The sequence below is a fragment of the Phragmites australis genome, chromosome 5, assembly GCF_958298935.1.
Source record: "Phragmites australis chromosome 5, lpPhrAust1.1, whole genome shotgun sequence".
Classification (NCBI taxonomy): domain Eukaryota; kingdom Viridiplantae; phylum Streptophyta; class Magnoliopsida; order Poales; family Poaceae; genus Phragmites; species Phragmites australis.
Window position 1 is genome coordinate 45,873,153 of NC_084925.1, and position 142,074 is coordinate 46,015,226.

The 142,074-nt window shown below is 43.0% G+C and overlaps 12 protein-coding genes across 19 annotated transcripts in view; 3 read left to right on the forward strand and 9 right to left on the reverse strand.

Moving 5' to 3' along the window:
• The window catches only part of LOC133917761 (protein G1-like6), a 1,719-nt gene extending 308 nt beyond the window's left edge, over positions 1–1,411 (forward strand). Inside the window, exon 2 of the mRNA XM_062361620.1 lies at positions 145–1,411. Within this exon, the coding sequence (XP_062217604.1) occupies positions 153–884 (732 nt within the window). The 5' untranslated portion in view covers positions 145–152 and the 3' untranslated portion in view covers positions 885–1,411. The remainder of the gene's footprint in view (positions 1–144) is intronic.
• Positions 1,412–7,612: 6,201 nt separating this feature from the next.
• LOC133920051 (lysine-specific demethylase JMJ703-like) lies at positions 7,613–16,960 on the reverse strand. The gene is made up of 12 exons (XM_062364682.1): positions 16,217–16,960; positions 13,956–14,293; positions 13,769–13,849; positions 13,612–13,689; positions 13,044–13,514; positions 12,487–12,711; positions 12,219–12,380; positions 11,251–11,619; positions 9,722–11,165; positions 8,686–8,789; positions 8,411–8,608; positions 7,613–8,142 (listed from the first exon to the last, which is right to left on the reverse strand). The coding sequence occupies exons 2-12, from the start codon at positions 14,289–14,291 to the stop codon at positions 7,879–7,881; spliced, it is 3,732 nt and encodes a 1,243-aa protein (XP_062220666.1). The 5' UTR covers positions 14,292–14,293; positions 16,217–16,960; the 3' UTR covers positions 7,613–7,878.
• A 14,372-nt stretch (positions 16,961–31,332) lies between these two features.
• LOC133920052 (NAC domain-containing protein 100-like) lies at positions 31,333–34,416 on the reverse strand. The gene is made up of 3 exons (XM_062364683.1): positions 33,353–34,416; positions 32,374–32,642; positions 31,333–32,087 (listed from the first exon to the last, which is right to left on the reverse strand). The coding sequence occupies exons 1-3, from the start codon at positions 33,528–33,530 to the stop codon at positions 31,665–31,667; spliced, it is 870 nt and encodes a 289-aa protein (XP_062220667.1). The 5' UTR covers positions 33,531–34,416; the 3' UTR covers positions 31,333–31,664.
• Positions 34,417–61,793: 27,377 nt separating this feature from the next.
• LOC133918131 (CRIB domain-containing protein RIC7-like) lies at positions 61,794–62,471 on the reverse strand. The gene is made up of 2 exons (XM_062361869.1): positions 62,325–62,471; positions 61,794–62,239 (listed from the first exon to the last, which is right to left on the reverse strand). Exons 1-2 carry the CDS (start codon positions 62,469–62,471, stop codon positions 61,796–61,798), a joined length of 591 nt encoding a protein of 196 aa, XP_062217853.1. The 3' UTR covers positions 61,794–61,795.
• A 1,823-nt stretch (positions 62,472–64,294) lies between these two features.
• LOC133918132 (rab GTPase-activating protein 22-like) lies at positions 64,295–65,498 on the reverse strand. The gene is made up of 6 exons (XM_062361870.1): positions 65,493–65,498; positions 65,256–65,355; positions 65,037–65,134; positions 64,572–64,817; positions 64,394–64,477; positions 64,295–64,309 (listed from the first exon to the last, which is right to left on the reverse strand). Exons 1-6 carry the CDS (start codon positions 65,496–65,498, stop codon positions 64,295–64,297), a joined length of 549 nt encoding a protein of 182 aa, XP_062217854.1.
• A 13,180-nt stretch (positions 65,499–78,678) lies between these two features.
• Positions 78,679–83,378, reverse strand: LOC133920053 (uncharacterized). Its single transcript, XM_062364684.1, has 14 exons — positions 82,874–83,378; positions 82,726–82,766; positions 82,446–82,515; positions 82,181–82,329; positions 81,967–82,062; positions 80,800–80,870; positions 80,568–80,629; positions 80,429–80,492; positions 80,245–80,329; positions 80,032–80,158; positions 79,839–79,912; positions 79,709–79,769; positions 79,524–79,624; positions 78,679–79,386 (listed from the first exon to the last, which is right to left on the reverse strand). Exons 1-14 carry the CDS (start codon positions 82,947–82,949, stop codon positions 79,057–79,059), a joined length of 1,407 nt encoding a protein of 468 aa, XP_062220668.1. The 5' UTR covers positions 82,950–83,378; the 3' UTR covers positions 78,679–79,056.
• A 3,118-nt stretch (positions 83,379–86,496) lies between these two features.
• LOC133920054 (ABC transporter I family member 21-like) lies at positions 86,497–89,421 on the reverse strand. 2 transcript variants are annotated; one of them, XM_062364685.1, is made up of 4 exons: positions 88,893–89,421; positions 88,065–88,116; positions 87,592–87,713; positions 86,497–87,512 (listed from the first exon to the last, which is right to left on the reverse strand). In XM_062364685.1, exons 1-4 carry the CDS (start codon positions 88,899–88,901, stop codon positions 87,435–87,437), a joined length of 261 nt encoding a protein of 86 aa, XP_062220669.1. In that variant the 5' UTR covers positions 88,902–89,421; the 3' UTR covers positions 86,497–87,434. The 2 variants fall into 2 exon arrangements, with proteins under 2 accessions (XP_062220669.1, XP_062220670.1); XM_062364686.1 differs by having other exon boundaries at positions 86,497–87,517.
• Positions 89,422–91,644: 2,223 nt separating this feature from the next.
• Positions 91,645–96,489, reverse strand: LOC133920055 (kinesin-like protein KIN-10A). Its single transcript, XM_062364687.1, has 6 exons — positions 95,705–96,489; positions 94,565–94,720; positions 94,380–94,487; positions 93,960–94,070; positions 92,443–93,864; positions 91,645–92,187 (listed from the first exon to the last, which is right to left on the reverse strand). The coding sequence occupies exons 1-6, from the start codon at positions 96,359–96,361 to the stop codon at positions 91,933–91,935; spliced, it is 2,709 nt and encodes a 902-aa protein (XP_062220671.1). The 5' UTR covers positions 96,362–96,489; the 3' UTR covers positions 91,645–91,932.
• A 5,391-nt stretch (positions 96,490–101,880) lies between these two features.
• On the forward strand, positions 101,881–106,247 carry LOC133920057 (uncharacterized). The gene is made up of 2 exons (XM_062364688.1): positions 101,881–103,673; positions 105,479–106,247. Exons 1-2 carry the CDS (start codon positions 102,174–102,176, stop codon positions 105,872–105,874), a joined length of 1,896 nt encoding a protein of 631 aa, XP_062220672.1. The 5' UTR covers positions 101,881–102,173; the 3' UTR covers positions 105,875–106,247.
• A 1,198-nt stretch (positions 106,248–107,445) lies between these two features.
• On the forward strand, positions 107,446–111,095 carry LOC133920058 (KIN14B-interacting protein At4g14310-like). Its single transcript, XM_062364689.1, has 3 exons — positions 107,446–109,443; positions 109,542–110,161; positions 110,399–111,095. The coding sequence occupies exons 1-3, from the start codon at positions 107,548–107,550 to the stop codon at positions 110,928–110,930; spliced, it is 3,048 nt and encodes a 1,015-aa protein (XP_062220673.1). The 5' UTR covers positions 107,446–107,547; the 3' UTR covers positions 110,931–111,095.
• A 102-nt stretch (positions 111,096–111,197) lies between these two features.
• On the reverse strand, positions 111,198–117,342 carry LOC133920059 (phosphate transporter PHO1-2-like). 3 transcript variants are annotated; one of them, XM_062364691.1, is made up of 15 exons: positions 116,795–117,342; positions 116,594–116,656; positions 116,209–116,491; positions 115,647–116,028; positions 114,926–114,974; positions 113,690–113,764; positions 113,465–113,594; positions 113,243–113,363; positions 112,880–113,123; positions 112,688–112,792; positions 112,562–112,606; positions 112,339–112,491; positions 111,963–112,244; positions 111,732–111,868; positions 111,198–111,640 (listed from the first exon to the last, which is right to left on the reverse strand). In XM_062364691.1, exons 1-15 carry the CDS (start codon positions 117,065–117,067, stop codon positions 111,553–111,555), a joined length of 2,430 nt encoding a protein of 809 aa, XP_062220675.1. In that variant the 5' UTR covers positions 117,068–117,342; the 3' UTR covers positions 111,198–111,552. The 3 variants fall into 3 exon arrangements, with proteins under 3 accessions (XP_062220675.1, XP_062220674.1, XP_062220677.1); XM_062364690.1 differs by having other exon boundaries at positions 116,594–116,659; positions 116,795–117,340; XM_062364693.1 differs by lacking the exon at positions 116,594–116,656 and having other exon boundaries at positions 116,795–117,339.
• Positions 117,343–135,187: 17,845 nt separating this feature from the next.
• LOC133920060 (uncharacterized) lies at positions 135,188–139,233 on the reverse strand. 5 transcript variants are annotated; one of them, XM_062364695.1, is made up of 9 exons: positions 138,872–139,233; positions 138,225–138,506; positions 137,399–137,766; positions 137,066–137,315; positions 136,793–136,958; positions 136,475–136,577; positions 136,215–136,343; positions 135,828–136,043; positions 135,188–135,696 (listed from the first exon to the last, which is right to left on the reverse strand). In XM_062364695.1, exons 1-9 carry the CDS (start codon positions 139,110–139,112, stop codon positions 135,418–135,420), a joined length of 2,034 nt encoding a protein of 677 aa, XP_062220679.1. In that variant the 5' UTR covers positions 139,113–139,233; the 3' UTR covers positions 135,188–135,417. The 5 variants fall into 5 exon arrangements, with proteins under 5 accessions (XP_062220679.1, XP_062220678.1, XP_062220680.1 ...); XM_062364694.1 differs by having other exon boundaries at positions 137,399–137,769; XM_062364696.1 differs by having other exon boundaries at positions 137,399–137,769; positions 138,225–138,612; positions 138,872–139,010.
• Positions 139,234–142,074: the final 2,841 nt, after the last annotated feature.

A 142,074-nucleotide genomic window follows, 5' to 3' on the forward strand; every position in this document is an offset into this window, starting at 1 on the left:
GTACGCATCGATCTCACTTGGTCTCCTTGTTTCCTCTCCTTCTCCTCTCTTGACCTAGCCATTGCAGAGCTGGTTGTGTACTAGAAGCTCGCGTCAGAGCAAAAAATCATGCTCTTCTTGGCTGTGTTGCATTGCTGATGACAGCCGCGCGGATGGAGCACCACCACCACCACCATCACATGATCCCGGGCCAAGAACCGGCGGTGCCGGACGGCGCAAACCAGGACAGCTTCTTCCTCGGCCCCGGTGCGGCCGTCATCTTCCCCGGCGGCGCCGGCGCGTCTGGGGCTGGCTCATCGTCGTCTGGCGCTGGGGCCCTCGGGTCCTCGGCGGGGGGAGGCGGGCCGTCGCCGTCCAGCTCGTCGCCGTCGCTGAGCCGGTACGAGTCGCAGAAGCGCCGGGACTGGAACACGTTCGGGCAGTACCTGCGCAACCACCGGCCGCCACTGTCGCTGTCTCGGTGCAGCGGCGCGCACGTTCTGGAGTTCCTCAAGTACATGGACCAGTTCGGCAAGACCAAGGTGCACACGCCGGTGTGCCCCTTCTACGGTCACCCCAACCCGCCGGCGCCGTGCCCGTGCCCGCTGCGCCAGGCCTGGGGCTCCCTCGACGCGCTCATCGGCCGCCTCCGCGCCGCCTACGAGGAGAACGGCGGCACGCCCGAGATGAACCCCTTCGGCGCGCGCGCCGTGCGGCTCTACCTGCGCGAGGTGCGCGAGACGCAGGCGCGGGCCCGCGGGATCAGCTACGAGAAGAAGAAGCGCAAGAAGCCGTCGTCGGCCTCGGCCGCGGCGGCGGGGCCGTCCGAGGGGAGCCCGCCCCCCGGGTCGTCCGGCGGTGGAGGGGCTGACACGTCGGCGTCGCAGCAGTTCATCATGCCGTGAGTTTTTTCCTAGCTAGGTGATCCATCCACATCCATTGATCCACCTGAGTCTGAGCTAGCTGCTAGCCGCACGAGTTGGACTTCTTGGAATGGCGGTGCGCTGGTAGAACAACAAGGCTAGGCCATTGTTCTTGCCTTCTTCAGTGGCTTCTTGCATTTTGCAAAAGATTTCTCCCATTGTTTTTCATTTCACTTTAATCATCGAGTGAGTACTAGTTGAATCATTGCTGTTTTATTTAAATTTCAGTTAATGGTTATGTTTTTGCTTGGTTTATTTTGCTCCCCGAGAGGGTCGCAAGAACAGTATGTGTGAATCTAGCTTAGTAGTTAGCAGTTGTTGTTCATTGTCTGGGATAAATTTTTCAACAACAGTAGCAGTGTGGTGCTGGTGCATAAGCCAGCAACCTAACATGCTAGCTATTCATCTCGATCATTGGCACTAAAGAAAATGCTTCATTATCCATTCATGTACTGCTGGTGGTACAATTTCCTTTTCTCGTCAGGGGAGCAAAAGGGCACAATGCATGGGGAGGGGATTGATTATATTCGAAATGGTATATATTTAGCTAAAGCCAGGGCCCAGGGACAACATATGTTTTTTTGCCTACTCTTGTGTCTCTTGGACAGAATCCATATGCCAGGCCAATTCATATCATGTAACTTCAAAGGGGTTCAATTGGGTGCATACTAGTACAATTGGGCAACACCTGTTTTAGCCGATGCTTTTATGCTTCTGGCTGCCTTTCCTTATTCATGTTAGAATTACTGGATCTGGCTTGATTTGCTTTCACTTGTCTCTTTCTCTGGTGGGAGTATATTATATATAGAATAGACAGTTTATATCCAGATTATTATCATGCACTCAATCAATAACCAAGTTGGGTGGAAACTACATATACATGTTCTTTGTAGTTTGAACCAGTTTACTATCTTTGTTAATGTCCAACTTTATTCTTCTTGTCTGAAAACTATATATGTACAGTTCCGTCTAAAAAAACTATATATGTACATTTTAAGAGTCTGGTGTCACTATCAGTTCAGTGTCACATACATATTCTTTCATATCATCCGCTCATGTAGTATCGCTACCAGGAGTCCAGGAGCACAATCAAATTCCTGTTTAAACACAGTTGATGGGTCTTGGGCCTTTCTTAGCATCTATCACTTTCTTCGATTTCGTCTGTCCCTTCAAATGCATAGTTGGGAAATAAAAGGTTTTGGTAAGAAGGAAACAGACAAAAAGGATCCCTGTTGCTTTAAAAAAAACTCAAGCTAGTAATGCTTTTTATTTGAAGTTTTGGGATTCAGAAAAGAAAAACTGCTAGCTAACACATGGCTAGGACCGTTGCAAGGCTTGATGTCATATCTGATTGTTATTTCTGTGTCTGTTTTCACAGTTTGCTTGAATTTATGGTACATTGCTGCTGTTTCATATATACTTATATATATAGTCTATAACTATTCATATTTTAATTAAAAAATTGATATTTCATTAGTGCTCGAGAAAGTGATGTATATAAAAGGGAATAATTTTCAATAGTTGAACTGTTTCAAAGCATCATTATACGGATGGTCTGATTTATCTCAGACCATTGGTAACCACATAGGCTTTAATCAGGTTTATGTAATTTGTTTCAAATAGCTACCATGCATAGAATGTATTATGCCCCGGCTAACCATTTAATTTGTATGCATCAAACCCTGATTGAAAGAATGTTTGGGTCGTGAATTATTTTAATTGACAAGGTCTAAATGTTGGCTGCATAGTTTTAATTCCTTGTTAACCATCATTGATGTATATCTATAGCTAAAATTGTCTTTTAAATTCTTATAACTAAAAGCAGTATATATATATTACTAGTTAGTATTCATTCTTGAACCATGCATGCGTGGAAATGAGTTTTGTATCACTAGGGTGCACACGCATAGTTTTCAGGGTAGCGCAGCTCACATTATTCCTCAATTAACTAGTTACGTGAACCATGCGATTTGCGAGATATATAGTATGCTTCTCTTCCAACAGCCAGTGGCTTACAATTTGTAGCCCAATGCAAAAAGGTTTGAAACGAAAGCTTGAGACGCCTGAATTGGAGGTCACTTCGGGCTGGCAATCAATTATAGGAGTGCAGCACTAGACCTACCAGTAAATCTAGCCTTCCCATCATCCAGTCTCTAGAATATTATTTCTATTGGTTCATGTTGCTCCTCTACTGATCCTTGTACTGAACCTATATTTGATGAGAGATTCGTCTAGACTCTAGAGCATGCTCCTGAAATCAAGGAGGGCCAAAACAGACAGAGACATGCACACGAAACGGGCAGAGAGAGTAATCTGCATGTCACAATCTCAGCGGCAGTATGGCAGCATAAGTGGAAAAGACATGTCGGTTCTCTCTCCCAACGCACAAACACAACAGAATGCTACTACCACTCTTATTATGAGATGGAGCTTTTGTTAAGTACTACTGCTCGTCTAGTACTATTTGTCAGGAAAATGGCTTCATATGCACCATTTAGGTACAACTTAGTTACTATCTACGATCTTACGAATATATGAATGAAGTAGAGAGTATTTTTTTAGTTATTCTTTGTAGTCAAATCCTATATCAAAAAATAAAAAATTATACAGATTCAGATCTCCTAAAGGATAATAATTCTGAGCTATGTGATCTTATATTAATTTTCGAGACAGATTATAAGGATGATCTTGGCTAGCCACAGGATCTAAACCTAGTCGAGAGCTCCTTGTGTATAGTCTCAGCTAGATGTCGATGAAGATAGTGAGTACAGAAGGCTCAGGGCTCGTGGTGCGCTTGAGGTTTATGTAGGCTTGGATAATGGGCTTGTCTCTTGTCCTTCGTAAGATCTCCTGATCTCCGTGTGTGTGTGTGTGTGTGTAGGAAGCATATTTGATACTCCTGGGAGTATGTACTCTCACACACGTATCTCATAACATAGAGAGCATCTCATGTGATAAATGATATGCATATGGAGCATGTGAGTATATAAGATCATCCAAGTGGTATGTATACTTTTTTAGGTGATTTGTACATATTTTTTAAGTATATTACATTTTATGTACAAATATGAAGGTATTATCAAAATCTATTAAAATTGATGTACTTCTTTTCAATTTTTTTCATGTAATTTACATTGGAGTATCTTAGAATGAGTATATAAGTATACTCATAGTGATAAAAGAGTATATCCAATTTATTTATGTGGTATATCATAGTAGGGAGTATGTACTCTCGGGAGTATAGACTAGTTTTTCTATATGTATATATAGGGGTTATCGTGTAGTCTTTGAACTCCTTTTCGAGAAGGATTACGTTATCGTTATAGATAAACTTTCCTGCTTATGGGATACCCTAGTATATGCAGGTGGTTTCTATACGTCCAAAGATTCCTTGTTCAGGCACAGACATATGCTCCGATAATACAAAAAACCCTAGGTGATCTGGATACGTATAAGATAATCATATAATATAGTTTTATACTACCCATCATCAGTTACAATCATGTATTCGTACAACTTTGTTACAATCATGTATTTGAATCATATTAGATTCATTAATGGGCCACCGTCCAAGTAATTTCAACCGTCTGATCTCAAGTGGTATTTCAGTTGTAACAAAATAGCTGTACCTTAGCCTAATTTAATTGATGCGTAGAACATAGTATTGTCTCTAATTCATGTGTTGGACGTCACTTTTGTTCTCTAAGACAATATATACGTTAGACCAAAGGCAATCTAGTGAATCCTGTGTAAGAGATTTTTGCACAAGTTAAAGCTTTGAAACTTAGGGTACGATGTCGTCTATGTATTTTCGTATATATCTCGAGTGTTAAACCAATATCATATACTTCCAACCTATGACAATAATTTAGAAAAATTATAAAGTATTTTGTAACATAGAGTATGATGTTGTATATCATCCCACAAAATTTGAACCTAAAATACAACTTGTAAGAGGAGAAACAAAAATATAACTTTTATTAGGGGGTGAACTAGCCCATTTTTAATACTCTCACTGTTCTCTTTTACATGTCATTTTAGGAACTTGGTTTTATTCTCAAATATGTTGTTTTAGGTTTTCAAGGTGGCATTTTACTAAATAGTCCATATTTAAAACTATTGGAAAGTGGAGTTTTAATTAAAGGAGTGTGATGGATTGGTGGATTATGTGTAATTGATTGAAGGTGAGATAAATCAAGAGGGGTAAACATGTCATGGATGGAATAATTAATTGTTATTTTGTTCTATGTGCTCAAAGCTAAAATGACATTTAAAAGATAATGTAGGGAGCAGTTTATGAAAGATCAATGACCCTAGCATTGTGTTAATGTGATTTTGGTGATTAATATCAACATAGTCAATGAAACTAACATGATTTGCTAGTATGCAATGTTTAGTCTCATTGATGCTATAGAATGAACTTGGGGTTCCAAACACTTCAAAGAGATGAACATCAAGGTTAAAGAAAAGCTTCATAAAAATATAATGATCTATTGTTTAGACAAATGATAGATCGTGATATTGAGAGCATCACTTACTTGTGTATAGATAGATTTGTTCTTTTTTTTGGTACTATGAAGAGACGGGTTGGGTTTAGTAGTTTGATCTAATGTCTTTAAGTTAGTTACCTAATAGGTGATGCACACTAGATTTGCATTGCTCTAATAGAACAGTGGAAGACCCAAGACATCAAGAAAGATAAGCTACGAAGACCAAAACTTGAGTTGGATTGAATTGGACAAGTTTCTTTAGAAAATAGGTCACTACACAGTACGACTGGGTCACTATACAATACAGTCAAGGGTGATAGAAGATAAACATAGTTTTCTAGAATCACCATATGCAATATGGTAGGGGTCACCATAAAATACGATGGGGCACCATACAGTTACATAGAGACCATGACAGCTGGTGCCTTAGGAGATTAGTCATCATACGATACGGTGGAGGTCGTCGTACAATAGAATGGGACACCATACAATTATATAGAGACCATGTCAAATGGTGCCTCAAAAGACTAGTCATTGTACAATATAGTGGAGGTCATCGTACAATACTGTGAGTACAGAGAATGCTCCAACGGTCGAATTTTTGACCGTTGGAAAGGTATCATTGTACAATATATACAATACTAGTCACCATATAATACGGTGAGGTCACCGTACAATATAGTGATTAGAAATTCTGAACAGATTCCTTTCAACAGCTAGTTTTTTGGGGTAAAGCTATAAATACCCCATTGGCCAGCCATTTGAGGTTGCTCACTCTCACCATAAGATATACACACATATTGGAGAGGGTTTGAGTCATTCTAGAGTTGAAGTTGAAGATTAAGATAATTAGCACAAGATTAAGAACTTGATTAATGCTATTTTAGGCATCATGTACTAGGTGATTAGCATAGAGTTGGATCACGTAAGTGATCCACACTTATTACTCTCCGTGTTTGCCTACACCTAGATAGCTTGGTGGCAATGAGTCTTACAAGACACTCCAACTGTGTTTGTGGACTGACCGCAAGCATTGTGAGCAGAAGGAGTGACCCGTACCAGAGCGTTGAAATACTATCATATTGAAGACAGTGGTGAGCATCCAAGTGTGCCTGATGGGAGATCTACCGGTATATGAGGAACTCTAATGATAAGAACCGCAGAGTTTTATGACCGGAGAGCTTGGCCCTTGCGAGGGCTCCAATATAGACTAAGGATGAGAGGTAACTCATCGATACTATATGAAAAAGTCATCATATTGAGTTTATGCTCTTTATCTCATTTACATTCCCCATTTTTATAATACACTATTTTATCTTCCGCATTTACTTTTTCTAGAATTGCATGTGTAGTTATTATGATTGGAATCTAGGTGCAAAACTTTGTTGTGATACAGTAATCATACTGGATAAATATAGAGCATATTTAAATAAAATTAATTTAAATTTATCTTATTGTTTTGAAGCCAAATAGTTTTAAAAATAGAATTGTTCTAATAACGTGCTGTACTTGTAGGCTATAGTGTGCAACTATACTTTGTTAGTGGGTGCATCGACCAAAGCTCGTTGTATGGTTGTTGTCAACAGAGTCAACATCTTGAAGGACAAAGGTACTATATGGGATAAAACAGTGACAGCTCAACCTATTCTAACTTGATAAAAAAGACTAGTGCTTCTACACACCACACAATAGATAAGATAAATGTTAATTTCCATGTCATCATTTCAACTTTAATGGATATAACCATGCGAAACACTCAAAAAGTTTCAAAACAATGCCGAAAGCCGAACCATTGTGTGGACCAAACATTTACAGGGGAGGTAACGGTCCGAAAGATTTCTTGGCTGGGTAGCACAACACGTTACATTTATCTACATACACGGAGCACAGACGGTTAGGAACTTAAGAGACCAGAATGGAAAGGTTGGCCCACATGCCCTAACAGCGTTCTACTAGCTAGTACCACGGCATACAAAGCATCCACGTACGGTGCGCAGGAGAAGATGAAGTACATGGATCGCTCTGACGAACTCAGCATGAACTCACAAGGCAGCTAACTGCTCACACTGCACGTTTCTGATGTACAAGCAAGCAGGTAAAAGTCGGTTCTTGTGATCCGTGCATTTTTCTGCAAAATTTGCGTCAGTTCGGCGATTTGCCACTCCTAACAACGTAGGAGGTATAGCAGCAGAATACCACAAGAGTTTTGAGACGGAAATCTGAGACAAGTTGTGTGAACATTTTGAAACAGAACTGGTGTATGTACACTAGTCAGTCGATGAGCTGTCTGTCATCCTGAGCACAAGAACAGCCAAATGGTGGCAAATCTTATGGCAGGGTGTACGGAGTATCAACACAAGAATGCAAAGAATGGGCACGAGGGCAACGGAAGAAGCAAGCCTCAGGGTTAAGACCTGCTTGACCCCGTCAAAAAAAAATCATGCCATGCAAAGATTAGAAGTTCAACAGCCTTTATTTACGATTTGTCAGAACCATTGCTTCGCAATCTCCTCGTCGAGGATTTGGACAGCCTGCTGCCTGGAGCTGTCGTCCAGATTGCTATTGCTCGTCAGTAGACTCCGCAAGGTTCGCAGTTCATCGCGGTTCGCCCGCTGGAAGAACCCCCTCAGCACAATGTGCAGTGGACCCTGAGGTGGCATATGCGGACTGTCTCGGTCTTGAACGACATTATGGGGCCTGCATCTCCAGTACTCTGTGCAGATGCGATCTCTATCCCGCGCCTCAATTGCCTGAAAAGAATGTTTCAGTTGCACAAATGTCAGTTACCGGTGGCTCCAAAAAATTAACAGAACAGGGCAAGCTGCATAAGTATGTGAAGAATGCCTGCAAGGCCAACTAATGTCAGTTATAATGCAATTATGAAACCTTGAAATAGGTTTTCACTTTTAACAATTAATTGAGAAGTTAGAAAGTTCGAATCATAGAAGACCCTTGCCATTTCTTATATGGTGTGTTTCAGAGATTGGTCAAGTGAATGCCGGGCAGTTACTGCCTCACCTGAACTATTGCCGGTGATAACAACCCAAACATTTCAAGACCATCAATTGATCCTGGAGGCTGTAGTGTAGGAAGGTTAGCTCTTCCCATACTAAGTTGCCTCCGTATTTCCATATTCAGCCTCTCACGGACCATGTTCCAGCACTTGGTAGGAGAGACATTGATAAAAACTTCACCTGGACAATTTTCTACAGTCACCTGTAAATGCATCAACCAACAAAGTATCAAGATACTGAGGAATAGGTGTATAGATGGCACAAAAAGATGAAATTTACCATAAACAGAGGTCCACGAAGTCCAGCATCCAATATTTCAGATATGTAGTATGCCATTTGCATCGGATCCGCAATGCTGAAGTATTTCACTCTGCTCATAAACCCTGCATTTACAAAGATAAAGCATGCTAAAGAAAGTTGTAAAATATAGATCAAGCTGCAGAAGAAAAGCAAATCTAGGAGTAAAGGCATTCAGATATAATTAACAATGCAAAGCATTCCTCTAGCATGAATACTACCATATACAAGAGTCCTGCTCCAGTAGACCTCCAAGAGAAAAAAAAAAAGTTTACAAATCTCAAAGGCACTTAATGAAGGGTAATTGCGTACTTCTCTAACTGAGGAATTGGTTGAATAAGTAATCTGACCCTTGCCGGCCCAACCTTTACCCCTGAGACCCATTCAAGCCCTAACCAGCGTTAATGGTCGATGGAAGCAATTTGCATTCAGAGTTTGATGGTGGGTGCGAACGAGGGAGGATAGGCGGATAGCTGGGCGAGCATCTCGACCCAGGCTAACAGTGGCACAAGTGGGACCGACGTGGCAGGTGCGAACCAGGTCTTCAGGCTGTGTGTTTCACGCCATTCGAGTGGAACCATGACTGCTTGATCGATGACTTGGCCTGCATGTACCTTTCCAATTTCCATGGAGTGCATTGCTCCACTTGCATGATATGTCCACAGATTGATAGGGTGCAAAGAAAAATCGAGCAATAGCTTAAGTAAATACGAATAATATTGATTCCGTATATGTTCAATTTAATTCGGGGCGGGTAACGATCTGGGCCTGATGATGGGCTACCCAATTAGGGTTATTAGTTTGTTACACGGCTAAACTCTTCACATGAATCGAAATAATCCTTGTAACCCTTCAAAACTACAAGGACTACCCTTTAATCTTCATCATTGATTTGCATAAAAAGTGTTCAAGGATGCAAAGATGCAAAAACTAGCTACCGATAACGAAAATGCTTCTACGTTGACAAAAGCCGGAAGATGTGTAGAGGTATGACAATTTGCCATAGAAAAAAACAAACCTTTAGGGAAGATTGCTTGGCTTGAGGACCATAACTTCCCAGATAGCACAGAACCAATTTCCAAAGGTTCAACAGAGCACTTGAATCGATGCATAACATTGGCTATGCGAGGACCCTTTTGTGCACCTCCATTCCTGTCGTGATTTTCCAGAGCAGGTTGCACTAATACAGCTGAATGCCCCCTAGCGTTAACGTCCACACCAGATAGAGATCCAGATTTTGTTTGAATCCACCCATCATTTGGTTGCTGATTACCAGAACTTGGACGCCCAAGACGGGCACTGCCTGAACTAAAACCCCCATATACACTTTTCACAAGTGAAGGATCTACGAGTGGCTTTGAAGCAAAGATAGTAGCTGATGCTTCTTGAGACACACTTTGTGCCCTTGAAACGGTTTCCACAAACTGCAGACTTGATGCAGTACTGGCCTGGCTGCTATCTTTCTCAGTCATCACAGTCACAGAGGCATTAGTCTCTGGTGTTGCAAGCACTTGATCGCTGTAAGAGTGATGCAGAGTTGCATTACAGTTAGATGCCATCAACCTGTGAGAATTGTTTGAACTTTGCAAACTAGGCTTCATGTTGGTTGCATGATCAACCAATATTGGTGGTCTGTTATGATTCTCACCAAGTGAAGATGTACAGTTTCCAAACCGAGAAGAAGATTCTTTACTCTCTTTAAACATTGCCAAGCCATGTGCACTTCTCATGGATTCACCAGAAGTACTTAAGGAACTTGTCACAACATTGGAAGAAAATGATTGACCGGAAGGAACTGACAAGCTTGGTGATGAATTTCTGTGATCCCCAGGCCCTCCATTATATTGTAGTTGGCCGATACCGCTGTTTAGGGTACAGGATAACTCATTCTTCATGCATGGCCACTTTAATGCTGAAGCATTTTCTGATTTTAATTGCTCTGCAGAAGGACAGACATTATTCGTCTCTGGACTAGCTGAGTTCAGCATCTTATGTCCGTTGTTTTTCTGTTCATTGCAAGAAAATGAAGGTACCAACAACACTGTTGACACCTGTGACATGTAGGATCTTCTGGGGCCATCAGTTGATCTGCGAACAGTCTTGGAATCTAGGACCTGTTCTCGTTTTACACATGAGCTCAAACTTAATCCAAGATCAGATACACCCCATTTGTGAATGGCACTTAACTTACCCCCCAAAGCATCAGCTAAGATATTTAGCTCATTGACATCATAACGGAATAGGAAAAATCTTTTGTCCCAATCACATGAGCAAAGCTGCTTTGCATGGGCAAGGCAAGAATATTTCTCTGGGCAACATGGACAGCCAGAAGCAGAAAGATGCAAATCATAGTAGCACAACGCACACTCCCTATCAGTAGAATCGAATTCAGCATCCATTTTTCTAGATTGAGTTGGGGAGCATATATTTTGTCTTTGCTTCAACTCCATCTCGATTCGTGCCTAAGCATGATTTTTTTTGAGAATATCAGATTTCACCAAGTTTTAAATAAAAACATTACTTATAAATATTGTAACTGGCATTTACCTTAAGTGACTTGCATATGGTGCTATCAGGTCCACATATGTTTTTCCACCTCAAGTTATCAGCAGTATTTCTCTTGAGGAATAGGATGTCCCACTGAGCTCTTATTGCTTCTCTTGCAGCCCCAAGCAACAGCTTATCATGGGAAATAGTTATTTTCCGAGCTTGTTTGCGATAAAGCTCAACAGCATCCTGTCCAATTGGTAACCAATCAATTGGTGCCACATTAACAGCTTCTGCACAATTGAAGCCGCAATTGAAACCAGCATGGTATGCCCGTGGGAATGTCAGGACAAACTCTCCCTCATGCTGAACACAGCGGTAGACTGGTACTCCTTCAGATTTAAGCAATGATGGTGAAAATTGAGTAACCTGCAGGAGTTGTCATCTTATAAATGCATCCCCATGCATGTCATAGGTACCAAAAGGCAGGCAACTTGCGCAAACATCACAAGCCATAGCAAATTTCATCTTCCATATTCATTGAAAACGTAGTACTGTTAGATTATTCAGAAAACCATATCTTTACTTTACCCTTTACTTTATACATGTACAGTTAAGGTTTTATGTGTATTACACATGCAAAGTTTTGATTTTTGCAGGAGCACTTCATCAGGTGATATATGGAAAGCTATGAGACTTCAAAAAAGTGGTTCAGTTTCTGACACAATAAAGAATTGTTGTAGGAAAGAAGATAGGTAGACGAGAACAGACATTTTTTTACATCACACAGCACCATATCTGTTTATTATTTATAATGCTGTTACAGGATAATCTAAATGTAACACATGAGAGAGAGAGAGAGAGAGAGAGAGAGAGAGAGAATTGTATGTCTTTGATTGCAGAGAAGTGGGAAGCCAAAATCTCTACTATTGTAAGCTATGGCATGATCCATGGTTAACTATTAACTAATGAAGCGTCCATACTTGAAGCCCTAGTTGACAATCACCAATCAAGAGAGAAACACTAACCAGGTTGTGAAGCAAATCAGGTTGCTCCTCAAACAAGTCAGGTAGATGTTTCCTCATTGCAGCCTCCAAATTTAAAGCATCCTTTCCTGAAACTCCATACCACATCTTTGGAGCACCCCAGTGCATGTAATTCAGTGAGTACAAATGATGGTCTTCAACATGCTGTCATCGGACACAACACGCCGCAGTGTAAAATATCTCAATTTTAGATAATTTATGACACCGGTCACAATAAGAAGAGAAGTAGTCATGCTCAAAAGCATCTTACCCAGCAGAATGATGAAAAACACATGCCGACATACACCCAAGGCACCAAAACACCAGAGATGTCACCACCCTCAAAAGAAAGAACAGAACCTTGTAGTCTAGGCAAGTTGTTCAGATTCCAACCAGATTGTGCGTACTTTTGCTCAACATCAGATTTTAATTCAGGAGAAAACTTCGGAAAACCGCTGCCAAAAGTTCCAGTCTCCAAATCGGCACCATATATTACCTAAATGAGAATGGACTTTCTGATAAGTTAGAAGATAGCAGATCATATGTTAAAAAACAAACATAAAAGATATAAGAACTCAGATGCTGCTGCAGTTGGACCAAGAAAGATCTCATATCCAAGTGCAACGACTATATAGCACTACATGCAAATCAGGAATTATATACAGCATGAACAGAGCTGCACTGAAAATTTAAACTAGAAACTCTCTAACAGGGACATGATCCAAATATATCCCAAACTCAGGATCGGCGGATTGCATATTCTAAAGCTCAAACTGAGCAATGAGTTGCAAAGGACATAGGTAATCTTTGCCAATAGAAATCCAGTACCTCTATCTCTTCAGTGGGCCTTTCAACTATGCGCCAATACTCGCCTTCAATATCTTCCACTGACGGTGTTGAATCCCCACATGCATCTTTCTTAAAATACAGATTGCTGAAGTCATCCGCATATTTCTTAAATGTCTGTAGTGTGAACTCTGGTCCTGGTTCAAATCCAAATCTTTCTTGGTTTTGCTGCATCCCAATTTGATTGTGATTAATGTTACTGGTTTCTTCTAGTTCTGAAAGCTTTCTCCGCTTCTTCATCATCCCACCTCTTCTACTCTTCTTGGATGATTTACGGTTTTGGAGCTTGTCCACCTTCTGTACCCGAGTAGAAAATTTTGAGCATTCCCATATGCTCTTCTCTTTAAGAAGGCATGGAGGCTTCCATGAAGGTGGTGGAACAATACGACAAATTCCATATGGTTCTGCCTTAGGCCGTATACTCTCGATATATTTTAAAGTGTCCTTGAATTCCTTATCCAGAAGATGGTACCATGAGATTAGTGTATGAAAAAATAAATCTAGTACAGTCACAGTAGCATACAACGCGATATGGAAGTTAACAAGATACCTCCTCGGATGGATAGTAAACAGGAGCCTCATCAAGAACAGGCCTGCGGGCACCAGATGGATTCCATCTTGCAACAACCTGCATGATGTTATGCGCATAAGCCAATAAAGAACATCTTCATGGATGTAACACAGCAATTTAGCAGAGTTATTCGAACCTTTTGACAATCAGCACACTCTGCACATCCCCGAAGTACTCCTTTTGGTAATTGTTGTCTACGTCTCACTGAACATACTCCCTATCCAGAAAATAGGGCAATATTGCACAACGAATTAAACAACGAATTAAAATCATGATAAAATTCAGGTATAGCACAAGAAATAAGGATCAAAACACAAGTGCACCTTTTCTGCTGCTTCAGCGTCAGAATCTTCATCGGAGATATGGTCGAAACGGCTATAGTCTATTGGAGGTCTGTTACGCAGTGACTTCCTGCAAGTATAGCTCCCAGAAGTACTGGCAGGTGTGCCACTCCGACAATACGCTAAACTGGGTTCCAAAATTTCAACATCTTTCTCGATCCTCTGTAATACTTGAACAGAACTAGAATGAGTATCAGCTGGTTCGACATTGTTTTGGATACCCCGCAATGCAAGGGCATTAAAAGGTCCAAATCCAGGTGGAATTGAGGGTTCAGGGTCCTCGCCAAGTGTGGCCATAATGCACTCTGCTCCCATCATAACTGCATCAAAGAAAGACACATTGATCAGGGCACCAGGAAATAAATTAAATCTAAGATGGATCTCAAAAAATAGAGCTGACCATAAACAAATGCCTACCATTAAACAACCAAGGCAGCCAGAAAACCTCAATGTAGTTATCCACCTTTAAGTTAATTAGAATAGTGCACGTTATCACATTTGTATTGTTCCATACAAAAGCATCAAAGCATTGAGATGATGCAATGTTTTGTATCTTGTAATAACTTGGGGACAGGACACAGCTCAACTACAATTACCACACCACCGTAGTAACATTGAAGCAATCATTGTAAATTTACATAAGGCACCATAACTGCAGCAGGCTACAGACAGTGGCGTCTAGATATGAGAAAGCGTATAAAGTGTCAGACTTCCACCTCCATGAAAGCGAATGTAGTTGGCATGGCTTGCCTCTCTTCCCCAAAGGGGCAATGGAGCCCAAACCCCAACAGTACAGTAGCCTACCAAACGCTGTCATTTCTACACCCAATGCTACCGTAGGAGGTTGCTGGAAACCAAGCAAATAAGAATCGCAAGGGACAACGCCAGAGCCAGGTAGATAGAGATACATGGGAGTTGGAGGACAGCGATAGAGCGGACACTAACCCAATCACATGGCGCCCGCCCTCCAGCACGAAATGCATATGAACAAAGCCCATGCAATCGTTGGCGGCGGTGGCGGAGGTCGGGGGCGCCGGATCCGGAAGCGGCGCTCCGAAGGACGCGGACGTCAGCCGTAGGGCCGTCGGCGTCATACCCGGGATATGATGTTTGTTCCGGCTGCGAGCGCGAGGCTTCCGTCCCTCCGCGCGACGGCCGCGTTTGGTGGCGGCGCGTGCGTACGGGGTCCGGGATGGCGTGGGCGCGCCTTCCTCCATGGGCTCCCCGAGCTTGGCAGCGTGCCCTTGTCCGCCGGGAGCGGGAGAGGGAAGGGGAACACGGAGAGGGCGAGGAGGCAGCGGTGACGACGAGGGAAAGGACCGAACGAAAGACAACCGGCCCAGGCCCACAGAAGCCAGGCAACCGGCGGCCCAGTCAGCCCGCAAGGCAGCATCAGCCCAACGGAAGGGACACGTGGCGTCACCTCATTGGAGCACTGCCACGCATGGGTAGAGGCAGCTCACCGGCAGAGAGGACGATGCGCTAGGGGATGACGGATGCGAACACCCTCTCTCTCTCTCTCTCTCTCTCTGCAGCAAACGAAGGATGGCCCTGTGGCTTGACATGAACTCGAAATTCTGGCTTCAATCAAAATGGGAACATGTTTAAGATATCATCTCCTTTTCTTAAATCAAAGCGCGCAAACAAGAAAACACGCACACGAGCAGCAGATCTCCCAATACCCTGAAGCCCCTGTGAATCTAAGCAGAACCACAAAAGCACGGCAGTCTGATCCCAACAGCATCGGATGACGAAAATCAAATCGGATGACAAAGGAGACCAATCAATCGCCTTCAACGTAGCAAAATCATGAGAGAGAAAAAATCATGAGACATCGCGCGAACAAACGGTGTCAAAGCAATGGGGAATCCAGAATTTTCTGGGGAGCACTGGGCAACTGGAAGACGTAAAGTGGCTGGGCGGGTTGCTTCCCCAAAAATTCGTCTACAGTAATCCCAAGCACGAACAGATTGCTTCCCACCCCAAATCGAGTTGCAAGAAATTTCTACGCCCGTCTGTGGCACTATACCAGGTGATTCAACGATAAATCGGCAACACATATTTCGCTCTAATTTCAGATCAGCTGCAAAATAATTCTCATCTGACCAACAGAAATAAATATCATGTATCTATACACAGAATATACAAGCAAAAAGGGAATGAAACAGCCACAGCAAGAACCAAGACCCAGAAGATCCCCAATCGAGGAGATGGGGGAGGAGGAGCAAGAAGAGGGGATTTACCAGCTCTTTTGCACAGATCTGTCAGGAGACGTCCAGTTCAATCGTGTTAAGTCAGAATCATCATCAACATCATCCCAGCCGTACTCGTGAGGCCATCGTTAATTTTTGCCACAAACTTGTTCAGATCCAACAGCTTGCAGCAGCAGAAACAAAAAAAAAAATTGTAGTATTGCCGGTTCTCAATTTTTTCTTTCTTTTGCAGGAGTCGGATTGCTCCTGCTGTTGCTGCTGCCCTGAGCCCCCAACAATATTCAGGCCACAGCCCCAATCCCAATCCCAATCACAATCACCAACACCCAACTCCTCCTCCTAAGCTAAAGCCAGGGCAGGGCAGGGCAGGGCAGCAACACATACAGCACAAGGGTTATTATTATTCTTGTGAACAGATAGATATACAGATCCAATCCACCAAGAGAGGCATACAGCAAAGAAGGGAGAAAAAAAATACTGCAAGACCAACCAATACAAGGGGAAGGCAGGCAGGATAAATAGTGGTTTGGTCTGCTGGGTTTCAGGAAAAGAAAAGAAAACCTATGGGTGGTAGTAACTGGTATTCTACCTGGGAACCTAAAGAAACCATTTGAAGGAGCTGGAATTGTAAAAGGGAGAAAGCAAAGGGGATTCTTGAAATTGTAGAAGAACAGCAGCGAGCAAGCAAAGGCTGCCTCAAACCATGGGCACATTTGTCCTTGTTTGCAGTATTTTAGTTAGGGATAGTACTTGTGGTGTGCAGCAAATTAATTTTCTTTGGGGGGAGGGTTGGGAGTTGGGACCAGAGGATGGTATGGAAGGTAGATATGAAGAAAAGGAGTAGCCCCACCTCACCTTTCTTGACCATTTTCTGCCCTCTTCAGAGAACGGAGACGTCAGAGCGGAGGAAAAACCGAAAAAGTGGACGTGTAGCATGTGAGCCTTTTCAATGCTTTGAGAATTTCAGAATTACCGGTAGTACCATTGGACATGTTTGGCAGGGCGTAGTTGTTAAAATTCTTATAACCATCATTTCTAGTTTTATAAATTTTTAGAACCGAAGATGTAGACAGATTAATAGTTTTTTAGATATCTTATTTTTATTTTGGATTAAAAATAAATTTCTAAACTATTTTATTTTATATTATTAACTTCAAATCATATTTGGTTCTTAAAACTGAAGCTGTTAAATAGTTTTATAGTCTTGGAAAAAGAAGTACGGCAATTTTAAGACTATGCTTCATGGTACTGTAAAAGCTGGGTTCTTTTTTTCGAGCCCAAGAATTTTACATAAAAAAGCAGTTCATCCTGAGACAGACAAACATGTCCGATTCCTGCATTTCATATGGTACCTTGTGTGTATTTCGAACACGAAAGTTATTTGGCCATGTTAACTATGTTCGACTGGAATTTTCAATTTTGAAACTAATGTTTCCCTAGAATGTTCATTTGCAAGTAAAGCAAAAGAGAATATGCTAGCATGATCCACACATTACGCGGCTATTAATTTACCGCCTAATCAGTGGGTGGGGCGCTGTCCGATGATGTGTTAGGGTTCTAATCAGAGAGCTAGCGAGGAGCATGTGACCGAGTGGTGGGTCGGCGGGGGTGTGTGGGGGCCCACGTCATGATTATCGTGACAGCTCCAGCCCTCGTGTCTTACTTTTGCTCCGTAAACATGTCATTAAGTATAATCATGCATTATGAGCATTATGTTTAATTATTAAGTATTGTTGAGTGCTTGTTATTTTTAATGGTGATTTGATCATTGCTATGTATCACGAAAATATCTGATATTAGAATTTTCTTTTGTTTCAAGTTTTGCTTAAGCGTTGTGGGTAAATCCAATTTAAATTGGGTTTATCTTGTTTTGCAATCGCGGCACATAATTCGTAAATTTTTTGAAACACTAGAGCACCTCTTTAAGAGAGTAAAATGGAAAGAGAAAGAATAGGATTTTCAGCTAAAATAACTCTTCCTTCTCTAGCAAGTGGGCCCCACCAGCTCCTCCTCCCTCTCTCGAGTGTTGCAGCAGCTCTTCTCCCTCTCTCTCACTCTCACCCACATGCTCACTCTCCCTCTCCTCCCCAAACCGAGCAGCACAAGAGTGTTGCTACTCTCCTCTTCCCCTCTCAAGCTCTCTCTCACTCACCATAAAAAATCTACCCTCAAGAAACAAAAGCTAGGTATGCATGTCACACTACGGTTTTTTCCACCTCTCTACCTCTCCATCCATCCAAAAAATTCTTGCATGCATGAAGTTTTGGAGGTTCTGCAAATTATTTTTCATCGCCGCTTTATTCTAAAATTTCAACAGCACCTTGTCTTCTCTTCTCTAAGCGTTTCCTTCGATTCTTCTCCAAATTGATGGCTACAAACCTTGACAAAGCACCTTGGGTAAGTCTCTTAGGTTTTCCAATTTAAGAATGCATGAATTAGTTGATATTTGGATGGGTTTTGTGAGCTGCAACAGATGATTGGTGAAGCACTGACATTCTTGAGGTTATTAAGCTACTGTGAGAAGTTTGGATGAGTTAAGCTAGTGATTTGAGATTATGGAGTGGATAAATTATGTATAGAATCCATGTATTAGTGCCAAACATGCTTATCCTCGATTTAGAGAGACATGCAAATCGAATCGGTCGAAGAATCATAAAAAAACTCGTGTTCTACTACAACCTGGAGGTTCTGATTTAATCCAAACAATTTTTAATAGAGGACTCCCATCCAGAGGTTCATCCGAAAGTTCCGGTACTCGGAAGTTCCGAGTTCAACCCGGAACCTCCGAATTCTACTGTTTATCAGGCATTTTTTTTTTATGTTAGGTTGATGATCTTAGTATATGAGGGTCAGTTGCTAGGTTGTAGTTGTTCACAATTGAGTTGAAATCGTTTTTGCATTACAAATTTATTTAACCTTTATGACCGATTCCTTGCTACGCATCCTCAAATGTATTCTTCTTGGAGTCAGGTTATTATATGTACCCAATATGAATTAACTCTTGCGAGTACCTTTGTACTCACGCTGCTTTTTTTCTTTTCAGGTGAAGATGGGTGCCGACTGCTCGAATCACACCAAGAGTGGTGTGGTGACGAGTGGTCGCTATACTACTACTAACTCCAGTCAGTTGCCTTATAGGCAAATAGTGCCACTAGTTTTCGTTTTATTTTAGATGTTTTCTTTTTCGTTGCAATTAATGTATATATGTTTACACTAGATAACACTTATTCTTGTTGTTTCATACAGCTTGTAATCACTTGTAATATTATTTAACTTGATGTTGTGATATTCATATTGTAAATATATGTTTCATACTCTGGGAATTACCCAAGCACACGTACCGGGACTATCAGAATTAGATTCGCTTTAATCTTTAGTGGCTACGATTATCATAGTGAGATATGGATTAGCACGTGATGCGTCGAGAGACGAACGCAGGCTAGATCTTATCTTATTAAATAATCATCTTAATGATTAACTCAAATTTAGTTTGAACGGATTCTCACATACGTAGTGATGCTGTTCCTTGCATGGTAAGACTGTTGTAGCACGCGAGGTGAGCATTGGTTAGGATTTTTTTACCTGTCCACTTGGTGGTGTTCGTATTTTTTAATTAAATCTCCAGAAAAATAATACATATATACATAAATGTGTTAGGTGGTCATATTAAGTGAGATTATGTCTTAATCTTGCTCTAAACATAGGTTAGAATGAACTCACCTGGGTGTGTAGCGCTCGAGTAGTGTGCATGAATGACGCGTCAACGGATCTAGCCTTTTTCTTTGAGTTATCAAGTACTATACCATTAATTTGAGTTATCAAGTATCATGTCACCAATGTTGAAGCCAGGGCCAATGTTGAACACCCCCATTATGGATGCAGGGTTAAAAATGCGTCCATTATCACTCGAAATTCATGGTAACCGATCTTACCGGTCCGGCTCGATTTCATAGTGCGCTCGGTAACCGAATTTAAATTCAAAAAATTCAAATTAATTTTGAAAAACTAAAAAAAATCAGAAAAAAATTACATAAAAAATTAGAGGTAATTCTAAGACTATATGTGAAAAGAATTTTAAAAAAATATCGTTTGCATCACCAAATAGCTTCTCAAAGATTGTGAGTTCATAAAAAGGTCGAAAATGAATAAAAGGCCGAAACGGGCCGAATGCGCAGTGCAATCGGCCTATTTCGGCCCAACTCAAATGGATAAGGGAAGTCGGCGTTCAGCTCGTGTCGGTGCCACAACTCACTTTCTCCTTGCGTTTGTCCACAGCAAAAATCGAAGATTCGTCGCCCGGCCGGCTAGATCCGCGACAGTGCTGCGAAAATCTGGCGTTGAAGCTTCAGTTATCGAACGATTAGCGTCGTTAACCGACCACATTTTAGAGGTTATCGTCCGCCTTCGAAGAGCAGCGTGGAGCGCCTAACGCCAAGCGGTTTTCAAAGCTCTTCGTTCAGTAACCGCCTATGTACTAGCGATTTTTCATGTAATTCATTCGGTAATTGTTCTTAGGAGGTCGGCAGTTCGTTGTGTGGTTGATTAGGACAAATTAGTGGTTGATTCACTCGGTTATGGACCCTATTGCATCAGTTTTTAGCCCGATATGCACGGTTGTTACCTTGTACTGTCAAGGGTTGTTAATATTGGTCAAGTTAGTTGTTTCTTGAGACATTTATGCATGACAGCACATGTTTATCAATTTAACATGCATGGATATAATTATTAGTAGGTTAATCATTGAGCTTTCTTCTTCCAACAAGGACAATACAAACTAGTTAGTGTCGGTTATACCGTTATGGTCCGTGTTTAGGTTGTTACTTGTTAGGGTTAGTTAGTGTTCGAAAGCGTTGGTTAGCGCTTAGTAGTTGGTTTTGTTCGATGTTTTCTCGCTGTTGGAATTTGTGGAGTGCTACTAGGATAATATATGTTGTTTTGGAGTAACCGATGGAGGATAAAGATATGGTGCGGCAGCACGGGGATAATTTGGTCCCGAGATTTATGTGCAATTACTGCAATAAGGAAAAGAAAGGTGGTGGTGCCACAAGGTTGAAAGAACATTTAGCAGGGCGCGGATCAAATGTTATACATTGTGATAGGGTGCCTCCAGATATGTGTGATTATTTCAGACGTGAGCTGTATAGGGCAAGAGATAAGAGGAAGGGAAAGTCTGAGGGTGGTTTATGTTTGGTTTGTCTACTCCTACACTAACGATGCTTGCTAGACGTCTAGTGTCTCAGTGCGCTTCATCTAGTGGGTGTGAGAGTAACTGGAGTACATTTGCATTTATCCATATGAAAGTTTGCAACCTCTTAAGCTACAATAAACTCCATAAGTTGGTATATGTCAACAACAACCTTAGAATATAGAATAATTTGGATGCAGACATCAGGTCGATTGTTGATGGTGATCCATTTCAGCGGCTTATGGAGCTCACATTGAACGAGGAGAACAATCCGCTCTGGGACTGGATGGAGACCGGTAGGTCAAATACTGCCCCAGAGCTTGATGAGGAGGACACAAACAGTGACATACCCCCGCCAACTCATTTGGTGATAGACACAATAAACCCACAAGATTTGCAACAGTGAGCTGCTAAAATGGTAGGTGACACACACACACGGGAAAGAAGAAGAAGCAAATGGCGCATCCAAAAAAGAGCAAGAAGATTAAGGGTAAGGGTAAAAGATAAGTGCAAAGCGATGAGAGCACGGTTAGTGACACAAAGAGCTCAACTTACTAAGAATCGAATGATAGTAGCTCAAAGCTCAACTTACTAAGAATCGAATGATAGTAGCTCAAAAATAGATAGAGCTGATGATGACGATCAGGGAAGTGGTGTTCCTCCATGCCCATCCTCTGTTGTTGCTCCTGTGCAATTCACTGGTGAGAGTCAATTTTTGCATCCCACACAGGACCAAGACCACAGTGCCCTATCCTCAAAAAGGCATGTCATATAGGGAGGTTATGATGGACCACAAGATAGTGGGAGCTATTCCAGCAACTATGGCATGAAGAATAGTTTTGGATCATATCCGCACTACTATCTTGTCCCCGATACTCAGTCAAAATCTCTTATTCAGTGGGTCTATGAGTGGCAAAGTCCTGAGTTTTATGTCATATTGCAATGACAATGGTCAACCACTTCTGCATAGACGGGGCAAATTTGAGCAGAGTTACTATCTACACGACAGATAATGCTCATATCTACCGAGGAGTATAGCCGTATTAATCGCCCCCAAGCCGGTGGTTCTAAATGTGATGATAATTTACTTTTCGCGACTACTTTATTTCTATACCATGGTATTATACTAAATTTTTTTTCATCTCGTAGGTTGTACATGGCGTGGATACTATGCAAACTATATTTTTAATCATCGACCATCATTTTGGTAAGTACTGATGGATGACATGCGATTGTGTTTTTAGCTTTTGTATGGACAATTCGATATATTTATTAATTTGAGGTACTACATATGTAATGTATGCATATATTCAACGAAACAATTATATGGTTATACTCGTATTGCTATTAGTATCTATTTGTATGGATAATTTGACATATTTATTAATTTGAGGTGCTACATATGTAATGTATGCATATATTCGATAAAACAATTATATGGTTACGCTCGTATTGCTATTAGTATCTATTTGTTTCATCGAAAATGTCCAAAATATAGTAAATGTCATGCTAAATTTTTTTCTGATTAAAAAAAAACATAGCAAATCTCATGCCATATTTGTTTCTATTTTTTATGATTTTTTATGATTTTCCTAGAAATTCATAGAAATACAACTAAACCGGTCTGTTACCGCTTCAAATCATTTGGTTTTCGGTCAAAATCACTTGGTTATCGAGCGTACGGTTATCAAAAAACCGTTTGGTTTATCGCAAAAGCGCTCGGTAACCGGTCCAATTCGACCAGTTACCGAATGGCGAATCTGGTGATTTTTTGTCCGAATTTAAAATTTAACTGAGTGAATTCTTGCTGAATTTCTCGTGGTTATCGCGATAATCACAATTTTTGGGTAACCGGCTGGGTCCGATTTTCATATCTCAAACGATATTGTGAACCTTGCATTGACGCCGCTGTCGAGATAGCCTGGTATGACCAATAATATCAGGGGCGGATCCAGGGCCCGTGCTGGGGGGCTGCAGCACGGGCCCAGCCCAGGAAGCCCAGAGGAAGTAGAGTAAAATTCAAAAAAAATGCATCATTTTAGCCCACAAGCCCAGGAAGCCCAGAGAAAGAAATGAAAAATCCAGAAAAAATACATCATTTTAACCCATAAACTATGAATTTGATCCAATAACAAGAGGCCCAGCACCCCCTTGACATTGGGCTGGATCCGCCCCTGAATAATATATTTCTACCATGCAACATGAATCACCATTCATTAGATCTCTTCCTGTAGATACTTTCACAATGTTCAAATGGGATCACTCTCACACGCCAACTGCAGGAGGTGCCTCGTCCACCTCAATCACCATATTACTAGCAACTGTAATCTTTAGCGATTCTAATTCGGCAAATAGCTCTTTTGGTTGTTCACTGTGTCTGTAGGCAGCCACACCATCTCTACGGCATACTGGGCTTGGGTCAATCAAAACAAGTCGGGCCAGATGTTATCAAAAGCCTCGGACTCCGTTGCATGGGCTAAAAATAAGGGCCAGATCTGGGATTGTTGCGCTCCACTTGTTGGACCGAACAAAACTGTCAGGACCTGGCACAGTTCCTCGGCCCTCTGCTCAGACCATGCAGGCCCACCGAGATTCTGGGCCACTATTTTTTCTCTGCATCTGTTTCTCACGCAACTAGTTGGGCTCTGGCCCAGTCAAGCGCCCTGGAAACTTTCTGGCATCGTGATGCGATGCGTGATGTATGGATGGATCGACGAGACGACGACAGATGTATGATGCCTAGCGGCACGACGGCTTTTGAGCTCGCGGAAATGGCGTGCTGGTCAAACTGGGGGCGTTGGTCAAGCCAAGAAAGCGCACTAGGCTAGACGGACCACCGCCAAACTGCAGGGACGGGAGTGTTGCCTTGAAGCATCGGCGACGGCGAGTGACCAAAGATGGCAATGGGTCATGTGGCAGATCTGTATCCGATACGTCATCCAAATGTTGCTACCTAATCTATTCCCCATCCGTGCCCGATGGCAAAAAAGCAAGCCCATGCTTGTTCATCGGGCGTGGTACCCACAATAGGATTGCCATTACAGATGGATATGAAACAATTTAATTTGTGGATCTACTCTAGTTTAACTTAGCTAATTAACTAACTTTATAATACAAGATGACAAAATTATCTATTTATTTAATTAAGTTGAACTACAATAAATCCATAAATATCCATTGCTTATTTTGCTGCTCTGTCCCCAATCCCTACGAGGACCGACGTCGCCGACTCGATCGATCGCCCGTGGGTGCAATGCAAAAGCAGCAGTTGATGCCCGCAGGAAAGGCCAATAAGGCGACGCGCTTTATACGCAGCCCACGCGCGAGTCGCCAGTCAAAGAAAGGAACTCGATCGCTGCATGCGCGCGGCGGGAGAACCTAGCGAGATCTACTGCACGGGCTACTATTTTTTGCATGGAACGTTGCTGTTTCCCGCGCTTGCATGCACTCCAACGCCGGCTGGGCTGAAGCCGTCAAGCTAAGCCCGTCCCTAGATTTTTGTGTAGCTTTCTGGATGCTTTGCTGGATATGGGCAGTAAAATCTTGGGTGATCCAGATTTTGTTCCAACAGCGACCGAGCTGGTAGTTAACAAACTTACGTGCCGGGTAGGCAAAGATCGATGCAACGCACGACATGTGTCACTTGTACAATCTTGCCAGATGGCCATGCATGCATCACACAGCATATATGCATACGATAATCTAGCATACTATGTGCGCTATCCACTTCCAGTACTGTGCCACAGTCTACCTTCGGTAATGCCCGCTTCTGATAGGCATAAACAACTTCATCAACTAGCTACAACCTGATCTAACTAGCTAGTAGAGAGAAACATATCGAGAGGTCTAGCCAAAGGCCAGCTGGGCAGCTGGTAGCTTACACAGCATCAAATTGAACTCAAAAGAAAGTGTCAAAATTAAATAGAGGTGGTTACACTACTTACATAACATATCAAAATTAGCGCCCAATCAGTATCGGTTCAATAGTAACAACGACAGTAATATATTAGTGTTGATTCTTAATCTCCCGTATACGAAAAATAAGAAAGAAGCTAAGAACCGGCACTGATACTATTAGTGTCAGTTTGTGTTAAGAATCGACACTGATAGTATCAGTACCGGTTGTTAATAAGAACCGGTGTTGATACTTGCTTTGGACCCAAAATTTTAATAAACTCCCGTTTTGGCTTGTTCCCTTACGTTCGGCTTGGACTCCACTTCTCTCTTCGTTATTCTCAATCTCACCCGTCCAGACCTCACTTGACTCCACTTGTCCACTCCAGACCTCTCTCTTCCTCTCTCCCTCTCTCTTCTTCTCTCTTCCCGTCCAAATCTTTTCCTATCCAAATCCTCCATAGACCTCACTCGACTCCACTCGTCCAAACCTCTCTCTTCCCCTCTCCCTCTCTCTTCCTCTTTCTTCATGCCGGAGGGGAGCACTGGAGGGGAGTGCAGGAGGGCGACCATGAGGAGCGCCAAAGGGCGGCTGCGAGGAGCGCCAGAGGGTCGTGGTAGCTGCGAGTGTGTTGGGGCAGCGGGATTCGTGGCAGGGTTGCCAGATCCACATCAGGATAGGATTTTGTTTTTATTTTTGGGTTTTATTTTGATTTTTGGGCTACAATATCTCTTGTTTGTGTACGTGGAGCTCAGTGTGGTGAGTTTGAGCTCGATAGGAAAGAAGGAGGCATGGGGAGGTGTGGAGGAGGGCGGTGAGGAAGAAGGGGAGCTCGGTGGTGGCATTGGCGGCGGAGGAGCGGCATCCGAGCCGGCTCGGATGTTGCTCTCGCTGCCGCCCATCTTCTCTTTTTTTTTTTATTTCTGGAAAACCACATTAGTACCGGTTCCAAAACCGGCACTGATGATCTCCGACCATTAGTGCCACTTATGGAGTACCGGTTCCAATATCGGTACTGATGAGGTTTTAGAATCAACACTGATGATGTGTTTTGGTGTAGTGTTAGCTACGCACAACAAGTAAAACCTTCAACATAATTAAAAACCGACGTCATCAACATGCATGCATGCATGTATGAATGCACACAGTGGCAGGCAAATAAGCAACGCATGAACACACACGATGCATGCATATGACACCGTCATCTAAAATTCTGTCGGTGTTTATATAAGATGACAATAGCCAAAAGGGAATGTTGGAACTTGGAAGTTTCATCACAAGATTGCAATGCACTACTATCCTATCTTATCCAGGTTTTGGTTGCTTCAGGACAATCCACCCGGATTAACCTAACTACCTCGGAGCCATTAAAAAGGCACACACTTGCTCTGTGACTATGTATAATTAAGTAATTTGGCGTTTTGTGCAAGATCTGACCAAACTTTGAAACTTTTACTATCAATATTAGAAACATGAAAATAATATATTTAGATTTGTCTTGAAAAATATTTTCATAATCTCATATATTTGTAGAATATTATAAATATATTCTAATAGAAAATAATAGTCAAATGCTACACATTGGAGACCGCGTCATATCCTAAACATCAAGTATTTTTTTTTTACTGGAGTGAGTACTTTGCGATGGATTCAGTTAGGTGGATATAAGTTAGTTGATTTACTAGCTAGGTGTATACGTAGATATATAAACTCTAGTGTTATATCCAATCAAAATATCAAGCAATATATACATTTTCGCGATGAAAAATTACCAGAAAAAAATTCTAGGTGTATACGTACACATATATACTCCAGTATACTAATTAAGAAAATAAGGTGCAAAACGAGTCTGTTGCATTGGCCCCATGATTTGTCAAAACCATCTCCCGTCGCAACCTCCATATATATATATATATATATATATATATATATATATATATATATATATATATATATATATATATATATATATATATATATATATATATATATATATATATAATAGAACTGAGATCACAACACGACAAGAAATCTACCGTGCAGCATCCGTCACGCAGCAAATCGATAAAATCAGAGTAGCGCCGATGGGTTTCTCAAAATAAAAAGAAAAGAGTAGAGCTGATGGGCAGACAGATGGGTCATCACACATATGCTTGTTCCAACTTGATGCATCGATCCTCAGCATCCCAAATAATCAAGTTAACTATATATCGTGGAGTCAACATCAGGACAACCAGTCCCTGATCCTGAACAAACGTAAAGATAGCTGCATGATGTGCCTCCTCAAGATTCCATAGAGATTAATTAAATGTCTAATTATTCCCTGAAGCAAAAAAATATATTTTGATGTACGCATATAACGTGTGTATAACAGTGGTCCTGTAAGGTGAAACAATTGCGAAGCAAAAGGTGTTTGATTGATCGATGGGAGAGCGACGACGAGAGCGCATGATCAGAAAAAGGCAAGCAGCTGGCCATGGTCTGGCGGTCTGGCCCTGTCGTCCTGCTTTGACCATGTTGCATTCTTCTCGCTAGATTCTAAGCTAGCATCTTGGAGTGCAATCAGGTTACAAGGAACGAATCATTCGGTGGTGAAAATGTGAGGTAAGATGCAATATGCATATGCTCCTTCGTACCTTGGAGAGTCACATAACCTCGTGACATGGATGAGTGATGCATGGTATGTAACAGATTACAAATAGTGGAGTAGTAATTAGTTCGATTTTTTAAAATAATATTATTTTATAGGAAAAATACAAAAAATAATTTAAAATAGGAAAATTGCATAAATATGTGTCAATCGGTACTCCAAATGCTGACTAGCGTGTTATCGGTAATTAGAGTGCCGACATCCTATTTGGCACACAGATAGAGGTGAGACGAGCTCATGTCGACACCGATAGGGTATGTTGGCATACCAACTGTCGACAAGTCCTGCTCGTTGTGGCGCAGAAGGGTCGAGAAGTGCTACACACACGCCGATAACCAACGTGACACCTGTGTGGCCTCCTGCCCCACCCCTTGTTGGCACACCGGATGTCGATAGGCTCTCTGGTTGCTGACAGGGACTAGTCGGTAATCTAATTGCTAATAACACACTAGTCGGTGTTTGGAGTGCCGACGGTCACTTATTTATGCAAATTTCTCGTTTTTAGTTATATTTGTACATTTTTGCATTAAAATTAAAAAAATCAATTAGTTCAATGCACCTGTCAGTTCTCAAGTTACACGCTATGTACATAAGAATTTTGAAAAAGTTAACGAAGTTAGGACCAGATACTGCGAGCTGGGCCAAAATTTGACTGATGTGGTATAACTTTTGCCTGAACATCAGTTAATTTCTTCAGGCTTTCAGAACGCAGCAGCATGCATCTGACGAATGGTTTAATTGTGCTAGCTAGCAGGTGCATGCCTCCATCGATCGACAGAGTTTCAGAAAGTATGGTCATGGATCTTGCGAGGAGTAGGGCTGGAGAGGATGGAAAGCAGATGAGAACAAGAGAAAAGGAACAAAGACGACCGGAGGGGAGCAGGGCCGTGTGGGGCTGGGCGGCGCCTGGGCGTGTTTAGCGCAAGTGATGACTAATATGGCCATGCAGCTGGATGAGCAGACACACGCGGCAGCGCGGCACATGCAAATGCATATTCATATGCAGGGCTCCAGGGGCGGAGCTTCCTGTGGTCAAAGTTGGCTATGGCCCGCCTGCTCTCTGGCTATTCTGTCCAGGTACGATGTTTATTAACCGATGGCGTAACCAACATACGTATGTTTCATCCCTACAACCTTCTTGCTTAGCTTGGCCTCTACAATTCTCATCAAGCTCCGTCATTGCAAGGCTGACTGGTCTTTCCCTCCTAGCTAGCTGTCCTCTCTTGGTCGCTTCCTGAAATACTACTATACTCTCCATGGCCATTGCTGCAGTGCTGCAGCATCGATCGATACCAGGCCTGCATGGGCAACGCATGGAATGTTTCGAGAATGAAGATGCAAAGACCCTTCCATCCACTGTTCGCTATTCCAAATCAGTGCGTAACTGATCAAATGCATACATGGCGTGGACGCCGGCATTAATTGCAACCACAATACTGCTATGGATAATGGGTTTGAGATTTTTTAATTTTAACCTTTTTAATTTTAATATTAACTCATACCAAATTATATTTCCAAGAACTAAACACTTTAGTCACCCATTAAAAACGGTTCTACTTGTCACTTGGGTGGCGTGACAGAATTGCCCTGTCACACCGCTAGGGTGACGTAAGAGGAAATGCATCACGTCAATTTTTTTCTTTGGCGGTATAATTAAAAGGGATAGGGATTAATATTAAAATATTAGAATAAAAGGGTAAAAAATATGGGTTTGTCCTGGTCATGCTTGCAACAGCATGCATGCATGTGTGCGGAAGGAACGTCATGTATGCAGACCATAATTAGGATAAGCAACAGTGTAAATTAAAAAAATGACTGCAACTGTGGAGGGGACTTAAATATATAATGAATAAAAACTGCACACAAGAAATGTCTGCCACTTGATTACTTTTTTATTTTGTTCTTTTTCTTTGAGGATAGCATTTGAACATATATATCGAACTATATATCCTAGCTTAATGATAGTTAAGTAGATTTTTTATGCATGTTGATGACAAATCCTTTCATGCATGCACGCATGTATAACAGAAAAGAGGTACTTGTCGGTGACATGGGAATCAGCGATCCCGAGTTCTGAGACCAAGACAGCAAAATGCCACGTGGTGCCTTTCCTCGGGGACTATCTCCCCGAGGGCCGAGAAGAGCTAGTTCCGGGAGGGGTGCTCGGGACCATGAACAGTGGTCCCCGAGTACCAAGAGTTCCCTGACAACCCGAGAAGAGGCAGTTCCGGGAGGAGTGCTCGGGGCCTCGAATAGTGGTCCCTGAGTACCTGTAGTTCTCCGAGGACCCGAGAAGAGCCAGTTCCGGGAGGGGTGCTCGGGACCATGAATAGTGGTCCTCGAGTACCAGGAGTTCCGAGGACCCGAGAAGAGATATATCCGGGAGAGGGCGCTCGGGGCTATGAACAGTGGTCCCCGAGTACCTAAAGTTCCCCGAGGACCTGAGAAGCTCCTTGCTAGTGGACCCCACAAGGGCTCAACGGTGAGGTGTAAGTTGGTGAGGGCTCGATGCTGCATTTAAGAGAGAGCGTGGCCTGTCACTTCCAACCACTCCCCACACGCCTATCGTACAGAGTACGTCAGTCCCTGCCACCACTTGGCAGGAAGGTGTGGGGATATTTAATGGGATGGGTCCTATCGCACGTCACCCTGCGGGGCCTATAAAAGAAACGGCTTGGAGATATCGTTGCTGGGCTCGAGGCGTATCGCTTGCCCCCCTGCTGTGTCAGACCTGCTCTAACTGAGAGAGCATGCGGGGCTGTTCGGCTGCTGCCCGGTGGGCCCCCCTGCACCTGCTAAAGTTGTGCGTAATGAGCGACAGGATCGGCCGAAGGCGCATTTTCAACCCACTGTAACATCAAACTGCAGCCCCATGATGGTTGCTTTCCATTTATGGCTCATGGGAACTCGTGCCCCCATTTCTGGGCACGCTAAGCCTCCCCCAACAGGATAAAAGGGGGTGCACTCCGGAGAAGAACAAGTCGAACAAGTCTTAGAAGTCTGAGAAGCTTTCCGAGAAGTCAAGCCGGAAGCAAGGAACAAGACCGAAGCTCTAGACTTAGACAAAAAAACCTTGTAACACAAGAGATCCAGAGAAAGGTATTCCAAGAGTATTAATAGCATACACACATGAGTAAGGTATTACGCTCTGTGCGGTCCGAACCTGTCTAAAATCCCTTGAGCATTTACTCTCACTAGCCGATGATCATCCGTCCCGTCTAGACCTCACCTATTCGCATTGAATCCACGTACGAGATAGATCCAGAATCAGCCCTCCGGCCGAATCTCAAAGGGGTCCCTCAGGATCCCCGCTTGCAGTGTTCATCCACCGACAATACTGTAGCTAGTATTTACTCAACATACAACTGTTTCTTTTTGTAAACATTAGTTATCTCAACCTGTTCACAGATGCAAGCTAGCTGATCATACGATGCTATATAAGAATGGTATAAGTACAGATGATTACTAGCAACAAAAAGGTTTGAAAATCCGGCTCCCCAACAATATAATAGAAATCGATCCATACATATGTGCATGCACGACAGTAGCACTTCATCAATCACAGCCTCATGATCAACCCAAACACAACAGCACTGCTATACTACTACGTAGATTAACTGCACGGGTGCATCACATGCACAACGGAATCTATCTGCACAAATATCACGAACATTTAAATAAAATCAAATTCAGGTGGCTATTATCACACACTGCAGGGAGCAGCTAAGCTTGCAGCACCGATATCATATCACATCTGCATCAGGCTGTTGTAATTGTAGTACTCCTCCAGCCCTAGGTCCATCAGCACCCCACCGCCACATTGATCACCGCCACCGTCTCTTGATGAAGCAGCCGCCCCTAGGATGCCGCCGCCGCCGGCGAGATGAGGCTGGACGTGGAAGTCGAAGATGCTGTTGTGCTGCTGCAGCGCCAGGGTAGAGAAGTCACCGTGCGAGCCGGCCCCGCCGTGGTGATCGGAAGACGGCGGCAGCTGGTAGTGGCTGCTGCCGAGGGCGGGGAACGGAGGCGAGTAGCTCGGATCAGGAGAAAATGAGTACTTGGCGTTCGCAACAACGCTGCGAGCCATGGCTATCTCCTGCTCGTTGTCCATGGCGTAATCCATCACGTCGGCTTTCTTCTTGTAGAAAACTCTGCACAGAACCCAGTCCTCCTGCATGCATGTACACACATACATGTGCCACTGACTGCATCAGTTAACTATATATTTAACCAGTCGAATTAATTAGAAGTAAGTACTATAAAATAAGTTTTATTGATTTGTTTTATGATTCTCATCGTCACATCAAAGAGATATCGGCTGTGTGCATTTCGCTATGCAGAGGCCGAAATAATATTATTCCTTCGTCTAAAAAAAAATATCAAAAAGATATAACTACATAAAAGTAAACTTCTGATCTCTGTATAACTGAGATATACATAGCCAGCAAAGTAAATACCTTAGGTGGGGTGTGGGGGTTCTCCAAGCGGAACTCGTGCATAACCCAGTTGGTCTTGATGCCGTTGGGGGCGCGGCCGCGGTAGAAGACGAGAGTCTTGCGCATCCCGACGATGGCGCGGCGGACCTTGGGGTTGTGGATGACGCGGTCCTTGCCGGTGGCCTTCCAGTAGCCGGACTTGGTGGCGCGGTTGGTGCGCAGCCCCGTCGCGTACTTGCGGTCGCGGAAGCTGAAGAAGTACCACTCGTTCGTGCTCAGCTTCGCCACGTCTAGCACATACACACAAGCACGCAACAATCCATCGGTAACAGACAACTTTTAATCATGCAAGTGGCCGTTTGTAATATATTGATTGTACTTCGAAAAGGGCATTGCTTTTGATTAACATATCCATATGTATTGGCAAAGGACTGAAATTCTGTTTAGATTGAGATCGATGCAAATCATATTAGAAAGGGGAATTCAATGGGGAAATTATTAAAACTGCAGGCCCGTCTTGAAGATGCCAATATGAAATATATGTAGCCTAGCCCTCCCGTCAAAGAAACCATTGCTGATTATTTTGGGATTGAATACTAACATGCCTTCAAATTGTACACATCGAAATCCAATGATACATATTAGTACCCTGGATTATTGATCTCAAAATTAGGAGACTTGTATTAGAAATAACATACACTACTGTTAGCCGGGCAACATATACAAAGCGCCGATCGAATGAAGTTAGCACAGATCATATGCATGTGTGAATATGATCCGGACCTTCTTAATTACCAAGAATAAAACAAACATAATCTGACCAATTAAACTTGGTTGCGTGCTAAATTACTCATTCCATGACACGGAATTGAGTTAGCCAGACAGCAGATAGCAATTAGCAGGTAGCTTGCTAGAGATGGACTACTCCCATAAATTAACTGGGGGCCGGGTAGGGACGTAGGGTAACTGCTAACTAATTACCACGTACGTACGCACGTACCTGGGAGCTCCCACGGCTCGTGGGTGTGCAGATCCACCTCGACCATGCCCCCGCCGGCTCCGGCGAGCCGCTGATCGTTCGCCACCTTGTTGTGCAGGTAGTGGCACACCAGCTCCTCATCGCTCGGGTAGAACCGGAACCCCGGCGGGAGCGTCAGCTCGATGTCCCTCAGGCCCATGGCTGCAGCTGGCCTACCAAGCTATATCCCTAGCTGTCTAGCTGATCTCTTCCTCCTCCTCTATATCTGCACTATGATTTATATGCACCTGGACATATATATATGGTTCAGACACAAGCTAGCTAACCTATATGCAGCTAGCTATATATATATATATATATATGAACATGGAGGAGAGGAAAAGAGAAGAGAACAAGGAGAAGAAGAGAGAGTCGAGGGAGATGGATGGAGGAGTAAGATTTAGCTGCACATATCTACTATGTTGCTGTTGCTAGAGCTTGTGTGGCCTTTGGCTGGTAGGAAGCGAGTATATGTAGCTTGGTGCTGGATTGATTAAATGTAGAGAAAGAAGAAGTGTAGGGAAGCAAGCAACAAGGGAGAGGATCGGGAGGGTTCGTGTGGTACTAGTCTAGTACCACAGGGCCGGGCCGGGGTAGAGGAGAGGACTACGAGAGGAGAGGGCGAGAAGCTATTAATAGCTAGGTAGCTAGCTCGACCAGGGCAAACGGATCTATAGGTGTAGGTCGTCGGCGGTGTGATCGATCGATCCACTTGCTGACGAGAAGCATGGACCGGCTGATCGATGGCGGGAACTATGGATCGATCTATAGTTATTGGTAGAGGCCGCGCGTACTGTTCATCCTTGATTTCCCTGTCACCTCCGAGCTAGCGCGGAGCTACGGCGGGGAGAGGGGGAGGAGGACGCGTGCGCGCCTGTCGCCTTCGCCGCGCCTTTTCCTATCCCGCCGATGCTTGCGCAGCACGAACTCGAGAGGGATATGTGCAGAGAGGGAGAGGAAGAAGAGCTAGAGCTAGAGAGGAGATCCAGGCTCACAAGAAACTTGTTGGCTAGAGAAACCAGCAGGTAGCCCAACCCACTCGGTGTGCACTCGCTTGATCTATGCAGCAGAAACATATATGGCACTGTCGATAGGCACATTTAGTAAACGGGGTTACTGATCCTCTCTCTCGTCTCATCATGCATTTGTCTGCTGGGAGCTGCTAGCTAGTGGTTAAATTTGCTTACAAGTGCGTGTGCCTGTACACATATATGCTACTACATCGCACTAATTATGGTAATTTACGCAAGCCAACAAAACTACATATCAAGACGAGGTGGAGTTACTTATTTGAGAGTGACTAATTACTAAAAGTGTAGCTTAAGCAAGGCATCTTCAGCAGTAGATTTGACTAGTTAATATGAGAAACTAAGTGGATATATACTTGATTTATTTGTGATGAGTTATTGACAACGGTTGATTTAAGTTGATCTTAGTTGGCATGAATATGTTTATGCATAATTTTGCTTATGGCTAACAACTATTGGAGAGTACAATGGAATTGGCGTGAGTTCAGAAAAAGACTGATCACTGAACAATCAGGTGTGAGGAAATTTATCTTCACCGGATAGTCCGGTGTTCTGAAGAAGCAGATGACGGAGCATTTTGTGAAGAAGCCAAATTGGAGTTAAAGCACCGGAAGGTTTTCAGTTTGGCGGCAAAATTTGAAATAGGCATCAGATGGTCCGGTGTTGGCTACTTGTGTTCACCGAACTATTTTCAGCAGAGAAGGATCCAAACTGAGTTCTGGAGAGTTGTATTCACTGGACAGTCCAGTGATGAGTTGTGTGAACACTGGAGAGTACACCAGACCTTTTCTTGCAGAGACTAATTTTCTAGTGCATGGGGGACTTTTGTGCATAGGATTGTCCGGTGGTAAATAGTGTGCACACCGGGGTATATCACTCGACTAATTCTTGCAAGGAACAAATTCTTAGTGCGATGAAAGAGTTACACTCACTAGATGGTTCGGTGTTCAGAGGGTGAACGCACCGGAGCATTCGGTGTTCATGATTTCTGCATGATGTCCTTTCATTTGAGAATTTTTATTTTGAGCTAACCTAGAGATGGTTTTGGAGTGAAAGAAACATATTTGCCTTTTTCATGGTGTGCAGATGATGGATGCAACTTGGTGGTCGATGATGGGATGATCGGGGCCAAGTGGGTGCTTCGTGCCGGATGATCAAGGAGGCCGGGCGGAGTCAAGGGTGATCCTAGCGGTACACGTGAAGGTAAAGCGAAGCATGAGATGATTGATGGAGATGCCGGTGCAAGTGACAAGGTGGTCAGAGGGATCGGGAGTAGTAGAGATTTGCTTAGTTGGCTTTAGTTGCTAGATTGCTCTTGGTTTGAATTTAGGTGGTTGTTCCTTGATGTTGAATTTTGGAAGGAGCTCTAATTGAGATATAATTTAGAGAAAGATCGCAATTTTGTCATTGTAGATGATTTAAGGAGTAGATTAAAGTCATCTGAAAATAGATGTGGGTGCGTACATTAAAATCTAGGGAAAATTACAAATTTGCCATCACTTGAACTGTTATTGCAAATTTACCATTAAAAATTACAAAAATACCACTAGAACTGCATTTGAGTGGCGTCCTTGTAAAAAATAAAAAACCAAGGAGGTATTTGTAAATGCCCATAAAATCCAGCTTTAATTTTCTAGTATGTGAATTACATATATTTTAAGGAGCAAGTTGCTAGGTACTATCGCAAAAATCATAAAAGTTGGAAAATACCATCGGTGTGAGCCCACATGTCATCCTCACAACCGATGATATTTTCCAATATGAGAACTTTTGCGATGGTATCTACCTAATTTGGTGTGTTTTTTAAATGTTGCATTTAAATAATAATCCAATGAATTTTCTCTATTCATTAATCAACATAGTGAATCTAATATGATTGATAGAATATTGTGCTATAGGGATGACACGTCCACCCGCAGATCGTAATCAGACACGACATCCTTTGGAAGGTGGGTCCCCTGACCCGGCCTAAGAACCGAAAGGAGATGAGCCTCAAATAGGGACCGATCAAAATACGAGGTAATTCAATGAATTTGTTCTAGATTTTGAAATGCTTGATGATTATAAGTTGAATGGTTTAATTATAATAATTTGCAGATGGACCGATCATGAATGTACAATGATCGAGGGACATAGTTCTTTACTAGTGTTGATGCTTTTTTTAGGGCTGTCACGACATACAAGAAGCCAAAAAGGAAGCGTGTTGATCATTATATACGTTATCTATGTATCGATTGCAAGAACGAGAAACAGTTTTCAAATATAGAGCAGATCCATGCACACTTAATTCGTAGGGGTTTCAAGGCTGGCTATACCCATTGGACTGAGCACGGTGAACTTGAAGATGTTAGGTATGAAGGGCAACCAACAGTTAAAGAAGACATAGGTGATGATATGATGGATGACAAAGACTTTGATATGTCGGTATTTGAAGATATTTTGTTGAGAACGATGGAGGGGACACTTTTGTTCGCAACAATGAAGACGACATAGAATAAATGTTGCGCGATGGGGAGTGGAATTTCAATAGTAGAAGTCAACATCAAAATTTTCTACACATGGTAGATGACTCTAAAACACCACTTTACCTGAACTGTAAATATGAGCACAAGAAGTTGTATGTGGTGTTGGCACTGATGCAAATAAAGGCTAGTAATGGTTGGGTCAATAAGGGCTTCAATGAATTGTTAGAATTCTTGAGGGAATTGCTTCCAAAGGGGATGTATTGCCCGAAAACATGTAGCATACCAAACAGGTTGTTTGCCTATTGAGATTGGAAGTGGAGAAAATACATACATGTGAAAAAGACTGCATGTTGTTTTACGTCGAGGATACACACTTGAAAGTGTGTCGTGTTTGCAATGCACCACGGCACAAGCGCAACATTTATGATATCGAGAGCGATGGCGTGGGGGTGAAGAGAAAGAAGAAAAACCCCCCTGTTAAGGTGGTCTGGTATTTCCCTATAACCCTCTGTTTGAAGCGATTGTTTGCTAACAAAGTGAATACCGAGTTGATGCAATAGCACACCGAACAACGTACGAAAGATGAAATGCTTAGACACCCTACTGATGGCATGGAATGGAAGAGATTTGATACAAAATACAAGGAATTCAGAGATGAAGTGGGGAATATAAGGTTTAGATTGAGTACATATGAGATGAATCCTTTCAGCAACATGACAAGTACTCATAGCACTTGGCCCATGACTCCTTGTATTTGCAACCTTCGATGTGCATGAAGCGGAAGTACATTATGATACCTTTGTTGATTAGTGGGTTGAATCAACCAAGCAACAATATCGATGTGTACCTCAAACCATTGGATGAAGATCTTCTTGTACTATGCAAAGATGACGTATAAGTATGGGATGAGTACAGATGTGAGAATTTTACCCCGCGCGCAATGCTATTCGTAACGATCATAGATTGGCATGCTCTTGGTAACTGATCAGGGCATAATGTAAAAGACTACAATGGATGTGTTCAATGCTTGGAGGAAATAGGGAGACGATAGCTGACGAATAGTTGAAAAATGATCTTCATAGGTCATTGTAGGTTCCTTCATCTGGATCACCCATACTGCAAGAATAAAAGACTTTTTGACGAGACAGTGGAGCATCGTCAAGCTTCAAAGATTCGCACCGGAGAATAGATATTTAAGATGGTAAAAACACTTAGAATTATACTTGGAAAGGGACCAGATAATACAAAAATCTCAGCTGGGAAACATGCTCCTATGTGGAAAAAGATATTAATATTTTGGTTGTTGCCTTTTTGAAAGTATATTATGGTCTGACACGCAATCGACGACATGCACATGGAGAAGAATGTATTTGATAGCTTGATTAGTGCCTTACTAGACATATCTAACAAAACAAAAGATATACTAAATGCACAGCTGGACCTGGAAAAAATGAACCTCAGGAAGGACCTATATTACATACAATTAGACAATAGTAAAAAGAAACTTCCCACAGCTTGCTACATTATGAGTAAGGAAGAGAAGATTTGCATGTGCGGTTGCTTGCATGATGTCAAAGTTCTGATTGGTTACTCCTCTAATACCAGGAGCTTAGTAATATAAAAGATAAGAAGTTAGCTAGCATGAAATCTCATGATTGTCACGTGATGATGACGCGGATGCTTCCAGTTGCAGTTAGAGGTATTCTGTCGGATATGGTCCGAGACCCAATTATAAAGTTGTGTTCGTTTTTCAATGTAATTTCACGAAAGATCATTGATCTGAACAAACTGGCAAAGCTGCAGGAAGACATGGTCCATATTATATATCAGTTTGAGACTATTTTCTCTTTGACATTTTTTTAGTATAATGCCCCATCTAATTGTTCACATTATGGGTGAGATAAAGAGCCTTGAACCCATGTTTTTACATCAGATGTATCCTTCCAAAGGTTCATGGGGGTTCTAAAGAAATATGTTTATAACCGAGGTCAGCCGGAAGATTGCATTGCCCAAGGGTGAAGTATATAGGAAGTCATTGAGTTTTGAATTGACTACATGAAACGAAACGCAAGTGGTATGCCTATATCTCGCTATGAGGGGAGGATAAAGGGGAAAGGGATGATAGGTCATACTTCAATCTATATCAAAGATCGTGTTTCATTCACTCAAGTATATTTCTCAGTTCTGCAACAATCATTTGTAGTGGGCCCATATGTCAATATGCACGTGAGAATGCTATTTTCCACAAATCCAACGAAGTCAGAGGATTGAATCGCAAGAGAGCACAGAGATAATTTCGGTAATTAGTTACATCAACACATGATGGGTAAGCATACTAATGATGCTCTATTGGAACTGCTGGCTATTCCAAGCATACTAGATTAACGACTATACATTTTATACGAGAGCAAAAGACAACAAGAGCACTAACTAAAATAGTGGTGTTCGTATTGATGCCTATGACCGTACTTGCAATAGAGAGACCTACTATAGATTCATAGAGGAAATTTAGGAGCTTGAATATGGTGAGTTGATGGTCCCTCTGTTTCGGTGCTAATGGGTCAGACTCCTAGGGGAGTCAAGGTCTATAAGTACGGTATGACTACTGTGGACCTCAAACTCGTCGGATACAGAGAACAACCATTCTTGCTTGCTAAGTATGTTGCACAAATCTTCTATGTAAAGGACCGGGACCCGGCTAATAAGGAGGAGCGTCACATGGTTCTGCAAGAAAAAAGAAAGATTATCGGTGTCGAGGATGTTGTAGACGAAGAAGACAACGATAAATTCGATGACCTGCCTCCTTGTGGAGAGAATGTTGAATTGCCTCTCATTGATGACACTGAGAAAGCTATCTACATACGCTGTGACCATAATGAAGCGGTAATCTTTTAATGAAAGCAACTTTCATATATTTACTAAAATTTGTATAAATTTAGGGCAAGCTTTAATTTGTATTGAGGACATGTATGGTGAAAAGTAACCTTTTGAAAGTTCTGATCTGAATGTCGGACTTGGCGATTGGACTTATGTGACATCACTCTTTTCTCTAGTTGGAAATCTATATTATTAATTTTGTGCATGTTTGAATTGGTTAGAATTCAAATTAGATTAAAAGGACAAAATCAAACGAAGAGCTAAAAATCACAAAATTAACTAAGAATCGGTGGTTATCATTAATTTTCTTGTAAAGAGTATGAAAAATTAAGATTAACATAATTGGTTTCACATATTTTTTTGATATGGATATTTCATAATTTCATTATAGAATTAACAAATTACAGATTTATTAATGAAATAAAGATAGTTCAATGCACATTTCATGCATGCAAGTATTTTTATCATGTGGGCAACAGTAATACAAACTCAACAAATTTGGTTTCATATTTTTCTCAACTCGAATCATTTTTCTATGAATTTTTTAAGTTTTCAACCAAATTTAATAATAGAAGAATATTTCCAAAGAAATAATTATCAGTGCCGATTAGTACCTAGAGCCAGCACTTCTGACTCCCCGACACTCCTCCTCGACACGCCACCTCCTCCCCGTTCGCCGCCTCCTCTTGACTCGACCTTGACGCGCCGCCTCCTCCCCGTCAGTATGTTAGGTTTAGGTCAAATTTACTGGAGCCATTTAGGGCAAATTTGAGAGATATTGATGCTCATAGATGATGGATTTGCCCCTGCCTTGGCCTCATATTCTCTTCCCTATACCCCACACCTCTCTTAAAGCTCCCTCGTCTTCTCCCACTCCTATCCTTCTCTCCTCCAACTGCCCAATGCCCATCATCGCAAACCTTCTAGAACACGCGAGCAGATAGTCAAAACCCTAGATGAGTCAAAGCTTCGGAGGAGGGAGGGGCAACGATGCGGGGTAGGTGACCTATAGCTCGGCGGGGATGGGTCGTTTAGGCTTGGGATTTTTTGGTGGGTCTGGCGAAGCTTATTGGTGAGGTTTGTGTTAGTGTGAATTTGTAGCATATTTGAACTTTGAGTTACCTTTTATTGGAATGTTGTTTGACTCGGCTATGGAATTGGAGTTGACTCAGAGCTGTATGCTTGAGGACTGGATGTATTTACTCTACTGTGATGATGGAATAGTGGCTAGAAAGTTGTGTCTTGCTCGATTTCGATCTAGTTTGTTCTGGAATTAAGCTAAGGTTGGAAGTAAATGCAGTGATCATGTTTTTTTTATTTCTCTTGCGGGTCGGGTTCACGCTCTTCCAAAAAGGAAATCTTTGATCCTGATTCTGAATTATTATCTTTGACTTGGCTGGTTGCCTCTTTTGATTATGTTTATGAGTTTTTCCCCTATATATATATATATATATATATATATATATATATATATATATATATTTGGATAGCATTGTGGAATAGTTGAGTGAATTGCCGTGTTAGTTGAAAGCATCTCTTTTAGAGCCATAACAGAAAATTGTGCTTGAACTAGTAAATATTCTTGGAAATAACTATATTCTAGAGCACAGTGTGGCACAATAATCTCAAGCTGGCCCTTGGTCTTGTAGTTTGCCTTTATATTGAGCACATCAGTCATTAACTGATCCCTTTATCTTGTAGTTTGTCATTGTATTCTTCACTTGTGAGGATGGTTCTATTATGATATTTCATATTTGTAAAGGAAGCTAGTTGTTGCACTCACTGTTTTCGGATTAGCATTGCTAGGCCAACTAATTAATTCTTTATTGTCACATCGGTTCTTCTTTTGCTTTCCCATGCTATAGCTATCAGTTGGATATTAATGTTGACAAGCAGTAGATGTCATAGTCGATCAGAAGGTCTTGGCAGAAGCATAGGATCCTGACAGGCGCCGTGCCTTCCATGTCCTATTGGACTCGCTGCAACTAGTATTGCATTATGATCAATTATCTTGTAAAGAACAATTGGAGATGTAGATGTGAAATACCACATTTTATTGATACTATAATTTTTTGTAGTTCTAATGAAAACAAGGAGAGCAGTTCGGACGTGGGAAGGCAATTGAAGAGTGTTGTTGCCTTGGTTTCAAGAAAAGAGAGGTGGCGAGTGCATTTTTTAGTACTCCAAAAATACCATGTCTTGGTTTCTAGCTTGCTATGTGATATACATCTAGATCACTATGTTGTATGAAATAATACTTTGGAATTGTTATTGATGACCTTTAGATTTTATTGGAACAATGCTTTTGTATAATCGTTGACTCTACCACTGTTTTCACGCTCTAATGGAAAAAAGCTTGCCTTCTGGTGTATGAACAATGCTTTTGTGTAATTGTTGATGGGCAAAAATTTATGCTCTAATGCATATATCATAGTTGTTTGACTGTTCTCTTGCTCTTTATGACTAGATCACCAAGAATCATGACAACATATGGATTTTTCTTGCTAGCAAGTGAAATAGATTGGTGAAGAGATAATTTAGGGAGCTATATAATACTGTTCTAGTGTCAACTGCATTGATTAAGAGGCCCATAATTACAAGCATGTCATAGAGAGATCATATAAAGTTGAAGAATCTTCTTGCAGTGAACTACTTCTAGTAGTTGTTGGAAGCAAGAAGCCTACAAAACTCAATATTTTTTCCTATCTAATAATGTGTTCCTTTGATGACAATTTATCCTTCCCATCCTCAAAAGGGCAAAACTAATAAACAATAAAAAAAATTGGCTCCCGTTACAAGATACGGACATTTAACTATATTACCTTATGAATTTTAATTCATATCTCATTAATTTTAACTCTAAATCAAGTGCTTCTTGTTTTTAAAATTTTTATATAGGAAATGGCACGTACAAAATCTAACCACCATGTATGGCCCCGCCCCGTAACCCTTCCGATACAAGGCCCCTCCTCAGATCTGGGTCCAACCTCGGTACAAGAGGAGCTTGCAAACATAGAGGTGGATCAGACGGGAGGCGGTAGCTTGAGTGTGTACCTCAACATGGATCAATCTGAGTTGGAGACATCCACTGATGCTGCGTATGGCATAGCCGAAGATGATGCTCCGGATGGTCAGATCGGTCCTTATGCTGATGCTCTGAAGGGTGAGACATTTGGAGAAGAGAGGAGTGAACGAGGTCCTAGCAGTATGCCCGAGTGATCTTTCATCATCACGGAGGTCAATTCAGTCGGAGAACCAACAAGACCTAAAGTTATTCAGAGGCTGTTCAAGACATGAGTGTCATGTGGGGGACCATGTTGCAGTCACATATAGAAGTTGAAGAGGTAGATGAGATCACAGATGGGTGGTTACTAATAACATCAAGGAACTTATGTGAGGAAAGTTAGTGGAAAAGTTTCAATACCCCGAATGCCATACCAACAATGGACATCGCGTTCAGGAGTTTCAATGGTAAGCTATGGAGAAATTATTACTTGAAGGACCAGACACTAAAATGGGAGGATTATCCGACAGTGAAACCATTTTGTAATGATTTCATAGAGTACAGGTTGTCAGAGGAAGCATAATGGCTAAGTGAGGTAAACAATGCCAGCTCCCACAAGAACTTATATCCCCCACAGAACTGGCTCGCGTGGGTATGTGAGGAAATACAACGAGTGGAAAGAGATGGAAGAACAAGTAACCCGTGGTGATGCCACACTTGTGACGGCCGACTGGATTGAACGAGCAAAGCACTATCTATACGCGAGAGAGGTGACTTTGTCATTAGAGGGCAACCTCATCTTCAAAAGCGATAGAGAACAAGAAGTGACTCAAAGAATTACTGATGCCCACGCTCAGTCTTGACAAGACTCTTTTATGCCCAAAAGGGAGAAAGGCCATCTAATCTTGGCATTGCGAACCAGGGAGCACCCAGGTCGTACCAAAGGCAAGGGTGTGGTGCCTTGGAAAGAGGGATTCCCAGAAGCTGCTGAAAGTTATAGGAGTTAGAAGGGAATGAGAGAAGAATTGAAAGAGCTGTTGGCTTTAATACGATAAGAACTTATACAAGAGTGACAAATGACATACACCAAAATCAAAGAAGAATTTCAACAAGGAAACAGGCAGCAACAAGCTGAAGATAATGTTTTGAGCCCTAGTGCTCGTCGGAGCAGCTGCGCGTCCGCGAGGTTTCCAGAAGAAGAATTGACCCATTACCAGGGGCGGACCTGCTATGGTGCAAGGGTATTCACCTGAATACCCAACTTTTTTGCAAAAAAACTAGTATGTAGAAGCTATACATGCATGTATATACTACCAGCCAGATCAAAAGCTACCAACCAAGCCAAAGTGAGTTGGGCTGGATTAGCTAGCAGCCAGGCCAAAAGGTAAAAGCCCATTGTGGCCACTGGCCAGCCATCACCCAGCGGGAAGCAGAACGAGGCCGGAGGTCTTGGCTCTCTTATTGCTCCGATCTCCAATTGCTCTCGTTGCGCCGAGCTGGAGGTTGGAGCTGCTCGCCTACTCTACTGGCTGCAGGCTGGAGCGGTGCTGCGGTGAAGGCCGTAGCCCAGAGGCGTGGAGCCGAACTACTGGAGCCTTCTGATCTCCACCAAGTCCTTGACGTTAAATCCGCCATAGTCAAGGACCTGCTCATCTAGGCTAAAAAGCTATAAGTGCCGAATGCCCTTTCCTTCTCCCAATCTCTCAATCTAGTATTTTTTTCTTAGCCTTCATGCTTAGATCTCGCTATGTTCCCTTTATGCTATCCATTATGCTTGTTGAAACAAAGAAGAATCTCAACTATGATATTATGTACAAGCTTCTTAAATTAGTGTTACTTCTTCCTGTGGCAACTGCTAGTGTTGAGAGGGTCTTTTCTTCAATGAATTATGTGAAGAATAAGCTGAGAAATAGAATAGTGATCAATATTTGAATGATTGCTTGGTTACCTTTTTGGAGCGTGAATTTTTTGTCTAAGTCAAGGATACTGATATCAGAAATCGGTTCCAAGCTACTGAGAAACGCAAAGTTGAATTGTAATTTTCTTTATATATTTTATAATTTGGACTATTTGGATCATTTGTATCCTAATTTAAGTTATTATGGACTATTTCTATTTTAGATGGAACAATTTTTTTTCACTTGAATACCCAGCCAATAAATCCTAGGTCCGCCACTGCCCATTACCCTGCGGATGACATCACAGAAAGCAAAGTATGCAAACTTGTCGTGCTCACCTTGAACATTACCACCATGATGGCTATGGGGCAGGTTGACCAATGCATGGAAGGGGCTCTCTTCAACGATCTTCCGATACCGCGCGGATACGACAAGGTCCACATGGACTCTGTGCGAAGGTTGTACCATAAGATTGACATGGATTACCCCGGAGAGACGGGTTCCAAGAGGCTCGGATCAAATTTAGATGGTTTTGCTCTGAGCGCTACATAGTGTTTGAAGAAGAGACAAACAAGTCATCTGATGCAGAGTCAGACCCATCACACAGAAGATCTCCAACTCCTCCATGGTCGCCACTACCGCCACCGTCACCAAAAAGGTCTCCAACTCCTCCACAGTCGCCGCCATTTCCGCTGTCACCAAGAAGATCTCCAACTCCTCCCTCACGAAAGTAGCCACCAAGAGAGCCAACTCCTCTCCCTCCGAAGTCAGCACCACTACCACCAAGAGAGCCACCTCCTCCCCCTCCGAAGTTGGCAACACGTGCACAATCTAATAATTTGAGTTCATCCCAGAAGTTGACTTTATCCTAGAAGCAAAGGCCACCTAAGAAGGTGGCAGCACCTGAGAAGTTGTCTTATGAACAAACTGAAGAGAAAATCAGAGCGATCGTGGATGCCAGTGTCAAGAAATATATGCAAAAGCCAAAGCCTGAGAAGAAAATACCAATCCATGTAGAAACATAAATTTTTTTCTTGTAGATGGCCACACCTGTTGAGCATAAGTTTAAATCAGACTACACGTGCATCAAAAGTAAGAAATACTTAAATGAGTCTTCTATCGAATAGATACTGAAAGAATAAAATTTAGAAAGATTTCTTGAAGAATCTAAAATAACAAGAGATCAATTTTTAGACAAGTCATTGACACCAAAAGCAGCTGAGAGGTGAAAATTTAAGTTGGGTGAACTGTTGATCGCATTAGATGTGTGGCACAAACTGACATATCAACTTCAAAAAAACATGCGTGGTACATGAAGGAGTAGAGGGAGGGTATATAAATATTTGAGGCCAGATATAAGGATCGAGATTTCCTCTATTGGGATGCCACTATTTATATATTATTTGAAGAAATGTATCGATTGTATCAACAAGATGCTCTCAACATGTCTATCTTGAGTTGTTGGACTCTATAAGTGTCGTATACGTATGATTCATAATATATATTTTTGTACCATTAGATTGAATATCTTAACTTATTCCTTTTGTAGAATGAAGGTATAAAGATGCAGGATAGAAGACATCCACCATGTGGGATTCATCGATCCACATCATGTAAACCCGACAATGATCGGAACCAATCCAAAACAAACCAAGGACTATGTATTGAAGTATATTCTAGAGTTACAATTGAAGAAATACATACTTTTACCCTACCACTTTGGGTATGTGTTTTCCTCCATAAATGTTATACTCTTTTTAGCAATACATCGTTAGAAATTAGGACCAACTAACCTATGGAGATCTATGTGCAATTATCCTTGGATCCTCCTTATCATACAGCAAGATATTATCAAAATCATTATCTTCAACTCACAAATTAATCCAAAAGAAAACTACCAACATGTCTTTGACTTGCTACAAAGGTAAAACCCGACCATTTCGTTATTGCTCTTATAATATTTAATTTGATTGAATCTAAATCTACTTACGTTAATAATCACACACATATAGAGTGTACCTATGATACATCAAGAAGAATGTTAAATATCGGCCATACATGAAATAATGGATAGTCTGGCATGACTTTCCTTATAAGAAGCAGGATCTGACCAATAATTTATGTGCTTTTTATGTAACAGAATTCATGCATGGATTCAATGGAGACACGCCGCTCTAGGTGGTCGATGCTGAGGTAGGCGGCATACATATTGATGACTAATTTTCAGATCTGATACATGTTCATAATGATTGATTTCTTCAAATTCTTAAAATTGAAGCTCCTCAAGCTGTCCAGAGATTGACTCCTGCCTATTGAAATCAACGCACTTCAAGAACAACTTATCAGGTTTATCAATGACTAAGTCATCGGTCCAACCTATGAGTTCCATAAAATTGGCTCGTCTATCTCATTACTTTCATCTAACAAGAAAAGGTAGAGTTTAAGACCCTTCGATTAACAAGAAATCTTAAACTCCTTATCCTTGTTGTAATAAAACTTGACATATATATGATATATATATTGTGATGAGACATAATGTTTTATGGCTTAAATTTATATATGCTTATGTATATATGTTGCGATGAAACTTGATGTATCGTGAATTAAATTTATATGTGTGTCTATAAATATATCGTATACTATTAGCGGCAACAGACAAAATTTGAAAATGAACACGGTATTGGCAGCAACCGTTAAATTTTGAAAAGGGCGGGAAACAATATCAATGTTGATTGGTATTGCACATATCAGTATAGTCGATATTACCAACTGGCACTAATAGGTGTACTATCAATGCCGGTTGGATTCACGAACCAGCACTGATACAGATTTTTAGTGTCGAGTAATAGTGGCGGTTTAAAATCCGCTATTGATAGTGATTTTGAACTGTCACTGATGAGAGTTTCTTCAGTAGTACTGGGTCGTTTTGATATTAATTTCTCCTCTGCATATATACTATTGTTCTTTTCGAGCTAGTCTGGCTACTGACTGTGCAGGAAAGATCTTCGGACTTGGCGTCTACCGATTATACTACGATTTAGATCCAACTAGGGTCGACAAGAGAAGGAAAAAAGGAAGAGAAAAAGAAGAGAAAATTTCTTCTACTCAAAGAGTATGTGAACGAGGAGAATTAAGAGGCCGGACGTATGTCCAAAGGAACATCTAAGATGTCAACAACAATAATTTCAGCACCGATCAACGTATCCTCTTACTTTATACGATGAAGAAAATACGGCTATTTTCAATACATACTTAAAAAATCATCTTTATAATACTATTATAGCATCCTCTAACACTATTACTTTATTTTATACATTCTATTACTCTTCTTCTTTATTCGAACCTACAGTCATCCTCTGTGAACAATATTCCTACAACTCCATCCCCTCCTGCAAATATATCCTTCCTCCCTCCCCGATTCGGACCCACATCACTGTAGAGGCTGATACGGAGTTTGCTGGACACCAGATACGAAGTGAGAGAAAACAACATTTGCATTGTAATATTGGAAACGGACTCCGCTGGGATGACCTAAGGCCGTCTCCAACAGCGACTGGGAATCAGCACCGTATCACTGTAGCTCCGACTTTTGCCGTTTTCAGCAGCTGCATCCTTCTCCAACCGAGACAGCAAAAAGCATTTGGCGCTTGCTACAGTAAAGCCAGAGGTAGCTTCGGCCGGTATCGTATCCCTGTTCCTAGAGACTAACGTGTGGGTCTGAAAGGAGAAGAAGAGTAATGCAAGTAAAAAATAGAGTATCTGTTGGAGATAAAAAAAATAAAGAATATTATAATAGTATTAGATGATACTATAATAATATTATAAAAAATAAATTTTTAAAATTTCTATTCAAGATAGTCTAACGATACGACGACGGCAAGCTAGTTAGCCATTGCTGGCCCCTAGGGATCGATTACCGACGTGTATGTGTTCATCAGTTCATCACCCAGTTGGAGTAATTGCATGCGAAAGTGCAATCAATGCAGTGTGCAGTACAAAGGAAGTGCAACTGTGCTTGTACCTTTATCAGCCAGGTCACTTCTCTTGCAGGCAGCTATTCAGAAACAGTAGCACCCGACTTTCCGTCAGAATAAAAGAGAGGGGTTACGTTGATCAGGTACAGCGCGTGTATTAGTGATCAGTGTTTATCATAGTACGCCATGAGTACATGCATGGTTGTTGGAGCATAACGTCGTCCCTAAGGTAGTACTCGATCATTTCCATCTGTGCAGATAAATATCCATGTCTATGCAGGCTCTAGGCAGGAAGTCTTTCCTATACTTCCAGATATACATACTTTCTCTTTAATAGATATTTAGAAAAAAAATATAAATATATATTTTAAAAAGTAGGATATATATTTTAAAAATAGTATATATTTTATAACAGAATCAATTATGAATATATACTTCCAAAAATATATCCTAGTTTTTCTATCCTAACAGGAGAGCAAACTATGTATGTATGTGCGTGTGTGTATATATATGTATGTATATATTTACTGATAAATCCAGGTACAAATTAAGCAGATGAATTGAAGTGTCTAGAATTAAGTAGGCAAGGTTCGGTGATGCAAGTTGGATGGTAGGCACACGCATGGTACCGCATTAGGATCTTTTTGCATAAACATATTTTTTTTGCCGGAATTGCATGAACATATCTTGTTCAAGGCTTCAAGCCATGGTTGATCAATTAATTACTAGTAGTTAATTGAAGATTTTGAAAGAAAAGTAGTTAATTGAAGATCAAGATGGATGAGGGTGCAATTTCATGGCAGTTGGGATAACTAACTCAGATAGATGAGTGACGCCATGCAAAACCAGAAGAAATCAGAAAGGGATTAAACTGAACTCATCATTGGATAAAAAAACGCCGCCGGAATTAAACATGGGGGAGTAATAACATAAGCTCGTAAGCATTGATCGGTGGATTGATGCATATATTTAGTAATATTGCTGGCTGAATCCTAATCATACCGGCAACTCTGGAAGCTAATTAAGGTGTCTAATCCCAATCACTCGAGACAGCGATACCTCTGCCTGATCTGCAGGGAGAGGATCGGAAGCAATTGCGAGCTCATTGACGGGAGCTGTCTGGTCCATCAGGCATGGCACCAATCTATCTTGCGATTCGATAGCTCTGAAAAGATTAGCCAGGAACATACAGATTCAAGAGAGGCAACTCACACGGGGTGTGGACACCGGAGCTATCTTGAGCGTCAATTCTTCCTCTATAATATCTCATAATTTTTTCACTTATCTCTAATATAAATCTCAATATAAATGACAGATCATGATAAACCATGGGTCCGCATGGTTTAGTAGAATTTTTCTTTGCATACATATTCCACGTTTCCATCCGTTAACAACGGTTGTCACCCCCGCTGAGTTTTTTCCCTGGTAGTCTGAAATCTTTGACTTCCCAATTTGTCCCAAAAAGTCTGGACAAGAAAATTGATGGAAATTAATGAAATCAGAGCAGTAGCACATAAATTCTCCATCTGACTTGTGCTGAGAATTTCTGGATTCTGATGATGCAAACAAGAATTAATTGGCAGGCATAACTGATCTGCTGTTCAGCATGCATTACATAAACAAATCACAGGAAGGTACGGTGTGGTTCAGACGAAAGAATCTGATCCACGTACCTTTTTGTAAATTAGCAGGAGCAGCTTAGCTAGCTAGCAGGGTCACAAAAATAATCTCCAATAAAGAAAGGTACGGTGTGGTTCGCACAAGAGAATATAATCTGATCCACTCACAGTGTTCATGGCCATGCTGCGTGATGTATGTATTCCATCACCAAATCAAGGAGTCATGGGCGCCATCGAGTGCACAAGGAAATTAATCCGAGGGACGGCGGCATCAAGGGAGAAAGGCGCTGGCCTCTCTCTGAACAGTGTACTTGCATGTGGAATCTGTGCATTGATTGATGTATATGCCCCATTGCCCATGATCCAAAGTGTCAGGTCGCCAGAAGAATATGCTGCGTGCTTGTTCTTGCATGGTCACCTCGCACTCACAGTATATGTCCATTGTCGCTAGTAGCTAGGCAGGCTGTCCAAAAATTGCATTTGTAGATTTCTTGCTGTGTATGGTGCCGGAAAATAACAAACGCACGTAGTAGCTATTGCCATCAAGGCAGGCATCGATCAAGACAATTAAGGGTATGATTTATTTCAAGAGAGACAAGATAAGTTCTTCAATTAGTTCGAGCTGGCCTAAATGCAAAGCCTGTGAGTCGATCGATCTCCTGTCGTTCTCAGAATAGCTCGAGAGAAACAGATACATGGATCGGAGGCCAATACAGAGGTTAGCTAGGGCTCCTGAAGAATACTACTCCTGCTATAATTGAAGTGGATGGGCTAGGTATGATAAATACGAGCGAAGTGTAATAAAGCTGCTTCCACTCATTGATTTTTTTCCTCCTGTTGTTTATAGGAAGAGTGACGGCTCCACACTCCACTTCTTCCACCAATCCCTTCCTATACAGTGCCTTTTTCAATCCTATGAGAGCGACTGAAACCAAAAGAGCACCCAAAATTCTCGCTTGTATCCTACTCATTGATTTTCAGTAGTATATATGAAGTCATCTACTACATGAACATTCCATCAAAGCGTTGACTCATATATACAACGATGTTATGTTAGCAATATATTACAATGACATTAGGCAGCGTTGTTACTCGCGTAAAGCAAATTACGCATGCAGGAGCTGCATGTATACATAATGCAGAGAGCCTGCATGTCAGCCCTTCAATAATACCAAAGGCCGGATCAGCGTTGTTACTACTTACTAGTCTGTATATATAGCATGTAACGAAACCCTTGTATAGACTCCGATCCATCTCGATTTTAGATGGCATTATATATTGCTGCATAGCAAGCACTGTACAGAATGAATACTGTATCATACACAGACGGATACAGTGTCGAGCTAGCTCAAGGATCTGTCTGCTTTTGTCTTTCTGCTAAAATTCATCCGAGTACGTAGTTAACCATGCTCTTCCCTGTAGGAAATTAAAGAAATCCTTGCGTTCTTGCTACCCGGCCGTTTTCTTGCTAGGAATAGGACAGGATCACACAGGAACTAATTAAGCATAATGCTCCTCTCCATCCTTAATTTATTGCCGATTGATCGACGTGTGGGATCTGTTCCCCTACAGAAATGGCTCATGCATATATGGACACATCCTAGCGATTAACAATGCCCACGGCTACATCATGTGCACTGTTTGGGATCCAAGTTTAGCTGATTATATATATATGAAAACACTAAAATTCTGTAATGCTGCAATGATATGATTGATCACTGCGAACGAGCATATACGGAGCTCGATGGTTGGACTCCAAGGTGGGAGTCCGACCGCCTCAGTCTCGCACCTATCTCGTTAAAAAGCCTCCAATAAAAACCCCGGGTAAGAGGTCCTGATTGTAAAAAAAACCTGGTCATCACTCGTCAGCATACATATTCCCTCGGTGACAGCTACGCCCGCTCGCGGCAGGCGCGCGCAGCTCATGCTCATATCGGCGTGGCTGCGCCTGCGCGGTGGGGGTGGCGGTGGCTTGGCGGGGTGGGAAAACGGTTGTCTGCAAGTAAGCTCCGGTGGCTTGGCGGGGCTGGACAGGGACCCCGCCCGCCCGGGCGCCGCGCAAACACATGTAGCGTAGTGTCGTAGTCCGATCCATCCACCGGTCGCTTGGAAAACCGCGCGACCCACGACAAAAGAAGTCGCCTCCGTCGCCACCAGTCTCCAGCCGCGCTGCGGTGCCGGCCGCAGCAAGGAACCGGCCGTGCAATATCGATCCCCATTATTGATTAACTATAGCTCGCGCCAACAAGCTGCACTGCATGCTACTAGTACCACTGGCCTGTATTTGATGCGATTTTGCTTTTAAGGAACTCCTAAACCGACACTGCCGCCTCGACGCGAATTGACCGCCCAAGAAAGGCCGCGCCGCTCGGCATCGACGGCGACGGCGACGATCCATCGGCGCAGCTCGCGCGCGCTCCCTCTCGCTGCTCGTCCGGCCCCAACCAACGAAGGCGCTGTCCGAGATCCCAATCCGGCTCGGCGCCTCGTCAAGCGAGATGATGAACGGACATTCACAGGGGAGAAATTATAATTAGCTGTGCCTTAGCGTTGCATTATAATAACCCAAGAGATGATGAACGGACATTCACAGGGGAGAAGGAGTTCAGAGCTAGCAGCTGGCCTGCAAGATCACACTAGATTGCTGGATAGATACTGCTACTATGCGTGCTAACAATGGTTACGGTCGACTCGTGTTGTGACCTGTGAGGCATGCAACAAGATCACAGTTCAGATTAGGCCAATGCTGTCTCTCGATCATGCATGTCGATGCGGCCAGGCCAATGCAGTGGTGATGGGAATGGAATCGTCACCAGGCGAATGGCCGGCGCGCAATGCAAAGGGAAATGCAGCTCACTGTGCAGTCTCTGTTCATCACACAGGAATGTGGCACCAGCAGCTGAGAACTCGGTTTCAGAAGAGAACTGAGCTTGAGCCCAAGTACAGCCAAGCCGGTTTCGGCGTCACAGGAACAACGGTGGCTCAACTACCTTACAATAATGCTGACAGCAACTCGCAATGGCGCTAGCGCATCGATCGACAACGAATAAGCTGAAAGACGATGCGCTCTGTGGTCCAGCGACAGCTACTCCAGCCTTCAAATCAGAATCACCAATCCTGTCACCCACTGATCCGGCCTTGAAACCTCCAAAAACACGGTCCTCAACAATTACATGTAGTTGTGCCTCAACAAAGGAATATCTATTCGAAAATCAGATTCTTTAACAAGCGTTGCATAACCTAATAACTAACAATTACATATCGTATATACTTGTTTCTTACCGAGTATCGACAGGTAAAAGTTCCTGTTATGACTCTGTCATTCTACTCCAAATGCTCTACGTCACAGCCCACGAGGACTTTTACAGTACACCTAAATGAGTGTATGCCGTCCATTTTTTTCATCCGGTGGTTTAGATTGGTCCAATGATACTCTATCACCCATCAGTATCATGGGTATCATAAGGGTAGGATTGGAAACAAAAAACTATGATAAACTTGTAAATTATATATTTAATTAGGAAAGGTCAAAATATTAGTTTATTCTTCGGATAAGCTTTCACTTATTCTGTTCATTTCATTTATTAGGGTTTCCACCCTCCATCGATCGGTCGATGATGGGTGGTGAAGGTTCGAAGTCCGGTCAGTTAATGACGTAATTACCCCTAAGTGTATCAAGATAATTACAATAATACCTACTAAAATGGACGGTTGGATCACAACAATGATACTCTTCACCATCTAATATCATAGTGTACTGTAAAGGTTCTCCAGCCCACAGGTAGACGACGAGATAGAGCAAAGAAACTAGCCACCATGCATGTATACACTCCATCTCAGGAAGCAATGCTCACTTCCAGATTGGGAACCAGTAGCACAATGTCCAGTTGTCCACTCCCTGATGAGTGGAGTGGTACAGTGTCGTCAGTAGCGAACTTAAGGGAGTAGCGCAAATGAAGTTGTCAGTTTCTTCAGATAGGAAAGCTAGCACAAGCATCATCTCCATATTGAGAACGGATGATTTTTTATGTCGGTGACAAGAGCAGGTCTAAGAGACCACGGGGAATACAGTTGAAAGGATACGGGCTCACTGTTTACTAAAAGTTCCTGAAACTTGCAATCTGAAGTGGATGGCACTTACAGAGGTGCAGAATGCAGATGTGATGCGAATACATCGGGTGTGTTTGCAAGCAAATGCCTAATAATGACCAAAAGATTCTGTTCTATGGAGGAATGAGGAATGAGGATATATACGCCTCAGTGGGCTGCACCAGGATGGTGCGTTGTTAGTACGGAGTATTGGCAATGAATGAAGAAGATAAAGTAGCAGATACTTACCTGGGAAACGTTTCTATATTGCCATCTAACTTGTTGCTTGCCATCAACATCCGGACAAACTCATCATGCAAAGCAAGATCGTGCAAGCAGTGACAACTAAAATAAAAAGTAGATGATCTTCATCGAATCTAGTGTTTGTTTAGTTCTGTTCTGTCTAGATCAAGCAGCACCTAAATGACGAACAGATTGGTTTTGATGCAAGTTCTGTCGACGAGAAGAATAAGGCCATCCCCGTGGGTACTCCTGAAACACACAAATGCACAAACGACTGAAAGCTTACAACAAAAAAGAAAGATTCTTACAAAGGCTTGTACTCAAAAGAGATGGAGAGCGGAGGCTTGAATTTACTTTCCATTATCTAAAAAAAAGAGATGGAGAAAATTGCTGGAGCTACAGTTTCAACCAGAACCTGGAAAAAAAATCCTTCTAATAACCCTTTTACCATTCTGAATAATGCTTATGATGTTTATATTTCTGAGGTCATTAATATTCTTGACTAAGAAGTAGATAGTCTGACAGAATTGATTTCAGCTTTTAAAGCTGAAGAAATAGCAAGAGCAACTATAACGTAAGCTAATTGCAAGGAGTATTTAACCAAGCTAGCGGACAAAACTTCCCCTCATGGTGAGGGAGACAGAGGAGTCTATGGAGGTTATTGATAATAATGCTAGAGGCTACGAGACTCTTAAGGACAAAGCACCTCAACCGGGTAAACATGCCCCTAAAGCCTGCAAAAGGCAAGAGGACAAATGAGGACCTTATTTTGTAATGTTAGAGGATTGGGTAAACCATTTAGAAGAAAACAAATTAGAGAATACATATCCCAGAAGAAACTGGATGCGGTGGGGATGCAAGAGACTATCAAGAGGGATTTCTCTAGCAAGGAGCTAGCTGAAATCTCGTGACACATTCCTTTTCTTTGGCAGTGGTGCCTGCAAAGGGGTACTTTGGTGGTATACTCATGGGTGTAAGGGTGAAACCACTGAGATGGAGGCCTCCCACATTGGCAATTATTCCACTAAGTTATTTTTGGGGAACAAAGACACTAATTTTATATGAAACTTGATAACTGTATACGGACCGGTGGACCATAGTTGGTCTGATCACTTCCTCCAGGAATTGAGTTCCTACTGCGAGAATGAGCCTCTGCCCATTGTTATGGGAGTGATTTCAACTTAATTAGGTCTGTTGTAGATACGAACAATAAGAATGTGAATTATCATTTGATGGGGATGCTTAATGCCTTCATCGGTAACTGGCAGCTTAGGGAGATACATAGATCCGAAAGCCAATTTACTTGGACTAATAAACAAGAAAACCCCGTCACGACTAACGTTGATAGAATTTTGGTCACCACCGATTAGGAGGTAAGGTTCCCGTTTTGTAATGCATGGAGCATTACCATGGTAGGCTCTGGTCACTGTCCCATCATTTTGGACTTAGGGGAGCTCAAAGTGAGGAGCCTCAAATACTTTTTCTTTGAGAAGCAATGGCTGCTTCAACCTAGATTTAAGGTCCTGTTTGAAGGAAAATAGGCTTCCTTTAAATAAAGAATGTCTGAGACTATCTACTCCCTGGACTCCTAGCATGGGTGCTTGGTTGAAGCAAAAAAACTCCTTGTTGACTGAAGTAGACAGATACATGGCTCAAATAAAGAACAGAAGAACCTCCTAATCCAGGATCTGGAGGGTCTAGATGCCAAAATAGATAGAGAATGCTTAGCTGCTAAAAATGAAAAAAAAACAGATACCAAACTAAGCGAGAATTAGAAAAATTGTATCTCATGGAAGAGATATATTGGCAGATGAGAGGTGGGCAAGACTGGATTCTCCATGGCGACTCTAATAAAAAATTCTTCCACCTATGTGCCAACGAGAGAAAAAGGAAAAACCAAATAAGGTATTTGGAGAATGAAACAAGGGTGATAAAGGAACAGACAGACATCATGAAGCACATCGTAAAGTTTTATAAATACCTCTTTGGCTCTCAACTAGATAAAGGTGTGCACCTAAAACAAAACTTCTAGAACCAGTACAAACAGTTATCCCCTCTAGACAAGGAGTCTCTGGAAAATCCCTTTCGGGGGGACGAGTTAGATAGGGCAATCCATTCCATGGAAGTTGATTTTGCACCTGGACCTAATGGGTTTAGTGTATCCTTCTTTCAGAAATTTTGGCATGTTATCAAGGGTGATATGTATGCCATATTGAAAGACTTCAATACAGTTAATTTGGATATCAAGATAATTAACTATGGAGTTATTACTCTGATTCCAAAGACAAAGGAGGCTAATAATATTAAATAGTATAGACCCATTTGTCTTCTAAATGTGGATTACAAAGCTTTTACAAAGATGATGACAAACAACGTGAGTCCAGTGGCAGGCAAGATTATCGATGAATGCCAATAAGCCTTTATCAAGGGGAGAAACATCTTTGAAGGAGTGGTGATTGTTCATGAAGCTATTCACAAACTAAGACAATCTAAGAAGCAGGGCCTTCTTCTCAAGATTGATTTTGAAAAATCCTATGATAAAATTAGATGAGGATTCCTCAAGGAAGTCATGACGACGAAAGGATACCCTGAAAGGTGGGTAAATTAGGTGATGCAAACTGTTTAAGGAAGACATATTTGCGTCAATATGAATAACCAAAGGGGCTCGTACTTTAGAACATTCCAAGGGCTAAGACAGGGGACCCTTTATCTCCCATCTTATTCAATATTGTGGTGGAGGTTTTGGGTGCAATAATGAACAAAGCTAGGGACAGAGGTCTAGTTTCAGGTTTGATGGACCATCTTACCTCAGAGGGGTCACTCATGTGCAATATGCTGATGATATCATGATTGATTGCTCCGAGCCTAGCATTTTGAATCTGAAAATCATTCTGTATTGCTTTGGATGGTTGTTTGATCTCAAAATCAATTTTCAAAAAAGTGAGGTTTCTGTTTTTGGGGTTGACCAAGCAACTAAAGAGAAGTGTGCCAATATGCTCAATTGCAAACTAGGGGTCCTCCCCATTAAATACCCTAGCATTTCTATTGATGATCAACGTTTTGGTTTGGCTGCTTTTGTTCCTTCGGTTCAAAAGCATCAGAAAAGGCTGGATCCTTGGAAAGGGAAAAACATGTCCTCAGGGGGAAGACTTGCTTTGACCAACACCTGTTTAAGCAGCCTTCCCGTGTATATCATGGGCTTCTACCTTATTCATGCTGGCACCCACGATAGGATGTACACTATTCGATCCAAATTCTTCTAGAGAGGGGTCCATGATAAATTTAGGTATCACATGATTAATTGGGAGGCCGCTCGTAGACCAAAAGACCAATGAGGCCTAGGTATTATTAACACACAAATTATGAATCAATGCTTAATGGTAAAGTGAATTTGAAAAATACTAAATGATGATGATGTGCTTTGGTGCAGGCTTCTAATAGCAAAGTACATGCGAGACGGGGACTTTTTTAGCTCCAAGAGCAAAGGTTCCTCCCAATTCTTGCAAGGGCTGCACAAAGTCAAACACTTATTTCAATTGGGAGTTGTTTACACGGTGCATAATGGAAAAATGATCAGGTTTTGAACTGACACCTGGATACAGGATACCCCCTTAAGATTTAATTCCCTGAGCTATTCAAAATGATCTCTAATCTTTTGGCCAAGGTGACTAATTGCTTCGAGGGTGGTACTTTCGGAATCAATTTCAGAAGGGCCTTACCCCCATCAAAATTAGGGAGATATGAGGAGTTGAAGACTTTGATGAGCCCCGTTAGTTTGAACAATTTAGTCGATGAAGTTCACTGGGCTCTAGAGAAATCTAGGAACTTCACCATCAAATCCCTTTACCGCTTTATCATAGATGGTGGGATAAGAAACAAGATCAGTAGGGAAATATGGAAATTTAGAGTCCCTCATAAAATTAAGGTTTTTCTCTGGCAGATGTTTAATGATGGACTCCAAAGTGCAACCTCTCTAAAATGAAGAGGCTAAAAGTGCAGCAAATTCTGCTATCTATGCGATAAAAAGGAAACCGATGATCACATTTGCTTCCAGTGTATCCTAGCTAACTTCACATGGAGCGTTTTTAGAGAGTGCTTTGGTTGGGTGGAACAACCCAGAGCCCTTGATGAACTTTCTCCTGGATGGTTGAAACAAAATCTAAATATGCCTATGAAATTGTGTCTCTTCTTTTTTGCAGGATTTAGCTAGGCGATGTGGTGTACTCGGAACAAGATAGCAATTGAAAAGGTCTTCCTCAACAAGCCGATTAATACTTTTTTCAAAGGTCTTTTTTACTAGCAGAGTTGGAAAATCTTGCTCAAGTGCTTGATCCGGCTCTTGATCATCTCGTGGAGTGATACAACAATTTCAAGCCAACTTTGATTACCCAGTCTGATGTAGTGGAACTGTAATTTATTTGGCTTGTTGACTGTATCTCAGTGTCTCTAGTTTATCTAGCCTAGCTTGGGTGCCTTTTGTTCTTTCCCCAGTTGTCCTGGTGATCTAATGAATGTAAACTGTTATTTACTTTCAATAGAAGCAGATCTCGTTCTCATGTCAAAAAAAAGGGGGTATTGATATTTAATTCTCGCTAATACTAGGACCAAAATTAGTTCATATGTTGTTCCTCCTGCACCCTTTCTTGCTTGACGGGCCGTTAGTGAACAATATCATTGCTGCCAGTTGGTGCCCTGAAAGTTCTGAACCATATGGGTTCATTTGAATTTAAAGTTTCAAGTTGCCGACTGATGTCACCGAAGAGATCAGATATCCACCATTGCAGTTGCAGGAAAATAAATGATAGTTAGGTAAATATCAGTTACAGGTTTCAAGGATGAGGAGGCCCAGCTACAATGGATTCATCATGAACAAGTCAAGTGCGCGAGTTGTTGTTGCTACTGAAATGGATACCTTGCCAACAATGAGCGGAGGTGGCCGAGTTGCGTCGAGTCGTCAAGTGAATCAAGCACCCACTGTGGCCACTGCCTTTGGGCGACTAAAGGGCGATTCAGGTGTTCCAGTGTCGATCTCACCAATTTTTCTCTCTGCCGGTTGCCTCTGGCACCAGTGGTAGAGGGGAATCGGTGGATCGACACCCGGAGTCTCAGGTATGGTAGTAGAGTAGTAGCTAGATGAGAAGTTAGCTTGGGTTAGGGTAGGTTAAGGTTCTGACGGTGCCTACGAAGGTGTTTGGTTGGCTTTTGTTCTTCCATCTCGTCACTGGTGCGGTTGTTTTTTCGACGTCCTCTCCGGTGGTGGAATGAGAAGGTATGTGTTAGTTGATGTTTTGGTGAGGATGCGGTTTGGGGATGGGGGTTCTTCTGATTTGTGTTCGTTATGTTTCCGGGTTGCTCGATTGTGGTTGGGTGGCGTCGGACTATGGTGTGGCTGGGATGTCAAATTTGGTTTGATGTTGCTAGGCTAGTTTTCTGGGGTTCCATCTCTGGCTTGTCGGCAATCGGTGGCGCCAGGTTGTAGTTCGATCTGTCCTTCGGCGATGGTGCGGCCTCTGGCCGTCAAGAAGGCCCTATGTGTTCATCGTTTCAAGAGTACATTGTCGTGTTCGATGTGTTACTTGTTGGTGCATCAAAAATCTGTGGAGTTTCTTCGTCGAGGAGGACATCGGCTTCAAGCTGCTTGCTCGGTGTGGTCTCCGTCCAGGGCCAATGGTCTGTCGAGTAGCTCCTCCGATTGTCGGCGATGAAGGAGACTGGGGAACCTTACAAGGGACCACATGTCATTTTAATGATTCTTAGGGATGGCTTTGGAAGACATGTGTTGTAATCATGTTTATGTTTATATGAAATGCATCCCTGTTATTCTAAAAAAAAACATGCGACATCCTTCACACCTCCTCCAACTCTAACGTCTTTTCACTATTGCTTTGTCCCAACCTTTCCCATCGGTGGTTCTCCGTCACCAGTGACCGGCGATACCTCCGGTCTTCCCTCTAAAGCAGTCAGGGGAGATGAGGCTCGTGCAACCCTGAACTCTAAGTTGTTGAGTGGCGGCACGGTGGCAAGAGGACGGGGCAAAGAAGAAGAACAACCATTAGATTATTACTGCACTAATCTCAAGGCAGATGACTAGGTTTGAGCTTTCAATCTGTCAACCGATGCATAGGAAGGGTGTATATACACCTCCAACCCCCTCCCGAACAGTTTTTACAGTTTCCTAAAAATACTATTACCACCGTTTATTTAAAATGATTTCACCAGGTTTATTCTCATAATGTACTTCTACCACCATTACATATTTCTAAGACGATACATTATCATCATGTAAAACCCCTTATTAGTCTTCGACAAACACGATGGCTGCGCATGAGCCATCGTGTTATAGTTTGCTTGCGAGTTTTGGAGTGGAAGAGACACGGAGGGGCACTAATCCAACACCATGAGGCGGGGCTGCTATTTGCTGCTTGAACTGTCGTATAGCAATTTATGGCCCTCTTCTTTATTTCTTTCGTTTTCTCCTAACTTGTTTCTTACGTAGCCGTCGCTAGACTCCACCTCTAGAACACTTGGCAACCGCTTCGCTTGTCCTTGCCTAGTGCGCTACCATAGCTCTTCGTGTCTATGCCCATATTCTATGTCCAAAAGAGAGAGGAACTCACACAAACCTTTGTCACTACGGTCCGGTGAATAAAGAGTGGGTTGCTACTCATTACTCAAGGGATGAGCAAGGAATCCCACTTGAGGAAATGGTGACAGGGTGGGGAGAAAAGTTAGGTGCCAAATAAATTATTGTGATGAAGTTCAAGGTAAAGCACACAAATTATGGGATCATATGTTTAAATTTTTTATAGGATTCATTAGCGGAGATCATTTATTGAATATTTTATGAGAGTAGGAGATCATTAATTAATCATCACTTTCTAAAAAAAAGGTACAGTATAAATTATGCACGAGAATGAATTAGAGTATACATTTGATTCGATAACACATGCTAAACATACAGACGGGCCATTTGTTTCCTTGGCCTGGTTGCACTCTACGTTACAGGACCATCTAAAAACAATCTCGCGATGGGAGGACGGGCCCAAAGCCAATGTAGAAGAAGAACAGAAAAGAGAAAAAAAGGCCCAAATCTCTCCAATCTCCAGAGAACCAAACAAAACCAAATTCAAATTTGAAGACTTCCTCCATGTGTACATACCAGTCGACTCCCAACAGCGCGCGGCCAAGCAAGCAATGCCACACCACACCACCACTTCCTCCGCCCGCTTCAGTAGCCGTTGCGGTCGTCCTCCGCCCCTGGCGCCGCCGCCGACCGTACCACCTCCGAGTCTGAGGCGGGGCCGCAGCCGGCGCCCCCCGACGACGACTTCGACTGACCCCCCGACGCCCGCGGCTTCCTCCGCCGCTGCTTCGGCGCCGCTGCCGCGGCATCCCCCTCGCAGCCCTCCGCATCCGTCTTCGCCAGCCGCCTATCACGCCGCGACCCCTCGCCCGCGCCGTCGCGCCGCTTCGCTTCGCTGCCTCCCGACCCCTTCCCCCTCGTCCGCCGCGGCCGCTCCGCCTGCTCCGCCCTGCCACCAGCTGCTGCTCCTCCAGGCTGCGACGGCTGCTCCTCTCCGCACCCTCCCGCTCCTCCTTCTCCGCCCCCAGGCTGCGAGGGCTCCGGCTCGCCGCCCCTGGGCGCGCCCGGCGTAGCCTTGAATTCGTTCATCTGCAACAAGGCGATCGGAGACGTTAGATGGAGATCTGACGGCTGAGGAGCGCGCGAATGGCGCGATCGGAGTGGAAGCGGTTACCCAGCTGGGCGCGGTGACGGAGGCGTTGTCCCAGCCGATGTGCGCGACGTGCTTGACGTCCGTCGGGTTCCCGATCTGCATCTCCGGCTCCTTGGCGTCTGCAACGCCCGCGCGTGCAGCAGCAGCAGCAGCAAGCAAGGTAAACATCTTACAACACCATCTGTTTCATGCGTGCTACATTTCGAATTGCATTGATTTGAAGTATGCTATGAACACCATTGAGGTGATTGGTTCCTCGTGGATGGTTAGAAACCAGATTTCGGAATGGCATTTTAGTCTAGAATCCTTGTGCTTACCGAATATTTGCGAGATGTATCGCAGGCCCTTGAGAAGGCCCTTCATCTTGGCAGGTTCCACAGGCGGCTGCCCGCCCGCGGTGCCCTCAGAGGAATCCACCACTTAAGTATTTGCGTTCCCCACCTCTTGAACTAGCCTTCACATGTATATCAAATCGTAAGGATGAATGGTTTCCTGTATAGTTTGAGCTGCGAAGAACACGATCCAGTGCAGTTGTCAGAAGTTTGTTTGTAAAAACAGGATGAAACAAATCTTAGAAATGGCCAATAGCCTGAATGCGCTGTATAGAATAGAGCCGTGGTGATCAATGATGCTATAAATGAAGTCGTTGATAACAATGCCCAGAAATTTTACCCATGCACTACATAGCAACGAGGCTAATCATTACCAAAAAAAAAAAACTAAATGATTTACCATGCAATTATCATCACATTGAATCAGACTCACATACTTAAGGAAGGGAACGATTTGCAGGGAGCAACAAAGTCCAATGGACAGAATTTCATCTTCCTGGGGCCATCTTCATTATGGTTGCAACAATTCTCTTTATCTCCTATTCCTGCATGATCTGTCACAAATTAGCAGAATTCCAGTCCCGTCCAGAGCTTCAAGAGAGGCAAGCATAGATTTCCTCTTCCTAGTTGGAGAAATGGAAGGGCATAAAGTTTGTGGCATTGATCTATTTATAGTGCACTATTTTTGGTGAAGGTTCCCTTGTTTTCAGTTCATCTTGACGTAGTTCTGTTTGTGAGACCCTGGTTCTGTTTATCTGGTCTGCAACAAATGGCGGGAACGGGCAGTACAGAAGAATCGGGAGGGGTCTATTGGGTGGAAAGCCCGGCAGGCTTTCAATCACAGCCTCATTTTACCATTTTGCATGTATCTCATGTTCTTACAACTGTTAAAAGCCTCGTTGATAAGTTTTGGATGAATTTTTATTTTAATCAGTGGCACGAAAACAATACCTGGCACACGAAAAAAAAAAACCTGGTATCAATTGGGACGCACTGCACCAAGCTGATGTAGGCTTGCTGCTGGCAGAGGCCCATGGCTCCTGCTGATAAACGCAAATGGGGAAGAACTAGATAAACCATAACTGTGAACATTTTGGTATTCACATAGGTAATACAATAATTGCAGGGTTCTTCATTTTTCCCATCGTCTCATTAGATATCAGGACCGTAGGACCTGACTAGCCCAAATGTTTATCGTTTCACTTGCTGATTGCTAGGTCACTTGTCCAAACACTTGGAAGCTACAGAATCAGGAGAAATTGACTCAAGAAAATGCAAATATAGATCTCTAAAAGGATATCATCGTGTTGCACACTGGTTGGAACCCAACAAATTCATACCCCCAACACACCCACAGACAGTGAGTCGCATCTTCAGTACAACATATTGTTCAAACAAGGTGAACAAACTTGTTGCAGTATGAAAACGACGGACGAGTGACGACTAGTATGAAAACAGGATTGACGTTCTTTCTTTCCTTCTTTCTTTTTTTTTTTTTTTTTTTGCAAATGCAATATTTACAAGCTGCAGGTCAAAGAATTACAGAACACACCTATAAAGAATGAAAAAAGTTCTGTGGCGCAACTGCTTCTCCAATCCACAAAAATCCCAACCAAGTGTTGTTGCTAAAGATGTATTACTGTGAAGCTGCGCATGTTGCTATGATGCTTTTGCCTGCAATCAGGAAACTACAAGTTATTTTATTTTCGACTTTTGAGTGTGTAATGTATAAGTTTTATGAATTAAAGGACGACTCACTGTGTTTAGGTACTTCTCATGAATCTGCAATGCTCCTTGGCATGCCTTTTTTTCATCCAGACTACCAGTGATTTCGTTTAAGATCTGTTTACAGGGGACACATACATAGCATGGATTTCAATCATTATCATCATCACAATTGTATGTGTGTGTGTGAGTGAGAGAGAGAGAGAGAGACCTTGACAACATCGTCTAGACCTTTTGCCTCACCCAGTAACCGCTTATTTTTAGCCTCTAGAACACTAGCTACAACAAAGACAGATAGAGGGATCTGCCCATCTTTCTTAGGTGCTTGCAAATTTTTCCGTTCAAACTTTCCACACTGTCTCAGGACATTTTCATCCTTCGTGTTTGTGCTAGACGCGCCAGTGTAACCCTCCAACATTGAGAAGAGACTTGGTTTGTACTCCATAGACCACATGAGCTGCAGCATTTTGAAGTTATAATCATAAGTGTCCTCATGAATAAATCAGTAACCATTTCTAGGACAATTGGTCCTAGATCTAGAAGTATAACAGAAGTAAAATGTCAATTATGATTGAATTGGATATTACTGATGTCCAGATTGAATTGTTAAGAAAGCTAGCTTATTGTATAGGCAATTAACATATCTAGAATTCATGTATTTGTCCTGACAGCTTACCTCCCAAAGGTACATTGTGTCTACAAAAGAGAACTCCCTACGGAAAAGAACCATCAGCATACGGAAGGCAAATAAGTATTCCCCTCCATCAAGATTTTCTGCACAAATAAAATGTTTATCAGGGCGTACAAACATGCACCTTTACTGTGCAACAAAGCAAAACATAGATATCGCTTTCTTTGAGCCGCTCAGTAAACATGTAGCTCCAAATGACTGTACCTAAATGCTCATGTAGCTTTGGATCAACAGCTTTCATTATGGATGACAATGTGGTCAGTTGAGATCGAACTCCAATAGAAGTACTCCTGAAATTCCCTCGCTGCATATTTAGAAGGTAAAAACCCAAGCTTTTATTATTTCAAGAAACATTAAAGAAAACAGATGCCACATGCAACTGAACGGCTTCTGTTACTCGAGAATTATCAATATCAAATAGCTATATAACATGGTTCTAACCCCCATGTCTTCTCTTAATATCTAAATACATGTTCTTGCTCTTCCGCGGATTAGAAACAAGCATTCAAATTTATATTGATCTGAATATAACAATCGCAGGCGTGCCAATATACCGTCGTATACAAAAGAACACCAAAGCAATGTAATGAAAATACTGAACTTTATTCATTCATCATTGAACTCATAAAGTACAAGTTTCATTGATTATGACACTTGGCTCTATACACACGTGCACACGCTATCTGACTAGATCTTCTGCGATCACTTCGTCCTGGTTCCCATGGCCTCGTGAAGCCTCTGGTTAATTATGCCCGCCTCTCGGGCAACCTCCGATTAGACTGCGCTGGCGGTCGTCATATAGATGCCATCTCCGGGTCTGCAAGGCTATAGTCTCAAACAACACAGACCAAGCAAAGTGATTGCGTCAGAAATCAAAACGGCGGTAGAGGAAACGGGATAACAGTCTAGCATAAGCCTTATGGACTGTTTATGTATCCCGGGTCATTATCGGCTAAAGAGCCTCATAATAGTGTGTAATCGAGGCGAGCTAGGAGCACGGCACGATGTATAGCTACAACCGGTGTGGCAGCGAGGCCGCAACCAGGAGCCCAACGTCGTGCTTAGCTCACTAACTTCCTCGGGCCTCAGGTTCATCCTCATCGGCCAACTCCGAAGGCAACAAAGGCAACCCAGCCACACAAGCAACAAGACACGAAGGCGGTAAAGTGCCACAAAGGCAACAGAGCCACAAAGGCAGGAGCCACCAAGGCATCAAGTAACGAGCCACAAAAGCACAGGCCACACAGGGAGATCACAAGTGAGCCCCAAAGGCATCAAGCCACCAAGGCTATAAGACAATAAGAGGGCTCATAGCAGCAGAGCCACCAGGCATCAGCAACAGATGATAACCACTGATGATAATAACAGGAACGTCATCAGCATAACTCAGCACAGGGCAAGTAAGGACAAGCTTCATCAGCTGAGCATCAAAGCCAAAAGGGGATGATAACAGTGCATGGTCAGAGCTATCAATCTCACCATCATACATCAAAGATCATTAATCAGCTGTTTGATAATGACCAAAATCAGCAACAAAAAGACATAAATGTCTAGCTGATAAACATCAAACCACCACCAGAGTAGTCATCAACTAAAGGAGAGGCAAACTGATGAAGTTAACCCCCACGGTCAATCATTAGAACAATCAACCAATTACAAAGAGGCCAATTATGATAACAGAAGAAACCAAAAGCCTCAAAGGACCAGCAACAGTAGCAACTGACAATAGAATTGCCCCAAGCGACAGGACATCGCAGCGGTGATCAACAACTATACAAGCCTCAGGACCTCAGGGCAACAGATAGTCACTGAAAACACCAAGGCACTGACAGGATATGCCAATTGAATACTGAAACAACACAAAACTATGAGGATCAGAGAATGCAACGGTGTGCCGACCAGGGAACAACGTAGCTACAACACCCACATGGCCGAACAACACATGCGCCGTCATCAGTCAAGTTCAGCCGGGAACACCACAAAACACAATGCACTTGCCGGAATATACATCGGCGACAGACCAAACATAATGGCCAGGAAAACAGCAAGCACACCAAAATTGTGCAGATCGAAAGCAAAGGGTTAGACACACTCGAAGGCAGCACGGCTCACCCAGCCGACGACGCAATTCATTCGGCCGGTGGCACAGCCCACCCAGCCAACGATACGCACACACGACAGCCACGGCACACAACCAGCCAGAGCACACACAAGGGCCAACATCATCCTTCCTGGCCAGCATCATTAGACCATGAGATGGATCACAACTGAGCGCGAGGGCGGCGAGCCAGCCACAAAGCGATGGCCAGACATCAAGACACGTCGGCCAAAACATAAACATACCCACACACTAATGATAATAGAGATCAAAGGGCTGACAGTCGGGCTCCTAAACACGGTGAGCCACAGATCACTAAGACAACTAACATGAAAGAAAAGAGGTGTGGCAAAGGCTTCAATTGATAACACTAGAGCGTGGCATGGCGACGTTTAGGTCCCCAGCCGGTGGTATACGCACGGCGGTACCGACTCTCGGCCGACGGCAACATATCATAGCCTGGATAGAGGGGGATAAATCAAGCCAGGCACAAACACACTTCCATGGCAATGAGCAGCCGGAGCACAAACCAACCAAAAGAGACCGAGCACATCTCGACGATCACGGCACAAAGGCCGACCGAATTTCACCACAGCAAAAGAACAGCCATCCAAAACAACACATCTCCATCTCCACGGTCACGACAACGAGGGCCGGCCGGCACATACCACAGAATGAAGAACAACCAAACCAAATCACAGCACCTCCATCTCCATGGTCGCGGTCACGAAGCACCGGTCAGGACCACACCTGTTTGCATAGACATGGGCACGAAGCGTCGTCAGCAACAACCACCAAGCAAAAGAACTACGACGGCCGAGTTCAATTACGAACACCACGGCACGCAACAAAAAAAAATAGCACTTCCATCGCACAGCGCGGCACGAGGGCGGCCGGCCATAACACCTCATCGCACGACATAGCATGGAGGCCGGCCGGCGTCCCTGTAGCAGCAGGAAGGAGGGGAAGGGGGCTATTGCAGAGACCTACCGGCTAGAGCAACGGCCATGGCGCTCCGGCGAGGTGAAAGTGGCGACGGCAAAGCCATAGATTGAGGTGGTGAGAGCTCTCTCTTTCTCTCTTCTTCCTCTCTCTCCTCTCTCTCTCTCTCTCTCTCTCTCTCTCTCTCTCTCTCTCTCTCTCTCTCTCTCTCTCTCTCTCTCGCCGATCTCCCCCCTCCCATGGGGCATTCCTTACCGGCCTTATAGCAGCGGCGAAGGGCTCCCACCGTGGAGAAACTGGATCCCGCCTCTGGATTTTGGGGGGAGGAGAAGATAAGATCAAGAGGGGATAAGGATGGACGTGCACGGGAGAGGGCGGCGTGGCTCGGGAGCGGCTCGAGCGCAAGGTGGCGCGGCTCGCATGTGGCGCGGCTGAAGCATGGGCTTGGGCACTCTGGCCCAGGCAACAAAGGAAGGGAAAAGGAGGGAGAGGGGAGAGGAGCGAGCCGGCTTTGCTGGCGGCGTGGAATGGGAGCATGAGCGCGGCTCGAGCGCAGGCGACGTGTGCGAGGCGCAGGAGGAGGCGGCGCACGCGAGGGAGAAGAAAGGGGCATAGTGGTCGATGCCTCCCTCTAAGGCAAGAGACGTAAGGATAAGGAGGCTAGTTGGGCCGCGCAGCAGGGAAAGGAGAAGGGAAGGAGGCTATGCCGGCTCGGGCCGGCCTAAAGAAAAGGGCTCGCCTGTCTTTTTCTTTTTTCTTTTATTTTTTTATATATGTATGTATGAGGGGGAAATGTACAAATATACACGGCAAAATACCGTCGTACAAATGCCTCCCACCAAGTTGAGCCCGCGCGAGGAAAAGAGTGGGGCTTGACTTGGTGCACATGGATTTGAAGAAATAAAACAACTGTCGAGTATCACTCCGGGGCCTTTCACTGTGTCTGCTTTGCTGAGCCAGCCAGCGATGAACATTTTTGACTTGTGGCGGACAAACGCGCCACTCCTCAAAAGAAGCACGCCAACTCTACTGCGGCCTTGGGAGGTGCCTGCACAGTATTGTTGAAAAGGGTTTGACTCCACTGCGACCTTGGGAGGTGCCAGCCAATATTGTCGAAGGAAAGATTAACTCCACTGCGACCTTGGGAGGTCACAGCCAGTGAAGGATCTCCTGAGGGATTTTATCAACTCTATTGCGACCATATAACAACCACGGTGCCGACCATAGGGTTGAAGGGTTTCACAGTTTCACGTGGACCGCACTGGCACGCTTCACTGCTCTCGATAGTCCTTAGTTGTGACAAAACTTAGCGCCGCTCCAGTGGGACTCCTCGACTCCACTGCGACCATGGGAGGTACCAGCCAGTGTTGTCGAAGGAAAGACTAACTCCACTATGACCTTGGGAGGTGCCAGCCAATAAAGATGAAGACTTCACAGATCCGTAAACACAAAGTTTGTGTACTTCTCTGCTTCATCAAGCTGCAATAGCTGTGAAAACATGGTTATCTAATAATAAAGGGGAAATGCATACTAACAGCCATGTTTGATGCATTTGATGTTTTGAAATATGGGCTTTTCTTGTGTCATTGAGCTATGAGGTGACCCTAAGATACGGCCAGAAGATATTCCTCCTCCGAAGACGATAAAGAGTCATGATAGTTGCATTTAATTGTATGGCACATCAGTGTACGTGTGAAGAACACATGTCTAAAAGTGCTTCTGAAAACGGTGGGAGTTCCCCAAACTACCTCCTTGGCTAGAGCACGCTGACAATCTTGTACTCCTTGGAGGCTGTATTTGTGTATGGCACAGATTGGCACTAAAACCTCGCGGGCAACTTTGTGTATTAAGGCCCTGGTTTTGATCACGCAGGGGTGGCAAGTAGCTGCACACATACCCACTACTTGTGTCGGGAAGGTAGCCCTCTCTTGCTCTTTTCCTATAGTCATCCCCAGGTGAATTGATGATGGGGTGGAGTGTACAGGACTAACAACGGTTGGTTGCTTCGAAGGAAGAATGAGTCAACCTCAACGCCTAAGCGTAGACAGAGGAACATGTACCTTCTGTGCAGTGTGTATTCATTATCACAGCTTAAGACCTATTCTACAACGTAGGGCCCCTCCCACTTCGGCTCGAATTTACCTTTGCTTTTGCCAGTGAGAATGATCGGCACCTCAAAATGAGTACTAATTCACCCTTCCTGAATACAGGAGGTTTGACAAGCTTGTCATACACTCGGGTCATGTTTTGTTGATAGAACTGAAGATTTTGGAGGGTGTTGAGGCGCTCTTCTTCGAGGGCATCCAATTCTTGAAGCCAAAGGCGAACCCTTTCATCTTGTTTGATTTTATTATGCACGACAATCTGGAGCACGGGAAGCTCCAGCTCAAGTGGTAAAATGGCTTCTGTGCCGAAGACAAGCACGTAGGGCGTTGACTATGTCGGGGTACGAACAATAACCCGATACGCCCGTAATGCTTCAAAAAGACGGTCATGCCAGTCCCTCTTGTGTTTTGCGACTGTCTTTTTTCAAAATGCCCACAAGGGTCTTATTAAACGCTTCAGCCAATCCGTTGGCTTGAGGGTAGTACCCTGTGGAGTAGTTTCACTAAATTTTGCACTTTTCAGCAAATTTGTAGATCTTACTTGACTTGAAAGACAGTCCGTTGTCGGAGGTGATGAGGTGAGGAACTCTGAAATGGTATATGATGTTACACTCGAGAAAGTTGATAGCGTTCTCGGATTTCACTTCTCTCAAAGGGATTGCTTCCGCCCACCGAGAGAAATAATCAGTAGCTACAAGAATGAATTGCTGCCCTTTAGAAGACGGCGGCTTGATTTTGCCAATTATGTCGATACCCCAGGCGTCGAAGGGCCAAGAGGGTACAGTCGGGTGTTATGGAACTGGGGGACAATGCTTGAAGTCCCCTTGTATTTGGCAGTCGTGGCAAGTCCATGCCACTTGAATACAATCGGTCATCATACTGGGCCAATAGCCTCCTGAAAGCTTTAGGCTATGATACATTTTTGGCCCGCTCTGATGACCACCACAAACACCTGCGTGTACTTCTTTTAGGGCTTTATCTACCTCGCTTTAGGACATGCATCAAAGAGGCATATCATGCCCATAAAAGCATTGATATAGGACTCCTGCTTTGTATATGTATAAGGGGAGTCGTCTTCGCAATTGGCGTTTTGCGACAGGGTCACTTGACATATCGTCATGCTTGAAATAATCCAAGAAAGGCTTACGCCAATCTAGTCCATCAACTTTAGAAGTTACCACGGCATTCATCTTGTGGTCTTCGGGGATGAGTTCGAGTATGGCTGGTAGAAGCCATCTTTATTCAACTTTCACTTCTGCTTACCCATCGGGTAACACGAGGGCTACGGCTAGCTTTGCAAGAGTGTCCACTGAAGCGTTCTTACTTTGAGGGACGTGCCTAATCTGTATAAGCTCGAATTTCTCCATAAGCTTGCGAGTGGCTTCCCAATATGGAACCAACTCGGGCTTGTGCACTTCATAGACTCCATTAACCTGCCTCACAATGAGTTGAGAGTCTCCGTATGCATAAAGAATGTGTATCTCCATAGAGAGTGCAAGAAGCAGCCCTAAGATGGGGGCCTCATATTCGGCTTCATTGTTGGAGCATTCCTCCTTAAGCAAGGAAAATGAATGACATAGTGTTTCTCCTTTGGGGCTCTTAAACACTATCCCCACACCGGCTCTTCTACGAGGAGTCCTATTGGGGTCGGACTCCGTATGTGAAGCTCCATCAAAATAGAGCTCCCATGGAGCTTCCGTGTCGACTGTGAATACTGTTTCATCGGGTAATTCTATGACTAAGGGTGAATCATCCGAAACGGGATGCACCGCTAGAAAGTCAGCTAATGCCTGCCCTTTGATGGCTTTCTGAGGAACGTATGTGATGTCATACTCCATCATCAATAACGCCCATTTTCCGACCTTGCCTATAAGAGCGGGCTGGCTAAGGACGTACTTCACAGGGTCTGCTCGTGCAATGAGCTGGACCTCATGTGCTAGCAAATAATGGCGTAACTTCTTGAGCGCAAAAATTAGCGCTAGATAGAGCTTCTCAATGGGGGAGTAATTGCATTCAACTACCACCATGGTCCTGCTGAGATAGTAGCATGCGACTTCTTTGCCTTCATCATTAATCTGCCCAAGAAGGGCACCGACAGAAGCGTGTTGTGTTGCGATGTACAAGATAAGATGCCACCCTTTGATGCGGGCCATGAGCACAGGTGGATGAAGCAGATACTGCTTAATGTTGTCGAATGCGTTTTGACATTGCTCGTCCCAAATGAACGATGCGCCTTTCTTCATGAGCTTGGAGAAGGGCTGAATTAGCTTTCCCTACAAATACTTGAGCTCATTTAAAATTCTCTGGCAAAGGTATCTTAAGGATTGCTTTTATATTTTTGGGCTTGATCTCAATACCTCGGTAGCGCACAATGAAGCCTAGGAAAACACCAGATTGTATGGCAAAGGCACACTTGAGCAGGTACATCTTGAGTTGGTACTTGCGCAGTCTCTCAAATATGACACACAAATCTTCTTGATAATGCTCACGCTCTCGGCTCTTGACTACCAAGTCGTCGATGTAGTATTCTACGGACTGGTGGATGAGGTCATCAAATATGACCGTCATAACACGTTGGTAGCACCTGCATTTTTCAAAACAAAGGGTATTACTGTATAGTAAAAATTGCCCTTTGGGATCCTGAATGCCCTGTCAATGGCATCATGTGGATTCATCCTGATTTGGTTATAGCCAGAGAACCCGTTCATGGAAGAGAGGGCTCCAAAACCTGTAGTAGCATCAATCACCAACTCGGTGATCGGAATAGGGAAATCGTCCTTCGGGCAGGTGCAATTCAGGTCACGAAAGTCTACACAGACCTGAACTTGCCAGTTCTTCTTCATTACCGGTACGATATTAGCGAGCCATCGAGGATATTGCACCTCTTTGATAAACCCTGCTTTAATCAACTTATCAACCTCGGCAATGATGTCATCTTGTAACTCCGGGCGGAACCACAGATGTTATTTAATGGGACGAAACTGCGGGTCAATCGCTAACTTATGAGTAGCGACACGTGGATCAAGACTCGGGATTTCTTTGTACAACCATGCAAAACAATCTTGATAATTTATTAAAAATTGTTTATAATCTTCACGCTCTTCGGATGAGAGCGTAGAACTTACAAAAGTGGGGCGAGGATCATCCTCACTCCCGAGATTAATCTCTACAAGCTCATCTATAGTCTATTGCCCGCCATCCTCCAACTGATAAGGAGTCAGGGTAGCATTGAGGATTTCTCCATGACGAACTGGCGTTGCTTCATGTATCTTTGCCAAGAGGTATTGCTCGTCTCTCAAGCCATGTTGGGCGTTAGCTGCAGCGCAGAATGATCGGGGCTGATGAGGGATTTCATGTATCTCGATCAAGCCCTCTTCATCAGATGACGTCTCATTATCATCCTCATGCCCCCATTTTTCACCTGCACAAATAGCGTTACATGTGACGAATTCGGGATCATCATCATCCTCTCCATCGCTCTCACACGAGGCGAAGGGACGGTAGCCGAGTCCATACCTAGTACGAGGGAGACGATCCTTCTTTACGAGTTGTTCTGACTGGCAATCACTGGTTCCTTTCCAACTTGATTCCGGACTTCTTGAGTAAGGGGACCATGCTCGGTGCAACCCTCAAAGTCCAAAACGCTCCTCTCCATCGGCACTTGGGAAGAAATACTTGGCATCTGCATGGTGCACCTATTGCACCATATATAGGGAAAGGTTACCGATGATTCGGTGTTGCTCTCCCTTATTATCCATGAATTTGAAGCATTGATTCAATGTAGAAGGGACAATCTGGTATTTATGTATCCAGGGTCTACCCAACAACGTCGAGTAGGACGTCACAAACTCAATGGCGAAGAACTTCACCTTGAAGCTGAAGGTGGACATTTGCAGTTTCACTGTGATGGAGCCCAACGCTCTGCTCCCATTGCTGTCGTAGCCACATATGACCACGCTTGTCAGCTCGAGATCATCCATTGTGTACTCGGCTCATGTCAAACTGTGAATAGGCATAAGGTTGACCGCGGAGCCTGGGTCTATGAGCACATGACGAAGATGTGCGCTCCCAATGTTTCCTTCGATGTAGAGTGGTCGATTATGGTTTTTAGTTTTGACCATCTTATTTTCTTCGGAGAATGAAATCTCATTAGCTTCAGCAAGGGTGTTGAGGAGCCGATGTTTGGCCCTAGCTGTCTCGTACACATGAGGAGATTGAAGGGCCTTGATTAAGGCCTCTCGCAAGTCTGGCATGAGCATTAATGCATCGTAGATGCTCAATAGCGTTGGAATGTGTCAGCGCTAACTATGGTCTAGGTCTCTACGCTGTTAAGTGTGTAGGTGCACCTAACATATTTTTTAAAATCAATGCATTGGTAAGAAAAAAATATCTTTAACCGACGTGCATATGAATAAGGCGTACCTATTGTTACCAGCCCTAGAGGGTGTGGTTGAGGTGGCGATGTGTATTCCAACCCTAGTAGAGGTCGTTACACATCAGACCTCCTGGACGACTCTGCGTTGACCCCACTGGACCTGAAAGGGGCATCAATGACGTCTGCGATGGATCAGTATGAGCTAAGCTTTAGGGCTCGTGTAGTCTGGTGAATGACATACAAGAAGCTGCGATCAAGGACGGAACTAGAAAGAAAATAGGGGGGAATATAAATAACCAAATATGATGGGGCCAAATAGAGAAATTTTTATGTTTTATATGAAAAATGTTTGAACTTTAAAGGGTATATGTGGAAATTCATCCATCTTTTGGGGAGGGGGCTAGGCCCCCACTTGCCTCCCTGGCTTCGTCCCTGGCTGCGGTGCTTCTTATCAACTGCAAGGTCAAAAAGCTCGGGGTCGGTGAGTGCGTCATATTTGCATTGAAAACAAATATAAACAGTTCGTACCATACATATACACATTGTTATATAAACAATGTATAACATACAGGTACCTACAGTTCCATGAACAGATTACATATACAGATAGTTATATGAATAACGTATATCATATAGGTACACATAGTTACATGAATAAATTATAACATATAGATACACAATTAAATACAATGTACATAGGTTAGGCAAAAATATCACAAATATAACATCCAGATACGATAAACACATTCACTTGACCGCTGTCATGACCCCATCTACACACCAAGTGTATTTCTTAGACATTTATTGTATGTGTGATTAGTTTCATCACACTTGCTACATTGCTTCACCCTTGGACCTACCTCAGATTCATCCATATCATTTCAAATCTATAGAGTTTGTCGACCTCCCGGTGTGTATTTTATCTTCTCAAAGTCTGACTCATGGATTCGCGAGGGACCTGGATCACTTATAAAGTATCAATAATGACGTAGCCATAAGGCTCATGGTTCTATGTGTTCAGTATCTGATCATTTATAAAGTAGCGGCAAACATATTGTTAGCGTAACATATTAGACTCTCCACATATAGCTATGACGTGTGTGCACGATCTATGTAGAAATAGTGGCTTCTAGCACGAACATATGCATGTTCAATTCCTAAGCATGCACTCTTGCACATGGAACTCACGTTTGCCATCCTTACGACCCTTATCCCAATACAAGACATTAAACTTGTGCTCTGCAGTTCCCTCCTGATTTGCGCGGTGCATATATACCTTCTTTGTTGCCTTCTCCATGTACTCACATAGCATCGATTCATACAATATACGGTTATCTGCCATTGCCTTATAAGCAGTTGTGTAGCGATCAATGAAATATCTGCAAGTTCCATGCAGAATACATTCAAAAATTCTAAAAAGAGGGAGAGACCTCATACCCTGCATAACTCAGTTGTAGACCTCGACAGGATTAGTTGTTATTATTTCATACCTTGACATCAAGGCACATTACAATACTCACATTCCAAACACTTCATTTGAGGGGTAATGCTTGATGTCAAAGTAACTTCTAGGGTTTTTTGCATATATTGTGGCTAGTTGACGTAGTAAGTTATCATATGATGCTTCATATGACCCAAACCTCATCTCAATACCTTCTGTTTCACCCTCCATGCCTTGGCATAACTTATTGTCTACTAGAATTTTTTTTCTCAATAACACGGAGTATTAATTATGGCTCATACTTTAGGTTGTTCACAAATTTCTCTATACATAACATCTGCAACAAAAGCAAATGATAGATTCCGGTAGGAGAACTCTATTTCCTCAATGTGACAGTTATGCTCCTTAACTATTGAGCACTCCTAATGATCAATTCACTTCCCCTCAATGTGTGCACCTGCCAAGGACAATTAGGCACCAAATACTTAATGTCGTACTCCTTTTTGCTTGACTTCACAACCTTAAACTGCCTCTAAAGAGATAGTAACCAATATTTTACTGCATTAATAACAACCTCCTTATTATGGTACATAGCATCCTAGGACACATTGTTCTCATGATATTCCCACGGTGTCCGATGACCCTCACTGACCACTAGCTTTGAAAAATTTTGATTCCTCCACTATGTAGGAATAGGAGAACTTTTCTCCTCATCGAATGAATCCTTATCGGCAATAGCTTCCTCGAGATCCTGATCATCCCTCTCCATCTCTTCTCTTCAATTATGCTAGAGATGTGCTCTCCCTTATCGGCTACACCTCTCGACTGTATCTCCTGCACATTCCCAATATCCTGCTTGTCCCCCCACAATTATCGAGTCCGCTTCATCCACCACTGTCTGACTTATTCCTGCTACTGCTTTCCCAATATTTATCTCTGTTAGATCATTTTGGTACACCTCAGCTAACAGCACAAAAAGGGAGACCACGCTTGTATGTTATATCTACGTATTGCCTTCAATTAGCTATCATATTAATCGAGACGAGCTTCCTAAAGTACTCCTGATTAGCATGGCTTAGCATAGCTCTCAGCTTAAGCTCATGGTGCTAGAGATCCGGTTGAAAATGACGCATCAGCCACTTGCACATGCCCAATAAGGTCCTGTCGTTACTAAGTCCCTTACAACATGCTGAAATCCTGAGAGATTTACACCACTAGGACCATAAACAATTTAATTTTCACCATAATATATCTAAAAATATAGTTTATCGGGCACACTGGAAACATACAAAAATATGTTCAATGTTAATACCACAACTATATACTTATGATTATCGAAACTCTGACAAAATTATCGGAACTGATGATCATCTAACAATATGTTTAGTTCACTATAAACTAACCAATTTAAACTAATTAAACCTCTATCTACTTAATAAAATATATAATTATTACCTCCATCACTATTTTTAAAGTCTAGATAATCAAAACTATTATACTCTAAATACAACTATACATCTGATGGCTATCCTACCATATTAAAATAGATCTTTACAATATACTACAAAATACAAAAAAGCCTTATTTTAATGTAACTATTGTTATGTCGCTAAATCATAGATCTAGTGGTATTTTAATTACTAATAAAAACAAAAATCTAAAAAAATTATCGGAAACCGAGATCCAAAACACCCGCAGATCAAAAACAGCGAAACTTTGCCACGTTGTCTCCCTCTCCTCTCCTCCCTATCTCTTATTTTTAGATTAAAATGGTTATTTTAATTAAATTTCAACTTTTTTTAAGTACAGAGGGACCGCACACGGGCTAACCACCCCTTAGAGAGCGGCAGTGGCTAACCACCCTCTCAGGGGTGACAAGGGACGGTGACCCTGAGGATGGATTAGACTCTAATCACCCTTTAAAAGGTTGTATCTCTTTAGAGAGCAATAGAAGTCTATTTTTATAATCTTTCTGTTCAGATATATTTTTATAAATATTTACGTTAGAAAATATAAAAAATAAACAATTCAGGATCTGCGCCCGGTTCACTGTCTTCGCTCCTGTGTGCGGCTGTGCCTGCGCCAGTGCGACGCACTCATGGCTTCATGGGAAGGCAGACCCTGAACGCCCGTCGGTAGTCCATCGTCGCTAGCGTCTGGCCCAGTGTGTAGAGGCAGTGGCTGCGGCGATAAGACTGGGGTATCGCCAGCGCGGCGACGGCGAGCTCCGCCGTGGGAACCAGCGAACAACTTGCAGAATGTGGAGCTAGTGTAGCCACAAGCAGAGATTCTCATTCTCCGAGGATATGTTGCCCAAGTTGTGACTCCCTTCACACGACGCCTTACTTTTTCAGCAGCAAGCATCGCATAGCAAATTTGCTGGAATGGGCAGAAACTGAAGTAAAAGTTCTCCAAGCTTCTCACTTTTGCTTTGGTTCTTCTGCCCTCTAGATCTCCCCCATGGGCAAGGGCCCCAACCACACTTCCTAATTATGCTTACTTACTTCCAAGACCAAAAGCTCTGAAACGATTTTTCTATTAAAATATTAGGAAAGAAATTAGAAACCTTCTGCATCATATTGCGATCCTGTAGGACTTGACATGTCATTTTGTCACAACTGCCGACATGCCATGACACCGTGACAATACGCAAACAAAGAGAGCGATTTATACAGGAAGTCCCCCTTTATCAACTTGTGTTGAATAAGCAAATTCAGAGTTCAACAAGAAATGCACGAGCACTTGTCTCGGGAGGAAAAGTTGCCAAGTCCAGCAAAAAAGGGTGAAGAAACATAAATAAGTGAATCTTGACCACCCCTAAATTAATCATCACAAAGCTAGGACTTGGCCCTAACGCAACAGCACCACACACATTAACAACAAATTATTGCTATCTATGAAGCAATGATACAACAGGCCGGAGCAGAGCACTATGAAATAAGGGATGCTCCAGGGGAACTGTTGACAAATAGGTGATATCCTGTCATTTACAGAGTTGCAAACAGCGTTCTTCCCTTTCGCTCTCGCATGCCGCCTTCTGCCCCTTATTTCCTTTTACCGCCGCCACCAAGAGACAGAAGCTCCAGGCTGCGGTGGAGGGGCTCATCACGGGAACCTCTCGCAACCGCTGCCCGTGAAAGGGAAGTGGCCCTTGACTCGCCCGCTGATGGATTAACTCTCTGGGTGCTAGATGGACGACTGCCACTGTTGCTAGAGAACAACCTGCTTGTCCGGTTATACTGCTGCTCACTTGGTTCTGCAGATAAGGCCGGCCTGCTGCTTGATGCGGTAGCTCTCCGTGATGCACTGCCTGTATGGGAGGATGTACGAGGTCTCTCCACAGTCCTTTCCCCAGACCGATCTGTGCTATGCATCTGAGAAAATGGGTCATGCACAGTTGAACTCCATGAGACATGTGAGGGACCACATAGGGAAAAAATAAAGGCACTACCAGCAGTGAATATCCTCTCATTTCATAGATCATACGTGAGGGGAAGGAGAATTAACTTACAATTTCCTTCAATGACATTGATAAGGTCTCTCGTGGTCGCTGTGCATAATTGTCACTCTGGTTCAAAGAACCGGTAGGATTCCTTCTACCAGATGCTTCGCCTGTTCAAAGGTGCTTTCATATTGTAACATGCGTGGTTTGTGTCATAGCTTTGTTATACAACTTCCATGAGCTTTAGGACAAACCTGGGGCTTTCTCTATCTTATCGATAGAAGGTCCAGCAGCTCCGCTAGTTCTTTCACTTGCCTAAACCATGAAGAACAGATGAAATCAAACGAACAACATAATGTGTCAAAAAGCAACATGATTGCATACCCTCGTCCGTGGGTTGGAGCCTATCTGGGGGTATTTCAAAATGGTCCAGTCAAATACATAATCAAATTGATATCCTGCATTAGTAATGCCATTAGAAATGGGGAATGCGGCATGTCCTTTGTAGAAGACAACAATACGGAATGAAAAAAGAAGGAACTGAGTACAAGGGAAAACATTATTTCAAAAAGCATACCTTCCCGAATAAAGAGATCACGGAACAGTCTTTTTAGGTAAGAATAATCTGGCTTGTCTTCAAACCGCAACGAACGGCAGTAGTGAAAGTAAGAGATAAATTCTGTTGGGTACGATTTGCAGAGTACCTAACCCATAATGAACGACATATAAACGTCTGTTTACTGCAGTTTTTCTCACTAAATGGACTATTGAGTGTTTATTTGTAAACTACCTCCACGGGAGTAAGCATCTTTTTCTCACTAATTTTGTCATACTTCTGCTTTTTCGTGCCTGCTTTCAGCCCCTGCCATGGTAGGCTGTTTGAAGCCAAATGATCAATGAAACGGTAATTCTATTTCTATAAACATGGGTGCAACCATTATAGCAGATGGTGAAAAGAAGTGACACAAACTAACCTGCCCCTGAGGAAGTACATAAGGACATAACCGAGAGATTCTAAATCGTCTCTCCTGCTTTGCTCTGCATCCAAGAAAAATCTTGCATTAGGCAAAAAAATATACTCAATTAATCAGCCAAACAATGACAGAAACTCACCAACACCAAGGTGGGTATTGACACTTGCATAACGTGCAGTTCCAGTGAGATTCTTGTTCTCTCTGCATATTTAAATGAGCATGATATCATCTTAAAACTACAACAAGAACAATGTATTTACATCATTATTACTACCGGTATAAACTTTTGCCAGAAAATAAGGGAAACATATCGTATATGCAGGAGTACTTTATAAATGTAGTCAGCAATCCAGAGAGCAATTTTGACCAACCTGTAGGGGATGTGCTTGTGAGTTTGAAGATCTCTATATTTCTTTGCGAGTCCATAGTCTATTATATATACCTGCCATGAAAGAGAATATGTTCAACACTAAGTGGACAAAGAGTTTTCAATTCCAAATAATAGTTTTCTCAATCAGAAGATATTGTTAGTAATATAGCTAAGAGCCTATATCAAAAGAGCTGACAGGTGTATCATCCACCGTTCATCATTATATAACTAATTGGCGTGCAGAAGAATACTGTCATCTGTCAAGTAAAGGTAAGATAACGAAACCATCATGACATTTAACCAATACAGCAGACATCATAATCATGCTTTTTAAAGCGGAAAGGCGAGGTGTGGCGACCCACCCCCTTCACGACACTTAGGCAATTATGAGGCGAGGTAAGGCGACGCCATACCCAACCCAGAAACAGCAAAACAACAGCCGGGAGGAGGAATAAAAAGGAAGAAAAAAAAAGGGGAGAAGCGGTCTGGCCCAGCCCACTAACCAGCCCATACCCCTTTCCTCCCGTGATGTGGATGCTCGATTCCCTGTATCGCTAGGTCTCTCTTGCACGCATCGCAGCGCCACCGCTCGCTACCCTTCTCTTGCAGCGCAGCGCAGCACCACCGCTCGCTGCCCGTCTCTCCGCATGCCAGCCACTCCATCTTCCAGGCCCTCCCATGCTTCACCACCCCCCTGCCACATCAACGGCTACTGCCGCCCCCTTCCAGATTGGTCGCCGCCTCTGACAGGAGGGAGCGCTGCGCTGGCCTCCGGCACTGGAACAAGCGGGGATGGGGGAGGCGGCGGCTGCTTGGCCTTGTTGGCTGGTTCCCCTCCCACTTTCTTCCTCTCTCCCTCATTCTTCACTGCTTTTGGTAAGGTGTGGGCGACGCCTTGCCATCCCGGAGCGCATTGTTGCCTAGGCGACGCCTTAAAAACCATGCATCAGATGCAGTAGTTAAAATGCCCAAGGCATATTTCTCTACTGTGTAGCAAATTTTGGGTCTTCTAAAGAAGACTAATCATATTATCAAGAGCTATGGCATTCTGGCACCACAAACACGAAGGTCACGAAGCTACATCGCAAGCGAAGGGTTTAAGAGGCAAACTGCACATGAAAATACTTTGAGTCAAACAGTAACAATTAAGGCAGATATAAAAACAAACCTGATTGGCTTTCCTACCAAGTCCCATAAGGAAATTATCAGGCTTTATATCACGGTGAAGAAATCCCTTTTGATGCATGTACTCAACTCGATTAATCTGAAACAGAAACCAGCCATTTATATGGTAAGACAGACACGACAAACTTGTTATCACGAGCTGTGAAGATGCAAGTAACGAAACAATTTGTTTCAAAATGAAGCGTTTGTGTTCTCACCATCTGATCAGCAAGCATGAGAACAGTCTTCAGCGAGAACTTTCTACTGCAATAGTTGAACAAGTCCTCAAGACTAGGCCCCAGAAGATCAATCACCATCACATTATACTCCCCCTCAACACCGAACCACTTCAGGTGCGGAATGCCAGCTGTAACCAAGGGGTGGAAAAAAGGTCAGCTCAACTCATCACGATAGTAGCAGCTAATCACAAAGTATCATTCCATAATTCGAACTGCATGTATAGGCTCCACGACATTAACTTACTTCCTCCTTGGAGAAGCATGTAAAGCTTTGACTCGTAATGAAGCTGTGGGTGCTTTGTCTTCACATTTTCCTGACAAATCATAGCAACACCAATGGCAAACGTTTCCACCAACCCAAACAACTAACCGTATTGACAAATAGTATCAATGGTCCATTATCTGACAAAGACATTTCGCTACATTTTGCTCTTGCGATCTTTCATAAACTTAACCAGCCAGCACAGCTAAATTTATCAAACCAAACTAAAAGTTGCATTGCAAATCGGAGAAGAATCCAATACCAGTTTGACGGCGACCTCCTCTCCAGTCTGCACATTAACAGCTACAAGCGAGAAAACAAGAACAAAGTTAGCATCTTTATCCGTTCAACACACAGCCAAAAAAAGACGTTTTTTGAAGATAATAAAAGAGGATAGGCAGAGAACTCACCAAGGAAGAGCTCCCCGAACGATCCACTACCGATCTTCTTGCCGAGCTTGAACTTGCCCCCGACCACATGATCCATCTCGTCCCCAGACGAATCGAGAAGCCTCCTCCCACCTTATCCGACGAGATCCGAACACGCAGAGGCGGGCCGGCACCGGGCCGAGCCGAATCGAATCGGGATTCGGGGCAACGGGGACTCAGCGACACCAGATCCAGACAGAGCAGCAAGAAATCCGGGGCGGCGCCTAACTCCAATCGAACGAAAGGAACAAGAAGAACGAATAGGAATGAATCTGAATCAAGCCAAACGGGCGAACGAATTAACAGCGGGGTGCGGATCCGGAGAAACAGATACAAAAATTTCCTTTCTCCAAGTGAAATTCCTGGTCCTCTCGGCCAATTCGCCGGGAGACGGAGAGAGAGGGAGGGAGGGAGCGGCGGACAAAGAGGGGAGGAGAGAACAAGACGAAGACGGAGGAGACCAGGAAGGGAAAAGAGAGTGCGGAGGAGAGGATGATTAGTATAAATAGACACCATCCGGTTAAAGAAACAGATTTACGAGCAGGTAATTGACAGGTGCGGCCATCTTGTTTTGTTGCTCCTTTTTTTTTTCCAGACCTTTATTTTTTTTAAGGAATAGAGAGATATATTACTTAGGATAGCAATTATTATAATTTTGTTTTTACCTCGCGTTCATTGAGCATAGTTTTTTTTTCCCTATACCAGCTGCCCCTAGCATGGAGAAATACATTTTGTTCACTTGTTTGTTTCAAGAATGAGGTAGGAAAGAAAACTTTGCTACTAAAACGACCTTTTGCACATTAGAATTTTTCTCGGTATCACAGGTAAAGTCAGCCTCATGGAACACTTATGAATGCGAGGTTTTTTTAAGAGTATATCCATTCTACAATCGTCGGTGTTTGTTTTTACCAAACAGTTTTAACGACGTCTTAACCAGTTTAGATCATGTGCTCTCTAAAATGATTATTCTCTTTTGAACTTTCTTTAACAAGTGCGAAAGACATTTTCTTTGAATTTTAGTTTATGCTAACCACGCCTTTCGCGAGACGTAAAAAGTGTGAAGACACGGTCTATTGTTGATCACTAAAATTGTACGATCGTTGCTTGAGAATAGGTAAACCAATTCATCCATAAAAAATCGTTGACTTCACCAAGTTAACAAGTGAACACAGTAATACGTGAAATTCAACTTTAGTGGTCATAAAGGAAACCAACACCAGTGACCACCGCAGAAATTTATCTATGTTACGAGAAAAAAAATCTACATAAAAATCGCAACACTATATTTCCATTTAACTTATATCTCTTCACAAAAGCATAAATAATTTTGACGATAAAGATATAGTGTACTAGTGTAGAGCATACATAATAATATAATGTTGCTCACCACTCACGCTTTTACGATGGAATAATGCTCGGTTGAGAAAGACCTGCAACTTTGAAAGCATTGCCCGACAAGAATTTTATGCATGTTATTTTCAGAAACGATGTGATCCCTGTAGATGCGTATTGCAACACACACGATTCGTTTTCTTTTTTTTTTGTTGCGGGTAATGTGCATTGTCTGATGTTTTTAAATCGAACGACAAAAGTTGTTTGTAGCAAGTAGAAATGCTCGACATATTTCATCTTTTTGCAAAGAGAAAAAGGGTACGTACGTACGTTTGAGAGCTACTATTTGTGCACGGATATTGCTCCATTTCTTCATGTATTCTGAACACCAACTAGACAACCACTACTAAAATAGCAATCACACACGTGTTCTATACATAGTGAAATCAATAATATATGAGAAGGGCTAAAAAAATCACAGAAAAAATAATTGAAAAACAAAAAATACATACATATAGATGGAAATAAATAATGGCATATTAATATTTTTTATGTCGATAGCGTTTATTAATTTCAAGTTTTTAAACCGATTAGAAATTTTTAAACAATTAAGAGGAGAGTATATGAGGAATCAATTTTAATTGTGAATAGGTTGATCGTGTAAATTATACAGTAAATATCATTTGAATCTATTATAATTTATTTATTTTATAGAAGTACAGATAGAAGAAGCCCGATGAAATGACGTGGCCGTTTTTTTTTCAGGAAATGAAAGGCGCTGCAAGTGGTAGCAGTATCTATTTTTTCTGGCTTTTACCCGGTAAACCGCAGCCTCGTGGTGGGGCCTAGATGGTTCGGTGGCGCCGACACGTTCTGCGGCCTTTGCCCCGCAGCTCCGCTGGTTGCCCGCACGGGTACATCTGAGCGACCAGATCATCCCAGCCGTCGACCCGCATGATCAGACGGATGTGATCGAGTCCGGTCCTCATGGGACGACGAACGGCCGAGCACGGCAATGGTAGCTTCCACGCAAAACCCCTTCTTCTCGTTGCTGCTCTGCCCTGCTTTATTTACACGCGAAATCAAAGCATTTTCCTCGTGACATTGCGACAGAGAAATAGTAATCAAAGAACTAGTACGTACTCGCACAGACCCGTCCGAATCTGATGCAAAGATACCATGATTTCGTCAGTAACACCAAACAAGCAATTAATGAACGTCGCTACAAGTTTTGCATAGAAAGTCATTACTTAGAAGGAAATCAGTTGCCAATTAAGGGCTCCTTGCCGGATGCTTATCAATTTTCTAAAAAAAAATAAGGGCTCCTTGGGATCCTAGGATTTTCATAGAAATTTTAAGGGATTTCAATCTTTAGGATTTTTCCTATAAAGGCCTTTTGGAACAAAGAAATGAGCTTCTCAAATTCCTTTTGATAATCTTATGGAATGGTTTCTTTCATAGGAATTTTGGAGGAATTGTAACATGAGAGACAATCATATGGAAAATTTTCTGAGTATCTATCTCCTTCTTATTCACGTGTTTTTTCTGCACTCCATCCAAACGGTCGTTCCTGTATTTTTTTATGTTTTTCTATTTTATAGGATTCAATGTGTCAGGATATTCCAATCCCATGTTTTTTCTATTCCTGTATTTTAATAATCATGGGTTCCAAAAAAGCCTAACTGGTTATTTGAAGAGGCATGTACTATTTGAATATGAGATCTGCTACCGTAAGTTGAAATTATCTGCGAAGTACTGCACTGGTTTCGGTCACCACTAAACAGGCTACCTGGTTATCACTAGTGAAGTAATTGGATACCGATGGGCGATGGGCACCGGACATGGATGGCAGTACGGCGAAATCGACAAAGACAACGCCTGCATGTCGGATTTGTTCCCGTATAATCAATCATGTGGAACACATTACAGATAAGATTAACAAGGATAAAGAAACCAGGCAGGCAGTGGAGCCACGACCAGACAATCAACGCGTCCAAGTTGCAAGCAGCCTGGGACTTGCGCACATGGAATGGAGGCAAAGAAAAGCATCAAAGCGTTGGTAGCTGTTAGGCAAAGTTGACCAAGTAACCATGGCAGGATTGCTTCAAAAGTTAATTTGTGCAACCCACAGACCTACACAGTTTATGGATTACATACAAAGTGCCAGCATCAGGAAACAGCTACACATTGCTTTCTCGTGAGACTCGTGAAAACTTCAGAATATATCAAGCCTCCTTAGAGAGAGACAGGACTGAATTCTTTCTAGCATAGGATTATCTGGAAGCAGTACAGTGATAAACATGGTGAGCACCTATTGCTCGTCAACACGAGCAAGCTAACTTTATTGTACAGATATATATTGCTGTATACAAGGGAGTAAAGCATAAAAGATGACATATTTCATAACTATACGACTAAATGGAACAAAAGATAGATGTAGAGGTGCAAAATCATCAACGGTGGTATGCCATGTGGCGAGATGAACGGAAAGGCGAAGCATCAAACGGTGACGAGCGTCTGGGCTGGGTCTCAGAACGTGGAGGTTGTTCCTTTTTGGGGAGTTTGGTCTCAGATCGGAGCCATGACTCAACTACTGACAGCAAGTTTTTGGTACTCTTTAGTACTTCAATCTCCGAGTATTTTGCAGATTTTCTCAATTCGCCTTCCTGAATGTTTGCAACGTCGGTAGCCCGTGTCTCCAGTCCATCAAATACCCAACAAGAGAATTGCCCTCACGATTATCACAGCATATCACTTGATGTTCATGTACAGAATACAGATAAGGGTGGGGAACTTCCCATATGCTCACCCAAACATTTCCCATAGAGAATAACTTGTATGCCAACACAACTATCTTACATATTTTGTCTTCCGAGCAGAAGAATATGTACTCATTGGAAATATTCTTGGAACAATCAAGGCAACACAGCTATCTTTTTCTTTGGCATGAACACACAGCCATCTGAGAACCAATCGATAGCTCGGTTGGTAGAACCTCCAGCTGAGAGGCCGCTCACCTAGGCTCGAACCGGGGTGCTTGCAAGTCATGTGAGTATCTCTCTAAAGGGTTCGTTACTCCCCTCTCTTAAGACAAAGCCAGGGACGTCTTCTCCTTGTGGTCGAGTTTTTTTTTAACACAACCATCTAATCAGGCTCACTCAATAGTGCCCACCACATTACATACAAGTATTCAAGAATACAAAAAAAAAAACTATGCTGCGTCAGAGATCAACAAAAAACTTTTGCACGAGTGTTCCCTTGAAATAACAATTCCTCGATAATAGTTCTTCTATCCTACCACATTAAGGTGGCATTCAATATTAACTTAAATAACAGAATCCACACAACAAGTAGGAACCAAACATCACCTTGTATGGATGAAGAAGACCCATGCAGATTTGGACCCTGCGGCGCTGTCCATCTGAAACTTTATGCATGTGCCATTGCAGATCAACCAGCTTCTCTCGCCTAACAGGATCAACCCCGTCAACTGCTCATATTTCAGGGTAGAGAATGAAACACATGTTTACATGTACTCTCACCAGCATGAAATGCGAAAAGATTTTCTACTATCAGTAATGCTGATTTTAGTGCCTATCTATTAGCTGAAGGCATTATTAAACTAGGGAAAAGTAAACCACAACTGTTGGAAGCAGCATTTATTTAATTTTTTAAAAAAAAACCATGCCAGCAGGAAGTCATCTACAAGAGATGATTGAAGCAATCAGGGGTTTCAATTCAAGGACAAAGGAGTATGTGAGACACATGATTTCTTCTGTCAATAAGAACCCCCAAGTATGGGATATGTTGAAATGATGAGCAATATTGTGTGATAGAATACCTCCAAAAATCGTGTGCTCAGCAGAGAAGTCACCTTGCAGTGGAACATCACCCTGAGAAAGTTGCTTGCATGTGAGACAGAGAAAATGCTCTAAGAAACCTACTAGGCACCATCTTCTGCATTACAACATACTGGTGCCATACAACTATTGAGACAAGCTCTGAGATGGTGATGGATCTCAATTAAAAGTTCTGTGACACCTTTCGATCTCCTTCAGAAAGAAAGGCAAAAGACACAGACACTTTGATGTAATGCACACGGGTCATACACTGAAAAACAATGGGAAGTAGCACTAAATAGATCCAACAAAAACATCACTAGTTTGTGCTCCATTTGATTAGCTTTCATCACCCAAAGGCTATAGTATAATTAACTACATTGCATAAGTCACTTTGTTCAGACTGCACAGCACACGTGTAAGGCAGTGTTGCCCTCAAGGTTACATTACAGCACCAGATTGACAGATTGTAGAACTCCACAATTTCAAGGATACCACTATGAACAACACCATTTCCCTCATCAGAGGGGTCATCTGAATGCGGCAATCCCGATCGTAAACAACGACCAAATTAGACGACAGTTACTTCAAGATATCGTGAAACAAATGAGGTAGTGTAAACTACTCTACATCACAATAGAATATCCTAAGTCGCAAACATAACCTAGTAATAATCACATCTCATCTCATCCCGTAAACCTATATACTGGACATTTTTCTTTTATTAAACCATAGGTAGCATTTGATGGCCAATCCAAATAGACGCGAGACGCCTATCCATGAGAAGAACCGTTGCTGAGAGCAGGGATTAGGGCTAGGTGTACGCGTACCTGATCCATTGGCGCCGACGAGGAGGCAGCGGGAGCCGGGGGCGATGCGGAGGTTGAAGCGCGCGAAGAGCGGCGGCTGGCCGTCGTAGCCGAACTGCAGGGCGCTCACCTCGATGCCGCTCCGCCGCCAGCCTTCGTCGCTGTTTCCCTCGCTGCCGGCCATCCGCACCGTTGTTGGAGCTGCCTCCTTCGACTTACGCGATCTCACGCGGCACTGGACGCAGCAGACAGAAACTCACGCTGCTCGGAGGACACACGCAAACACAAGAGTTGCTAGCAAGCAGTACTGTGGAGAAGCTAACACACACAGACTTACCGGCAACGAACGCCCTTTTCTTATTGTCTGTATTCACTTCCCAATTAGCCAAGCAAGTACACAGCTTATATAGCTTCACTGACATGCACACGGAGCAACAAACTGCCCGGGACTCACGCCACGCACGCATACCCGGGCTCCACTCCCTCCTCACACGTATGAAGCTAACCAACCTGAGGACTCGCTCCCAGCCGCATGCAAGAACCTGTTGGCCGAGTCTCACGCACACGCACAAGCCACTAACTCATGCATGTCGTGTCTCCATGATCCGCATAAGACGGCCACTTTCCTGTATGCAGCTCACTAACTCTGCTTAATCTAATGACGACTCAATCATCGATCAGCTAGCTGCACCGCACTGCAACACACAGCTGCGGACTAACACAAACTAGCTAAAAGACCCGTATGACATACATGCTAACTACACAAGTCAAGATTAATACTAACAACCGTCGCCTCGCCGCCGGTTAGTGATCCGAACAACCCTCTCTCCCTCTGTCTCTGTCTCGTTGTAGATCTCTTCTACTAGTTTTCGTTTTTAGGGAGGCTTTGGGAGTGTGTGATTTTTTTATATTCGATGAAAATTATAAAAATAAACATTCGTTTTAAAAAATCACACATTTAGACTATTATTATATATTTTTAAGAAGTTTTCATAACTAGTTTAATAATATTTTTAAAAAAATAGAGTAATAGAATGTAATATTTTTTATGTTTAAATTTATTGCTGGTTGGAAAGCTGTCGTATTTTCGATAAGCGATGCTAATAGATGATTTTTTAAAAAAGAAATATTTAAGAAATATATATAAAGTCTTAAAAAAGTTTGAGAACGTCCGGGTACTCAGTGATATAGATGGTAATTTATCTTGGTTATCTATTTAATTATGGATAAATACTTAAATAGTATAAGTATATGTAGCAAATGGGTATGTTTGTAGTGTTTGTGGGTAAAAAATACTATTCGAGAGTAAATAAGTATGACAATAGATAAGATACATCCATATCTGTGAAATCTTATACCCGTCATATAAATATCTCACTTTTAAACTATAATATTCTACATTATATAAATACCTCATCCTAATCCATCCGTCATGCCATCACCACTCCGTCTCTCCGCTGCCGCCCTGGTCGCACCGCTCTGACCTGTCGCTATTGCCCCATGCCTCCCCAGTCTACCTCACATCACCCTACCTTGCCCTGCCCTGCCCTGCCATGTCCCACCCCGCCCCAGCACACCCCACAACCCTATCTCGTCGCTGCCATCGCCACACCGTCCTATCACACAATATCATAGTGCCGCCTATAAGTAAACAAGTATACCAATAGATAATAGGTTTGTGACCGACTCTTCATCCATAAATGTTTATAGATATATCCATAAATAAATAAAAAAATCGACAAGTATAACATAAATAAGCACTTATCGGTACCGATTACGATCCCTACTCGGTGGTTGTCTGGCTGTGGCGCGTCAGCTCCCATGCGTAGCGTTCAACATAGCCCACGATACCAACTGCCAGGCTTGGGCTTCTCCCGTTCTTCCAGGCCCATTTTGTAGTTTCTGGGCCCAATATTCTCCTTGAATAAAAACAGGACTTCACCAGTGACATTGATCCCATGATTCTGGGTATACTATGTCTCTGTATTTGGTTGTCTCAACCGTATCATTTCATCCAGGACAAAGTGATATTGATTTTAAGAATATTTCCTTAATATTTTGTACCACCCTATTTAGAAAAAATTGCTGAACGTACTGTACAAGTTCTGTCAACTCCGCTGATCACTTGTTAGTAATGATTAGTGACTATCAATAGTTATTAAGGATTTTTAGTTAAATATTAATTATAATTAGCTGTTATTAACCATAACTATTTATTATTATGGGTATTTAGAGGTGATTATTTACCACTTAAGTTATGATTAATTATATTTAGTAATAATTAGTATTAATTAACATAGTTTGTTGATAATAACAAATTATTATTTGTTTAAAACAGTTGAGCTATACATGGATATAATACATGGCTTTTAAGTAACTAAATATTTTCTCGTATCATCCAATACATCTAACCAAACACATTCTCGTATCATCTCATACAGCAACGCCCAACGTTCGGGAACAGCAAACGCAAGCTGCTATTCCAGCCGGTCTGTCAGGCCATGTAACAATAACATGGCTACATCGTGGATGGTAGTAGTTCCGGCTGTCAAACTGAATTATTAATCTAACGTAGTATACGGAGTTAAATGGGACAGATGGTTTTAGATAAGATAGTATATGTAGCATGTTTGTTTCGATGTATAGAATGATATATGAGAATGTGTTTAGTTGTTAAAAAGATAAGCATTATATTTATTTATAATTTAATTTCTTTATAATATGGTAACTTATAATTATAATTATAAACAAAGTATTCTAATTAATACTAATATTTACTAATTATAATTACTTATAACTTAACATATCATTATCCATCGCTAATTACTTACAATAATACTTAATTATAGATAATAACATCTAATTGTAACTAATGCATAGCTAATTATTCTTAATTATCACTAACACTCACTAATCATCAATAAGTACATGAGCGGATAGAGCATGTACGATATCATTTGACTAATTTTCTAGTATGAGATGATTAACATAAAAATTTGTATCCTACATGAGTTGATATCATTAATCTAACTAAACACTGCCTTATGGAAACCATAGGAGCTCAAGCTCGCAGCTCCCGGATGTAGTTTGGGCTCATCTGGTTGACCTTCGGCGAGGGCACACCGGCGCGGTGCGCGTCGTTAACGACCGAATTCAGCTTGCTGTCCAACGGGCAGAACGGCATGTGATCCGCGGCCGGCTTCTTGGCGGCGCGCAGGCAGGCCAGGTAGCTGTTCGGCTGGTTGTTCCAGTGGGGCAGCTTGCTTATTTGAACCGACGCTTCCTTCTCCCTCGACACCGGAGCACCGGAAGGATCCTGCACCAACTCAGAGAGATCCCCGAATTTTACTTGCCATTGTCAGTGCTCTTCCCGATCAGTGAAACAATGGTTTATTATTTTCTGTAGCAGACAAGCGCTTCGTTTGTCCGTGGCATGTTTGAAGGAGAATCGTTAACAAGTTTATATTTTCCAAGATAGGATGTGGTGATAGATGAACAACAATGTGAGGAGAAATAGGTAGCACAGAACACTGGGGTGAAAGCATGACATGGATAGAGCTGAATGACGTACCCCGAGGAGGAGGAAGGTGAACTGATGTTGCTGTTTCCTGCCTGCTTCTTCAAAGTGAGCCTCTATGAGCTTCCTCAAATCTGAAAGGCAAGAGTTCTGCAGTAATTTCAGCCCTTTGATCAGATTGCCGGACTCCCATTTGATGTAGACTTCCAGCAAGCCCTCTTGCTCCTTCTGTACAGCAACGCTGTTCTCCTTGTTCTGATCACTTTCTTCCAATTTGTTGCATGATTTCAGCAGCTCTGACAATGGCTCGTCCACAACTTGGTATACAATTGGTGAAAGTTGTGAAGATACCGAGCTGTCAGTCACCTTGACGTCGCACATGGGAGCCTCTATAACTCCCCAAGCTGACGGCACATTGTTCTCATCTCCAAAAACTTGATTTGCTGGCTCCGTTTTAGCAGGCGACTTGTTCTCGTCCCCAAGCACTTGCTTTGCCGGTGACTGAACATTTGGTTTCTTAGCTAGTTCACGATGGTTCCCGCAGAGCCTAAATATGTTCTGAATCCGATGCTGCCTTGTGGCAGGATCATCTGGCTCAGCAAGCGCATGTTGTGTTATGTCCACCTTAAAGCTCTCCTCTACAACCTCCTTGCACACCTCTTCAAAGCCACTGTCCTCTTCATCTCCCTCCTCAAAAACAGTGCTCAGGACCACCTTTTCTGGATACCCGGATAGTCTGACATTTTCTTCTTGCTCCACAGCACCAGTGCACGAACCTGCTGTGGCTGTGTGATTCCATACGTGACCCAGCTGGCGAGTATCCTCCTTTATTACCTTCACGTCCTGCATGACTGGCTGATCTCCCGTATCCAACTCCATCGACATGACCATTGACATCGATTGGTCAACCCCTGCAGGCATCTCCGATAACCGTGCCAACAATCTACCTCCAATGAGATCATCCTGAACAAGCTGACGAGCGTCCGCCTTTTCATGCTCAACCTCCTGCAGTCGCTGTTTTAGTGTAGTGAGTTCTTGCCGCTGTCTAAGCATCAAATCTTCCATCTTCATGACCTCACTTCTCAATATCTTCATGGCCTCTTTTGCGCTGATCTCTTCCGCCTTAGCAGCCTTTTCCTGCCCTTCCATCAGCTTGACCTTTGTTCTCAGTTGTGCAAGTTCCTCCTCCTTCAGCCGTAGCAAATTCTGGGCCTCATTGTGTTCTTTCTCTCTCAGTTTGTTCTCCTTTTGGAGCTTGTAAATGAACTGGTTCATCGCAACAATTCTTGAGTTGAGCGTTGTAGATGACTCCTCGGAGCTCGTTTTGTCCCTCGGTGTTGCGGCATGAGCAGCACGAATAATACACTTTGCCTTAGCACCATACTCCAAAGTAGAAACTGTCTTGTGCAGTTCCTTTGGGTCAGGACTAGCGCACAGAATCATCAGAATTTTTGATTTGTCATCCTCAAATGAATCCTGAAATCCCATGAAGAAACATAAGCTTTAAATCATCGTTGGAAAATAGAGAGGATAGGCTGTATCAAGAAATGTAATTTTTCAGAGTAGTGCACCTGTAATAGCATTGTGAGCTTGCTGTCTCTAAATGGAACGTGAGAATCACCATTAGCAATAGACTCAACCACTCGTTTTAAAGCAGTGTTCCCTTGGTTAATCTTTGCTGTCTGTGGGAAAGTAGCCAATGTTATAGACCAGACGTTAAATCAAAATGAACATTATAAGGCCTTTTGTTTTAACACATAGCACTAAGTTGCAGAAAAAAAAAGGTAAGCAGTGGAAGTATTCAAGATGTGGTCAGATTAGAGAATAACAGTGATACAATTCATGTGGCAAGATCAGTGTGAAACATAATCGCAAGGTGCAAGTCGTTAACAGTTAAATTCATTATGGCATGCAATTCATTGTTCAGATGGCAACAGGAGCACATAAATGCTACATAAGTACAAAAGTACAAGAAATAGAAACATCTGCACCTGCATTTTGGCTTCAAATCCAGTTTGGCCTGCTGCTTCTATGTTCTCAGATCCAGCCATGTCAACAAGCATTAACCTTCCTCCCACCGATGGAACATCCAGGATAATCTAGAGAAATAAAGTACTGCTCATAAACAACTTGGTGTTAGAAAAACGAATGTCCGAAGCGAATGAATGCAACCAACCATGCAATGACTCCGCGAACTCCTCTCGTTACAAAGTGTGCTCTTGACAATTCGCCGCTTCTCCACCTTGGCAACTTCTCTAGATATCTTTCCAGCTTCATTTCCACATATGTATGTCGCATTCTTGGCTTTCTTTCCCATTACTTCTAACCTCACCTGTGCATAGATAGAGAATTGTGAAACTTCAACAAAATGACAGTGGCACACAGAAAATAAATGTCAACTTATTTGTTATTGTCAGTTCTGCTACCACAGTACATGTTATAACTTATTTGTTATTGTCAGTTCCGCTACCACAGTACCTGTTATGACTTATGAGCAATGCACGATGAATCCTCCCAGGCCTTTACCAGCCATGAGTCCCTAGAAAACATTATAATTCTGCACACTGAAAATCTCCATATCACGCTGAAAATCACAATTTTAATGCCTAATAACGATGTGTGTTCTAGGTGGATTACAATTCTACAGTACTTGTTTCAGCTTAGAAGTCACCATATCACACTGAAAATCACAAATCCCTTATTTTTCAAGCTTCAAATTAAACTCATCTAACGGACAAGCAATTCAGCACAGAACACAGTAAAAAAAACTCCCAAGTATCTTAAGAAACAACCCACCATTATTAACAAATGCATAACCTCAGACTATAATTAATGATCTAAAATACCTTTCACATAAGAACTCACATTTGCAACTGCATAACCAACAGAGTAAATCATGGCATGCGAAAAGTATCAGCAAAGAAGTGTCATTATCTTTGTCATCTTAAGTTCTTCTCGGGCTGTTCATGTTCTTATTTATCAACAATGCATGATCATTTCATGGGCCTTATCATCTGAGTCCAAGGAAACATTACAATTGTAGTACCTACTAACAAAATAACCTGTTTTAGGTGAATTACATTCTACAGTGCTTGTTTCAGCTTAGAATCACCATCTCACACTTAAAATCACAAATTCCTTATTCTGGAGTAAAGTTCCTAAGAAATTACCAACCAATTTTAACACAGACACATAATCTAAGACTGTAACAGTGGTCCAAAGTAGTCACAAAAGAACCCACGTTTGCAAGTGAAAATTACAACTACATGACCAGCAAAGTAAATCATGGCATGTGAAAATAGTCAGCGTTAATCACCTTGGGGACGTTTCCTTTAGCATTCGCTCCGCTCCCCACGAGCAAATCGTAGATCTCCTCGTTGTAAATCTCAAGCACGGCGACCTGCACAAAAAGCCCGACCCCGAACCCGGCGTCATCCTCGCCGGAGCCGGCGCCTTCACCCCCTCCTCTTCCTCCTTCTCCCTCAAGAATGTCCCTGAGCGCGCGGTACACGATCCCGGGCTGCTTGGCGCATCCAAACATGGTGTGGCTCTTCCCGGAGCCCGTGGGCCCGTACACCATGACGGTGCACTTGGCCCCGACCCGCACGCCCTCAATCCGCGAGCGTACGAAGCGGCGGTAGAACCCCTCGAGGTCCTCCTCCTCTGAGACGGAGACGCCGTCGAGGGTAAAGTCGCGGCACCCGCCCGCGTCGCCGCGCACGCGCACGGCCGTCCCGCCGCCCGCGATCTCCAGCGCCGACGCCCCGCCGGCCCCCGCGGCGAGGTTCCGGATGCGGCCGATCACCTCGACCGGGTGCTCCGTGGCGGCGGCGCCGCCGCCGTGGTGTGTGTTCTTCGGGGTGGCGGCCGGGAAGTGGAGGCGGTGCTTAGAGGCGGGGGTCCTGAGGGGCGTTGCCAGGGGCCCCTGCGGCGTCGGCGGCGGGGCTGGCCGCGGAGAGGGCGTGGGCGCCATCGGTGGTGGATTAGGGTTTCGTGAGGTGCGGGTTGGGGGGTGGATTGGTGGATCCGGAGACGAACAAGCTTAGGGTTCGCGGAAATCCGTGGAGGAGGAGGACGACGAGGAGGTGAAGGGGATTTGAAATCGAAGTAACCGTTGGGGCTGCAACGGTTGCCTGTGTCTGTTTTGTTTTGAAGCTGGGGGAGAGGGCGCGTTCAGCTCCTCCACGGAGCGGTGGGTACCACGAGAATGTCGCCGGATCCGAGAAGGGGAGTCAGCTCCTCCGCGGAGCGGTGGGTGCCACGAGATTTTCGACGGATCCGAGAAGGGGAGTCCGAGACTGTAGAGTTAGTAAGTAAATTCAATATGATTCTGTTTAGAAAGATTCTTATGAGCTGCTGAAATTGAATTTCACCATGCACCCAAATTGAATTAGGAAACGGATTTGAGTGGGTAATTAATTACTAGCTCTGTAACGTTGTTATATTATCTGTGGCTTGGTGTTTATGAATATTGTGATTGAAGGACTCAACCCATGGGTGAAACTGATTGGCATTAATTCACGATTTTTGACGATTAAGTATGCATGTGCAACCTCGTCTCATCTTCATTGCAGCTGGTGTGGAGTATGGGATTAACCGTTTGGAGAAGAAAATAACTGGGACAGAGGGTTTCGTTGCTTTGAAGTTGGATATGAGTAAACCATACGATAGAATATAATGGAGTTTTCTGAAGAAAATGATGGAGAAGATGGGCTTTGCCGCCACATAGATTCAGTAAATCCTTCATGATGTTCAGTAAGAACACAAGAGGCGGAAAACCAAAGAATGATGGTGCTCTGGATATGAGGCGGAAAATGAAAAATACCTCGGCCCTCCAGCAATGGGGGAGCCAGAAAAGTATACATGGGTAAGTCAAGATGAAAAACATTTGCAAATCTAAAGGATAGAGCGTGGAAGAGAATCCAGGGTTGGAAAGAGCTATTATCAGAAGCTGGGAAAAGAGATTCGGATCATAGAGCACGAATGCTAGAGGACATGACGCACAGAGTCCACAGTTTTACAGCTGACGTTGAGAAGGTGTTCGCTTGTGATCCTTGTGTGACCACGAAAGGAAAAGGCCGATGGACTCCACCGCCTCCAGGTGTGCTGAAAAGTGAATATTGACGGTGCTTTTGTGAAGGAACGAAGAAAGGAGCTTGGAGTTTCGTCGTCAGAGCTCGGTGCATGATGCGCCGTGTGCTGAAGCTTGTAATTCGTGTGCTCATGAACCAGCTCGCTCTAGCTTGTGTTGGGCTTCATACTCTTATTGAGAGACATGTACTAATCAATTCATTTAAAAACCTAACTTGATGATAAAAAATAAATAATTCACTTATATTTCAATATTTACTCTCGTATGGAGGCTTCCTTAAACTTCGGACGTAGAAATAAGAGTCAGTTATAATTTTTTATTTAATTATATCCGTCAGGACTCAAACTCGAGATATCTAACTCTGATACTATATTAAGCTACATGCACCAACCAATTTACTTAAAAACCTAAGCTAATGATAAAAGATGAGCAATTCAATTATACTTCAACCCCTCCTATTTTCTGTAAACAACTGTGATTCCTGATTTGGCTAAGCCCCAAGTGCAATAAAGGGTGTGTTTAGTTTCCTAAATCTTCTCCATTTGACCTAGCGAATGAGTAGAATCTCGAAAAAAAAACCCGTTTAATTACATATATCCACTGTTGCAATCTAGACCGACGGGTACAAATATACTACCTCATCATGACCTTCGAGCTTCATTCCGCAGCATGGCCATCGGATGCAGCCTCTACATCAGCTTATGCAGATAGACTCATTTATTAGTGTCATAAAATCATCTTTACGCGAGTAAGTGATCACAATCTCAACTCTTTCATCCACTTATGCGGCCTCATATTCAATCAACTAACTAAAAACTCAACTCAATCTGTCTAGACAGATACAATCAATCAAACAATATTCTTTTCAATAAATATGACTTCGCTCAGTCTACTTCACTTCAACCTGCTTGTGAGAGACTAATTAATTAATTATACGATAATTAGAGGTTTAGCTAACTAATTAATGTAAGAATTGAATCGACTCATAAATAAGTTTAATGCTTAAGAATAACAGCATCTTGCATTATCAAAATAACTCTATTTTTTAAGTACTATAATTTGTCTAAGATAATCATTTACTAATCTAATATGAATCTTTAATTAATAATAAAATAAGAATATAGATTATGTGTGGGACCCACATATTGATTTTATCCCTAAAAGTTTACCTTTCCTTACACTCTAAGAAACATTCTTAGTGACCAAAGCAATATTTTTAATATCTAAGTAAATCTTCCTTGATATTGATAGCCAAGTAAATCATCCTTATAACTAAGTAAACATTTCTTCTTGTCTAAGGAAAATAGTAGAATTAAGAACAAAATAATTTGACCTCAAGTAATTGAACACTATAAATAGGATCAAGATAGTTCTCCATTCATCATACCTCTCTTACACATAAGCTCTAATAGATACTTTAAAAGCAAGATAATTAGTGGTATTCTCAGATTTCTAATTCTACTCCATCTTGTATTTTGACTTTCAATAAGCTATTAGATCGATCTCTATTGAAGTATTGATAATATCAAGCTAGAGCTATAAAGAGGATAACTATTTCTATGGGATTTTGGTATAACCCAGGCAAGCTATGTTGACACCTAAACCCTAAACTCTTTGCTCTCCAATAGCAAATAATCTAGTGCTGTCATACTCATTTGGAGATCTCTGTTACTCATCTCTGAAGACTTCAATAATAGCTCTATAAAAGTACTTCCACTAATATGAAAATATTGATCTATAAAATCTATTGGTACTCCATAACTTATCATCATATATGTTGTAGTAATCTTTGGCAAACAAGATAACTAAAGACGTCCATTTGCATCTCTTTTTTGCATAAAATAATCATCATATTGCTCTACAACTTCCTCTATACGAAGAAACAAAGAACGAGCAATTCTAAACCTGAGAAAAAAAAAAAGAATGAGAAAACATACGCAAAGAAATAGGATGAGAAAAGAATATGAAAAAAATAATGGACTACTTGCAAACCTACGCCGAAAGAAAGATGGCCCGTAGGTCGGATTATTTGAAAAATAGTCATTGTACAACATCCAATACCCATCTTCTCTATCGCGATGGATATACTGACGTACGGGCACATAACCGCCGCATCTTGGAGCATTTATAGCCTGATATTGAGTATGTGCTTGGTGTAATATGGCAAGAATGACTTCGTTGTCGTCATCATCCGATGACGATGACGAATCTAAGAGAGAGTGATGACTCATTTTAGACAGAACGAATAAAAAGGCAAATGACTTGGTGTATGAACTATGTGAATGGGCATGCATATATAAAGGTGAAAAATGTAGTCGTTGGAATATAGCTGTTGAAAATATAGCCATAAAAAATAACACCATTTATATATGTAATGGTTATTTATTAGCTACAAAATATTAATAAAATAGAGATGAGAGGATTATATGGAGGTAAATTTAGGGAACCGGTTAGACCGTGCTAGAAAGTAGAAAAAGAAATCTAGATAAGAAATTCTCTATTAAGGGGAATAAGAAAATAGAGAATAGATTGGAGTTGCTCTAATGTCCTATCCATTTTTTTTCCCTTCTCTTTTTGCCCTTTTAACGACAACGTGTGCTTATCAGCGCTGTTGAATGTGCTTAGCCAGCGCAATCCATCCTACGACATCAAGAGATGCATGGGGGTATTAGTTATTATCATCAGGCATCAGCCTTTCCAGAGAAAAACGCTGCGCCTTTTTCCCTATTCTCATCATCTAAACCGACAACTCAACGCCATTTGTTTTGCAGGATCCCAGCTAAACAAGGGAGCATCTGAAGCTTTGGGTCACTCACTGTCTGCTAAACAAGGCATGGTCTCTGCACTGCAAGCTTGGCCCAGGCTCAGCTGCCTGCCTGCTTATCATGGAGGGAGGAGGGAGAGGTCTCGCATTTTGGGAAGGCATGGTCACATGTGAGAGATGAGATGAGAGCCCCAGGGGACCAGTCACCAGTCGCCATGCACTGGGTCCAGTCCATGCGCGCACCTGTCACCGATCTTATTTAAATCTTGCCACCTTTTGCCCATCTCAAATCTAGTCCGGTAGATCAAGCGGCAGCATCACTGAAGCGGCAGCAACAAAAGTACTCGATCCATTGGGTGAGCCTGCAGGATATGGAATTATGGATGCTATGGATAGGTTGTTTGTTACTAGTACTCAACAAGTGTAGGAAGTATCAGTCCCTGGCTCTACTTCAGTCTGATCAAAGAGTGAACACTTGCATTTTCTGAACTTTTTCCAGACAGGGAACGCACAGGCAGCACTGTTCTTCTCCAGAATTCCATGCAGTAAAAAAAAAAAAAATCTCCATCCCAGTAAAATCCAGGATCTTGGTTGGTCAAATTTCACTAGTGAAACTCTGTAGCTGATCTGGATGCACAGAGTAGCATAGGAACAGTAAGAGCTGAGCTAATGGCGCCATTTTTCTCCAGCTGTGCCCTGCAGCAAGAGATCAAACCTATGTACCTACTTGCAAATCTGAAATCTTGCCAGGGACAGAAGCATCTCATCTCTGATCCAGTGCAACTAAATGCACAGGTCCACAGCCTCTGTGCACTGTGCAGTTGGAGACTCGACTCGCCAGGCACCACCAACCCAATAAGATTATGTTGCTGCAACTGCTCACCTGCCTTGACCCCTCTGCTCATCCGGTGGCCAATGGTGATTTGTCGACTCGACCGCTCCGGTTTAATTCGAGCGTGATTTTGTCTGTGTCAACACGGCAACAGACGGCCGAACAACCGGCGACTTCAACGCCACTCTCGTCTTGGCCGATCGCAGGATTTGTGCAGTGCAGCTTAATACTCCATCTGCTAATAGCGACAGGCATGTTGTGTAGTTGTTCCATTCCCTTTTTTCTTTTCGTTTCTCTGACGGATGAGGAGAACACGAGATGGATTAGGATGTCCCATGATCCCAGGTAGATCCTGGATATCAAGCTATGTCAGACAAGAACTTTTCAAAGGGTTCAACAATGACGACGTTTTCTTAGTATGAGGTGATAAAATCTATTAGTCTACATTCGTTATTAAGGCAGAAGTGAGGCTCAAGCTCAGGCGGTTGATAATGCATCGGATGTGAAAGATAAAGGTATATGGTCAAATTCATGTGATGTTATGCCAAACTCTATAATATTCTACTCAAACTTGGTGTCCTAGTATATTGGCACTAGGAGATCCTGTTTGACCATCAAAACTAGATAAATCACGATTTTGAGTCAAAATATTTAAGCCAAATTTGCATATTACAGTAAGCCCAATTATTGTTGGCACAGTAAATAATAACTAGACAATGTAATTACTGTGACACCAGACTTATTTTACTGTATAAATAGGAATATTCTATATTAATTTATCATTAGTGCAGAGGATGAGAGAACCCCGTCTCCCACGAGGCCGCGAGAGAGAGAGAGAGAGCGAGATGGGGAAAAAATTACTGAGACACGAAGCCCCAGAATAGGAGGACCGCTTCGCCCTCCGGTCTCTCCCCTCCCACCGCTGCTCGTCCACCCTCTCTCGCCCGCACGCCCCTCGCCGGCCGTCCTCCCCCGCCGCGCCAGATCTGACCCCGCACCCCCATGTGCCTGCCTCCGTCCCAGATCCGACTGACCTAGCGAGGAGCGCGACGCGGGTTGGCCCACGGTTTCTCGGGTCGGGAGGCTTCCCTCCAGCCATGGACGACGTGTCCAAGTACGCGCACAGCCCGGCGCACCTCGCCGTGGCGCGGCGCGACCACGCCGCGCTTAGGAGGCTGGTCGCCGGCCTCCCCCGCCTGCCGCGCGCCGGCGAGGTCGCCACCGAGGAGGAGTCCATCGCGGGCGAGGCCTTGGCCGACGCCGTATCCGCCGTCATCGACCGCCGCGACGTGCCGCGAAGGGAGACCCCTCTTCACCTCGCCGTTCGCCTCCGCGACCCCGTCGCCGCCGACATCCTCATGTCTGCGGGCGCCGACTGGTCGCTCCAGAACGCCGACGGATGGTCCGCGCTCCAGGAAGCCGTCTGCACCCGCGAGGAAGCCATCGCTACCATCATCGCGCGCCACTACCAGCCGCTCGCCTGGGCCAAGTGGTGCCGCCGCCTCCCGCGCGTCCTCGCCTCCATTAACCGCATCCGCGACTTCTACATGGAGATCTCCTTCCACTTCGAGTCATCCGTCATACCCTTCATCGGCCGCATCGCCCCGTCCGACACCTACCGCATTTGGAAGCGCGGGGCCGCACTGCGGGCCGACATGACGCTCGCTGGCTTCGACGGTTTCCGCATCCAGCGCTCCGATCAGACGTTCTTGTTTCTGGGGGATGGTGCAAGGCCCGAGGATGCTGGGGGTAAGGAGTTGCATCCGGGTTCCCTCATCGTGCTGGCTCATAAAGATAAGGAGATTACAGATGCGTTGGAGGGAGCAGGTGTGCAGCCAACTGAGTCTGAGGTAGCACATGAGGTGGCATTGATGTCGAAGACGAATATGTACCGTCCTGGCATGGACGTGACACAGGCGGAGCTTGTGCCACACTTGAATTGGCGCCGGCAAGAGAGGACGGAAACCGTTGGACATTGGAAAGCGAAGGTGTATGACATGTTAAATGTTCTGGTGACCGTCAAGTCTAGGCGGGTGCCAGGAGCAATGACAGATGAGGAGCTGTTTGCAATGGATGGGGAGGAGAAGAATGGGAGGGGCACAGAGCTTGATGCTGAGTTAGACGAAGTGTTGACAGCCGAGGAGAGGAAGCAGCTTGATTCTGCATTGAGGATGAGGAACCAGGAAGAGGAATTTGAGGAGAGGGGCGAGGAAGGTGACAGTGGGGCCGATCATGTGGATGCAAATGGTGTGGCAAAAGATAAGAAGGGATGGTTCGGTTGGGGTGGCAAGAAAGGTGCCAAGAGTGATGAGAAGCCATTGAAAGCAGGGAGTAAGGATGAAACTGGTGATCCAGGGAAGCAAAAGGAGAAGGGCAGTGGGAAGAAGAAGAAAGGTGGTTCATCAGGCGATTCTAATAAACATGAGAGCGAATACAAGAAGGGGTTAAGACCAGTGTTGTGGCTGACACCGGATTTCCCTCTGAAGACAGATGAACTGATCCCCCTGCTTGATGTCTTAGCAAATAAAGTGAAGGCTGTCAGGAGGCTTAGGGAACTCTTGACAACCAAGCTTCCTACAGGCACATTTCCAGTTAAGGTAACCATCTGACAACTTGCCATACCATCTCAGTTAAAATTTCCAACTGATTTCGTCTTACCGTTTATTCCAATCAATTTGCATGCCTATTATTTCTCAATCATCTCTACGGACAAATATGGCTCTTTGCTACTCAATATATTCTGTCATATCTGAATTCATTTTTTTGTACCACAATCAACAACTGTTTGCTTACCGTAGGGGCAACAAGTTTAGTCTAAAACTACACTCTGTCTGCTTGAAGCGCCATTGTCAGATGCATCCGTTGCGCCATATTCTGCGCTCTGCCCCTTGTTGACTTCTGCTATATGTTGTGCATTGTGTTGTTTGGATCTCTATTGTGAAAAGTTCCTTCTTCGATTCCTACACTGATGTTTGGCTATACCATTTTTTCCTATGACTGGTATTTTTATAAGAAAGTATTGTTTTGTTAGAACCGGAAGAATAAGAAACTATTATTCATGTTATAGAACTGGTGCATCTTATGTGTGTCTTCCTGGCAATCAATTATTTGCACTAATATAATAAGGACACAATCATAAGATGTGGTGTCCACCTCCTGCTTGCTTGGAAAGAAAATACAATGGCACTTGTACCAAATGATATTTACTCTCATAATATCAATAGAGAACTGAGTAAGCACAACTTCGCTTTTAAGCTACTAATACTGTTGGCCATCATGCCTTTTTGAACAAGTGGAAGCCGACAATGGATATGATAAAGCTGTGGTTTACAGTTTGTAACATGCAACATATAGCGCTATTATTTGGATTAGATTTATGCCACCATTTTTTCATTATTGTATGCCAATTCCCATGTATATGGTACAATATCAAGTCATAGAATCTAGTGACTATCTTTTTTGTTTCATCTGTTTGTCACATCTTTGCTGTTTTGTTAATCAACTTGAAATCCTTTAACAATGGCTATTGAGTTGCTGCTCCCACCACAAATTCAATAATAATCTGGCAGATTTCAGAAGCTGCCAAAAAGATATCTATTTCCTGTTGTTATCTTCAAACCTTTCTTACGCTCCTCAATCACTCATCCACTTTGTCTCTTCCTCCATTCAAGTCTTGATTGGTTGAGTCAGAAAGCTAATGCCCCACTGCTCCATACTGACCTTAGAGCACAAAAGGTACTTGATGATACATCTTGACATTTCCTGACCACTCTCCCCTGTCAAACGATACTGTATGAGATATCTTGTTATCCAGGCTGAGCTAGGAACACTGCTCTTTATTCCTTATCTATACTGATGAAATGTGAAATTTCTTTGCAACTCATGCCGCTTTTTAGTATTTTGTTGTGAACCTAAGTTTATTTCCCATCTGCCCATCAAGTACTGCTTTGGGCCCTTTTATTGCTGGTAGCTTGTCTGAAAAGGCCTCTAATTCAATTGATGCATTTTTTTATTCGGGATGTTCCAACATTTCAACTGAGGCATATGAAATGATATATATGATTCATAATTGATTGAAAGAATCATAGGCGTTATTGTACCTTAAAGGTTTTCGTGGAAGTATGGTTTGCCTTGGAGTGTCCCTCTCTGCTGTGTATATTTCCTTCAGGAATCTCTCACTGTTCACTGTGTAGATTGCGTGGTGCTCTCATGAAAATCTCTTCTTACATGGACATAGCAAGTTGATATTTGCATTTTTTCTGCTTAAAGTGCATTCTGACTGGTATTTTCTTCTGATTACCACAGAAGAGAATAACCATGGATGATAGGTACTTCAATACTTCATGCATTAAGCTTGTTTTTGGCATAGTGATATATGACATTGCGTAGCATCTTATTTCAGATTGCCATCCCTATTGTTCCAACGATACGAGTCATCGTGACGTTCACGAAGTTTGAAGAACTACAGCCTTTAGACGAATTCACCACCCCACCTTCAAGCCCGACGCAATTTCAGGATGCGAAGGCCAAAGAATTAGAAGGATCAGACTCATGGTATTCGTGGGTAAAGGGGGGCCGAGGAGCACAGCCCAGTGACAGCAGTGATAGCCGGAACTGGAAAGATGAGGTCGATCCATTCCACATACCATCGGACTACACATGGGTTGATGCCAATGAGAAGAAGCGGAGGATGAAGGCAAAGAAAGCCAAGAGCAGGCGGGGTATAGCCCTGAAACAGTCATCGAAAAACACCTCGGAAGGAGGCCACCACCCCATGATGGACGGCTTCGAGGAGTAAACACATTTTCATCAGCATAGTAAGTTGTCTTTGCATTCTTAAGATGTTAAGTCGCTGATGGCAGCTGCGCCCGAGGCAGATTGGTAATGTGCCCGGAGCATTCGAGCGGCTTTGGTGATGGATCACAGTCGGATCTCCTTGAGAACGTACAGGATAGCTTATACCCCGCTAATCTGTAATTCTGTGCTATTTTTACCCCCCTCCTTTTTCCCGTCATGCTGGATGTATGTTTGGTGATGATATGGCCCTGTTGTTGTCGAAAAATGTGTTTGAGGGGACTGTAGCGTTCCCTCCCCCCTGTTGTACGGAAGACCACGAATATGCAGCGATTTTCTCGCAAAGAGGAAGCTCAATGCACATGCTTGTTCCACTCCGTCTGCTGCTGTTGATTGCTTCCATCCCTTGTGCTTATAGTTTTTCACCTCTCAGATCTCCGGTGTAACCGCACTTCTATTTTCCTATGCTTTGTTTCCAAGGGAGACTTTACTATTGTTCACTGTATGTACTACATTGGTTTTTCCAAACCAACTGGAGTAGTTTAGGCATCTTCAATGATAAGAGATGGATATTATCTTTTATTTTTTTTCACACACTTTTTAAAAGATTCTATTTTTAATTCTTCATACCTCACTCTCTTTTATTCTCTCTTTTTTAAAAACTAGCTTTATGAGATTATACTCCACATTAGTAAGATTCTCCTTCACTAGCTTTATCTCCACTTTATTTTTTTTCTTCTCTCTTCATACTACAATAAAAATAGCTAATTGCTATCTACAAACACAGAAACTGTCACAGCAGTAATAGCTACTGCTATCTAGAGCTGCCACAATTTCAGTTGAGCAGATCATGTGCAGTTGACAGGGACCCGATGATGTAGAAATATAACGGTTGAGGCCGACTGGTCGAGATCAACTTTTGATTGATTGATTGATTGATTGATTGATGATGATGGACACCATCGTTGTAGTTAACTATCGGATCTCGGTTTAGAGATTTGCTGTCTGTCCACTCCCCGTTTGATCGCCGAAGTTCTATCCACAATTATATTCGTTCTTCAACTTTTATCTTCTTCCATATTTTCCCAACATCTGCTCATTTTTTTTTTCTGTTTTCACTTTCCAGGGTTTTTTTTATATATATTCATTTCTCATTGCTAACAGGTTAACCAATAATGTTCTGTTTCATTCTGTTTATTTCGTATGGCTAGGGCACGAAATCCGGGAAATACTCATTTCTTTATTTTGTTCAACTTTACTATAATTTATTTTTTTGAGAGGACACTATAATTTATTTATTAACAGACAATTTATACTTTTTTAATAACACCAACAATTTAATGTTTGGCCACTTTACGCTGAGAAATTGGTACAGATGTAGAGATGCAAGTTTTGTATTTTATAGGTTATTGAGCCGATCTAAAACTAAAAACATAAATTATAGATTTATTTCCAATCAATTAAGTTTTTAAAAATAAACTTAGATCCGCCGTATTCTCGAAATTTGAAACAAATATAGTGGCCTCTCTGAGCGCCCAAATATAGTTAGCCTCCCGCCCAAACAATTTCGAAATTTGAATCCATTGTCCTCCTAAATCCCAAATCTCCAATCAAAGCGACCATTCCAATCGTCTCCCCCAATATCCCCAAACCCTAACCCTGCATCGTCGCCCCGCCATGTCCGCCCGCCTCAAGGACCGCGGCGGCGGCAAGGCCGCGGCCTCCCGCCCGATCACCCCCAAGCCCTTTTCCTCTTCGTCCGCCAGACGCCCGCCCGCCGCTGCCGGCAAGGAGAACCTCGCGTCCAAGCCATCCAAGCCCACCTCCGCCGTGCGGTGGTCCACGTCGTCGATCCCGCGGGCCAGCAGGATCCCGAGCTCGGTGGAATCCTCCAAGCTCGTTCCCACCCTCAGGGCGTCCGTGCTGCCGGGGAGGGCTTCCATCGGGAAGGACCTCCTGGCGGGGGCGGGCTTGCAGCGGAGTGCGAGTGGTGGGATCAGGGCTTCGTCTGTTGAGAAAGGGAGGAGGTCGGTGAGTTCTGTTGGATCCAGTTCTTCGGAGGCTAGGAAAGGGAGTGGTGGCGCTGGCGCTGATGACATCGGCAGGAGAAAAGAGGGGTTTGATGCGAAGGCCAAGGGGGTTGATGAGATAGACAGGAAAAGAGATGGCTTTGATGCCAAGGCAAAGCAAACTGATGAGATTTCCACGAAAAGGGAGAGCTTTGATGCAAAGGCCAAGCAGATCCGTGCGAAAAGAGATAGCTTTGGTGTGAATGTGGCGAAGCAATGTGATGAGATCAAAGGGAAAACAGAGATCTTTGACACTAATGTGAAGAAGCAAAGTGAAAAGATTGGTGGGAGAAAAGATGGCTTTGATCCGAAGGCAAAGGCAGGTGATGAAATCAGTAGGAAGAAAGAGGGACTCAATATGAAATTGGTGAAGGAGATCCATCCAAGTAAAGCCGATTCAGGAGAAGCTTCTTCCAAAGCTGCAGCCTTTTCTGCTACCCACAAGGATGGCGAGGAAGGCAACAGTTCTGTCATCCCAGTGTTCACTGTCCATATGGTGGACTCCAATGATGTCCCTGGTGGAGCGAGAGAACAACAGAAGAATACTAAGGATTGTAACAAGCAGGAAGAAAAGGGGAAATTGGCAGACAAGATTAGAGTTTTTGAGAAAGCTTCAGCAAGTGGTGAAGGAAGGCCAGCGAAAGCTTTGTCTGCTATGAACAGGTACCCAAGCAAGCTTCATGAGAAACTAGCTGTGTTGGAAGTGAGGGTTCAGAAGATTGCTACCGAGATCAAGAAAACCAAGGAAATGCTGGATGAGAACAACCCGGATGAGCCAAAGCAGATCTTGTCTAATATTCAGAAGGAAATCAATGCCATTGAGAAGGCTATTTCGCATGTTAAGGATGATAATAAGATTCAGCTAGGCACTGCAGATAGCAGTGACTGTTTGAGCTCTCATGCTGAAAGGGCTGGAAATAGTACAGTTGTGAAGCCAGATGATGTAAAGCATGGTGGAAAAGGGATGAATACTGATGAATTGGAGGCGAGGTTCTTTCCACATCACAAATTGTTGAGGGATCGTAGATCATCTACTTCTACTCAACAGGTGCCATGCACAGATCTGAAGAAAGATTGTAATGGAAAAATAGAGCCTCGTGATGATGAGAACAGTATAGCCATGGAATTTCTGGCTTCTTTAGATGGTGAACAGAATGACTTTTTCAAGGACCGTCGAGCTAAGAACTTGGAAAAGAACATGATATGTGAAGTAGCAGATGCCACCAGCAAGACATCAAGCCAAGATAGCTCAAAGAATCCAGTTTGTTCAAATCACACGGCGGAAATTGAATTGCTTGCTACAGAGAAACTAGAAGAGTTTGATGAGCAAGAAAACAAGCCCTCAATGATGGTGCAGGAGGAAACTGAGGAGTCTTCCAATGACCAATTATCAGGAATTGGAAACAAATCTTCAACAGGTGGATGGTTTGTTTCAGAGGGGGAAGCTGTTCTTCTTGCTCATGGAGATGGCACATGCTCATACTATGACATTGCAAACCATGAGGTACTTGGTTATTTACTGCCAATGTTTTTATATCTTTCATGTTTTTATGGGTGGTGAATTAGATTTCAAGTGCTGACTACATTAAACTATTGATACAGTTCAAGACTGAATACAAGCCTCCCGGTGTGGTATCAAATAATATGTGGGGTGATTGCTGGTTGATTCGTGCCCCAGGTGTAGATGGATGCTCTGGTAGATATGTTGTTGCAGCATCAGCTGGCAATGCATTGGAGCCTGGGTTTTGCAGCTGGGACTACTATACTAGAGAAGTAAAAGCATTTCATGTTGAAGAGGAGATGTCACATGCTTCTGCTCTGTCATCCAGGGCTGTTCTTGGGCCTCTTTCTAATGTAGGTCCATCAAGATCTATCTCTGCATTGCCAAATGTAGAAAGACAGCAATGGTGGTATAGACCCTGCGGTCCTCTCCTTCTTTCTACTGCTAGCAAGCAAAAGATGGTCACAGCTTATGATATCCGTGATGGTGATGTAGTCATGAAATGGGAAGTGAACAACCCAGTAATGGGAATGGAATACTCCAGCCCACTACAATGGCATAGCAAGGGAAAAGTAGTAATTGCTGGGAGTGAGTCAATAGGGTTGTGGGATGTGAATACGCTTAACCCACAACCCTTATTATCTGTTTCTTCTGGTAAGAAAGTGTACTGTCTTCATGTGAATAATACTGATGCTGAGGTGGGTGGTGGAGTTCGTCAAAGGTAATTCAGTAAATCTGACCTAGTGTCATTTAAAATCCTATCATGGTTACGTCAACTGCTCAACTTATGCTAGTGAAACTGGACAATATTTTTCCTTTATGTTTCTTTAGTTATCAACAGCAGTGAATATCTTGTCCTGCTGTTAATGAAGTATTTGAAGGAGATGTACGAAAATCTGCTTTGCAGTATAAACTTTGGTCACATTATATAAAATTTCTTTGTGGTTTTATTTTGCAGGGTTAGTTCATCTGAAGTGGAGGGAAATGATGGTGTTTTCAGCACACAGGAAAGCGTAAATGTATTTGATTTTCGTGTACCTGCTGGCATTGGTCTCAAAATCGCAAGACATGGCGGTACGACAAATTCAATCTTCTCGCGGGGAGACTCGGTATTTATTGGTAGCACAGAAGGCAGGCTGCAAATAAAAGGGGGGCTGAGATCACGAGTTCAGCAATACTCGCTGAGAAAGGGGAAGCTTGTTGCAACCTATGAGTTACCAGAGTTCAATGCTCATATTTATCACTCTTCAATAACTCAAGTATGGGGCAATTCAAACCTCGTCTTGGCTGCATGCGGTATGGGGCTATTTGCCTTTGACACCTTTAAGGAAGACTTGCAGCCAACTTACAGCTTTGACCGTGGGAACACCATTGGAGTGAGAGAGGCTATTGGCCCTGATAATTTGTACTGCCCTACATTTGATTACACATCGTCAAGGGTTCTTCTCGTCTCAAGAGACCGTCCAGCGCATTGGAGGTACTTGTCATAGCTATCTATTTAACATGTGTTCGTGTGCATCATGTGTCATGTAATATATGTGCTTTATTTATGCTTCACCTCTGGTGTGTCAAGCTTCTTGCTTTCACTGTACTAGAAGAAATTATCTAGTATTTTGCTCCCTGCAGCATTTTCTATCTTCTGTAACTTCGTTTTATATTGTGCCTTCAGTATTTTTATGTTCTTCCTCAGCACTTGTTTGATGCTTGTCTTTATGGAAATGTTGTTCACATTCAGTTTGATGTTCTGGAGCATACCATTTCATGCAATGTTTTTTCTGGCATCAATTCCTAGATACATACACAACTTAGTCATCAACAAAGTTACATCTTGTTAGTCGATTAACATGCAACAATCTTCAATCGACCAATAAGGAGTCTATCCAATCTTTCCTGACCAGAATGCCTCATTTTGCTGTGCCCCAGCGAACTCGATACCGTCCACCGTTTGAGCTTATTCCATCTTAAAAGTCTGCAACATCTTGGTCTTGTGCAGTTTTGCTCTCTGGTTGCTTTATTACCACTTAAACACAAAATTTAGCGGAAGCATTCCCAGGGGCAGTGTATCCGTTCTTGGAACTCTGACCCTAATTTCCCTTGATATTGTCTGTCTTATCAGTCAATTTCAAGTTCACGGAATGGTAATGGGACAGTCTTCACTGCTCTGAACTTTCCAGCATTGTTTAAGTGTTCATTCTCCAGCCTGCAAACCGATCAAGCATACATCAGGTTATAACTAAACATACTAAATTGGAACCAATATCTGCAGCTTTATACTAGTATTTTTCGATTACCTGTAGAAGTTCCAATGCCCTCGTCGAATAATTTCTAGTGAAGCGAGTGAGAAATCCAGCACGCGAGACTCCACCCTATTAACATGGACCTTCATCACACTCTCCACCCAGGCTAGTCGCAGTGCAAGGTTGAGCATCTGCATTGTAAAGGTGTTAGTGCTCTTGAACTTGGTATTACCTGTATGATATATCTTAGTAGTGAAAATGAGGCGAACAAGGTATAAATAGTACCATGGAAGTATAGTAGATCGACTTATTCTTCAAGATGAGTTCGTCTCGGAGCCATAAGTTCTTAGATTTGGGGTTTAAAAATCCCCAGTCCATGACAAAGTCCCAGTATAGCTGGTAAATGGTGGCCCCTGAGGATGAAATGATGACCATCCCCGCCCAGAATGGTGTTGATGTTGCAGCGAACTTGAACCTAACAGCAGCTGCAACCATCGCTGATACGTACTTGCCAGCATTAGCAAGTTGATTGATATCATGTCCTTCCTCCAGGTACCTCCTCAAACACTAACAAACATGAGCACACCATTTAGTTTTTGAACTAATCCAAACAAATTGATCTCCAGTATTAACATTGTTCATTTATCGAATTATTTTATACCTGCATTGCTCTCCAGTAGTAAGGCAGGAACGAAATCACATAGGCTAGTTGTCTGTATTGTTGGCCGGTAGTACAGGTCTGGTATGCGTGAGTCTTAAAGCTTCCAGCCATGAAGTAGCACGCTGTGAACTCCAGGTGTCTTAATAAAGGGATCTGGAAGATGCACCACTTAGCTGCATGGCAAGGGCTCCATAAAGTTTTAGTATATAAGAATTTGTGTTACCTGGCTAGTTAGTTGGTCAGCCATGAAGAAATCAGCCATCAGAACCTGCATTGTAAGGCCGCCTGCTCATCAGATTGATGTTATGTTTCCAACAGCTTCTGATCCCAAAAATTCCGAGGCCTTTACCTTGTAGAATGGCGAGAATATGATGTTGCGCATGACGCGCACGAAGCAGTAGCGCGTCGAGCGGTAGAAAATGTTGAATGGGCAGAGCAGAACCCCTGTTGACAGCTGAAACAGATACAGGGTTGAGAACTGAAATCAGTACATGTCTGTTGCAGCACTACATTTTTGTCTCCCATGGCTTGTTTTTCTTACAAGTAGGAGTGCACCGGGCAATGCATTGGCGTAGGTTGCGCCGGCGTTCCTGAGGAACAGGTTGATGACCAGCGCAGCGACGACGGTGCACATGATCGATGCGGACATGAGGAAGGCGTCCCTGTGCGTCAGGGCAGTGCTCGAGGAGAAATCAAATATGAAGTTGTGGTTGATCCTGGTGCTCTTCCACATGAAGAGGTTGCAACCGTACAGGAAGACGTGCAGACTGATGAGTGCAAACATGCTGCAGAAGCAAAGGCGGCAATTATGTTCTCTTCAAGGTAAAATTGCACCCTTGATTATCATTCTCTTTGGAGTTCCCATGCATGGTCAGAAGCCTGTAAATTTCGCTTCAGAAAGTACCTGAAAACATGGTAAACTATTTCCATGTAGTCTGTGTTTCCAGTAGAGGAGAAAATGCCAGCGACATGGGCTAGAATTGCATATATGATGAATAACGACACGAATGTGCCTGTGAATAGGCCTGAAAACACACATAAAAAAACAGTGAGGTCAGATTATAGATTAAACATTTGGGGTGTGAAATTAAGATGGCGATTGTTTTGGTCTTATAAGGCTACTCGCCTACGAGAAAGGTGATCATGTGGGTGTTCCTGGGCTGCTGCGGCTTGAGGTACTTCATGGCCACCTTCCTGTCGTTGCCCGCGAAATGCCTCAAGAAGATGCACTCCACCTCGTCTGCCAGCTGAAGCACCTGCTCAGGGTTTAATTTTTATCGCCCGTTAACTCCTCCTTCAGATAGTTTTCTTCAGATAAGTGTAGCGTGTTCGTCAGATTAGACGATGATACCTTGTCGGAGCTGCTGAATGGCGAACTCTTCGCCTTCTCTAAAAACAAGTCCGTGGCTCGCTGCTGCTCTGAAACCTGGAACGCAGAGCATTTCTTAGAGCAACTCCAACCGGCTCGACAAACACCTAGCTATCGTCAAATTTGCCGAGCCGGACGGAAAAGAGCTCTCCAACCGGCTCTCCGACCAGCATCGCTACTTTTTGCGCTCGCTATCCGCCCGGCTTCCCTCGACATTTGGAGAACGGTGAGGCTCGCTATCATGTACGTGTTCCGTTTGCATCAAAACAGTGGACTTCAATTTCCCTCTTTCTATTCAAAATAGTAGTTTTTTGTTACTCCAAAAATTCTAAAATTTTGTATACGTGTTCTAAAATTCATGTGCAAACCATTTTAATTGGATTCACCCAAAACAATTGTGTAGAATTTAAACTAAAATTCTCCAAAAAAAGACTACTTTTATAAATTCTAACAATTGTTAGGGTCTCAAATAAATTAATAAAAATATGAGAAAATTCAATAATATTCTTCTTATGTGATGGACTAATTTCTAAAATTATTTCCCGCCCTAAATTATATGGTGAAAAAATGAGTTCCTTTGTAATGCCCCATTTATATGCATTTTTATCATTTCATACAATATTCTTCATTTAATTCAATTTGAATTAAAAAATTCAAACATATACAAAATTTAGCCGTTACAAATATAGCCGTTACAAATATTTTTTATTTATAGGATACTAATAAAATATAGATTGGTGTAATTTAGGGAGCGAGATTTAGGAAATCGGTTGAAACTCGTAGACAAATATAGAGATGATCTTTTAAAGAGGCTCTCTATATGAAGATATAGAGAGTCAGTTGGAGACGCTCTTATCACTTGCGGATAGCAAAACACATGAGTGTGTGTATCTCAACTCTTTGTACAAATTTAATAGGATCCATGCAGTGCATTTAGTTGCATGCTACTAATATATGATACTTTTATGTTCTAGACAAAAGGTTTTATGTTTAAACAGTTGCAAACTTGCATTAGTTTTAACGCCACTTCTTTGGTTATTTGATCGATTATGATATGAGGACCTATATTCCTCTATAACAGTTTAGTGTACCAGTTCACTTTATTCTGATCTATTGTTTAGTTTGTTCCCTTTATTGTCCATCCATTTCAAAAGAACACATATGTGCCTTTTTTAAAAGATAATACATATATATGCCTAGTACATTAATATACAGTACCTTGACGAATTTCTTCAATATTTTGGTGAAAGCCTTTACATTGAGAGAGCTACATCCATCCAAACATGCCACGAAGAAGAAAAGACAGTCAATCTATCACCACACCACAAAAAGCTCAAAATTATTAACAACAAAAGAATAAGGACAGACTTAATAAACTAAACTACTGTATGCATGGCTCCTACATGATTCACTTCACACGGTTACCTCCATCCATGCAAACTGAGAAATGCAACTCTATATACCTTTACGCACGCATGTTTTATCTTATACGTTATCTCTTTCACATAATACTTATCTATCTGTTTATTCTTTTACTCACCTTAATTTTTTTTAACTACCCTTTAAGCACGAATCTTAATGCAAATAAACAGTTCGGATAAATCATCCGTCCCTATGTGCTAGTGGAATTTTAGTGTCCCATGCAAGTGACTGAAATTTTGAAAACCTTTGTCTAATACTAACCGTGTCCACATACAGACATACGTATATAGACGTATATATGGATATAGTGTATCCATCACTCAAAAGCAGAACTTTGATGCAGAGAGCTCTGCATCGTGTCGATGAATCAGACCAGATGCAGGTTTACTAAGGAACTGAACAAGTTTTAGTTTGTGTGATCAGAATGAGTGCCGTGGCAAGATTGAACATGCAACTGACGTGACGACCATCCAATTGGTGCTAGTTCATAGATGACAACATGTACGGCATGGCATACCTGAACTTCTTGAGGAGGTCGAGGCCGCGGTAGAGCGCGAGGAAGGCGTCGCGGATGTTCTTCTCCGCGTGCTGGACCTTCTTGCGGTGGACGAAGGCGGCGGCGGGGTCGGCGCCGTCCTTGCGGAGCACGTTCACCAGCTCCTCCCACACCTTGAGCGCCGCCCTCCCCGGGCTCGTCGGCGGGATGTCGATCCTCACCGTCGCAGGCAGTTGCAGCAGCGCGCCCCGCCCCAGCAGCTGCTTCCCGCCGCCGTCCTTCTTCGCCTTGGCCAGCCCACTGCCCACGAAGCTCACGCCGTTCCGCTCCAGCGCCGCCATCACCTCCTCCGCCACCGCCGCGCCCTCCGCCACCCGCGCCTGCTGCGCCTCCACGCTCCCATCTGCGTATGCCATACACGTGACGTCAACCGGTCAGCGTCAGTCACGTCACGTGCGCGTGCCACGCGGCCATGCATGCAAAAGCGGCGAGCCGATCAAGCAAGGCAGCGGGGTTCATGTGCTCGCTCTGGCGTTAGCTCATCCGTGGTGACGTGACGTGATTGTAGTTAGTTTGCACCTACCTGACATGGACTGGGGCGAGGCCAGGCCGGAGAGGAGGTGCCGGCCGCTGGATCCGTTCACGGACGGCGAGTGCGAGGCCGGCGCCGTAACGGTCCGGCCGAGGCGCCCGCGGCCGCGCCGTGCGGCCGCCGCGTGGTCGGCGAGGATGCGCTTGACATCGGCGAGGATGCGGAGCTGCTCGATGAGCGCCTCGCCCCGCGCTAGCAGCTCCGCCTCCTGCGACGCGTAGAACTTGTTCACCTTGTCCAGCTCCTCGTCCGCCTGCTCCAGGAACTCCCGCTCCTGCACACGCAACCAATCGATCATCCACTCGCTCGCTCGTGCAAATTAATTGCTAATTAACAAACAAATTCAATAATAATCTGCGCATGCATGCTTAATTACATGCTTGTCCGTGGATCGCACGAGCTCCCCTGAATCCGATTCCGAGCTCTCCTCCTCCTGCTGCTGCTGCCAAGCGTATCCACGTACGAATACGCGTCAGAAACACTGATGAGCATCGTACGCACGCACGCCGTATCTCTACTCGCCAAGAATACGTATATCTACGGTCCAAGGGGACGACAACACGTCACAAGCACGTACTGGTGAAGCTGCATGAGCCCGAGCTGGCTTTGCGGCGAAGCGGGCGGCGAGAGCGCGGACGGGATCAAGAACAGAGAAGCCATATCTGCTGATGCTGCCAGCTCCGTCCTTCTCGACGACGAGTCCCGGCGGCGGCGGCGGAGTAAGGTGTCCAGCGTCGCGGCGGGAGATCTTGATCCTCTTGACGAGCTTCTTGAGGCACTTGTAGTCGACGAAGGCGGCCTTCCACTCGGGGATGATGCTGGCCTCGTACTCCCTTGAGAACTTCACCATCCTCAGCAACCCGCGCCAACTGCCGGCCTCGCCCTATATCTACTGCTCGCCTGCCTCCACGGTTCTGGCTCTGCTCTCGATCGGGTCGCTTGTCTTCTCCGAGGTGTTTACATGTGGAGGAGGAGAATGCCGGGGACAGGGACAGGCAGGAGTGATGGCAGAAGCAACCCTGCTTATATAGATAGAGAGAGGAGGAGGGAGGCGTGCTCCACTCGAGCTACTCTGCTCGTGTATATATGCAAACGAATTCGCGAAGCAGTGCTGGATTGCCGGTGCAGAGAGAAAGAGGAGAGAGAGGTGGTGGTGCTGCAACTGCAAGGTGATGACAATATTAGGTAGACAAAGTAATTAAAGGGGAAATCTTTTGGTCTAAGTTAAACTAGAAATTAATCTAAAGGAAAGAAGCTGAACTGGTCAGGTTGTTCAGTTACTCGATCGGTGCATGGTTTATTGAGAGTTCAGTTCAGTTATGCATCTGGCCTCCTGGAAGAAAAGAGAAGCGGGAAGGAAAAGAAAGGAAAGCTGGTCTCCGCTTTAATCCTTCTTGTTAATTATATCTATCCGGCGAAAAGACAGAAGGATGTGTGAGGGAAACATATACCATCGAGCAATTGCTTCGCAGGAATCAAGCGAAACTCTCAAGAAGCGCCTGCTAGCTAAGCTGCAAATTGTTAGGAGTAATATAATTTACAAAAGGAGAGGTGCCGTATAATACTGCGAATCCTGAGTGCAGTGCACTATGGGGGATTGGGGGTGTGTACTTTACACATTTCGTAGCTCGATTGGATCGCATAAATCGCAAGTTGGAGGTGCATGCATGGACCAGATGGAGCACGCAGGCGTACGCCAATGGAGGCCACGCCTGCCGATGCTGGTGGTGGTGCGGCGAGGTTCTGACGTGGCCATGACGCCGCAACAGCCTACGCACCTGACCTGACCTGGCCGTCCACAACTACTTCCTTTTTCAGAATGGCTGAATAAGAATAAACTAGGTTTATTCCCTGAAATACTGTTGCATTCACATCGATTTAACGTGTGTTTTTCAGAATATATATATGCACGTTAATGTACTCGGTTGATGAGTCCATGAACAACAGGTTAAGAAGTATATTAACCACTCAAATGATGACAAGAGCAACAACGTTAATGAGAACAGTGAGCAGGCGTGATCTGCTTTGCCCCACTGATGAGTGGGCCCGAGCTGTCATAGCCTCAGAGCACACACAGAGCAATTAGCGTACGCATTGCCATTTTACAAATTTTACTCAAAATATCGTATGCCATTTCCCGTCTCTAAAACGGGCGGGCCGGGAGTTTGAAGTTTGCTCATGGACTACTAGTTAGATTTGATTGGATGGGAAAACTCTACTAGCTTTTGCGGACCATTCAATTAGGTTAAAATTTGTATTGAAAAAATATGTAAAAAAATTATAAAATAAATAAGAGAATCAATAAATAAATATTTATTAAAAAAGAGATAGACGAACAAAATAACTCATATGTTCACACCCCATACGAAGTTGCCTTTACTGCTTTGATTGAATGAATGCACAAGTCAGTGTACTCCTGTGTCTACAAGGCATTCCTAGTTTTATAACTATTGCATGACCATGCGTCATGTACACTTATACGTATCCTCCTACAACTCCGATGAAGTATTTTATCGTGGACGATGTATTTTGCGCTTTTCCAGAGCCGAAAACGCTGAGGTGTACGTTGTGGTGGCTGTTACGTGCGGCATGGGCTGCAGCCTGCAAGGCACCAACATTACGCACACGCAATGTATGTTCATGCCCTTTTATTTATTATTATTATTTTAAACACCGGCCTCTTTTCCGAAGCTTTTATTAGAGGTTTTTTTTGACAAGATGCGATGTCAGAGGATGAACCTCGACGGGCTCGGCTCACACATGGGCACCATGCCCGTTCACATGTGCGTGGCCCTTTGGTCTGTGGCTTCTAGATTCATGCAATTGTTGATTCATTTTCCACCAGGGATATTTGGTGAAAATAGACTGACCGTCGAAAACTTGAAAATCTGTTACATATATTGTTTGGATTTATCGCAAATAATATTGCACTACTATAAAAATAGTTATCAGTATCGGTTTAAAAATATCATCGCATGATTATCAGTGTCGGTTTTTAAGAGAGAACTGGCACTGATACCGGCACTATTAGTGCTGATTACTAATAGAGAACTAGCATTAATCCCGACACTATCAGTGCCAGTTTTTATTCACGACCGACACTGATACATATTACAGAGCCAAAAAAGCTCGTATCGATATAACCGCATCGTTCCAATTCAATCTGTTTATATTAGTTCAATCAGTACCTTAGCACGCAATAGAACCACATCGCTTTAATTCAATCTATTTTATTATAACCACATCGACATCATTCCAATTCACATAAATATAATAACACACTACTTAGCACGCAATAGAACAAATAGCCTACGCGCCAGACAGATCTACTTATGGTCCCCGACACTGTCCGCCGCCACCAAGATCTACTCGAACGTATGCTCAAGCGGATGGCCGCTAAAACCGATGCCTTCCTCAATGAATTTGTCCCTTCTCATGCTCAGAATCGAGAGATCGAGATAGAAAGAGAGAGAGAGATAAGACCGATGCCTTCCTCGCCGATGTTGACCTTGAGTGCTGGAGAAGAGGAAGAATAAACTAATTAATCAAACTATGGATGCACATAGCACACAAATTCACAACAATTTGAATAGAGAGATAGAGGGACGGAGAGAAAAATCAAATCTTTATAGGATAAGTTTAGCAATGGTGACTGCTGCAAGACATGCTCAATCTGTGTAGCCCAGTTGCGGACTTGGAGTGGGGCATGGGAGCTCGATTGAACCCCAACAAGTCAGGTGGTGTTGATCTTGAGTGCTGGAGAAGAGAAAGAAGAAACTAATTAATCAAACCATAGATGCATGCAATACACAAATCCACAACAATCTAAATGGAGAGAGAGAAGGAGGGAGAGATTTGGATCTGAATGAGAGAGCAGTGCGACAGGAGGGGTGAGGTGATAAGGCTGAGCTCTGAGCATGATGAGAGAGCAACGCGGTAGGAAGGGCGAGGAGATAAGACTGAGCTCTGAGCTCGTGCTTGTACGCGAAACTTGTTCATTTTACCTTCGAAAATTTTCGGATCCAGCTCAAACATTACTGTTGATCCTACTAACAAACCAACACTGATAAAAAGTTATCAGTGCCGGTCTATATTTACGAACCGATACTGGTTGGTAACTAGAATCGACGTTGATAATGAGTATCAGTGCCGATTTAACCTAGCTCAATCATGAATCGAACTTAGAATGTTACGATTGCCATTTATGCCTAACCGGTACTAATAGAGTGGCACGGATGACTGATTTTGATGTAGTGTTAGAAAATGTCGCACAACTTGAATGATGTTGCAATAATGGTGCAATATTTTTGTTGCACGTTGCAACAAACATGGCCATGTGGCCACAGATTCAAACAATATCTCCAAAAACCATTTTTAAGGTTTCTACGTACGATGAATTTTCACATGATGTCTCCTCTGTTTTTTTGCGCAGTGTGCTAGCTCTGAATTGGGCTCACCTTTTCAAGTTTGAGTTCCAGGTGTTAGAATCCTTGTTTGATGATTTACCTAACTCCGCCCACCATTCAAAAATACAAAGTGTATTTTATTTTAACTCGATCTTTAAAGTTAGACTTTAATTATTATTATTTTATAAAATATATACTTTATGACTACAAAACTAATATAGTGTGTGCCGACGATTTGGGAACCATCGATCTAATAAATTTGTTGAAAAAATAGGATATGCTTGGATAGACGAATTGCAGAGAACACATGAGAGTTTTTATACAAGTTTGGTCTCCCTAAGGATAATAACCTACGTCATATTTATCTTATATTGATCTGAGTCTGTTACAAGATGGTATGTGGTTAGCCTAGATGAATTTAAATCTAGTTGGTGACTTTCTTGCTCGGTTTTGGATGTCTTCTGGTTTATCGAAAGGTTTGAGCGACATCTTCAATTGTTATTGCCTTTGGTTCAACTTGTATGTGCTTCTCCTATGCAGGGTCCCCTGACTCCATATATATACGAAGGTGTTGTACATTCTCTGTAGTTTTCTTTTCTGTTTTTTAGATAAATCTTCCCAGTTACGAGATACCTTGAGTACCTACGGATAATTTTCTTTCATCTAGGGATTCTCTTCCTAAGATAGAAATATATCATGAGAATTGCGGGAAACCTAGGGTGACTAGATCCATTATTCATCGTCGAGCCTCATATTACTACATAAAATGAGGCTTCGACAGATCAAGTACATACCCAACAAAGATAAGCTTCTTGTCCGCCCATGTCATCAAGTAAGATCATATCACCTACTCGGGATTTTGAACACCTCCGAGTTCACAAGTGAGTCCTCAAGAAGGTATTCCATCAAGGTAGATTTTCTAAGCGGTCCGTAAATATCATCCCGTCCTTGCAGAGGTACGAGGGAGATAAAACTCATTGCTGGCATGGCTCAGAAGTTGAACCGTCACAACAGAAGTTTTATGTGGTGGTGAATATATTCTTTCCTCCTTTTCTTGCAAAAGATCATGATGACGTTTGAGAACTGAGTGTATTTGTTAGTGTAGTGCGCAAGATCTTCTGGTATTTGGTACCAATAGCCCTCACATGCACCGGAAGAGATCCCGAATAGAAAATGTAATGGGACCCTGACACAGAAGGTCATATCTCCGAGTAGTACTCCAAACCGCAGCGGTGGTTAGTTGGAGAATCGCCGAGTCCACTTAGGCTTTCTTCTGTAACCTGTGCTTAGGAATAGAAACTTATTATTTTGTTAGTAAAAAAAGAATGTAAATAAAATCGGTGGGACTTCTTAGGAACTTGATACCAAAGAGATAACAACAACCTAACATGCTCAATGTTACTCTCTTCCTCCTCCGGCTAGGGTATGATGACTTCATCACTAATCGAGGAGCTTAATCGGGTAATCTCTAGGTCCAGATTGAGTGGGAAATATCGTTGCCCCCGGGCACTCACTGACACGATAAGGAACCTTTATCACATCCCGTGAGGTCATAACTTAGAACATTGTCCCCACATGAAGGAAGTCGCTTTGACACACGTATAATATGTTGTCGTTAGCTCTTGGTATATTGTAATCATCTAGCCCCGACTGGCTATCTAAGGAAAAAACTCAGATAGATAGTTAAAGATAATAAAATAAAAACTACTGACCGACCATTATGAATCAGCTGGCCGAGGTAAGAGAAAACAATTGAATGCTCATACTTCTCCTCTGGCCGTAGAAACACTTGTTTCCTTAAGTCGGTTCCCGTGTGATTTTGTCTGGGCTTATCCGGGTGCATGCGATAGGTAAAGGTACCTGGATTGCGGCTTACTGCCAGTGTACCCGTCTTATAGATGCTAGATGTTTAGTTTAGTGAAGACAAAAAAAGAACACAAAGAGATTCAAGTGATTTTATGTCATGTCCCAAAATGTTAATAGCATAATTAAGCACGCATAATCATCATGAAAATTATTTCTACGCATTTATTTATTAAATTAAATTTCAAACGTGTTTCAAAAGTACTCAGGAGATGATCTAGAGCTCTTTAGGAAAGGCCTAAATACTTTGGAGAAGAAGAAGAAGAGAGAAAAAAAAAGAGAGGAAAAAAGACCATTTCTACGGTCTGATCGGGATCCCCAGCGGTCTGGCCACCAGGGGTAGCCACGTGGGCTTTCTGCGGTCCGACCGGGAGCTTCCGCAGTCTGAACACCAGAGCTTAGAGGCTCGACTAAAATGAGTCGATCAATATCTCTCACTCTCTCTTTTCTCTTTTCTCTCTCGCTCCCTCTCCCTCACCCAAACCTTAGAGAGAGAAGGAGAGGACGACCCCAACAACCGAAGATCGACGGTGGGGACTTCCTCGAGCTTCCCTATGGCTTCCCAGAGTTCATCCCCTATTCTCCATCACTAGAGATGCTTTTCCCCGTGCTTCTTCATCTCAAGCTTAGCAACCACCTTGAAGCTTGATCCAAAAATCGGAGCTTTCCCGAGGCGAACCAATCCGATAGGAAGTTCCCCTAGGCCGAGGTAAACCTTCCCATGCTGTTTTCTGTCGTTTCCTAGCTCTAGCCGCTCGCCATTTTGATTTGAACTAATAATTCCAAGTTAAACTTAGATCTAGATCTCATCCATGGGATTTCACATGTTTGGATCGTGCATGTTGTCCAAACAATCATAGAAAATATTCTCCTAGTCTTGTGGAATACTTCGGTACCCACATGGGTCCAGCGGTGAGGTGTCAGCCTGTGAAAGGCCCGATGCCATATTTAAGAGCACGCGTAGCCTATCACCTCCAACTGCTCCTGTCACGCTCGGTGTCAGTCCCTGCCACATTTTGGCAGAAGGGCGTGGGGACATTTAATGCACGGGTCTCATCACGCGTCATCCGGCGCGCCTCGGGATAGCATTGCAAGGCCCGAGGCGCCCCGCCTGCTGCCCTGCTGTGGCAGGCGTACAAGACTGAACGGGCACGCAGGGTCGCTCTGCGGCTGCCCGGTGGGCCCTCTCCACGGCGCCCGTTGCCAGCGCCATTATGACGACCGAAGACCGGGCGAGGGGCGCGTTTTCAACCCGCCGTGACTTCGCGCAGAGGCCATGATAACTATCTTTCCATTTATGGCGTCTTGGAACTCGTGCCCTCCCTTTCGGGGCATGCTACCGCCGGCGAGTATTTAAGGGAGTCAGCGGGCACGGACAAAGGGGGTGGATTGAGAGGCTCTCGAACTTTTAGAGAGCTCAGAGACACTTGCTCAGAGACCGAAGAACATCTTCGTACAAGCATAGAAGCTGAAGAACAAGGAGCCCGGAGCTCTAGGATAGACAGATATTCTTGTAACTAGCACATTCCTGGGAGGCTTTCTCAGGGCATTTATAGCATCCACACAGGAGTAGGGTATTACACTAAGTGCGGCCCGAACCTATCTAAAAATCCCTCCAGTGCATTTACTGCGTTCTGCATTCGATCCTTCCATCCCACCTGCCATTGCATTCATACCCATTTATTTCTCCCGCAAACATATTCAGAATCATCCCCCCGACCGAATCTCAAAAAGGGGTCTCTCAGAATCCCTGCGATAGGAGTTAACCCTCTGACAGTACCGCATTGATCTTATCACCTTGTCATTTTTTTCTTCGACAACATTAACGTTGTCTTGCCTTAAAACTTTATTCTGCCGTCTGTAATAAATAACTTGGTAGATTTGTTAGATTTGTAGGAATTTAAATGCTTTTCGTATTTGACGGGAATACTTTGTGCTGGATGCATTCGATAGCATATTATGATCTCATTACTGACTTCTTCCTTCGATTAGTTCGGGATGCATTAATCACTAGTCGGAGCGCTTATTACGACCAGTCTTTTATCCATTTAAGTAGGAGGCATCATAGTCCCCGGTCACTCGTGAAATGCAATAAGGAGCCTTTTCACAACCTGAGTTTGCAACGTAATGACCCTTCATTTCTTGTTGGAATTTGCTTTCAGAGGATACACAATATGTTATTTTTGGTTTTTCAGCACCTAGTACCTGTTAAGCCTCCGACTGTCTACCTGGAAGAATTTTCTAGGTAAGCAGTCTAAATTGAAAATGCAATAAAAGAGAAAATAGTTCATACTGCCTTTGGTCGAGGAAATCTTTTCGTCGCTCTAGGTGCGCATTTAGGATAAGGAACCCAAGAAGCGGCTTATCCCATTATTGGGCATGAGGATGCACAGAAAGACACATAAGGCAGGAAAATAATTCAAATGACTTCTAGGTAATATGATCTTTATTATTACAAAGGTACTCTTAGTATTTACATTTGGAACTTAAAGCGCTTATTGACGACCCACATGCTATTGTAGACCTAAAATCTTAAACCTAAATGACACCGACTAGATTAAGCTGATAAGTAGTGACCCTTATTACTTTAGGGGTAGCGTAGGCACTGTTATATAGGTTATGAACTAGTCGTGGAGCCCAACCCCTAGGTTTTTGGGTTTGGGTCTCGAGGCGTTGTGGTAACGGTTACAACTGAGCCTTCTTGTTCACCTTGATCCTTGAGCTCTTGGGTTCCTTATTTGGTTGGTGTTGAGCTGCCATGTCGAGACTCCGCTTGTCCAAACGGAGACATGTCTTGGGACAACCTTGAACGGTGATGACTCCCTCGGGTCCCAGGATCTTCATACACTGATAAGCGTAATACATGGATGCTATGAATTTGGCGAGAGTATGTCTTTGCAAGATGACATTATGTGCTGTCTCAAAGTCGACCACATCGAACATAATTTTTTTTCGTTTGGAAGTTGCCATGATTCCCGAAGGTAACGAGGAGCGATACATGGTCGATGGGAGTGGCCAAAGATTCAATTATTATAGTGTGAAGGACTGTGTAACCGGCTTGATAGTAGATCCACTATGGATTTTTCATCGCATTACTCTGGATAGGTATCTCGACAATCCATATTGTCAGAAATTGCTGGGGAAGATCTCAGCTTGTGGTGAATTGGGCATTCACGGCTGTCTTGGAATTCGGGTGGTTCAAACTCGATGTTGTAATCCTTGGTGCATTAATCCATAAAGCGACTTACCTCATCGTTAGAATTGTCATTGGAAAGCACTTCATCGAAGTTTATCCGGTCGATTGCCGATTCGTCGGTAGGAGGGGTGAAGTCGTCGTAGAACCCCTCATTGGAAAAGATAGTCCTCGACGCAGGTGTAGTCAACATCATGTTCTATGTAGACTCTTCAATGCCTATTGTCATGATTTTCACGGACGGTGCCAGTTATCAACGATTTGTGAATTGTCGATCTAATGAACTTGTTGAATAAATAGAGGATGCTTTGAGTAGACGAATTAAGGATAACACGTGGAGTTTTTTTATATATGGTAACTATCTATTATTCATCATCAGTGTGAAAGAGTTTTGAAATATGAATTTAGTTGTATAATTTTTATACCTAAATATATTTATAATTTAACTAATTGTTAATCAAAATATATAAATTTGATTTTTTTTTCAAAATAAAATATGACTTGTATTTTTTAACGGAGGGAGTAATGTTTACCTCATTGTCGGTGAGCGCCGCTATCGTGTAAGAATTCACCTTTAGGCATATTTGGACAGGAGCAGTGACGAGCTTGACCAAAATTTCAAAGGGGCCAATGAAAAAAGAAAATTAAAAAAAATCAAGTGATAAACCATAATAGTAACATATGATACAATTTATAGCTATCAAAGAATAATACATTTGGCATTTCTCATACTTGGGTTCAAAAAGGAGTACTATGTATATCAGCATGGGCTGCATATCTAGTGCTATTTTGTTTTTGGCATAAATGGGAGGGGGGGGGGTATGGCCCAGGTTGACCGAGATTAACCTCCGTCACTTGACAGAGGATTGAGAACAAATTCTTATTAATTTTGAAGTAAATTTTAATATTTTCTAGAGCAATCCCTCTATTACTAACATAATTAAGTGCATATGCAAAATTTTACCTCCGACCCGCAGCAACCTAAACTTTACATGGTCAAAGTGGTATATGCATGAAGGGGCTGTTTGTTTTTGGCCCCAATAGGTAAAGCTAAAATTTGGTCAGAGACCAAATCAAGTCATTGTTAAATTTTAGTCACCAAAATAACGTTTATTTTAAGATCAAGTTAAAATTTAGTCGATCAAAAATTTTGACGGACGATGGTCGCTTGAGATTTGACTAGAAACACTATAAAAAAATTTAGCCGGCTTAATTTTTTTTAAACAAGACCAAATTTTAGCCTCAAATAAAACAGAAACCAAATTTTTAAGACATGGCTAAAATTTAGCTTACTTCCCTCTGACCCCTCACCAAACAGCCCGAAATTTGATATATCCTACGTAATTAAGTGAACAGTGTTGTATTCAACGGTGGATCCACCAGGGGCAGACCCTTACCCCCTCTAGCACCCCTACATTTTTTTTTTGGCATGGAAAGAGCGTGACATGTTTTTCTATTGTTTTCTCTTTGGTTATGACATTGTTTATCTAGTTATCTAGTGTTAGCGAGTAATTCAGCACCCCCTACAATTTCGTCCGGCCTTCACCACTAGTTGTATTGTGGAAAATACCATTTTCATTAGGCAATTTTCAGTTTCATTCTGCAAACTTTCCATGGAAAAGCTGTTAAAAAATTCACGCAAATGGGGAATAGAACATTGTATCATTCTGCAAAAAATCCATGATGAATTATAATCTATGTTCAGAGAAAATAATTTCAGGATGTGTAAAGCTAAGGGCATAATGTTTTTTTTGCCTTCCTTTGTCCTACAGATAAGACCATGATTTAGTAATATCATAGAGTCAATATCGAACCTAAGGGCATCCCACATGTAAAGCCACGATCTTTTAATACCATGGATACAAATTTACATTTTCATTACTGATTTATTTTCTATATTAAATCCATATGTAACGTGGGAACTTTTTCTAGTTTCTTATGAAACCTTATACCGATGTATTTCTAATTGGTGATATTTCCTCTAAAAGTTCTGATGGATCAAAATTCTATATATGTTTCAGACATGTCCAGTGCCAAGCGGAAAACCTACCAACCTTGTAAAACTTTTCTGAGTCCTATACTTGGCTGATGATACCCGATAGTGGACGATGATCGAGAAGCGTAACAAAACAACAAAAACTGGTGTCAGTTATGGATTCTGTTTACCTTTGAGCTGTTCCTGTAATACTGTGCAAGGATCAAAACTGTGAGCAACCAAGCAGCTGCCAAGTGCACACGGCAGAGGCGCTACGCATCATTGCACTTGTTCTTTTCTGGAATCTTCATCCTGGTTTCATGAAACCAAGTCACCGAGCACAAACCAGAAAAGCTTCAAGGGGAGACTTGTAGAGATGGCTTAATTAAATCTGAAGAAATCTCACCAAGGGTGCAAGACACTGGCCAACGCCTACTTTTCTGGGCCTAATGCTCCGTAACGAATGCATGACAAAAATAAAGGCCCTTTCTTTTTTCTTTCTTCCTTCCTTTGCTGTGGTTGCTGCTGTTGTTATTGCTGATGTTGCCATTTCATGAGTGTCCACTTCAGAACCAATGTGACCTAAAATTAGAGAGAGAGAGCTGCATGCTTTCTCAGAGCATGCATGCTTTCTCTTCTCTTAATGGAAAGACCATCGCAGAGCTGCATGCTTTTCTTCTCCTAAGCCATCTATTGGCTAATGCTTACATAAATATGAAAAGTCAGTCTGAAAGCTTCACCCCACTGTGTTGCGGGTGTTAATTGTATACTTGATCTCTTGCATGTTTAGGCTAATGATTGGTTAATTGCCTTGTTTATTCCATTTCAATTGGGCTAGTTTGCAGGAGTCATCTAATTGCTATCATTTCCATAGTTAATTTTGTTGTAGTGTGAGTCTGATTTTAACTCGTGCACGGCTTGTTTTGTGCGCATGTATTAGTGGGTAAGTTCAGAAAGCACCAAGAATTCTGTGGCTATTTGAACATAGCTTTCTCTTGATTGCACTTTAATTTATCACGGATAGGAATGAAACTTTCAAAACTCACGCTTTGACTAGGCACAATCTCCTAAATTGAGCTTTGAATGTTAATCTCTTGTTTTATACTCCCTCTGATTGCAAATGTAGATCGTTTTAGCCTCCTCAACTATTCTCTAAATATAAGTCATTCTCAAACTTCTATGCACTTTTTTCTCTTTTGTTCCCTTCTTACCCTTGTTTAATAAATGCTATCACTCTCACAAATGAATGAGCTATCTTTTCAATGCAGAATAAATAAGGGGCAATAAGGTCATTTGATCTACTTTCTTAATCCTTAGTATAAGTTTAAAACAACCTATATTTGCAATCGGAGGGAGTATTGTTTAAAACAATAAAATCATTGTTGGGGGTCGCCATCAAGGATCCTCGATGAGTCTAGGCTCCGTCTGCCTGGGTCCGAAGGTCATCTAGCTTCGGAACCCATCCGGAGCCTATGAGCTCCGAACTCTCTATGGAGCCCTAATCCTTCAGAGGGCTGAGGACCAACAGAGGGCACTAACTCCCGGAGACCTTAATGAGGCAGTTGAGCCCCCAGAAAGATCAGCAGGAAAAGGGTTCGTCAATCATCATCTACTTGCCATGAAGTGACCGGTGTTTAATGCCGATCTAATTGATGGCCGTTCTGACACCCTGTGCAGGACGAGCACCGCAATCAACGATCGGGCACGCGCGGCAGCCACTTAATATCACTATAGTGCCACGGTTAGATGATGTTATCAAAGTAGATACAAAATTACCTGGGCCCAAGCAATGTTTTAGTAGGCTGACCCTAAGTCCCAGTTGTACCGTGATAACTTATATCTCAACCCCCTATAGGGGTATGCATGTACATTTACCTTCTGTAAGACACTATAAATACAGACCATGGTACACGGTGAAAGAGGACCTTAACCTAAAAAATCAGTCATGGTGTTTTGTTCCTCTCCACTTCTCCTCCAAACATGAGCCATCTCTATAGATTGGCTCTCGCCGTATTTTGTTTGTGGAAGACATATTTTCTTTCACCAACCATCATTTCTATTATGAATTCAGCGGTACCATCATCTTGTTGGTCTAAGTTCCAAAGTTTGAATCTTGAAATGTGTGCACATCTTGTAAAAAGAAATGGAGGGACCGAGTGGGTTACAAATAAGAGGGGGAACATCCGCACTACAATGCATACACTATGGTGGATTGGCCCATTTGTCAGTGAGACAGTCAAACTGCCATACTTATGCCAAGTTAAAATTACTAAGTAATTACGAGTCTGTGTAATCTTCACGTAAGTATATGAGCTTTTGCGTGCATAAAGATACTCCACCTAGAATGTACATCTTTTCAGGAGTTTATCCGGATAATCTGCATGGATCTGGGAGAGTTTCATACGTTTCTGGAAGCTAGCTTGCTAGCTGCGATAAAGATCGATCGGTCGGAGGCTCGTTGGAGTCCACGTTCAAACCAAAGCGATCTTTTGCCCGGCTTTGTGGAATTAATCTTGTTCACCATGAGCAGCAAAATTAACATTGCGTTGCTATCTATCAGTTCAATTTTGCTGCAAATTCTTTCTGTTTTTTTGCTTTGCTTTCTCTCATCTTGCTCATACCCGTAGGGTTATAAATGAGATGACTTGGTTAGGAGATGCGCACTGGAATTCTGTAGATTTGCATAGTTATGCTCCGTCTGAATTTCTTTTGCTCTCACTATCATGAAGGGTTCATTCATTCATTATGCCATCTACGTAGGCTTTAGGAAAAGCTCGAAGTGGCAGATACTATGTCGTGTACGAAAAGAAATTCAAGAAAGGCGGAAATTTGATAGATGGACCAAACTAATAATTTAGCCTCTTTTAGCAGTAACATTACGTTTTCGGATACTCTTTTTGAAAAAGAAAAAAAGCGCAGTGTCAGCTTAAATGGTCACTGAATTTGCTTTTATTTTATCACAAAAGAAGAGCATTTATACGAATGGCATTTTCCTAATCTAGACTATTGTGAGTGGAACCCTTTTTCTACTTCCAGCTCCATTAATGCCGACCTTGATGTGTGCATTCAGCAGTACTATAACACATACTCTACTACTAAACCTTTTTTATCAAGTAATTATATCTTTGCACATATATATGCAGGATCTAAGTGGAGAGGGGGGATTGCTACTATTAAGAACAGATGATTATGCATAAATAATGTATGCACAACCGAAGTCCTGAAGTGGGCAATGCACAAGCTGGTGTGCTCAGAGATCCCCAATTGTTGCTGCGGCTTATGGACATTGACACTGGAAAGAAAGAAAGAAAGAAAGAAAGAAAGAAAGAAAGGACCAGTGGACATGAACAGGTCCCTTTCACATAGATTTCTGAATTCCAAATCTCTCTGATCCCAAAATGATCTGTCGATTTGATTTGCATGGTAGAGAAAAGGGCGTTGCAGAATTTGCAACCTCTACTCTGCCTGCCTGTGGGCTGTGAGTGAGGGTGGTTAGTTGGGGTTGTCTACTGCTTAATCCAGAGGTCAGAATTAAGCAGTGCTGTGCAGGGGGCGGTGGATGCTGACGTCTCCTTATCAGAGTGCGTGTCTGGTTGTTTGCTTCTGATCCTCACAAATCGTCCGGAGAAATTCCCGTCCCCTCCTTTTGGGTGATCTGATGATACACGAAAAAGGGGCACACGAGAGCGGTTTTCAGCTGTAAAGAGAAACCGGAAAAGCTGCCTTTTCTTCTTCTTTCTTCATTGCTTGCCTTTTCTTTTTCTCGTCATTTTCAATTTTTTTCTTTCTGATTTCTCCCTCTTTTTGTGTGTCATGGGAATGAGATACAGACTGACGGTCGGATTTTCGACGGATGTGTTCACGCAAGGTCAGTTTTTTCAGAGTTCATATTGAAGCCAAGAATCGCCAGAAATGCTTTGGTCCTTTGCATTGTGCTGACCATGGGTCTTGTCTATGGTGACTGCAACTAAAGGTAGTTTGAGCTTTGTCAGCAGCACCCATCCACTTATCATTACCAGATGTCCTAGTTTTAAGAAGAAGAAAATGAATTCCATGCACTAAGAATTTTAATAGCATGATCCATATGTATCACGAGAAAGTTGAGCATTGTTACACACTCATCTAGGTACTCCAAAACCTCCTGGCCATCATCAGCCTGCATCCTCTTGGTCATCTGATGTCAGCTTTTCCTTTAGTTTCCTTGAGAGAAAAAATGGATTTCTTACTCCTATGAACTGGCACAATTCAGATTGTATCAGATAAGGAAAGTTGAGTTTCATGCATTCCTAGGCTACTATAGAACCTCTAGGGAGGCATCAGATATTAGGATAGCATCCAAATGGTAATGACCAGATTATACTTTCTGATACCTAACATTGCCATTCAGGCAGACATGCAGCAGTGCATTTTTACTGCTGCAAAGCTCCATTCATCTGCATCCACTCCACACAGTTGCATCCACAAAACAAATCATTGCTGAATCCTGATTGCGTTCCCCCCATCCAAACTGAATTCACCAGGTCAATGGATCCTCCCGGTTCCTTCCGACAGCCACCCCACCGATTCACCGAATCGGGAGCGCCATTGCTCGTGCGCGTAGCCCTCTGGGGCTGCTCCATTGCTGATGGGATCCAAAAGGAATCTCACCACTCCCTGAAGTGGGGAGCACGCTGAAATGCATTAAGCTCAGGTCCACCACCTACCCCTGTGATGCGTTGCCCTCACTACTACGTACGTCACATACCAGTTCATCTTTTTTTCTTCAGGGCACTGTTACAGGGTCCCTTTCAGGTCATCTATCTCTCGGAGGCAGTGAATGGATGGATGGTTGAGCAGAAACTGGGGCATCACTCTTGACCAGGAATTGCAAATTGAAGCGCTAGAGACCAGTGCCTCATTAGGGGGGAGAACGGAAGGAGAAGGAACACAGTACCACCTAAAGGATGACTTGGAAAAGGCTGGATAAAGATGAAAAGTTGATCAATGGAGCACAATATTGAGCGCATGCACACATGCTACAGCATACCTTTCTCTATGTAGAAATGATCCACTTAATACTAGTTTCGCATGTACCACTTAGGCTTGATTCATCAAAAAGATTATTTCAGGACGAGACCAGTGATCATACATACCATTCTTTCCTCTACCTGGAGACTATCAGTGATAGTTCAGTATCTGCAGTGAGCACGGTGCATGGATATCTTCCCATCAGATCTCCAAGCGATCAAATGGTTAACAAAGAAGAGAGAATTCAGGTCTAATGCGGATGGGCTTAGCCCAGTGGCAAAGACTCAAGGTTGAGTACAAGCCGACAAGGGTTAATCCCTCATCCCGCACACCCCTGAAGTGACCTCCAATGAAGGTCAGGTAAGGAGTACTCAAAGCCCCCACCCCTCACGTCGTCTCACTCGTGAGGCAACTCGTAGGAACCCAACCCCGCCGTCTCTACTAGAGATGACCAAATAGGTCGTGCCAATTGGGTCGGCCCGAGGCCCGGCACTGTAGGCACTGCCTAGGCACGGCACGACCAGAGCCAAGCTGGACTGGGCCAACACGGCACGAGGCCATGAGCCGTGCCTGGGCCGAGCGCGTGGCACGGCGGGTTGGCACGGACGGGCACGACCCGGCCCAGCACGTCTGGACTCGGCTATTTTGTATTTTCTATATATTTTTAATTTTGCAATTATTTTTTATCTATTATATATATATATATATATCTATTATATATATATTAAATTTTGTAGCTATTTTTTATTTTTATTTTTTTGGGCCGTCTGTGGCACCATGCTCGTCGTGCCCATCGGGCCGGCCGTGCCGCCGGGCCGCAATCGTGCCCCGGCCAGCCCGACACGGCATGATGCATGATGAGTTGTGCCTAGCCAGGCCCGTGCCGGGCTAGCCCGACTAGCCCATTTGGCCATCCCTGGTCTCTAGTCCCCCGGGCAAATCCGACAAGGCCGTCGCCAAGACCGGTCTCTAGTCCCCCTCTTCCTTCCTCCCTCTGTTCCCCCTTCCCTCCCCTCCCCCCCTGCCCTATTGTGAGCTTGCTCCAGCCGGATCCGCACCGTAGATCGCTGGATCTACCTCTTCTCAATCGAATCTGCGCGGTGGCTTGCCCGCGTGTTTGCTCGGCTCCGGCAGGGCTGTGAGCGTGCGCGTGGGCGGGCTTCCTCCATTGTCATCCTGGCCACCTCTGTCTGGCGATTTCGGTTGGGCCTTTGGCCAGCCGTGGTGCTCCGTGCAGGTGGCGGCCATCCGTGATGCTTTTGGCCGGCTGCTGGCTATCAGTGGCCCTAGTGCGCCATACGGTCTTTTCTCGCTGGTGGGTGCGTCGTTCAGGCCTTCGTGCTCCTCTACCTAGTGCTACTGATTGTTCTCTTACAGGTGATTGGTCTGGTCAACCCGTCGAACCTCTGGGTTCACTAGGTTGTGCCGTGGTAGGGGGATTTACAGGCAAAAGCCCTGATAGGCACCATTGCCGACGACGATGGCGCCCGCGGGCGTCATTACCTCCCTGGAGGCATCGTGGCGAGGCTTCCCCTGGGATCTCTCTGGGCGAAAACCATGTTCAGCTTTCCGAACGAGCGACGACAGTACCATTGCCTCTTCCTTTCTAAAGGCGTCATTTCCAAGAATCCCACTATTCTTTGATGTTACAACTGGGCAGCACTCCTTGCAGTGCACACCATTTTCTATTGTTGTCCGTTCTCCTGTTCGGCTGGATTTCCCACCTCCTTTCGGCGCTTTGCGTCAGTGGCAGTGTTCCGATGTTCCAGGATGCGTCTGTTGTGCTTGTGGTTTGGCGTGAGAGCCGCCGACCGAGTTGGTAGTCAGGCGTGGGAGCAGGGCTCCGTCTGTTAGAGTTCTGGTCGAGGTGCTAGTTTGACACAGTTGCTTGTAGTAGTATTGCTCGGTATGGGTGCCGTTAGGTTGATCAGGTGTGCCGCTTGGCCGGGTTGTATGGCATAATGTTGTTGTGTGTGTGTCGGGTTGTTTGCTACTTTGCCAACCTTTGCCGTCTGGTTGCATAGGGGATTGGAGGTTTCTTTCTTTCTTTCTGTGTCTTACGTGTGAGCGAGCCTCCACGGGTTGTAATGCAGTGCTTGTTAAGGTTTTTGGACCTGATTTTTCTTATAAACTGTGTCTTTTCTTCTTAATATAATGATGTGAGCTCTTCTGCGGATTTGAGAAAAAAATGAAGGCCGAGCAAGGGAGCCCTCGTCTAAAAATAAAAAAAAATGAAAAAAAGTTCAAGTCTAAGGAACCGAGTCTAGCTCAGTGTGGATGTACGCTTAGACCATCCAGATTCGAGTTCTCTTCGACGAGAATTTAGATGATTATTTTTTCTTATTTATAATGCCACATGTTTCCTCCTAGGTTGGTCAAAAAAAATTTATTATTTTCAGGTTGTAAGAAACATGTCTATGTCAATTTCTTTTACATGATACAGTTGTTACTTTCATACTACCATAAAAAAACCGTAATTGGATCTCTCGTGTACCACTCATCCACATTATGAGTGCCACTGAAAAATAGAGTAAGTGCATCCTCTTTCTCGATAAGTTCGACCAAGAGAAGAGATACTAAATCTAGCTTTCAGTGGATACCAGATCAAAAGATATGGACCTGATTTGATATAGAAAGTACTGTTCTCCTACCTACTTCATACATGTCCTACTGCTGTACAGAAGCAAACTAGGCCACCACATCTCTATTCAACGGAGATACAAAACAATCGATGATGCAAGCAGCCTATGAATTTCTTACCAGAATCGGTCCTTGTTCACCGATAGATAGCCGGACATTACCTTTCCTCCGGTGTTTCTCATTCCGTCAATGAGGTAGCACCAGGTTGATCCCAGGGCTCCAATGAAGAAATCTGCTTCAGTGGCCATCATGAAATTTACAAGGGGATAATTTGTGCTAGTCTCACGGCCCAGGCTGGCCTCATACATTGCCATGGTCATATTACCGCCTTGGCGTGCCACGTATGTGAAATAGAAATTCCACTCAGGATAAAGTTTAGTTTTCTCAATAACTTCCTGCACATAGAATTAGGGGAATTAAATTTCATCAACACCCTAGAAAATAGTTGACAGATAAAGCCAGCATTTTAGACTGGCACTGCAGAAACTAGACAAATGTTTTACTCTCGAATGGGGAGTTGTCTTGCCTGCATTTCAGTAGAAAGCCAGATGCTCTTGAGACTTGGAAACCGTTTGCGGAGTTTGCCGGCCAGGTCCATGTATTCCTCAAAGCCTACCACTACCATTTCACAAGCTTTGTCTCCCATCCTTACATGCATGCTGAGAAGAGGCCGAGGTATATATGGTTTGTGGTCTGACCACACAAGACGTTCAACGTCAGATTTGGTTCTAGTAGTGCCAACCTGCAATTCGTGAAATCATTTGGATGATTATTTTTAAAAAGTAATGCTATTGGTGCTGATGCTACCATATCTGAATGATTATTCAGATTAATCTCGGTGCATCATCCCCTCAAAAAAATCTCGGTGCACCACATCGGCTGATCAGAGAACCTGTTTTCAGATTGCACAAACCTTTGGTGAATTATTTTGAATACTTTCGAGAACTAATTTTGCTGTTTGCAGACCAAATGCAGAGTGCCTAGCAACATTCAGTAGTCCGCACGTGTACTCCGTTGGGAACCTCATAAGGTATCTTGTGGCCTTCATGCAAGTTAAGAACAAGGTGAGATTTAAACGACAACTAAAGTATGCTGGGAGCAGGAATGGTATTGAATTGATTCCTAAGACCCCGTAAGATGCTCTTTAAAGTACACCACAATGCATGTATGCACCTGTGCAATCCACCATCTCCGATCCATTTTACGATGATTTGTAATTAATCTCCCATTTATCTCTGTCGTCGGTTGCATATATTTCCAAGGTTCTCCCCATACCCTGCAGTACAACAAGTCTTAAAGAACTGCATTATGTTCAGACATAGTAGCATGCCCAAAGAACTAATAAAGAAAAAAATGGATTTACGACAATTGACGGCATGTGAGCTGTGAAGAGTAGAAAAGGAGAAAATTGCTAAAAGGAACTCATAATCCTAATCAAGATAGTGCCGCCAAGCCACCGTTCAGAAAAAAATTCACAACATTGAATGCTACCTAGGTATATGCCCAACCCATATTTGCTTGGAGGTATAGTTCTCCTTCACTTTTACAGTACCATCGGCCCAAGAGGCTTTGTTTCTCATTAGCTCAAAAGCCCGCTTCTCGCAGTCTGGAGATGTCTCTGGGAAAAAGTAACAGGACCAGCTAGATCTTGAGGCACCTAAAAGATAAGACTTCAAAGTTCAGATTTATATTTTGTGTACAAAATAACAAGTAGGACTACACTTGGTACTAAATCAGAATCTGGGAGGCAAACAGAACTATCACCTTTGCAACCATTGTGATCAGCACGATTGTAGTACCTAGCAACGAGAATCCTGTTCTCTTTTATGGCAATAGCAAGAAGTCCTGACATTCCAGCGAGTTGCGCACCGATACCAAATCCAGGTAGTCTCTCCCAGTCTGCAACCAGAAACCGCAAGCTTGGATCGCTGCAGTTTGGCGGATGCTGATGAATCCATATATCTCTCTGCACCCGTCTTGTCAGTGGATAGTTTTCTTCATCTGATCCTACAATCTTTGATTTATTGTAATTCCAAAGTTAGAATTTGCATGTACAATATCAACAAAACAGTTATAAGTTCAAGCAAGTTTGCATACCCAAGGAGGATATTGCCTATCCGGATTTGCATTTGGAGTGAAATGCATTTGTTCCCCCTTTTCTAAATAGTTTTGGCTGAGTAGTTCAAGTCCAAGTGATCCTCTCCATAACGTCCAAGGAGGAAATGTGCCATTATCACCGTAACTGTCAAATCGTTTGTTTCTTTCTACATTAAGCCTGCAATCATCCAGATGAGGTGGTCGCGACACGTCTGAACTTTTCAGAACTTCGTCTCTGGTGGTATTGAGCAAAGTGCTCCAAGCATTGTACAGGTGCATTATCCTAGCTTCGGTGATGTGCTCATTTTTGTTTGGTTCTTCTATCTTTTCTTGTGCAGAAGCCAACTCATCTGTTGCTGCAGCCCCATCTGCTGCAAAGATTATAGTTACAGCTTGACAGGCATGGACACAAAACAGAAGAGAGATCTGAATTATCACTGATACAAGTTACAGTCACATGAAACTGCCCAGGAAGTGTAATGCATTGAGAAGATTATACGGCAAATAAGTTATTGCATGAGTTACAGATGGGGCTAGTTTATCTATTCAAATGTATGGTGAATGGACCCACGGTTGTTTTCTTCAGTAGAATAATGCTGACACATACAGTGCAGTTATTCGTTGCTCCTAGGGCTCTTGGTTTCCCAAGAAAATAACTGTGCAAGTAATGTACTGCATACAGCAGTTTTATTCAATCAATCACTACAGGACTAAAATTTTCATTCTATCAGAAATGACCATATGGGCAAATTCAGGTATGCCGCAGCAGAAATAGCTTTCCTAGGAGAGTTAGATTATTAGATGTGCAACTAGATACTGCAATTACCAGTATCAGTCGATGTAGGATTCCAGAGGATTGCTCGCCGCAGTGGTGGATAGGCTGATCGGTTCTGCGGGATTCGGAGTGGAGGTAGAACAACACCAAACAGATACATAATGCAGACACCGCAGAAGAACCCCGTCACCCAGATTTTACAGGGAGCAGAGCTCCCAATCTGCATAGCCTTCCTAGATATCACCCTCTGAAGGCTCTTGCTGCTGCTGTGGCCATTACCCTCCATCCTGAATCTGTACCAACACAACCTTAACCACATGCACAAGCTGCCTCCTGTCAAGAAGCTCAACTCTCAGATGAACTCAAGAAAGATGAGTCAGAAACACATTCTTCAGCGCCATACAAGTATCAACCGAGCTTCTTTGAATAAGTGAGCTTACTGCATGGAGGCAAGGCAACACAGATTCAGTTGGAGGTTTTAAATGGTTCCAAAAGAGTTGGTCTTTTTAAGAACATGAACCCTACAGTACTTACAATCCTCTCCCCCAAAGATCGGCACATGCACACTAAAACAGAGCCTCGTTTTTTACACCTCACTAATCAAGGACACGCAAGATCGCTCAACAGAGCAATTGGTGAAGGTACTCTCCAATCCAAGAATTTAAGAACTTGAGCTAAAAAAAAGAAGAATCACACACCAATTGCTGAGCTTTTTGATGCCGCCGATTCTCCTCTTCCTTGGATCCGACTCCCAACGAAAGAAGGCAAAATTGAGGGGAAAGGAAGCTCTCTCAATCCGGTAAGAGATATCAGAGATGGGAGTGCTCTTGATTTCTCAATCCGGCAAAATTGTGTGTGTGTGTCTCCTTGCAAAGCAATGAAACGCCTCGAGATGCTGGAGTAAGATGAACAGTGTGCAAAAGCCCGAACCCTTCGCATTCCGTTTCTAGTTTTTTAAAAATCAAATGAGGCGGAGCAAACAAAAAAGAATTAAAAAGGACGAAGAGAAGATACGCATCCGACTATTTCCTATATTTTTTTAGTACTAAGGTTGGATAAGTCCTAGTGATCAGAACCAGATACTAGCTCTGTTTGTTTCATGAGATGGATAGATTCGTACCGTTACAAATATCGCGGTTTTAAAACATATTATTATAAATATAATATTTGAAAATATATTATAATAAATATTTTGAAGTTAGGTTCGTACCATTATAAATCTTCTGAAAATTGAATCCATAGCAATACAAATTTCCTGTAAATTGGATCATACCAATTCAAATTTTCTAAAATTTAAATTCATATCATTACAAAACTTCTAAAATTAGATCTATGCCGTTACTAAATATGTCTGATTTGTAACAGTAATAGTATGGATATAATTTTACAAAATTTATAATAATATGTTTCTAAATAATAAGTTTGTAATAATATATTTTAAAACCGTAATATTTATAATGGTATGAAGCTATTTAACGTGAAAAGGGCTTCGGGAGAGATGGCTGGTGACATGTCTTACAGCTGGGCCCCCACGCTGAAAAATCTGTGTGTGAGGACGTCTTATTTCTTAACTGAAAAATTACTTATTACACTAGTTTTTTTTTTTACTAACTGAACACCTAATTAATGCGTAAAAAACTAGCACTAGAAGAGATATCAGTGGAAGTCTGCTTTGCCTTACGCTGCGTTGCTCCCAAGCTAAGCTAGTGAGCACGGCCGATCAAAAAAAGCTAGAGATGCCAGAGCTGTGGTACAAAGGAACAAGCGAAAGACGTGGGACCGAGGAAAAGCACGAGGGGCTTGACAAGTGTCGCGTAGGACGCCACGTGGTCACCGTCGAGCGGTGCGTGCATGGGATGCCGTGCCCATGACGGGACAAAAGCGAGGCGGGGCGGTGCATGGGAGATTCGCTAGGCAGCACCCGTGCAACGCGGCACACCCCGCTTGGGCTTGCGCTGACGTGACGCCCGACCGTCTCTAGCCAAAGGCCAGAGGAAAATAATCCAGACTGTCTCGTGCATTTAAGTGCTAGACACAATTTATAATATGACACGTGGTATAAGTTACTATATATATGAATGGAATAAGATGAATCGAAAAAAATTATAGATGAAATTAGGTTTAACGCTTAAATACACTAAACAGGTGTCATAGGGCGTGTCACCCTCCCATAGAATTTTGTTTCTTCCAAAACGGCAGGCTGGAGCTGTGGATTTCGAGCAGCACCAGCGGGAGCATGACACGGCTGGGGTCTTTTTCCCAACTTTCTTAGGTGTTTGATCATGGCAGATCACGGTGAACTGAAAGCTCATGCTATGGCCATAATTGACATTGCTAAAATTTATTAGTTTTTATTGAAAATAGTTTTTGTTAAAAGTTATTTATGTCTTATGTCAAAAATGGTTAGTTTTCACTAGAAATTTTTAAATTCTCGGCACACCATTTTTCAAAAAAATCAATCCCAATCAACTTATCAGCTTTTAATCTATCTTATCATAAGATAACTTTTTAACTTTTCAAAAGTCAATAATAAACCAACCTATTTATTTTTATTTATAACTTATGCTTTAAATCGTACCAAATAAAACCTATATATACATTTCCAAAGTAGTGGAGTCCTACTCCATCAAGTCTATCATGACATTCTAGAAACGATAGGTTAAAAGAGACTATCAGTTAGAGTAGGGGATCGCGCTATGGCTACGACGTTAAGTGCAGGGGAAGCAAAGTGGGCAGGACAGTTTTTGTTTCCAAAAATAAATGGACCGTTAGAAGGGCGAGGCTCTGTCGCTCGTTTGAGCTAAAAGATTCGGAGAGTTAGATGATAAGTATCTTTTACACCATAATTTTTTTATTAAAAAAATCTATAAATATTTTGATAGTGTTTTGAATTTTTAAGCATTGGAACGTAATATTTTTATTTTAATTTTTTTTAAGGGCAACAGATTTAACGGACGACGTGAGTCTAAATTTTTAATTTTTTAATAGATATATATATTTGTATTTTTTATTTAAAAAATAAAAAGTTCAAATAAAAGATTGAGAAACATCTGAAACCCGATTTTTCTTTGGCGTCTGAGAGCATCGATTTGGATGGCCACAGAGAGCGCCCATGCTAAAACCGGCCTTACTTGTTCTGTGGTGAGCGCTCCGTTGAGACGAAAACTCACCCCAAGTTTGAACTACGGCCCATATCTGAAGTTCATGGGCTTCTTGTCCGAACAGACGCCTTTTTGGGCCTGAGTGAGCCTCGTTCTTTTTCGAGGATACAATACATGAGTGAGCGGCTTTTCTCTAGAAAGGTAGCGTATCGTATCGTATGCCAACGATGATGATTCAGAGGAGGAGGCAGAGGCAGAGGCAGAGGCAGAGGCAGAGGCAGAGACGAGCAGCTTTTGCTTTCCTCCTGCAAAGCTGCTTCAATATATACAGTACAATTGGTATGGAGCTGAGCTGTGTTGCTCCTTTGACCATCCTCGCCCGCCCGCATTCCGCCTGCAGCGGCAAAGTCTGCAACTGAATGTAACGCCCCATCACGAGCCGCACAGCATGCAGTACAGCACACACGGCACCGTGCTAGCTAGCTCACGCATGCCAGTACGTGACTGACCTCAGTACGGCACTGCCTCATGCATGCATCATTCCTCTCTTTTCCTACTGCGTCCATTTGTTTTTAGTTATCATCATTTTTTACTGTAATAAACTTGATTGTCTGTTTTTAAAAAAATTATAAATATTTAAAAAAATTTATTATTAGATTCATAATGAAATAAACCTTATTAGTATTGTATATTTTCAAATATCTATAAATCTTTTTTCAGAAAAAATGGATGATCAAATTTACTACAGTAAAAATTGGTGATAAGTAAAACAAATAAAGGTAGTAAGTTTTAACCACTCA

Bases quoted from the DNA above. Each gene is read 5' to 3' on its own strand.
- LOC133920052 (XM_062364683.1), bottom strand. From the start codon at position 33,530: ATGGGCCTGAGGGACATCGAGCTGACGCTCCCGCCGGGGTTCCGGTTC. The intron at 32,643-33,352 runs GTACGTGCGTAC...TGTATGTGCTAG, and splicing joins CGAGCCGTGGGAGCTCCCAG to ACGTGGCGAAGCTGAGCACG. The intron at 32,088-32,373 runs GTATTTACTTTG...ACATGCATGCAG, and splicing joins ACCCCCACACCCCACCTAAG to GAGGACTGGGTTCTGTGCAG.
- LOC133920057 (XM_062364688.1), top strand. From the start codon at position 102,174: ATGGACGACGTGTCCAAGTACGCGCACAGCCCGGCGCACCTCGCCGTG. The intron at 103,674-105,478 runs GTAACCATCTGA...ATCTTATTTCAG, and splicing joins CAGGCACATTTCCAGTTAAG to ATTGCCATCCCTATTGTTCC.
- LOC133918131 (XM_062361869.1), bottom strand. From the start codon at position 62,471: ATGTTTACCTTGCTTGCTGCTGCTGCTGCTGCACGCGCGGGCGTTGCA. The intron at 62,240-62,324 runs GTAACCGCTTCC...GCCTTGTTGCAG, and splicing joins CCGTCACCGCGCCCAGCTGG to ATGAACGAATTCAAGGCTAC.
- LOC133920059 (XM_062364690.1), bottom strand. From the start codon at position 117,067: ATGGTGAAGTTCTCAAGGGAGTACGAGGCCAGCATCATCCCCGAGTGG. The intron at 112,793-112,879 runs GTAAGAAAAACA...TATCTGTTTCAG, and splicing joins TGCCCGGTGCACTCCTACTT to CTGTCAACAGGGGTTCTGCT. The intron at 112,607-112,687 runs GTAAAGGCCTCG...CTTACAATGCAG, and splicing joins TATTCTCGCCATTCTACAAG to GTTCTGATGGCTGATTTCTT.
- LOC133920058 (XM_062364689.1), top strand. From the start codon at position 107,548: ATGTCCGCCCGCCTCAAGGACCGCGGCGGCGGCAAGGCCGCGGCCTCC. The intron at 109,444-109,541 runs GTACTTGGTTAT...CTATTGATACAG, and splicing joins ATGACATTGCAAACCATGAG to TTCAAGACTGAATACAAGCC. The intron at 110,162-110,398 runs GTAATTCAGTAA...TTTATTTTGCAG, and splicing joins GGTGGTGGAGTTCGTCAAAG to GGTTAGTTCATCTGAAGTGG.
- LOC133920051 (XM_062364682.1), bottom strand. From the start codon at position 14,291: ATGATGGGAGCAGAGTGCATTATGGCCACACTTGGCGAGGACCCTGAA. The intron at 12,712-13,043 runs GTACTGGATTTC...ATTCTCATTTAG, and splicing joins GGCCCACTGAAGAGATAGAG to GTAATATATGGTGCCGATTT. The intron at 8,790-9,721 runs GTTTGTTTTTTT...TTGTAAATGCAG, and splicing joins CCAAGCAATCTTCCCTAAAG to GGTTTATGAGCAGAGTGAAA.
- LOC133920055 (XM_062364687.1), bottom strand. From the start codon at position 96,361: ATGGCGCCCACGCCCTCTCCGCGGCCAGCCCCGCCGCCGACGCCGCAG. The intron at 94,071-94,379 runs GTGCAGATGTTT...ACTTTCCCACAG, and splicing joins GATTTGAAGCCAAAATGCAG to ACAGCAAAGATTAACCAAGG. The intron at 93,865-93,959 runs GTGCACTACTCT...ATGGGATTTCAG, and splicing joins AGCTCACAATGCTATTACAG to GATTCATTTGAGGATGACAA.
- LOC133920054 (XM_062364685.1), bottom strand. The intron at 87,714-88,064 runs GTATTCTATCAC...AAATATGAGCAG, and splicing joins TGAGCACACGATTTTTGGAG to TTGACGGGGTTGATCCTGTT. The intron at 87,513-87,591 runs GTGATGTTTGGT...GTGGTAGGATAG, and splicing joins GTCTTCTTCATCCATACAAG to AAGAACTATTATCGAGGAAT.
- LOC133920053 (XM_062364684.1), bottom strand. From the start codon at position 82,949: ATGGATCATGTGGTCGGGGGCAAGTTCAAGCTCGGCAAGAAGATCGGT. The intron at 82,330-82,445 runs GTAAGTTAATGT...CCTTGGTTACAG, and splicing joins CATGCTTCTCCAAGGAGGAA to CTGGCATTCCGCACCTGAAG. The intron at 82,063-82,180 runs GTGAGAACACAA...TTTCTGTTTCAG, and splicing joins TCATGCTTGCTGATCAGATG to ATTAATCGAGTTGAGTACAT.
- LOC133920060 (XM_062364694.1), bottom strand. From the start codon at position 139,112: ATGCGAAGGGTTCGGGCTTTTGCACACTGTTCATCTTACTCCAGCATC. The intron at 137,316-137,398 runs GTATGCAAACTT...AATAAATCAAAG, and splicing joins ATAGGCAATATCCTCCTTGG to ATTGTAGGATCAGATGAAGA. The intron at 136,344-136,474 runs GTGCATACATGC...ACTTGCATGAAG, and splicing joins GGAGATGGTGGATTGCACAG to GCCACAAGATACCTTATGAG.
- LOC133918132 (XM_062361870.1), bottom strand. The intron at 65,135-65,255 runs GTACAGTCATTT...TTATTTGTGCAG, and splicing joins AAAGCTACATGAGCATTTAG to AAAATCTTGATGGAGGGGAA. The intron at 64,478-64,571 runs GTCTCTCTCTCT...CCCTGTAAACAG, and splicing joins GTCTAGACGATGTTGTCAAG to ATCTTAAACGAAATCACTGG.